Source organism: Neovison vison, chromosome 11 (assembly GCF_020171115.1).
Source record: "Neovison vison isolate M4711 chromosome 11, ASM_NN_V1, whole genome shotgun sequence".
Taxonomy (NCBI): domain Eukaryota; kingdom Metazoa; phylum Chordata; class Mammalia; order Carnivora; family Mustelidae; genus Neogale; species Neogale vison.
Genome location: NC_058101.1, coordinates 20,146,694 through 20,290,872, shown reverse-complemented (window position 1 = coordinate 20,290,872; position 144,179 = coordinate 20,146,694).

The following is a 144,179-nucleotide window of genomic DNA, read 5'->3' as shown; positions in this document are numbered from 1 at the left end:
TGAGCAGAGAGCCCAATGTAGGACTTGATCCCAGGACCCTGAGATTATGACCTGAGCCAAAGGCAAAGGCTTAACACACTGAGCCACCCAGACACCCCTTAATAGTGATTTTATATTTGCTCCATTCCTTCTATATTTTAAAATTTGAATTCTCATATAATGGAGAACTGTCCCTTCTTTCCCACAGTTATTTATTATTCAATTACTATTTTATATAACTATGAAACTCATGGATATTTATTTTATTCTATCAGTTATAATTCAATACTACAGTTTATTTTGTTGCTTACATGGTCCAGCTCGGCCTTTGGTAGTTTCTTCAAGTTGGCTCCTTTGTCCTTTTGAAATGATCTCACTCTTTTTGGAACACTGCCATGTTTCCAGTACACAAAATATTTTTTGCTTTACTTTGTATCTTCACTATAGCAGCTCTGGAATCAAGTACTTGTTTTAGTAGCTCTGGTTCTTTTCAATGGAAAATGGTATTTAGAAACCATGATCTAGACCATAGTTGTGTTCACTGCTACTAGGGTGTCATTGGTTTGAGGCCCTTTCAGTGGATTCAGCATAGAAATTGTGTGTGTGTTTGTGTGTGTGTGTGTATAACATGTATGTATATATATATGATTATGTATATGTTCATACACACAAAACTGCATACATATGCATCCATACTACTCTATCAATATATAATATATGATATTATGTATCTAGATATAATATTTTATGTATCACTTAATATATTTGTATCATACTGATACTTCTGATTCTAATTTCGTATCACAAGGAATCATTCTAGTCTCATTCTGTTACTTATAATATTATGAATAATGAAATATAAGTAATATTTATATTTATTATGTCTTTCTCCAACAGTGACAAACCTAGTTCTCTTTATCTACAATACCCTTATGTATTAACTTATCCTTATATACACAAGAAAAAGTTTCAGAATTACTACTATATATCCTGGCAGAAAACCAATTTGCTAACTAGAGTATGTAACATACTTTAATGATTATATTACATGTATATATTTAGGAAGACTATGAATTTGTAAACACATCTGTTACCAAGAATTTCTAATAACATATTATGTAACAGAACTTCAGAAGAAAGAGTATAGGGTAAGCTGGTATAAAAAGTAGACAGCTTGATGAATTTCTAGATTCAAACACAACCATAAGGTATTATTTTAGAAGATGCCTAGTACCTTTTTGATTACTTTCCTAAGAATATACACAGGTCATCACTTGCCGAGCTATCAGGATGGAAGCTATCATTAATGTTAAATCTACCGTGACTGAAAAAAAAACTACAACCATAGCACAGGAAATTAGTATCATTCAGTTTATACTTATTTGTTGAAAACTGTATTTCCATTCATTTAAGTTTTGAGAAAAATAATAGTACTAAATTGTAATATTCCTGTATGATAATAGCAAAAAATAACTGGAAATCACTATTGTTTCTGTTGGATCACTATCCTAACATTAATCATGGTGAAATATTTTGGGATTATACATGGGAGAGTAAGACACAATACTACCAACTTGAAGAGTGAATCATTCCTCAAGCAGTTCAGATTCTTACAAATCCCTCCATTATAATTTTTAAAATCATTGCGATTCATGACATGGACACACAACCAGAGAAAGAAATTAACATTTCTTTCAATTGTTTGGTAGAATATTATAGATGTATTACGTGTTTAAAATAATGAAGCTGGATTGTTGAAAACAATGTCTACCCACCTTTCATCCTTCAAGTTTACCTTGTCTTCCATGAAGCATTCTATAGTTTAACTATCTATTTTCCATTTCATTACAAATTCTCACAAGATGGAATTAGACACTAACACATCTTTGGAATTGTACGCTCATTGGTGTGTTTTCTCATACGAGAAATAAACGCCATAATGTTGTTAACATGAAATATTGAAAAATCAAAACATATTTTATGTTCTATGTGATGAGATTATGTTTCAAAATATTAGGATTGACATGCTGCACATACCTATGAATTATAGTGTTAAAAGGCATCTGTCACATTTATCTTGATGAGCACTGAAAAGCAAATGAAATTACTAAATTGGTCTATTGTACACCTGAAACTAATACAACACTCTGTGCTAACTGCCTTGGCATTTTAAAAAAGAGGCATCTTTCATTCTCTTTATTTTTCAGAAAATAAATTAAGATTTGAAAACCAGTGACTGAAAGCCAGAGAGAAGTTAAGATTATTTGATTAAATAGCATTGCTTAAATATAAGGTATCCTCATGCCCTTATTTCTTGCATATCTAGGACAAGCCTTGGACAATACAATCCTTTGGAAAACAAAGGATTGGAGGAAATGCTGCTCTGTCAAATGGTACTGGTGTAGAGGAGGGAACCCTGTGCCATGGAAAGAGGTAGGGGCATTTGGTAACCTACTAAATATAAATTATAGATTATAAAACTATGTGAACATCTGGAATAGATGAATAGCCTAAAAATATTACATTGAACTAGATATAATTCAAATACCACAAACCCCCAACTACTAAGAAGTTGATATTAGATAAAACATGCATGAAACTCCACTTAAAATTTATTTAAATACATTTATTAAAATAAATCTGTAGGCTTTATAATATTATATTTTGGTGAATATAACTACTTGTATCATTCTTGGGACTAACAAATTTAGATACTGTCATAATTCTGGAGACTTTAAAGATACAGCATCTAAAAATGGCATATAATCTTTTCTCTGAGCAATAGATAAACATTATTTAGTCTTCAGTTTAAAGTAATAGTTTAACTTAAAATATGCTCATACTTCTATCCTTCCCACATATTTTCGTGCTATTGGATTTTAATCCCCCACAATGGTACTTCTTGGCACAGAATTTTAAAAAAAAAAATGAGTTGTGAAAATAACACTAACAAAGTTACATAAACTTTTGTTTAAAGGGCAAGAGAATATTCATGTAGTAGATTGTTTCTGATCTATGATTGTTGGTGCACAAGCTTCTTCTTGAAATCTGTTTGCTGTCATGAATTGTAAAGAGAACTCTTAAATTGCTACTTAAATAACAGAGGGCTTTTTTTTTTTTGCTTTTTCTTTTCTTTTTAATATATAGGTCTAATGAAGTACAAAGGATATTGCATATTGTTGAGTTTATCTAAAGCATACAATCTTCATCTCTCCTTCATGCCACAGTGAATTAAGTAGATAAACATGTCGTGAGAAATTAAGATGGATGATAAGCTTGCTGGCACCATCTTGAAGGCACAAGACATCATCACCTTCTCCACAGGTATTTGGCTAAAACACTCTATCCTCACATTGTCAAGTAGCACCTTGAAGAAATAGCACACACATTGTTGAAAGCAGAGAGAAAGTCAAAGATAATATGACTCATAGTTTACATATTGCATACATAATGAAGTCTTGATATGAACTTGAAAGGACTGAATAAAATATGTATACTACTTAACACTCATTTACAGACTTGAGTTCAACCAATATGTAATGGAGTAGATAAGACTTTTTTCTTTATTTTATAGATAAGTTTACCAAAAAAATAAAAAGAAAAGAAAAATAAACTAATTATCCAGAGCCATTGCTTTCAGTTAAAGATCTTAGTCTAAGTGTATTTGGCTGCCTCTGTTTCTGTCAGACAAAGAATGGTCATTCGAAATATAAGTATAAAACAAAGATGAAAAATATAGTTTTATCATTTTTACATGAAATCCAAACTATTTAGCAAAGGGATCTGTCTAGTTTAGACGACTATTTTTTTTTTTTTACAACAAATCCATTTATACTTATTAACAGGAAACTGGATGTTAGAATGATTCTGAGGTCATTTCAAGGACTAGCTCCAGCTCAGACATTTTATTAGAAGGCACAAAAAGAAACAACTGAAATAAAGAAGGTCTGTTACCCTCTGCTGGAGATCTATTCAACCACCTTTTACCTTTTCCTTTCTTGCTGGATGCTTACACAATTGAAAGATTTATTCATCAGTTTCGTCTGTCCTCACCTTATTACAAATTTACTTTTTTTTTTAAGATTTTATTTATTTATTTTAGAGAGAGGGAGAGAGCACATGAGAGGGGAGAAGTCAGCAGGAGAAGCTGACTCCCTGCTCAGCAGGGAGCCTGATGTGGGCCTGGATCCTGGCACTCCAGGATCACGACCTGAGCTGAAAACAGTGAGTTCACCAACTGAGCCACCCAGGGACCCTACAAATGTACACTCAAGAAATACTTAGTATACATATGGTAGTCAGGAAGTGCTGACTTTAACTGAAATGAACTAAACCAGAACATACATAGATATCACAAAACATATGTGTATATGTGTGTCATATGTAGTATTGTTATATATACACATATGCGCTTATATGCATATTCTCATAACATAGAATATCTCTTATCTCACACATATACACATATAAACCCAAAGCAAACTACCCAGAATTGCTTGCTTTTTTGTTCTCTAACGTCCTGTTAATTCTTCCACTCCTTTTAACCTAAGCAGTGCATATTACCTTACTACCTCATACTACTATGATTGGATTGTCACATGTTTGTACGTTAAGTGTTCTGGTAAGTGGTGGATTTCAAAGGGTATATATTGTGCCATGAGCCTTATCTTCATAACTTCTGCACCATAACACTATACACATAACTTTGCACATGGAAGAAAATAAATATTGTTGGTGAGGTGATATTGTTTGTAAAGAATAAAACTGCTTATGGTATTTGATTATAATCACCCTTTCCCCTTCTCATTCTACATGATACCATGAAGATAGGCAACACAGGAAGAATAACCACCCACAAAATAACGTTCAGTCTGAAAGCTGCTGTGGGAAATGGAGTCTACTGACTGATCTTGCTTTGCATAGGTTGTGTCATAGAATCTGAGATATTTAAAGTCTTTGATTTGGAATTTACCTTTGAAATTCCTATTATGCTAACTTTAGAAGTATGGTTGGATCTCTTCAGATTTTGTATGAAAATTCTTCACCCTGGTTGAGTTTTGCAAATATGGACATAATTTTTTGAAGAAAAATGCTGCAGTCACGTCCTATAAAAACAAACAAAAGTGCTGGCCCAAACCCGTTGCTTAGCAATGACATGTTCTTAGTCTAGAGCAACTTGAATTATTTTATTTTATAATATTTATAATGCTTTTAAAGATCTTACATGTTACAAAGAAACTTTTATGACTATCGGGTTTGGAGTTTTATAATGAATACTGATATGATATTTTCTCCCACAATCCTATAAAGAACTAAGAACTGAAAACATTTAAGTCCATAATATATTTTCAATTGAAGAAACATGTATTATTATGCTGTTTTAAGAGAACCTTTGTTGGGGCACCTGGGTGGCTCAGTGGGTTAAGCCTCTGCCTTCAGCTGGGGTCATGGTCTCAGGGTCCTAGGATCGAGCCTAGCATTTGGCTTTCTGCTCAGCAGGGAGCCTGCTTCTCCTTCTCTCTGCCTGCCTCTCTGCCTACTTGTGATCTCTCTCTCTGTGCGTCAAATAAATAAATAAAATCTTTAAAAAAATAAAGAGAGCCATTGTTTATTTCTTTCCAGCTTTGTCATAACCTACAATTTTTTTTCATAGATTTACAGAGGTTTTGGAATGTTTCTAAAAAGTTTACATTTTGTAATGTTCCTAAAAACTAATTGCATAGGTCTGCAAGTGTAGTGAGAAGGATAGGGTATGGAATCTGTAGTCAGAAGACATTGATTCAAGTCAGTCGTAACTTTTATTAACTCCATGACATATTTTTGTGAGTATGAGTGGTTTTGATTGTAAAACTGAAAGAATAATTAAAGATACTACTACTAGGGGCGCCTGGGTGGCTCAGTGGGTTAAAGCCTCAGCCTTCAGCTCAGGTCATGATCCCACGGTCCTGGGATCAAACCCCACACTGGACTCTCTGCTCAGCAGGAAGCCTGCTTCCCCCCGCCCTCTCTGCGAAATAAATAAATAAATATTTTTTTTAAAAAAAGTATTACTAGTAGTAGTAATAGTAAGTAGTAGATCAATATTTACAAAATGTTTGTTGTACTTAGGATGTAAACTTAGGCATTTAGGTAAGTGTGCGATAGATACATGTATATAGCTTGTAAAAAGACTTCAGACATCACAATATTATTTTTAAATATTTTTAGTATAAATATTTAAATATTTTAAATATTAGTAGGTAAGTGGAACATTAAATATTAGTAGATATATAGAAAAATAATAAGTACATTTATTTGACACATTTTCTTCCAGGTACCATTCAAATGCTTCAATGGCAATAATTAATTTAATGATTCTTATTATACTTTCCATTTTACAAATGATAGAAAGTTTTTTTGTTTTTTTTTTATTTTTTTTTAAAGATTTTATTTATTTATTTGACAGACAGAGATCACAAGTAGGCAGAGAGGCAGGCAGAGAGAGAGAGGAGGAAGCAGGCTCCCCATGGAGCAGAGATCCTGATGTGGGACTCAATCCCAGGACCCTGGGATCATGACCTGAGCCAAAGGCAGAGGCTTTAATCCACTGAGCCACCCAGGCGCCCCCACAAATGATAGAAAGTTTTAATAACTTGTCCAATGTCACTAATCTTAGAATTCATAGTAAGTCTGATTCTAGAGCTCTTGCTTTTAACACCTATTACAACACTTTAAAATGAGATCATCAATGATGCAGGAATTATTCAGACTCATTTAAAATTGCCACAACACTCATACCATGGTTCAGTGGAACCAGTTATACGGCAGTCCCCTTCATGCATGGGGGATGCATCCTAAGACCCAGTAGATGCCTAAAATTAGAGATACCAAAGAGTATTAAATTCTATACGAATTCTGTACTGTCATTTACAAATATCTTCTTCCATTCCGTGGGTTGCCTCTTTGTTTTCTTGACTGTTTCCTTTGCTGTGCAGAAGCTTTTGATTTTGATGAAGTCCAAAAAGTTTATTTTCGCTTTTGTTTCCTTTGCCTTTGGAGACATATCTTGAAAGAAGTTGCTGTGGCTGATATGGAAGAGATTACTGCCTATGTTCTCCTCTAGGAGTCTGATGGATTCCTGTCTCACATTGAGGTCTTTTATCCATTTTGAGTTGATCTTTGTGTATGGTGTAAGAGAATGGTCGAGTTTCATTCTTCTACATATAGCTGCCCAGTTTTCCCAGCACCATTTATTGAAGAGACTGTCTTTTTTCCACTGTATATTTTTTCCTGTTTTGTCGAAGATTATTTGACCATAGAGTTGAGGGTCCATATCTGGGCACTCTACTTTGTTCCACTGGTCTATGTGTCTGTTTTTATGCCAGTACCATGCTGTCTTGGTGATCACAGCTTTGTAGTAAAGCTTGAAATCAGGTAACGTGATGCCCCCAGTTTTATTTTTGTTTCTCAACATTTCCTTAGCGATTTGGGGTCTCTTCTGATTCCATACAAATTTTAGGATTATTTGCTCCAGCTCTTTGAAGAATACAGGTGGAATTTTGATCGGAATAGCATTAAAAGTATAGATTGCTCTAGGCAGTATAGACATTTTAACAGTTTATTCTTCCGATCCAAGAGCATGGAATGGTCTTCCATCTTGTTGCGTCTTCTTCAGTTTCTTTCATGAGTGTTCTGTAGTTCCTCGAGTACAGATCCTTTACCTCATGGTTAGGTTTATTCCCAGGTATCTTATGGTTCTTGGTGCTATAGTAAATGGAATCAATTCTCTAATTTTCCAGGATCTATAATGAACTCCTCAAACTCAACACACACAAAACAGACAATCATATCAAAAAATGGGCAGAAGATATGGACAGACACTTCTCCAATAAAGACATACAAATGGCTATCAGACACATGAAAAAATGTTCATCATCACTAGCCATCAGAGAAATTCAAATTAAAACCACATTTTAATTTGAGATATCACCTTACACCAGTTAGAATGGCCAAAATTAGCAAGACAGGAAACAACAAGTGTTGGAGAGGATGTGGAGAAAGGGGAACCCTCTTACACTGTTGGTGGGAATGCAAGTTGGTGCAGCCTCTTTGGAGAACAGTGTGGAGATTCCTCAAGAAATTAAAAATAGAACTTCCCTATGACCCTGCCATTGCACTCCTGGGTATTTACCCCAAAGATACAGATGTAGTGAAAAGAAGGGCCATCTGTACCCCAATGTTTATAGCAGCAATGGCCACGGTCTCCAAACTGTAGAAAAAACCAAGATGCCCTTCAACGGATGAATGGATAAGGAATATGTGGTCCATATACACTATGGAGTATTATGCCTCCATCAGAAAGGACAAATACCCAACTTTTGTAGCCACATGATGGGACTGGAAGAGATTATGCTGAGTGAAATAAGTCAAGCAGAGAGAGTCAATTATCATATGGTTTCACTTATTTGTGGAGCATAACAAAAAGCATGGAGGACATGGGGAGTTAGAGAGAAGGGAGTTGGGGGAAATTGCAAGGGGAGGTGAATCATGAGAGACTATGGACTTTGAAAAGCAATCTGAGGGGTTTGAAGTGGTGGGGGGGTGGGAGGTCAGGGTATCAGCTGGTGGATATTATAGAGGGCACGGTTTGCATGGAGCACTGGGTGTGGTGAAAAAATAATGATACTGTTATGCTGAAAATAAATAAATAAAAAAAATTCTATACTAACTCTATACTATGTTTTTCTTTTTTCTTTTCTTTTTAAGATTTTATTTATTTATTTGAAAGACAGAGATCACAAATAGGCAGAGAAGCAGGCAGAGAGAGAGGAAGGGAAGCAGGCTCCCTGCTGCTCAGAGACCCTGATGCTGGTGGGGCTCAATCCCAGGACCCTGGGATCATGACCTGAGCTGAATGCAGAGGCTTTAACCCACTGAGCCACCCAGACACACCGTAGGTTTTTCTTTTATATACACACATACCTAAGACAAAGTTTAATTTATAAATTAGGCACAGTAAGAGATTAACAACAATAACTAATAATATTTTAATAGAACAATTATAACACTATGCTGTAACTAAAATAAAAGTTAGTGAATGTGGTCTGTCTCTCCAAATATCTTATTGTAAGGTACTTACCCTTCTTGCGATGATGTGAGATGACAAGTTGCCTACATGATGAGATAAAGTGAGGTGAGTAGTATATGTACTATGATGTAGCGTTAGGCTTCTATTGACTTTCCGACAGCTTGTCAGAAGGAGGATCACTGCTTCCAGACCACAGCTGACCATGGGTAACCAGAACTATGGTAGGCAAAACCATGGATAAAGAACTACTGTATAAGGTTTGTTATCCTGCCACAAATGAGTATATAAAGTGAGAAAAATTACAAAAATGAAATATGAAATATAATTTATTTCATAGATGTTGAATAATTTGATGTTGTTTAAGAAATGCAGTATTGTTAACTATGTTTAACAATTAGCCAAATGTTTTATATCACTTTTCAATATTTTTTTAATTACAGAAGGAGAATTTTGTGGCTATAATAAAACTAAAAACATTTAAGTAACTTTCAATTCTTCCCCTAAGTTAGTAATGCTGTATGTAATGTGATCAGATAGAAATTCTTTTGGCAATCTATGAGTTTGTCTTGTGTATTAACTCCTAGAAGACTATTTGGTTTAAATATTCTTTGATACATATTCTCATATTTCCAAAAAGCTAACAGGGAACACGAGAATGTTTAGGTCAGAATCTAGAAGTCAACACAGAGTACAATTCCTTCTATGAAACTTTGTTGTTTTGTTAATTGAATGATAAAATGAAAAGTCATTATTACTTTGTTAGATATTTGTTTCTATTAAAGAATAATTGATGTACAATATTGCATTAGTTTCAGCTGTGCAACATAATGATTCATTATTCCTATACATTATGAAATGGTCCCCATAGCTAGCCTGCTTACCATCTGTTACCATACAGGGTTGTTACAATACTGACTATGTTCCCTATGCTATACCTTTCACCCCCATGTCTTATTTATTTTATAACTGAAGTATTGTACCTCTTAATCTCTTTCACCTATATCATCTATTCTGCCCCTCTCTGGTTTGGCAACCATGAATTTGTTTTTTGTATCTATGAGTCTGTTTGTTTGTTTCTGTTTGTTTGTTTGTTTGTTTTTTAGATTCCAAGTATAAGTGGTTGGGATTTGTTTTTCTCTGTCTGATTTATTTCACTTAAATAAAATACATACAAAAAATAAATTAAATAAATACAAAATTTATTTTTTAATTTATTTATAAATAAAAAATAAAACATAATTTACTTAAATAAAATACATACAATAAATAAATTAAATAAATACAGTTGTTATTTGTTTTTCTCTGCCTGATTTATGTCACTTAATATAATGCTCTCTTGGTCCATTCATGTTTTTGAGAATGGAAAGATTTCATTCTTCTTTATGGCTGAGAAATGTGTCATTGTATGTATACACTACATCTTTAAAAAAAAAAATATATATATATATATATATATATTTGAGAGAGAGAGAGTACAAGCAGGAGGGAGGGGCAGAAAGACAAGCAGACATCCTGCTGAGCAGAGAGCCCAACACAGGGCTCCATCCAGGATGCTGAGTTCATGACCTGAGGCAAAGACAGATGCTTAACTGACTGACCCCATCCAGGCATCCCCATTGTATATTATATCTTTATCCATTAATATATTAATGGACATTTAAGTTGCTTTTATATTTTAGCTATTGTAAATCATGCTGTGTTGCACAGGTTTTTCAAATTAGTGTTTTTGTTTTCTTTGGATAAATATCTGGAAGTAGAATTCCTGGATTGTATGGTAGTTTGATTTTAATTTTTTGAGGATTTCCCATACCATTTTCGATAGTAGCTGCAGCAATTTATATTCCCACCAATAGCGCTATGCATCCTCACTGATACTTTTATATTTTGGGTTTTGGCTGATAACTATTCTAACAGTTGTGAGGTGATAGCCATTGTGGTTTTGATTTGCATTTCCTGATGGTTAGTGATTTTGAGCATCTTTTCATGTGCCTATTAGCCACCTATGTCTTCTTTTGGGGGGGGGGGAATATATATATATATATATATATATATATATATATATATATTCAGGAATACTGATGCTTCATATTAATTGATACCTAACAAATAAGTGCTGTGTAATATTTTAAGGATACATTCACATGAGCTTGTGTACAAAAAGCCTATATTAATGGAATACATATAGGAAAGACAACAATCCTTAAGTATGCTAAATTTAACTTCTGCTCTGGCAAAACAAATAAAAACTGCAAGAATAAGATAGCCTAAAACAACAAAGAAACAAAAAAAATATAGGTCTTCTAATAAATTTTAATAAGTGATATAATAAATTGATATATATTTATTTGTATATTATTTTTATTATTTGCACATTAATTGTATTATGTATGTAGATAGATATGTATGTAGATAGATAAGTACTCAGAATATTAAAGTAACTTCTCTAGAAGTCTTTGAAAGATTTCTACAAACCGGTATCATATGTACAGATTATCATTAGTCTGAGAGTATTCTAGGACACTATGCACTTTCATGGCATTTATTTTTGGTTTATATACCTCTAAGGAGCTCAATGTAATTTTACTATGCTCATTCTCAGACCTTATTTTTATCATAAATTCTGAAGACAATTCTGAGAAAATGTGACAGTTTCAAACCATAAATAATGAATTTTTGCCCATAGAATAAATAAAATAAGCTCAAAAATAATAAATTTAGAGGTACTTGGTAGTATCTGAATATCTTTTTAAGTATTACCTGAAAAATTGACATTATCACTATATGCATGGATGTAAGTGTTAAATTTACATTTCTATGTACCTCATGTTTATACTCTCCAAGAAAGTCATTATGTTTGTGAAAAAGTATTATGATTTATCAGCTTATATTTATAAAATAAAGAAAGAAGGTGAGTAGTGTAGATACTATGTTAAATTAGCAAGGCTAATATTATTTTAAATTTGTTTCTTTTACATTGTTTCTACAACAAAAATATATGGCTGTTTATATAGCAGGAAAAAGTCCACTATGCTCATAAATTTAACTAAGACAATCATTAAAAGACCATAAGGTAAATAGTATTTTAAATTAATAACACTAAATCTAAATGGCAAAAATCTAAATTTCCCAAGTTGAAAACTTTAAGGAAAAAATTTATGACTCTCCTTTTTGTTTCTCACAACTGGAAAAAACCTGCTGAATTATCTACTAAATAAATCCCAAGGGTTGCAGTAATCACATTTTAGAATTTTATATATGTAATTCAGTAAATTAAATTAGAATAAAAATGTAAAGCTTGAGTCAACTACTATTTTGAAATGTGTGTGTATATATAATGAAAAAATTAAAATTACTATAGTTAATGAGTGTTAAACTTGCTGTGTTTGAAATGATGTTCAAAAAACATTTTGTAGATTTTGACATGAATTCTCACAATAAATTACAAAGTAGTAACATTTATCTTCCCTGTTTTACTAGGTCACTAGTAAATGGTAGACCTGGGATTTCAACAGAGGCGATCTGACCCCAGGAACGGCACTCTTAATCATTAATACACACAGAGAGATTCACCCAATTTCAGTAGAAAAGCCTCAGGACAGAGTGCAGATGTAAAATGATTAGGTCCTATTTTGACTTTATGTGAGAAAATGGAACTGAAGTTACTGGGGGCTGGGCCATATGGTGTGTGCTAAGTCTGGGGCATGGAGAGAGAGCATTATTAAATGAGCTCTTTCACCCTGGGTCTGTGCGCCACTGCATTCCGAACTATTAGCACTGTCCCTCCCATACTAAAATGCACAGTCTGTCCAAATCCTATTTATTGCATGATTTTTAAATTGGTGTTTCCATGAAATGTAGATCTCTTGTTTCGTTTCTTACTTTGTTGGTCTCTCATTTTCTTTGCAGAATCAGAGAAGTCTTTTTATTTTTTTTTTCTTTTCCTCTAACAGGTTATGTGCTTTTTCATTTCTGCTTTAAAATAAATTCTTTATTTTTAATAATATAAAAAACACCTGTTAATATCCTGTCTTGCCCACCTACTAGAGGATATTGTATTGACATTAACATGAACTTATACTGACTCATGTGTTCTACACTTATCCCATCCCCTGGCCTCTCTCTAGATTAGAAGTAACAAGCATCCTAAATCCTGTTATCAACTATCTTTTTTTTTTTTTTTAAAGATTTTATTTATTTATTTGACAGAGAGAGATTACAAGTAGGCAGAGAGGCAGGCAGAGAGAGAGGAGGAAGCAGGCTCCCTGCTGAGCAGAGAGCCCGATGCGGGACTCGATCCCAGGACCCTGAGATCATGACCTGAGCCGAAGGCAGCAGCTCAACCCACTCAGCCACCCAGGCGCCCCTGTTATCATCTATCTTTTTAAAAGACATTAGTTTCTACTTTGAGTAATAAAAAAGAATATATGTTGATGTTGATCTTAGCATGATCTAATTTCTTATTTTAGTAATGCAAATAATTGTGGCAGTGTTATGTATTTCTATAATCATTAGTAAGGTTGGACATGTATTTAATTATTTAATATCTACACATTGCCTACTCTGCAAAATGCTTTTCATGCTGTTTGCCCATTTTTGTTGTATAAAATTCATGGTCTATGTAATTCTGCAGCATGTTGTGAAAACATACCCTGATAAGAAAGCCTGGTATAATGCCATAGGAAAAAGTTCATGTGAGATCACACTGTCTAGGACTAGAATATAGTTCTGTCTAGATCTGCTTATTGGAAAGATTACTACCTATCAGTTGGGATAATTATAGTCTACAACCAATAGGGTTGTTACAAGTATTAAAGAAGATACTTCATGATATGCTTAGCATATAACTGGCACATTTTAAGCAATCAATACACATTGGTTTTTATTATTAACATGTAAGGTAGCATGTGATTTTTGTCAAAGATCTTATTGGACAGTTAGGTATGTATACAGTATTTGGGTCAATGGAGGTACATGAATCTTCATTTATTGTCCTCAACTGCCACACAAAGATATGATAACTTATCAGTATGAAGGTGGCTAACCTAAGAGTTGTGTTGTACCACTGTGGTAAGATGTAATTGATAAAATGCCAAAACTTCGCTTCTGAGGTGAAAACCAAGTCCTGCTTAGATCACATACCAAGTTTAAATGGTAGAGGAGACTTGAAAATTACCCCTAGAAAATTTGTAATTGGAAATTTAGGAGGCATTTTCTCCACAGAATGTCATCATAATGTGAAAAGGTGACAAAACACTAAAATTAGGGAAATTCTTTTGATTCTGTGGTGATTATTACTCTGAGAGTGTGATTGGTTTAAGGTGACTTGTTTTAAATTTCTATAAAGTCTTTATTTTCAGCTATGGTTATAGTATACTCTAAGAAGGCCTCGATTTTAGAAATTAAGAATGGGGATGAGGTACATCTATGTAGAGCGAGGAGGACAAGGCTTCAAATACTCAGCTCTTGGAAACCAAAAGCCATTCCCAAAACATGTATCTATGATGATATGCATATCAAATGAGCAGGTAAAACAAGCACTGAAGGTAAGTGTATAAAAGCTAGACTCACCTCCTCTATACAATCCAATAAAACATGAAGACCCAAGCTGTAGAGGCTGTCAAATGAGGTCTCTGCATATTTTTGCATAAAATTTTTAGCATTAGCCCATTTTCTCATAAGATAAACAATAAACATTTGAATATAAAGACTCTAGTGTGTATTATCAGGGACATCTAAGGCAAGGAGGATATGCAATAACTGGACACAAATCAGTTTGGCAGGTATTTTTTCTCCATACTTTTAAAAAGGGATCTAGGCTAATGGAAGATCTCCCTTCCTTAATACATGGTTTTCAAGGTCAGCTAAAGGTGGCAGTGAGAACAGAAAAACACAAAAGATGTTTTTATGTATCAGATCTACAATTGATGCTTATTACATTCTTTCTCATTCCATTACCTCAGAGTCTGTCATGTGGCCACAAACCACTAAAGGAGAGAAAAGTAGTATCTTATAGAAAAAGAGAACATGGATTTTGTTGAGCATCTGACAATTAGCCATATATGTGGTATATTTTGAGAGATATCGAGTGTGATTTCTTTCCAAAATATCCTCGCCTGTTACTATCAGAAACCACCATTTATCTTTTACGTACTAAAGATTTAGGGAACTACAAGGCCATCTTATTAAAATTTCTGAAGAGAATGTCATGACAAACAAATATTATTTATCACATCCTTTCATAATAGAAAGTCACAAAAGTTGAAGACTGTGATGGCCAAGAAAATTTCTCTACTTCAAAATTTGTGTAGGGCCCTGAATATTAAACTAGTGTGGTAATTGTAATATATCCATTACTTAAATGAAATTTCCCAAGCAGCTTTAAATTCCAATATTTGATGGACTACTTTGAGAAATTGCATGTCTTTACAGAAGTGTGACACTTCATGTTCTTTAAAGCGTTTAAAGTTTTAAAATCTAAAAATGTGTGCTGGCTTTTACCATGTTTGAACTAATTTCAATTTTGTGTAGCTGTTATCTGGAGTTCATGGATGAGTTTGTTGACATGCAAAACACAGAAATTGTTGTTATTTTTTAAATTCACAGATTATAGGTAGAAAATCCCCAAACCTAGTGCCTGGATGGCTCCGTCAGTTATGTGGCTGCCTTTAGCTTAGGTCATGATCTCAGGACCCTGGGATCAAGCCCTGCACTGGGATCCCTGCTCGGCAGGGAGTCTGCTTCTCTTTCTTGCTCCCCTGCTCATGCTTAATCTCTCTCTCTCTCTCTGTCAAATAAATAAATAAAACCTTAAAAAAAATAAAAGAAAATCCCCAAATCAAGGAACATCCAAATAATTTAGTATAAATTAGTGTACTAGATTCAGGCAATGTTTTCATAATAAATATAAGCCTATTCATTCATTTCTACCGTATGTATAAGGTAGGGAGATCAAAGTTCTACTACTTGTATTAGTCAATAAATTTTGGTGATGAGAATGTGTTAGGTCAAAATTATTATAAGAATTATAATCAATATACTATATCTCAAAGGCTAATGTAAATTAAATATCACCTTTTAAAAGTAACTTTTCTCTGATATTGACAAACATAGGTACCATTTTATCACCATTCCATTTGCTGAGTCTTACAATATTTCTCTCATACCACTTCACAGATGGTAATATATTTCATTTTTCCCCTTTGAATTATAAAGATGAAATAGTTCCTTATTTACACTGAAGATAGAATTAAACTGAGTACTCGATCCTTATTCTTCATTGTTTTTAAACACTGTTTTTTTTTCTTCATTTGTTATTAAATTTTTAGAATCCACCACATTAGGTCTAAAGAAGATCATAATAAGTAAAATAGAACATTTATTCTCAAGAATCATGTCAGTAGATGAGAAGAAATACGTACACACTAGATAGGATATGGCGTAATGTTGTATTTATGATGGCCTTGTGCTCTCAAACAAAAGTTTGAATACGTGGTTAAACAATAGAGTGGACTATTTGTAATATTGTTGTTATATCAGGATATGTTATTGTATAAGCTATAATAGAGAAATTATATTTTCTTGCTCGGTGAACAGACTAGGTTGGAAAAGGAAATGTAATTTGAACAGGTTTTAAAGAATGGGAAGAAGTTTGCCAGAGAGACAAAGAAACCTTATGGTAATGGGGATGGGGATTAAAAAAAAAAAATACTGGATGCAAAGAATACGACTTAAACAATGTCAGTATGGTAAATGTTAGTAAAGTAGTTAGGGTAATGGACTCTGGAAGCAGCCTCCTAGGTGCAGACTCTCATTTGAAGCTTTTTTGCTGTGTGTCTTAGGCAAGTTATTTAACTCCTCCATAATATAGTTGACAAATGTACTAAAATTAGAAAAATAATTTTTTCCTCAACGTCAAGGAGTTGTTGAAAGGATGAAAATTGGTTAAAGAATTTAAAGTGCTTAGAGTGGTGTCTACAACATAATAAATGTCAACATATGATTATTATAAAAGCATGACAAACACAAATTTGAAAATAGCAAACATTTGCATCAGATGGATAGGGAGTAAAGAAGTAAAGAGCTATGGAAAAGGTAGAATTTAACCCAGACCCTGAAGTGTGCTTCATTCATTACTAAGGGTTTTTGATATTATATTAAATTATGTTAAATACAATTCATATACATATTTTTTTAAATGTGAAGTGCTATAATATTTAGTAAAATAACTAGGTGGTACTGTGTTGTTGCATCCATTTGAAATAGAAAAACAATGTTGCTAACATGAAATCAGTTTGTCTCTTCACTGGTTTAGGTAACTGTTCACAGAGAACTTGACAGGGCAGACCTGCAGAACAATAGGGAGTCTCTGAGAGGGGGCGCCTGGGTGGCTCAGTGGGTTAAAGCCTCTGCCTTCGGCTCAGGTCATGATCCCAGAGTCCTGGGATGGAGCCCTGCATCAGGTTCTCTGCTCTGCAGGGAGCCTGCTTCCTCCTCTCTCTCTGGCTGCCTCTCTGCCTACTTGTGATCTCTGTCAAATAAATAAGTAAAATCCTAAAAAAAAAAAATAGAGTCTCCGAGAAAATGTTTTAGACTTTGGTTATTGCTTCAGTATGGGAGGGGGAGGTGGTGATGAATGAAAACTCAAGGATGCGTCTCGAGTTATTGCTCTGAATTGGTAGGTGCTTTGTGATGCTGTTAAATAGGCATAAGGATTGGAGCAAGAAGAGAGATTCCTCGTTGTTTTTTTTTTTTTAAAGATTTTATTTATTTGTTTGAGAGAGAAAGAGCACAAATTGGGGGGAGGGGCAGAGGGAGAGGGAGAGGGACAAGCAGACTCTTGGCTGAGCCCAGAGCCCCACACAGGGCTTGATCCCAGAACCCTGAGAGCATAACCTGAGCCAGAGTCAGAAGTCTGACTGAGCCACCCAGGTGTTCCTACTCAATCATTTTTAAGCACATCCCATTTTAATGTTGGCCAGATGCAAAGCCGATTTCTCATGAGTTTTGGGAAATATAAAGTCATATATATATGACTTTATTTTATTTAAAAAAAAAAATATATATATATATATTTTTTTAAAGCACCATCAGTGTGAAGCTGGTCATTAAATCAATGAGCAATGGACGATGGCTATCAGAAAGCATATATGGGATGAGAAGAAAAATTGTTTTAATGAAAAGATTGTTATACTTGGAGTTAAAATTGTTCTAGTTTCCAGTTTGTTATTTGTGTTTTATAATTTTGAGTGGATTACTATTACCAGTCTGAGCTTCACTTTGCTTATTTGAAATGGTTTTATGGATTGTTACTTACAGGGTTATTGTAGGAATCAAATGAGGTTAAAAAAACAAAAAAACAAAAACATGAAAAGTACAACACAAACCTTCTTAACAAACCTTACTTGTTAAAGACAGCATGTGATAAGTATGAATTCATTATATAATTAATGTTGGTAGGCATGGAGCAAAGAATTTTTTCTTTTGGCACGCTTTTTACTTCATATATCCATGAGTAGCTATGAGTGCTATTTTTTTCTAATAAGATAAAAAGTCCATTTGATGCATAAATTATCAGAATCTAACTACTAATAAACAGTATAGTATTTAAATATTTATGTCATGTGTTGAATTGTGCCTCTCCAAAAAAGTTATGTGGAAGTCCATATCTTCAGAATATGAACTCATTTGTAAATAGGGTGGTTGCAGTAGCAATTAATTAAGATGAGGTGATATTGAGGTCGAGGCCCACTCTGTGAAGTGGACCTGTTGGAGTTGAGTGGGTATCCACTCCAATATGAACGGGGTCCTTTTGAGTTGGCTGCGTGAAGGCAGAGAAACAGAGGGAGAATGCCATACAAAGATGGAAGAATAGAATGCTTCCAGAAGCTAGAAAGAGCAAGGAATGACTCTTGTACTCATTTCAGTGGGTGTGGTCCTGCTGACATCTTGATTTTGGACTTTTAGCCTCCAGATCTATGAAACAAATTTCTGTTGTTTTAATCTATACAGTTTGTGTGGGTTTTGCTTGTTTGTTTCTGTTTTTGTTTTTGTTTTGTATTGTTTTATGATAGGTCTAGGACACCAATACAATTTATATGGCACTTTCCGGAATATAGAATGCTTTCATATTTGATTACTATAGGAATTAAAATAGTGCTACTCACAAAGAGGAATTAAGTCACATAAAATCACGCGATAAGTGGGATACTCTAAGTTTTATAAGTCATATTTTATAATTTCGATCCTAGTCCTCTTGAACTAGTAACGTGAAATGATACCACAGAGTAGGCATTTATCAGCTTGTCTGAGAACCTAGCCACAGTTTATATAGTAATTTTTTTCTGAATTTCAGACTTTGGTTTTACAAGTACCCTTTTCATAAAATAAGTTTGGTGATTCTGGATTCCCAGCATCCTGGTTCTTTATTCTAGTTCCACAGAACAAATAAATAAATAAATAAATAAAAATAAAAACAACAGAAACAAAATCAGTTCATAGGTAAATAGGCTGCTGCTTATCTTTCCTTTCTATTTATTGTCAAATGCAAAAAAAAAAAAAGATTCATTTTGAAACAGTGCTTAAGACTACCTGTTCTAGCTTCTGTTGGTGCATAAAATAATTGCTAACACAAAGGAAGTTCTCAGTGAATGAATGCCTTCTCCTGTCACCCCTGCACCTATACTGATACTGGCTTAGGGGAAAAACAACAGCAACAAGAACAAAAACGAACTCGCTCTAAATGCCTTGGAAATTGAATAAATGCAATTCATAAGAAAAAGTACAAACACAAGAATAAATATATGGCATGTCTATGTGCTTTTGTTTTTGTTTTTTGGGAAAGGCACATTTTAAAAATGGAATATGATACCTCTTCTGCTATGTATCAGTGGATTCTAGTTATACAGATGAAAAGAAAATAAAATGAGTACTACAAGAGAAATAGAAACACTTTTATGGGGGAGTTTATGTGCTGTGTTTTGTGTCTATAGCTGTTATCATATCTCTTAATAAACCAAGTCAGTTTGTATCCACATTTTACATAAAATGCAATAGACATAAAAAGCAGTAGACATATGTTAGGAAGAATGCCTACTTTCCAAAGCTGCTGTTATGAAGACACAAAAGACAGATATGGCCAGAACCTTCTCTGCAGTCACGGAGCTTTTAAACCTGGCATGGCAACTGTGGCTGGTGCTCACCAACTGGGAACACTTTTATATACAAATTTCTGATAGACATGCAATATTTGGGATTGGCGCATCCGTAACTACTCCAGTTGAATGCAGCACTTGTTTTCTGGTTGATCTACTATCTCCAATTAAGCATATGCAGAAAAGGGTAAATCAAAATAACACTTGAAGAAAAGTTTCCATTGCCCTTCTTCCCTTCCTCAGTAAGTTTTACTCCATGACCTCAGTATTACAAAAAATAACTGAGTAGAACATTGATTGCAAGACATTGTCATGATGTTTCCTATGTGCAGTGGCTAGGCAGGAAATTTTCATTTCATACACCATTTGAGCCTAGCTGCAGTGATTTCACAAAAGTCAGCAGGCTTTGAAAAGTTAATGATAAAGAAAAGCATTTGTTTTTGTTATTTTGAGAAAGTACTTGAGTGGTTAAAACTAGAACCTTTTGAGGTTGGCTAGCCATGGGAAGTGCAAAATTTATTTTCTCTTATTTGGCAGTGCTTATATTTACATCACATTTAGAAGAAAAACATACTACTAAAATAATAATATCACAATAGAAATTGCATTCAGAATGATATCAACCAATGAAAATATGAAATATGAAAAATATGAAAATAATATACAGTACTATATGACACCTATAAATAACATATATTGAATATTACCTACTTGTAGTTATTTAATATTACAACCATTTATTCTCTTCATGGAAGTACATGAAACCTGTTGTTCAGTTTATTTATCTATCTACTCATTCATCCTAAAGATGTTTACTAATATCTGTTTTCAACAATAGGAACTGTTTGAACAACTAAAAAAACCACAAATATCACTGTTACTTGTAAATTTATATTAGAGAATGGGTAATGCCCTTGGTGACTGTTTCTATGTCACCTTAAAGGAAAGTTTTTGTTGTTGTTTTTAATAAGGCCCTAGAAATATGAAGATTAAAAACTCAGTTTATTTATGCTAACTTTGACTTTGACACTAAAACCGATTGTTGTGTATTGCAGGATTTCATCTCCTAAGCGGTTCTCCTCGAACTGAGCTGGGCCACTTTTTTGGTCAGACCACTCACTTTCTTCTTGACTCTTGCTAGATTCTGCTGACTATGTCTCTGTCCATTTCCTCTTTTCTTCTGTCTTTCCCCACTTAAACGTTTTTAGAGGCACGATCCGTTAAAGAAAAATACTCTTTTTCTGAGGTCTTATATGAACATGATGTTTTCTATAGAATGACTATGTACCTCTTGTTCTAAGTTTTCATAGCAAGCCATTCACCTTTGTTTTCCATCATTCTCATTCTTTATACCCTATATTACACTCACCAAATCCTTTAGGTTCTCCAAGCAAGTTCATAAAGGTCCTCACCACGCTACTTCTTTATCCCATTCTTATCCACATGCTTTCTCTCCTCTTTAGCATTCTACCTGCTTTTCTCTGCAAAGCTTCTATTCATTATTTAAGACCCTCAAATACAAGATTCTCTGTGAAATATTCTCAAATTCCCCAATACAAAGACATTTCCATTTTTGCTTACTAATAAAGGTTTGCATCTATTACTGATGTTTCCTTGATCAACCCATGCTTTATTTTACTTAGTGTCAGTTTTTCCTAATAGTGGCCTTGCCCTATTTTACTTTGTATCTACATACGGCCACTATGATGGAACCCATAAATGTGGGGTCTTCTTGATATTTATAAACAACTTCTTTCCCCATTTAATGAAATCCCAAAATCCATTTTTATTTTATCATTCCTGTATGTTTTCTATCAGCAAAACAGTTGTATGAATAACTGTGTAATGTTGCACATAATATTTCATGGTTAATCTTTTGTTTTTCAATGTCAATTTAATTGTATGTAACCACACGCATTTGATATAAGACAGCACCAATATTTGCATATATGTGACCATATTTATAACACCTGCATGTTGCAAAATTGATTTTCCCCTTAAGTGGATTGAATAATTTGGCAATGGCAGTCCCTTTTTCCTCTTTCATCTGAAAGATCATTACAATGTTAATATTTACAGATTGTCTCCTCTAGTAGGAGGAAAAGCATAAAGAGAAACTTAAATGGGGAATTTTAATACTCCAAGAATACTAAAGAAGATCATTGTATATAATAATGCATTTAAAATAGGATAGGCGAAATAGAACAGTCCAACTTTTTATCTCCTTAGTAACAGTTGCTTCTGATTTTTTAATTGTAAAATTATAAATTGAGTAATTTTTTTTTCTTTTAGGTACATGCTAAAGTGTAAAATACAGAAGAGAAATGGCCCTTCCGTTCAGAAGTTACCATCCTTTAGGTATCACTCAAAACATATTAAATAGTAGAGTTATTTCAATTCCTAATTAAAAATCATTCAGTAATTCATAATTTTTCGTAATGTCAGGATTTTGCATGAATGCAAAGCACACTGTGTTTTAGGTTGATGAGAAGTGTAGAACATACAACCTATTGAAAATTGATGTATAGCCCTTATTCTCATGGAGGGCAGATTTGAATGAGGGAAACAGGTATTCGTAAAAACAAACAAACACATAATCACATAAATGTTAATTTCAAAAGGTCAAGTGACATGAAAAAAAATGGTGTGGGTTTGGGAAGATGCTATTGGCATCATAAATCTGATTAGACTTGGCAACTAAGAGAATGTCATACCACAAAGATGAATAACAAATTAGTAACTCAACGAAGACCTATGACGACGTAATACATTTGCTCTAGGAATTTTCAGATTTTAGGAAAATCAAACCCAAAGTTCATTTTCGTGATTTTGATCATTTAAACCTGTTTTATTATATATTTTCTAGGTTATCTCCTTCTGGAACTCCTATAATTCTAATATCAAACCTGTTTAAATTATTTTCTTTGTCTCTTATACCTCCCATGTAATGTATCTTCCATCCTTTCCTCTCCTCTTTTCTCTCTCTCATTATTTCTGTTATTTTCTTTTTTCTTTTCTCTCTCTTTTTTTTTTTTTTACTTTATATCCCCAATTTTCATATGGATTATTTTATTTAACAACTGTATTTATAACTTGTCAAAACACTTCTTAAAAACCCAATTCTTTATGTTAATTCATGTTCTTTTCATGATTATGGATGCAATATCTTCACATTTCTTCTACCAAAATAGGTTGGACTCCTAAAAAAATTTGAACTAGCAATTCTTTTTAGAACTAAGACAATGTCTCTTCTCTTTCAATACATGTCTTTGCTCCTTTTGGTGTGTCTTTTCACTTTTACTTTTTTCCCCCGTAGCTATTTCTTTCCATTTGTTCAATATCATATATTGTTCAAGACTGCATCTTTGACATGACAGCTTCTGCCTTCAAGTATAGGTCACTTTATAGGTTAAGCACTCATGGATAACTAATACCTGAGGAAGAAAATCAGTTTTTATCTACTTGAGGAAACGTTTCTATCCAACTGGCTGTAGAGAGTTAGTGTCACACTGCACACTCAGCGAGAGGTGTGGAAGCAGAATCTTGGAAGGGAGATCATCAGTGGGGATAGATTTTGAAGAGTTCTTTAAAAAGTGGCACTGAATAGGGATCTAGGGTGCCTAGGTGGTATAGTTTGTCAAGCCTCTGACTCTTGATTTTGGCTCAACTCATGATCTTAGGGTCATGATCTCAGGGTCCTAAAATCTAGCCCCCTGTCTGGCTCTGTGCTGAGCAGGGCCTGGGCTTAAGACACCACTTCTGCTCCCACCTCCGCTCATTCGTGCACACACGCTCGCAAATAAGTAAGCAAATCTTTACATCTTTTTTTTTTTTTTTTTTTTAAGAGCAGTTGGCAAAATAGAAACCTCAAGAACTTCTGTAGCAGCTATGCTGGCAGAAGTTACTTTTAATACAGCATGTACATATATCATAGCACAAATTATTTCAGAAACTCTGATCAAGACATTCTCCTGTGTTGGCACTGACAACTTTTCTAAAAGGACCAGAGAGTAAATATTTTAAATTTTGCAGCTCATAAATTGTCTATTACAACTACTCTTTTGTTGTAGTAAGAAAACAGTCACCTGTTTACTAAGTTATTGAATGGGGATGAGTCCGTTTCAATAAAACTTTTTTTGCAAAGTCAAATGATTGGCCTACTGACCATAATTTGCTAACCTGTAGGAAATAAGAATATCTATTTTGGGGGAATTGTTACAATTGTATCTCTGTATGCACATTAAGAGAGAGGAATATTTCATATAGTATATACAAAGGTGGTTTGGCAGAAGATAATTAAAATTTAGGTTTATATATATTGTTAAATTATTTTTTTTCTGAAATAGACAATTTTAACAACTAGTTTCTGACTTTTTATCAGTTTTCAGACTGCTTTAGTTGTAATGGAAATAACTTTTTTTTCCCCATGTTCATTTAGTTGCAAATGTATTCTAAGTTTTTTAAAGCTATTTTTCAAAAGGCTAATTATGTGTTGAAGCGCATCTAAAATTGTTGTAAGTGCTTAGGTGGGAAGTGTTCCTATCTGAGGAAAAGAGAAGTACTAATGGAGCTAAAGTTGAAAATGCTAAAGTGGGAAATTCAGAAGCCATGTTGGGGGAAATAGCGCCTTCAAGTAATTAACATATGCCAAGAACTATAAAAATTAAACCGTTAACATATATATATATATATATATATATATATGTAAAAGCTGATATTACCACCTCTACTTTCTCAACTCCTACACACTAAGTTGGTTGATGGGAGATGTGGAGTTTGAAGCTTGAAATCAAAGAGTTCTTCTCGAAAAAGTCTTCATCAGCATTAATCTATTAATGCATATGGTTTGTGGGAAATCTAATAATCACACTGATACAGAGTGTAGCGGGGTGCATATTTAGGAATAGAGGAAATGAATAAAAATATTTCTTGTGGAAAATTCAGCTAGTAATCCTTTTCTCTAATCATACAGAAACCTGCGGAATGATGTTGACATATATGATGAGGATAATTGATGATGAACTAAATACTTCTTGGGCCCAAAGAGTTACTGAGATACAGATGTGTTCATCTCAAAAAGATTGACCACTACTATGGTCAACAGAGAATTAATAATTTTTCAATGTTACAGAATAAACTAGTTTCAAAAAATTTTATTAAATCTGAAACTTTATATATCTATAGGAAGCAAGTGTTCTGTATCATAATGCCTTACCATGTCCATGTGATACAGCTCTAGGAAATTAACTATAATAGTATAGGTTTTCCTTAAGTTGACTGTTGTTTTTTGTTTTTGTTTTTAATCTGTGGTTATTTTCAATAGTCTGCCATGAAGCACAGAATTACTGATAACAATCATAATGATTGATCACAGTGCAACAAATTCATGCATTGATCTAGGTCAAAAGTTAAGGCAGTAGAAAATAGAATTCATTTGACAATAATATCGATATGGAAACAACACTAAGGTTGTAAATGTTTAGTTGCTAAAAATCCTGGAAAAATTAATTTGCTCTTAGGTACTGCCCACGTCTGTTTTAGCTGCCCATCACTTAAACCAAACTGTTCTTTGAACTTCCCCATGTCCTTAAAATTTTACTTTCTGCTTTTTTTAACTTTTTTTTTAAGATTTTATTTATTTATTTGACAGACAGAGATCACAAGTAGGCAGAGAGGCAGGCAGAGAGAGGGAGGAAGGGAAGCAGGCTCCCCGCCAAGCAGAGAGCCTTATGTAGGGCTCGATCCAAGGAGCCTTGGATCATGACCTGAGCCCAAGGCAGAGGCTTTAACCCACTGAGCCACCCAGGCATCCCCTACTTTTCTACTGTTAGGGTCATGGATAATCTTGAAAAATAAATTACTTGCTTCCCTTTTTTTCTTTTTTATTTATTTATTTTTTTTTCAATTTATTTATTTTCAGAAAAACATTATTCATTATTTTTTCACCACACCCAGTGCTCCATGCAAGCCGTGCCCTCTATAATACCCACCACCTGGTACCCCCAACCTCCCACCCCACCCCCGCCACTTCAAACCCCTCAGATTGTTTTTCAGAGTCCACAGTCTCTCATGGTTCACTTCCCCTTCCAATTTACCCAAATTCCTACTCCTCTCTAACGCCCCTTGTCCTCCATGCTATTTGTTATGCTCCACAAATAAGTGAAACCATATGATAATTGACTCTCTACTTAACATTTTACGTGAGGGAAAGATAGTGATATGGATGCAATGGGAGTCAACTGGGGGTTAGATATTTGTATCAAAAGTTCAATGATTGGAAGAGATTATGCTGAGTGAAATCAGTCAAGCAGAGAGAGTCAATTATCATATGGTTTCACTCATTTGTGGAGCATAACCAATAGCATGGAGGACAAGGGGCGTTAGAGAGGAGTAGGGAATTTGGGTAAATTGGAAGGGGAGGTGAACCATGAGAGACTATGGACTCTGAAAAACAGTCTGAGGGGTTTGAAGTGGCGGGGGGGTGGGAGGTTGGGGTACCAGGTGGTGGGTATTATAGAGGGCACGGATTGCATGGAGCACTGGGTGTGGTGAAAAAATAATGAATACTGTTTTTCTGAAAATAAATAAATTGAGAAAAAAAAAGTTCAATGATTACATAATAGAGTTGAAGCTCTTAATATGGGGATGAAACTTGTTTAACAGAAAGAAAAGTATTGAGTTTTTATCATATGCTCATTTAAATAAATTTTATAATGTATTTCATTTGGTTCCTTATATATAGTATTTTCCTAGGAAATAAATTATTATCTTTTCATTTATAGAAAAATAAGTTTCTTTCATATTTCATATTTTCTGCAAAATAAGTATAACAATATGCTACAGTTTTAAGAAACAGTTTGCTTTTGCAGTTTCTGGCCTCATATTCCTCATGCAAAATCACAGTGGCTTCACATCTCACTCATAAAAATACTAAAATTGCCAGTGTACAAACTAATACAGGCATTGTGCTTAATATGTGGGCTGACTTACGCTTCCTTTATTGCATCCATATGCAAGTGTCATAAAGTGCCATTTTGCGCTTCTATCTCAAGACATCGGTCCCATTTCTAAATTTTGGCAGGCTTTTAATGAGAATCAATAAATAACAAACAAGGGCACTTTCAGTAGTTCATGAATTCATGAAATGATAGCTGGCCTTTTAAAGGGTAAAATTATGTTAATGTTTACAGCACAGTTAAAACGAAGAAGGATTTACATATATAATCAGAAGATCAAAATTTTGATACTGACAGACACAGTACAATATTGTTGATGATGATGAAAATAAAAAGACTATTTCAAGTGCTCAATATGCAGGGCATGCATGATGACTCATTAGGCAGAGAAAATTATTACTGCCCATTAAAGAATTAGCTTTTACACAAATGGAAAAGTTGATTAGTTCACCTCAGAGTGGCTAGTTTCTAAAATTATAAAATTAATGAATGTATGAAATATTTAATTTCACACATAAATATCTATGAAGAGAAATTAATTGTTCCATACAATAAAAGTTATTTATTTTACATGCAGGATCAATTATTAAATCTGAAATCATAATATATCTTTTGATAGTATTTTTTCATGGCAATTTTGCAGCAAAATTATAATATGGCTTTTCAGAAGTTATTTAAATGGAAAAATCTCATAATATAGCTGCACATATTGTTATTAAACTAATAATTTTTGTACATGTTAATTTTATGTTTAAAAGCACTTTTGAGGTCCATACAGTTGAAAGGTTTGGACTTAGTCTCCCAAATTCATATTGTTGATATATGTAAGGAGAAAGATAATGACATATGTTGATTAGATTTAACGGCATTATATTAGGTAACTACCAAAATTATAGAATATCTTATTAAATAAACTCAGCAAACCCCAGGTATTTTATCCATTATATACCACAGCATACAATATAAGATGTTTATCAGAATGCATTAATGAATACATCAGAGCTCATGATGTAATACTTTCTTATATTTAAAGCAAATTCCAAGGTCGAGATTTTGTGTCATAGCATTGCATCTATTCTACCGCAAGTTCCATAACTGCAAAGATGACCTTGAAATGTTGGAAACATCATCAGTTAATGAAGTACAAATTTGTGTTTTTACAAATTAAAGCCACTTCAGGTTTTTTTGTAAAACAGGGATAAAAATGCTTATCTTATAGAGGGGATATGAAGCATCTTAAGGAAATGGCTTAAGGAGTTACTAAGTATATATATATATAGAGAGATAAATATAAAGTAGGTATATAACTAAAGATTTATTTGTAGATATATAATATATAGTATTTGTGTGTAATATATTTGTAGATATATATTTATACACTCTTGTATGTATCTATATCTCTTTATAGATATATAGTATATATAGAGATACAGATATATAATATATAAGGAGAGCTATCTAGTTAGTAGTATAGAAGTACTATAGATTATGAACATATAGTAGTATATATAGTATATATGCAGTATATACAGTACTATATATTATACTATATGTAAAGTAAATATATGCTATATATAGATAGTTCATGTGTATAATAACTATTATGATTATTATGTATAATACAATAGTATGCATTATACTCTATGTATTATACTATATATAGTATATATGACATATATTATAAGATTAATTATTATGATTATTTTCTTACCATATTAATGTCAAAAGTTCTACCTGGTTCAGTGGTTCCTGTGTCCCAGTGAAATCATTTTGAGTAATTAGGTCTTTCTTAAGTGTCATTCTCATTAGATCAGCCTGTACACCCTAGCTAATTAAGCTTCAAACCCTTCTGCAAAATGATGACTGCATAAATTATGCTTAGTCTGACCCTCTCCTATTGTGCTTTCTTATGATTGTAACCAAGTTCTATGTACTCACTAATTATGAATAGTTACAGCATAAAATAATGAAATCTATGGAAGTACTATAGATTATGAACATTCAGTACTATAGATTATAACCATATAAAATAAAACAAAACAAAAACTCAAAAAACTTTCCTTATAAGTTTAAGAAAGGAATAAATCATGAAAGAATTCTCTTAATTGGTGCATGGCAGTATAGGAAAAACTGAAACTCAATATTCTGACGAGAAAACTTGCATTAGCATTTTGGTTTTTTTCTCAATGAATAAAGCAAAACTTAGTGGGTCACTGTTCTCCCTAACATGGTGACAGGAAGGGGGGGATGAGATGATCATTAGAAAGTGGGAGATATTCTCTATGCAAAATATTAGCTATAGAAGGTACATAATGGGATTTGTTAAACCTACTTATACACAGTGAAAATAAGGGAGACTAACTTCCTTTCAATAAAAATGCTGGAAACCTGACTGTTTTTGGAAATTCTCTGTATGCTATTGTCTTTCTTAAAGTATAATTCTAAAAGACAGAGATCAAAGGAGACAACAGGATGACATTTTATTAGCTTTCCAGGGCAGCATTCCTGAATTACTACTGCCATTACACACAAAGGAGAAAAAAAGAAGGAGTTACTCTTTAGTTGACTTATTTTTTCCAAACATAACACAGTGAAAAAATAAGAACACTACCCTGAAATTGTTTTTATTCCTAAAGAAAAAGTAAAACTTAATAAACACAATATTAGAATTATTTCATTGTGACACAATCATTCAAAGAAAGCAATATTTAAGATTATCTTTTCAGTTGCAGTCTTTATAGTGAGATACTTATTTTTTGTTTATATATATATATATATATAATATATATGTATCTATATAATATACATGCAATATCTTAGCCTTAGAATGCTCTTGCTTGACATGACTATAAAACTAAAATTGACCTTCTGGGTTGCCTGGGTGGCATAGTCAGTTAAGCATCTGACTCTTGGTTTTGGCTCAGGTCCTGGTCTCAGTATTGTGAGATTGAGGCCTGCGTGGGACTCCACGCTGAGTGCAGTGTCTGCTTGAGTTTCTCTCCCCCCTTCCTCCCTGCTCCCACTCTCTTTTTCTAAAATAAATAAATAAATATTTTTAAAAATAGAATTAACCTTCCTTAGAAAGGCGATAGTCTAAGACGGTGATAAGCGTTCAAAAGTAATGATAGTATAAAATTGGAGAATATTAACTATTCATCTGCTTTGTAAACACTATTTTTTTCATCATTTGCCAGAATGCACTTGAATAAAAAAATAATAAGAGATTCTAAACATGGTGATCTATTTTTTTGAACAGGTATTTCAGACATAACTATTATCAAAGATTATTCTTTTCTATGGCAAACATGCTACTTAAAAAAAGATAAAAAAACTGCTGGTGATTAAACTTTGGATGATGTATTCACAGGCCACATATGCTTTCTGAGCGTGGGTGGAATTTCACTGATTTCTGAGAAGGAATTGACATCCTTTACTATGAGTTTTAAGTAAAGAATCTGAATAATGCTAGACATTTTCAAAAGAATGTCAATGAAACAAAACTGGCTGTGGGTTAAGATGCTCAAAGCCAAAATAGAGAATGAACTGAGTTGGTGATGAAAATCTATATTTATTTCCATCTAACATAAGTTTATAATAGGTAAAATTCAAAAAAGCAAATAACAGAGACATATCTATATGTAAAATGCATATAGAAAACTATGTCCATACGGTGCATGGGTGGCTCAGTGGGTTAAGCCTCTGCCTTCAGCTGAGAGTCATGATCTCTGGGTCCTGGGATCAAGCCCCGCATCGGGCTCTCTACTTGGCGGGAGCCTGCTTCCCTCTCTCTCTTTGCCTGCCTCTCTGCCTACTTGTGATCTCTCTCTCTCTTTCTCTGTCGAATAAATACATAAAATCTTAAAAACAAAAACAAAACAAAAGAACTATGTCCAAACTGTTAAGGTCATTGAGACCAACTTATGACATGTTTAAGAAGGCAAGACAAATGGTATACTATTTCACTATGATTTATTGCCTCTAACTCATTTTAACCCTTTATTCCTTCCTTATCTTTTGTTTATATGATTATTATAGAACTGAATTTCTATGTCACTCCGTGTTAAAATTTATTTTTATTTATTTATTTATTAAATATTTTATTTATTTATTTATTTGAGAGAGAGAGAGAGAGAGAGATCACAAGTAGGCAGAGAATGTGTGGGGGGTAGGAAACAGGCTCCCAGCCGAGCAAAGAGCCTGATATGGGGCTCAGTCCCAGGACCCTGAGACCATGACCTTAGCCGAAGGCAGAGGCTTAACCCACTGAGCCACCCAGGCATCCTGTGTTAAAATTTTTAAAAAGGGGGGAAAAAAAAGAAAGAAAAGGAGTGAAGGAGGGAGGGAGGAGGAAGAAGAGGACAGGATGAGAGAAGGGAAATAGGCGAGTCATCTTTCCTCATCTCAATATTTTATGCCAGTCTTGGGGATCTTGGGTAGTGCTGTAGGTTAAGCATCTGACTCTTGGTTACAGTTCAGGTCTTGATCTCAAGGTCTTGGTTTCAAGCCCCACATTGAGCTCCCTGCTCAGCAAAGAGTCTGCTTGAGATTTTGTCTCCCTCTCCTTCTGTCCCTCCCCCCCCCACACACTCTCTCTCTCACATACTCTCTCTCTCAAATAAATAAATCTTTAAAAAATATATTTTATGCCAGTCTTATTTTACTGAATAACAATTCTTTCTTTTTTCTTGCTTGTTTACTAGCTACGTGAGGAAATATCACTTAATGGGTAAATGCTTCAACGCAAATGTCCTAAGATGAACAGGTTAGATGTGAGGACACTGGGGTATTGTTGAGGAAGCTACATCAAACACTCTCCTTTTAAATACCCCTGAAAAGTGTACTGACATATTTGACTTGAGATACAGGGACACATCTTAAATAACTCCAAAGAATTATTAGGTTTACATTATATATATATTTTTAAGATTTGTTTATTTATTTGAGACAGAGAGAGAGAGAGCACATGTGGGTGCATGTGCAGGAGAGACGGGCAGAGAGACAAAGAGAGACAGTCCTAAGCAGATTCTCTGCTGAGTACGGAGGCCCATGAGGGGCTCGATTTTAACACCCTGAGATCACCACTCCAGTCAAAACCAAGAGTCTGACGCTTAACTGCACCATACAGACACCCCATAAATTTCTGTTTTAATACAATTGTCAACAACTGTGCTTTTTTCCCCCGTTCATGTACCCCATTCAGTGTAATATCTAATAAGGTGGGGGTAAGGTTTTCCTCAACTGCTAACATTTCACAAAACTTTCTAATGATAGGACAGAATAGCATTTCCACTTATTTTAAACTTTTTAATGATCATTTCCCTCGCAGTCCCCCCTTCAACAGTGCTTAGCAAAGCAGCTGTTTTTCTCTGAGACTGAGGCTTATGCCAAGTTTAAAATGTTAATGTTGTTGAGCCATGTGCTCAAGCATTAAGTATCTCCAATTTCCAAACTGAAAGATCTTGGCAGCTCTCAGTCACTTAAATAAACTCAGAAAGAGACTTATAATACCAGAGGGAGGAAAAAGAATCCAGTCACTTCTCTTCCTCAACTTTGTGACCTCCTTGAATGGCCAAAAAGGCTAAGGATCCTTTTAATAACCTAAAATTAGTGGAGTACTGATTTCAGTTGTTGACCTAGAAGTTTGGGTTTTAAATTAACAAAATCAGAGCTGAAAAAGAATGATATAATAAGAGTGTGCAATACCAAAGTCAAATAAGTGAGATTCTATAAACCAGTAATAGTTGTAAATAAGTCCAACATTCTTAATTTTGAAAATTTTGCATAAGGCACAAGATAGTCTTACAAATATTTAAAGATTATTATAATTTCCACAAAATTCTTCTCATTTCCAGTGGGGGGTAAAAAAATCCCCATCAGCCTCTGTAAAAGTTATCTTGCATTGTTGGGTCTTCAAGTTGTTTTTATCATATTTTAAAATTTATGTTTTGACATGCATTTCTATGAATTATAACACATAAAAAATTGATGTAACCAACTAGAACAATAAGAATACAAAACAAGGGCGCCTGGGTGGCTCAGTGGGTTAAGCCGCTGCCTTCGGCTCAGGTCATGATCTCAGGGTCCTGGGATCGAGTCCTGCATCGAGCTCTCTGCTCAGCAGGGGGCCTGCTTCCCTTCCCCTCTCTCTGCCTGCCTCTCTGCCTACTGTGATCTCTCTCTGTCAAATAAATAAATAAATAATCTTAAAAAAAAAAATACAAAACAGTTCCATCATCCCAAAAAACCTTCCTTGTGCTATCATTTAAAATCACATGTCCTAGGGGTGCCTGGGTGGCTCAATGGGTTAAAGCCTCTGCCTTCGGCTCTGGGCATGATCCCAGGGTCCTGGGATTGAGCCCCACATCGGGCTCTCTGTTCTGCAGGGAGCCTGCTTCCCCCTCTCTCTCTCTGCCTTCCTCTCTGCCTACTTATTTGTGATCTCTCTCTGTCAAATAAATAAATAAAATCATAATTTTTTTTTTTAAATCACATGTCCTTTATCAGTGGACCCAGGCAAAAACTGTCAAGTGTATAGTTTACAGAATGTCATATAAATATGCAAATGTCATAAATATATAACCTTTTAAGACAGGTTTCGTTCGCTTAGTATAATGTCTTGGAGATCAGTTCAAGTTGTATGTAAGAGTAGTTTATTCTTTTTTACTAAATAGTATTCCATTCGAAGGAGGTCCAAGAGATTGTTTATATATAACTTGTTGAAGAATATGTGGGTCTTTCCAGTTTTTGGTGATTGTGAATAGAGTCACTATAAAGATTTAAGGACAGGTTTCTGTATGCACATACATTTTATTTTATTTATTTTATTTTTAAAGATTTTACTTATTTGACAGAAAGAGACACAGCAAGAGAGGGGAACACATGTGGGGGAGTGAGAAAGGGAGAAACAGGATCCCTGCTGAGCAGAGAGCCCGATAAGGGGCTTGATCCCAGGACCCTGGGATCAGGACCTGAGCCCAAAGCAGAACCTTAATGACTGAGCCACCCAGGCACCGCGAACATACATTTTAAATACTCTAGGACAAATAACAGGAATAAAATTATGCCACATGGCTAAGAGAAAACAAAACAAAACAAAACTTGGTGGATAATCCCAAGAGCAGAATGGAAATGATGAAGGTACAAAACCAGAAAAAAACCCAAGAAAAATCAGGAATAAAATTACTTATATTAAAAAGTTCTAGTGAAGAATTAAAAGAAAACTTTTGAGATACTGTAATAGCACACACACAGAAATATATTTTAAAAATATATATATTTTTAATATATAAAAAATAGTTCCTACTGACATATGACAGATGCAAGATATCAATGTTAGCAAAGTCTATTCAAATCAATTATTTCTCTAATTCTCAATGGTTTAAACATATAAAAATGTTTCTAAAGGGATTTAAGAAATATTGCTATGATACATTAAATGCCCACTGTGTATATTTAAAATTTATTTTTATTTAATTTCAGACAAATAGGGATTCTGGTGATCAAGTTTTTCTTAGACTCTTTAGGGCAGTTTAGATACAAATTTGAGAGACTGTAGTCTGTAAATCTGATATTTACTAATGTGAATTTTGACAAATAACCGTATTTTGGAAGACAGTATAGTCATTGTTTATTAGTAGTTAAACTTTATTATGAAATTCAAGTTTTGTCCTACTACGGTTTAGTATTCTAATCACCTCATGTATATTTCACCTCTGTCCCTCTGTTACAATGAAGACAGGAAGTATTGCCCTAGTACATTTTCTAACAACGCAGTAACCTATGTAACGTGCCTGAAAAACCTGTGTGGACGTGTGCTCATTTCCTAAATGGGAAGTCTTTTGTGATAACCTGCATTTTAAGTAAATTTTACCAGTGTTTTGAGCAGTGGTAAGAGATGTGGCCACAGGCGAGGGAAACAGTAACACTGACACTGTAGGGTTGGAAACAGGAGCCAGACCTGGCTTCTTCCAGTGCATCCGCATCATTTGAGAAGGCTTTCTCCCCACTCACATTTGCATGATAAATTTATGGACTCTGGCTCTACCAGCTTGATTGAACACATTGCATTTTGCTAAGAACAGCATGTCAACTAGCACAGTCAGCATCCCTATACATCTGGGAAAACTGCAACTGTTAGAATTGTGCCATGGGAGTGAAGACAAGAAAAGCTTTGTCAGCTGTCAGTTAGATGTTTTTCTTCACTATCTATTTTATAGTTGATGAATGAAAAGTGTTGTTAATATCCGGTGAGGTATTTCGTATATTACTCTTTAGTCTCCGGTTGTGCCATAGGTAAAGAGAGAGGTCAAGGAATGGCAAAGGAATAGGAAAAATAGTTGCTTTAAGTCCTAATACTTGAACAGACAAGAAACCAAAAAAAAAAAAAAAAAAAAAAGCATAATAAAAAGTTTGTCGGAGAAAGCAGCTGGAGGTTGGTTGGCAGAAAGCAAGGCTTATGGCAATGATTCACTTCAGAAAAGATCATTAGTTCCTCTGTCACCCACAAAAAAACAGGCAGGTATTCCTTAACAACAATTTTTTTCCATTTTCTGAAATAATTACATGATCTCAACCCAATTCTGAAGGTTTCAGGAATTTGTCCACAGGGAATTCTGTTTGAGAGTTAATTTTACTCTATTATCTGTGTAATTTAGACAGAAATTTTTGCCAAATTCTTGACAAATATTCATTGAACCCATCAAGTTAATTTTCCGTGATATAAACTGCATTGAAACTAGATATTTAAAATCTGAGACTGATGGTCACAATACTTGGAAAATAGAATATATACTTTGCTGGAATTAAAACAACAACAACAACAAAACCTAAATGAAAAGCAAATTGCGCAGGCATTTCCTTTGTCTGCTCCAGAGGGGGTTAGTTATCTTGTTAGTGATATACAGGGAGATCTTACTGCATAATCGGGTGAGTGACTTGGAGCTGTAATTTAGCAGTTGGATATGGCCACCGTGACACCACTGCTTTTGTTTCTGGACATTCTGATGCAATCTGCAAAGGAAAATCACTACACTTTAAGTCCTTGGTCCCAGTGGCCAGTCCTACTGCTTTAGAATGAAATGGGATGTAAGGTGGGCAGGGGTCAGGAAGGTGTAGAAACGGAGACACACGGTAGGGCTAAGAGAAGGTGCAATGCTTGCTGCTGGGACGAAGTTCCAAGTTTCAGGGGACGTTCCACATTGTAGCTGGGTCAGAAACACCTGCTTCATCCTTTGTTATTAAGCAAAACATTTTTAATCCATGACCTTCTCTTTTACTATCGGCATCACAGATTGCTTCGCTCTGTGTAACTCTTGATACCGTGGAATGACCACCACTAACAAGTGTATATGGCTCCCCGGTGCACTCATGAATGCTTTTGGAAAGGAATTCATTCACTAATCATTAGGCCAGCTTGTTTATGTTGGTATTCTAGAATCAAGGTGTCACTGAAACCCGCTGAAATATCGCCCACAGAAGATCCATGAAAGAAAACAGTTGTAAAGTAGGAGGGAAGGCAGTATGCCAAGTTGTCAAAGTCAACTTTCGAGCACTGTTCTGTTGAGATCATGGTCAGAAAAAGGAAAAGAAAATTGCTAAAAGACCAACCCAATGAAAATATTAATAAAGTCAAATAAAAAAAATCAGTGTTTGGAGGCAAACTCAAAATTGACATGATACTGGAGTCAAAGCAGAAACAAAAGGATGTTTTGGACCAGGTGTCCAGATGTCAAACTGGAGAATGGAACAGAAATCCTTCAGACTGGATCCAAAGACTAGTTTTGCAACATTTTCTTCTCAGGCCATGCATCTTTTACAGGCCTACTCAGTCATTCCTAAGGTTTTGCCTTACTAGGAACTGAAACAAACAAACAAAAATGATGGTTTAGAGATTTGCATATTATTCATTGCTCTCTAGGGACAATATATCTGTATAATATTAGAGGCTCCTTTCCACTGTTTTCATGAAGTAAAAGCCTGGTAACCAAAATGCATTTGTAAACTCTTAGAATAAATTGGTCATGACACACGCTGGGTGTATTGTTTACCTGAGGAAAAGAAATCATTATAAACATTAAGGTTTCCAAACTTTTAAAAAAATCTACCTCTTCCTCTCTCTTTCTCTCTCTCTCTCTTCCACTTCTCTTTTTATACCTTTTTCTGTTGAACTCACAATTCCCATATAGTCTTCCTTTAAGATAAATGATTTCTCAGACTCTTCATATTTGGAGTGATTTGTAGTAGATTCTATTCCTGCTATAAAAGAAATCCCTCTGTCTTTACAGCCTTGCAGGAAAAGGATGCAAAGGAAAAAGAAGTCTTCTTTTGCTTAGGTAGACTATGTCCTCAAAGTTCACATAAACTCTGGCCCTGTACACCAGGGTAGCAAATTATAGACTAAAATGAAGAGAAAGGTCTCACTTGCAAAAGCAAGAACATTTGCCTAGAAAAACCTGTTGAGATATACAGCTAATCTTTAAAATGAGAAGTGTCAAATATTGTTCTTACCAGTAGGAGTACCATTATAATTATCCCTAATAATATTATTATTATTCCTAAAATTGATAGACATTGACTACTGAGTCACAGTAGGGATAGAATAGCACAAACTTACCCAGACAGTCCCTGGCATAACTAAGATTTAGACTCAGTTACCAGGTTTTTTAGAATTTAGTATTTAGGGGAAAAAAAAAAAAAAGATTGTTGCCACCATGTGCCCTTTTTACATTTAAAAGTAAAGTATTATGCCTTAAATATCTTTAATTATACTCCAAAACTCTGATTTAGGAGGAAATGTGTATGAGGAACTGTTGGTATATGTGTTTTGAGAGTTGAAAATATTGCAATATTCTTATTTAAAAGGAAACACAAAGAGAAAGGAAACACAAAGAAAAAGTAGATTTTTAAATCAATATTCATTAAGTTTATTGACTTTATTCTTATTCTCTGTCTTGTCGTTTAAAAAGTTGAATTTATATCTTAACCTACTTATTAAAGAGGCACATAGTTTTCCTACTTTTTAAAAATAAAGCTTTAGTATGTCTAAGGATTATTCTTGGTCACCTTCAGGCTATTAGGCTTATAATAGGAGATTTCACTTGTTAGTTATTTTTACTTAAAGATTCTTCATCTAAAAATATAAGTCACGGGTGCCTGGGTGGCTCAGTGGGTTAAGCCTCTGCCTTCGGCTCAGGTCATGGTCCCAAAGTCCTGGGATCGAGGCCCACATTGGGCTTTCTGCTTTGCAGGGAGCCTGCTTCTTTCTCTCTCTCTTCCAGCCTGCCTCTCTGCCTACTTGTGATCTCTGTCTGTCAAATAAATAAATAAAATCTTTTAAAAAAATTAAAAAATGAAAAATAAAAAAAATAAAAATATAAGTCACAGAACACCTGGGTGCCTCAGTCCCTTAAGCATCTGCCTTTGGCTCAGGTCAAGATCCCAGGGTCTTGGGATCAAGCCCTGCATTGGATTCCCTGCTCAAGGGGGAGCCTGCTTCTCCTTTTCCTTCTCATTTGCACTCTCTCTCAAATTAATAAATAAAATATCTAAAAGAAATAAAAATACAAACTATAGCAATTTTAAGTACAATTAGTTGATTGTCACTTCATAGATCCAGCTCTAATCAACTCAAAAGACCTAAAGATTCCCTTAAAATTATATGCATATCTGAAATTACTATTCTTCCTTACTAAAAATAAAGAAAATGAAAAAGTTGACTCCAGAATTACAATCAGGAACTTGATTTTCCCCGATACTTTCAAATAGCAGTGATAATTATAAGACTTAACATCAGTGTTATAAGACTAAAATGTCCCGACGGGTTAATGAACTTCATGCTACTGATGTATTAGCTCAAGGATTGATAATCAGTCAGAACTTGTGTCTTTGAGAAAGACCTCCTCATTGAGTGATACAAATTCCAGTGATTTCTAAAGCCATTACAATTTAATAACTACCATTATCTGTTCCTCATAGGACATCATCTAAGTAAAAGATATTGTTCCTGCATGCAGGACTGGCTCTTCCTAAATAATGTGGCTGTTCAAGTGCCTGTATTTCCATTTATTAATGTGGCTTAATGTTGGTATATATTTCTTTATTAGCATCTTAAAATAGTTATACAGTCTCTTAGGTAAACCTAAAGTTGCTGAAAACCAATGATAGAAAGTTAATACACGGACCACTTAAGGTCCTTTGATGTTCTAGCTGAGTTGGATATATTACCTCTAATCCTCAAACAACCATGCGAGGTGAGAAACCAGAGAAGCAGAGAAGTAAAGTAGCCAGAGACACTGATGTTTTGATATAACTTTCTGTGATATTAGAATCTGTACATGACATCCTATTGCTACACATAAAAAGGAGATATAATTTGCTTATCTCTGGTCTCAATTAAAGTTATTAGAAAATAGATTAATTCCATAAAGCTGCTCTCCAGATTTCATGGAAATGTGAGAATACTAAAATGGAGAGAATGCACACACACACACTTGCTTTTCAGATTTACTTTAGTTCTGGGAAATGCCAGTATTTTAAAACAGATTTATACTCTCTTTTTGGAATAACAAACTATAAAAAAGGCTACTAAATGTTATATCAAATAAAGTTGTACTAGTTCTAAATATATTTCTATATAAAGAGGAATGGATTGCCCATCTATGTACTAAAAGCTAGAAGGATATTGGCACATAAGTTGTTTTGGTGTTTCAATGTTGGTGTTCTGGAATATTAAGGTATATTCTAAAAAACCCATAATGTTAATAAGATACTTAACTTTCAGTCCTACCTTTATCATAAATATGTGATAAGTCACTTAATTTCCTTGGACTTCAAGTTTAGCATCTATAAAATAAAATAATCAGTTAGATGATTTGAAGCCTACCCTTATCTTGAAAATCTTGATTTTATTAGAATAATTACTGATGGGCATCTGGATTCATTTAGAAAATGTATATACAGTGAGACCCAAATGGGCTAATCCTGGTTGGAAACCATTTTCAGTATTTGCTATACATCTATTATTGGGATTACATATTTGGTTATAGAAGTCTCTCAACAGCTGAGTTTCCCAATCAGCTTGGTGTATGAGGATTACTGACTATCCTCATGGAAGGAGATTTGTTAATAACCAGATCTCTGAATCCTGGAGCCTACTGTGGACACAAGTTTCCAAGGATTACATTCACAGAGAACATACCAGTATCCTTTTATGACTATCTAGAATTTGGCCAAAATAGCATAAGAACAGGGATGGCAGATTTAGATACAGTCAGGGGTCAGGCAGATGATGAAAGGACCACATGCATAACATTTAGAAGCAGAAGGTCTATGGCAATCCAGGAAATTCATGATCTATGAAGATATTAATGGAAAAGTTTAATTTTAAGATTACAACCTAGGCAGATCCTGAACTCACCTCCTCCCATGGACACAGAGGGTCTACGGCTACATATGGAACACTTCGCTCTTAAAATCCTGAAGCCCGCTGAATGGCTACTACCCATCTGGCAAAGGAGGAGAAAACCACATCAAAGCAGATAGGAGAAGCCGGCACACAATCTTGCCATAAACCCCATCCCTGTTAAGGCATCCATGGAAGGCTCCCAATAGGGGTGTGTCTGGAGATTTACAAAACAGCAGCAATCTGAAAAACAACTCTTAAAGGCCTCTTCTCTCTGGGTTCCAGGGCATCAGTACCTCCTGGATGGAAGCCTTTACACACATCCGGTGCCCTGATTCTCGCACCTGTCACCCAGGTGATGCCTCTTGATCACCTGGCTCTGGAGACCAGGAGGCTTGTGTTCCTATTCACATGGGACTATAATAATCAGTGTCACCCAGAAAGGAGCTCATTACCCTGCCTGGCACTTGCTTTTGTGGCTGATACTGGGGGACACCTCCATACTGTTTGGCTCTGCTGGCCAATGGGGCTTATGTTTGTGGGTCCCAAAGGACAGTAACCAGTGAAAAAGAGTTCTTAAACAGTTACCATCCCCAGGGCACAACAAGAGACAATAGGTTCAGGGGCTCAGTCTTTCCAAGAAAGAGGCCCCTTAGCTATTCATCAAGACTGTGGGGGCGCCTGGGTGGCTCAGTGGGTTAAGCCGCTGCCTTCGGCTCAGGTCATGATCTCAGGGTCCTGAGATCGAGCCCTACATTAGGCTCTCTGCTCAGCAGGGAGCCTGCTTCCCTCTCTCTCTCTCTCTGCCTGCCTCTCCATCTACTTGTGATTTCTCTCTGTCAAATAAATAAATAAAATCTTTAAAAAAAAAAAAAAAGACTGTGGCCTGTGGGGAGGTTTCTAATTAAAAAATACACCTAATACTTGATGGCAATTCTTTCTAGAGACCTCAGAGCATGGGTGCTATCTTCCTAGTCACCCCCTGTCACGCTTCAGTGCCCCAGCATCTCCAGGAGGATAGTGTTGCATATATCTGCCTCCTGGTTTTTTTAGTGGATGCCAAGGTTCCTCCAAGGGCTTTGTGGGCTATTGGTAGTCATAATTTTTTGATCCTCCCCACATCAATAAATTTGGTCTGTCTCCTCTTAAATAGAAATGTCTCTGTGATTGCCATGACCAATGGTACAGGGTTAATGTTATGTTGTGTCAGTTTCTTGTTCCACATCCTAGACAGGCATCTTTCATTTTCTGTCTCTTGGAACACTAGCTTTTAGGACTCAACCACCACACCATTAAGAACACAAGAAGCTTTGTAGAGGCTCCTCTTTGGAGAGGAACTGAGACTCCTGAATGATAGTCATGGCTCAGACACCAGGTGACAGCCTCCATAACCAGATGTGTGAGACATTTTGGAAGCTGAACTTCCGATCCTGGTTGACCTTCCCCAGCTGATCTGCTTGACACATAGATAAGCCTTCACACTGCTCAAAATACAGTTTTATGAACAAGATAAATTCTTTTTCTTTCAAGCCACATTTTAACAGGGCAGTTTATGATGGAGCAATAAATAATAGGAAGACAAGTCTACTGAAGTAGGAAAGCTCCTGTGTTTATTTTATTCTGCCTTATTCCACCAGTATTCTAGAAGAAAGGGAATGGGAGAGCACAGAAAGAAAAAGAGACTCTAAAAAAAAAAAAAAAAAAGTCATACCTTAATTTTTTTTTCATCTGTTTATGTCTACACACAGGAAAAAAAAAAAAAGAAAGAAAGAGAAAAAAAGAAAACCTCTATTGCTTGATATCTCACCCTACTTTGTGTTCCAGGGAATTTCCTTGGACCCTTGATAATGTCTTTCATGAACATGTCATGTCTTCTAAGCTGAGAAAGGGGTAGCACTGAGCTCCTTGGGGACTACAGTAATGTGCTGAGCTTTAATGTCATCCTTTCTTCTTTCTCCTTCACCTACTCTATATCTGTTAATTATATGTAATCTTTCTTCTGATATAAATGATTCCATATATGGGTCCTAAACTATTACTTTCTTTTTTTTTTTTAAAGATTTTATTTATTTATTTGACAGACAGAGATCACAAGTAGGCAGAGAGGCAGGCAGAGATAGAGGAGGAAGCAGGCTCCCTGCTGAGCAGAGAGCCCGATGCGGGACTCGATCCCAGGACCCTGAGATCATGACCTGAGCCGAAGGCAGTGGCTTAACCCACTGAGCCACCCAGGTGCCCCTAAACTATTACTTTCTTTACACTCTAAGAAGCTATGTACATATGGGATAACCTTGGATTTTGGAATCTTCTAATCTTGGTTTGCTATTGTCTTTTTTTGGGGGGATGGTTGATATTACCTTGTGACATTTATGATATCTAGGGCATTTGTCATTTAATCATTCCACAAATCAGTATTTTTTTTATTTTTTTAAATATTTTATTTATTTGACAGACAGAGACTACAAGTAGGCAGAGAGGCAGGCAGAGAGAGAGGAGAAGAAGCAGGTTCCCTGCTGGGCAGAGAGCCCAGTGTGGGGCTCGATCCCAGAACTCTGGGATCATGACCTGAGCCAAAGGCAGAGGCTTTAACCCACTGAGCCACCCAGGACCCCCGACAAATCAGTATTTTTTAATCTGTTAAAACTTTCATCCACAATTCGCTTTGAAAATTAGATAAATGAATATTACTTATCAATAACAAAAATTTCTTTGCAAAATTAGGGTTAAAAAGTAAGAGAATTGATGTAAAGTTCTTAATGAGTATCAAAGATAAATGGTAGCTTCTATTACTTTTATTGTTGTGTTAGTAATAATATTTTCTACATGTAAAAAATGATCAAAATGGAACAGCAAGGTGACTCCTTTCAAAGGATTTATTTTTATGGTGGTATTTCCTGTTTTAGAATGGCTGGAAATATAAATTATTGAATCTGACAACAAAAAATAGAATTTATATACAAGCAGTATGAAAGATTCATTTGGATATTGCTGTCCAGAAGACTGAATAACTGATATGAAATATTCATAAGCCTTAATTTTAAAATAATGTTTTATAAGGAAACTTTGAGGATTACATGAGCGGAACCGCCAGTGGCGCACAACGCGATCATGTGCTATTTTGCATATCCAGTACATGGTGGGTAAGAGATCCAGCTCCAAATTTGCGTTCTAGAGTCCGCTTCCTAACACCACTCCAGGCATATGAGCCTTATATGGGCTTTCTGGAACAAACTGTGAAATGGGGGGCTGCAGACAGAAGGTTTGTTCTGGAGTGTTTTTGAGATATGCTTCAGTAAAAAACTGAGGAAGTCATGATTAGGCAGGGGGAGAAGCTGACTAAGAAGAAGTAACAAGAGAGGTTTCAGGTAGTTCTATAAGGAGCTCTAGGGTTGGGATGGCCAAGTAACTCTCAGATCCCCTCCCCTCCACAGGATAGCAATTAGCGTCAGGCCACATTCTAGCAAGCGCATTATCTTCAGCGGCATAGTTCTGTGGTAGAGGGCAGTTCCCAGTATAGTGGTAGAGCGGAGAGTGGTCTCCTCTGGCTATTCTCATAAGCTGAGGATATGGGTTCCTTGAAGCCCTTGAAGAAGGAATCAGCCCAATTTCACAATATCCACTACACTAACCTGGGATCCAAAATAATTTTAAGGTATTTGTTGGGGTTAGTAACTTTTTTTCCCCCCAGAAACATGTTTACAAAAAGCATGGGATAAATACCTCTGATATGTTAGTAGGAAAACAGGTAAACTCAAAATCAGAAAAAGTAATGTGTTTCTTATACAATTACACTGTATATGAAGTGGTCAGCGATGTAATGCAGATCTCTGAAAGACTTTTTTTTTTTTCCCTAAACGAGGACCTCAATGATGTACTACACTGTAATTAACACTGAAATTCTGGGAACTATTTTATCATTTCCAGGCATTATAGTTCCGAAGCTGGGAAGTGAACACTGTACATGGGATGATTGATTTCCCATGGATTACAACAGGCTGAAGTTCCCTTCATTATGCAAATTAATAAAATTCAGACTATACAAAATATATATTAGTCATTGATGATTAATTCATCCATATCTGGGTTCTGAGAGTGTGGACTACTTAAGCCACACAGTTATTTATTTATTTTTTAACCTTTTCAATTTAGAGAGATTCCAATATCCACATTCTTCTATTTTGGTAAAAACTGTATGAAAACCCTAAAACTTTCATGGCATAAAATAGTTTGGTATATATGTAAAATGTTTGATACTTGAAATAAATAGAAGATGATTTTATTGTATGATTTTGTGGACAGCACAAAAACATTTAAAAATACTATCACATAAAACTATATCGTTATTTCTCTGTATTTTGAAAACTAAAAGAAAAAAAGTAATAGAAGATTATACTTTGTAAAAAGTGCCTCTGAAACATTTACAATTAATACCTTTCATGGCAGAGAAAAAGAACCACACTTCAGCAATATCAGCATAGAGATGCTAAAGTGGCCAATGGCTAGGCAGTTCTTTGAAATGTCCTGCTCTCACACTATACCTTGGGGCTTTGCATTTTCCTCTAAACTAAGTTTAATATAAAGCAAATCCCACCACAGCTGTCTTCAAACTTTCTCGTAAAATGCACAAAGATGATCTTTGGCATTAACCCCTGTCAAAATGACAGTTCCCCAAATTGAGAAGTCAATTCCCAGGAAAAACAATAGAAAATATGGTTGGAGGTTAGGAGAAAAATAAAATGTTAAGTATTAAATGGTACCTATCCACTGAGTAACACGTTAATTACTTTATATAACAAATCCATTTACCAAGATAGTTATAATTTATGACGTTTAGCAGAGTATAATGTCCTCCTTCCCTAAATTTGCTTCAGTGAACTAGAACTAGAGTTATTCCTGTGTGTTGTTCACATGCATCATACAAACACACTCATCCTTTCTGTGTGCTTCTGGTGCCATGGACTGGAAATTTCTTGAAGAGAATATCTGTATCTACCCATACATCTATATCAATATCTTCGCTCTCTGACCTTCTCCTCGCTCATGCTCTCTCTCACTGTCTCTCTCTCTCAAATAAATAAATAAAATCTTCAATATCTAAATATTAACAAATTATGAGACAGGGATATTGATAATTATACCATAAGTAGAACTAGGGTTTGGGGGTTTTCTGAGGTAAGAAAACTGAGCTGTGCTTCACAGAGCTCAGATGCATACACAAACACATACACACATACCTATATAAAATTGCCTGAATTGGATTATAAGTGAGAACGGCAATAAGCAGGTTTAGCAAGCAGTATCCTGGGTTTTTATTTAATCTACTCTGTACACCCCTACCTGCCACACAGAGAATGGTCTTAAGAATCTAGTTTAGGAAACAGAAACAAAAGATTAAAGCAATTCATTAGATCATCCGATCTAAAATAAAACATCATTGTGTCAATTCTTTGGCATTTTAAGTGTAATATAATCAGCATTCTGGATGATTATTGTTATTATTAATTTCTTCTTTCTTTAATATTCTTTTCTGAGAACATCAATACATATAGTAGAGTTCTGCTAGACTTTGTGTAATTCTGGATATCGCTTACACAACTTAAAATAACCAAATAGAAAAACTAATGTAATAACACAATTAAGACTAAATTTTGGTTTTAATACTCAGGAAGTACTTATAAATTAGAAAAAAAAACCTTCAAAATACTTGTTTTCTGTTTTTAAGTTATTTTCTTATATAATCATCAAATAAGAAGTTTATTTCTTATATAATCACCAAATAGAAAGTCATATATATTTTCAAATAGAAAGTATATAATTAATGTAGCATAATGAGCATGTTCTAAATATTTTGAAACAAAAATACTATGTTTCCATCTCTAACAAGGTATAATCTTAACTATTTTTGTAAGCTATCTTTATTATTGAAACGCTGGTATTATATTGTTTTCTACTTTATTGCAACATTTAAAATAGTCTTACTGGAAAATAATGCAAACGTGACACAAACAGCAGGCTTCTTTCTCTGCCTGTGACTTCCTGAACTGTGAGGACTGTGGAGACAGCATTTTCCTCACTAGAACAGACATTAAGAAAGTTGGCTTTTGCTTTCTTTCACAAATGAAGTCTGTTCCCTATAATCATCTCCTTCATTAAGGGCTTATTACGCATCAATTTGCTCTGTAATCTGATTAGTGTAAAAAAGGACCACAGTCACTGGGCACCCAGGTGTCACAGGCAGAAAAACCCATGGAGGCTTCCCATCTGGAGGCTGCAATTCATGCCTTTGTTTTTGATTGAACAAAGCCAGTCTCTGCCGGAATTCCCGTTCTTTACTATGGGAATGATGAAACAGTGAGTTCAAAGATCTTACTCTTACAATGGTGCAGAATGTTTTCAACCACTCTCTCATCCTTTGGTCATATCAGAAAAGGCTCTGTAAGTTCCTACTTCTCTGAGTCAACGGCAAAGCCTCCATCTTCCCCTAAGGCGGAGAACAACCAGCATCCATGGAAGGCGATAGGATTTTGTGGAGGCAGCATGGGCCAGTGAAGAGAAGTGTGTTGCTCCAACATTATCCAACCAAATTCAAATCCTGCCTTTAAGGGAAAAAAAAAAAATCTGGCTTTTGCAGCCTACCATATATGAGGAGTCAGGTGACCACTAGCATCTCGATGCTGATAAAATAGGTTAATAATGCCACTTTATGTAGAGGAGGGTTAACTGAAGAACACTAGCATTGTGCAAGTATTAATAATTATGAACCATACTCATGATCTTCCCTTTCCCTGCTTTCAGTAATAAATCATCAATTACATTATTAAATCAAACAACTTTAATCTTACTTTTCTGAAACAACAAAATTAAGTTACCTTTTTTATACACACAGAGGAAACTTTTTAAAATAAGTTTTTATTTTAATTCCAGTTAGTTAACATACATATTAGTTTCAGGTGTGCATTACAGTGATTGACCACTTCCGTACTTCACCCTGTGCTCCTCACAGGTGCACTACTTAATCCCCATCATCTATCTACCCCCATTCCCCGGCCACCTCCCCTCTGGTAGCCATTAGTTTGTTCTCTAGAGTTAAGAGTCTGTTTCTTGATCTGTCTTTCCCTCTGCTCATGTGTTTCATTTCTTAAATTCCACATGAGTGAAATCATATGGTATTCATCTTTCTCTGACTTATCTTGCTTAGTATAATGCTAACTCCATCCATATTGTTGCAAATGACAAGATTTCATTCCTTTTGTGGCTGAATAATTTTTCATATATATAGATACATAGATAGATATAAAGATATACACACACACACACATATACACACAGACACTTTATTCATTCATTCATTAATCAATGGACTCTTAGGCTGTTTCCATAATTTAGTTTTGCAAAAAAATAGTGCAATAGGGGTAGCATATATCCTTTTAAATTAGCATTTTTGTATTTTTTGGGTAAATACCTAGGATTGTGATTTCTGGATCATAAGGTGGTTCTATATTTTTGGAGGATCCTCCATATGGTTTTCCACAGAGGCTATACCTGTTTGCATTCCCACAAACAGTGCACAAATGTTCCTTTTTCCTCTGTATCTCCAACAACACCTGTTTTTTCCTGTGTTGTTGACTTCAGCCATTCTGACAGGTATGAAGTGATATCTCATTATGGTTTTGATTTGCATTTATCTAATGGTAAGTGATGATGAATACCTTTTCATGTATCTTTTGGCCATCTGTGTATCTTCTTGGAAGAAATGTCTGTTCATGTCTTCTGCCCATTTTTTAATTGGAATTTTTGTTTCTTGGTGTCGAATTTTATATGTTCTTTGTGTATTTTGAATACTACCATTTTTTAAAATACCAACCCTTTATTGAGATATGTCATTTGCAAACATCTTCTCTTATTCTATAAACTGCCTTTTAGTTTCGTTGATTGTTTGCTTCACTGTGCAGAAGTTTTTTATTTTGATGCAGTCCCAATAGTTTATTTTTGGCTTTTATTTCCCTTACCTCAGGAGACATATATAGGAAAAATTTTCTACAGCCCATGTCAAAGAGGTTACTGCCTATGTTCTCTTCCAGGATTTTTATGATTTTATATCTCACATTTAGGTCTTTCATCCATTTTGAATTTATTTTTGTGTGTGGTGTAAGAAATTGGTCCAGTTTCATTCTTTTGCAGGTTGCTGTCCAGTAGAGAAAACATTTTATAGCAGGTAAAGATGTATGCTTCTCTTTCTTTCCCTCAAAACTCATGCTGACGTGCAAGATGAAGGCATACCCAGTGCAATATTAATTCATAGATCATTTCTATATAGAATCAAACTAAATATGTGGCATTTATTTAAAAGGAAAGCATATTTTTATATTTTGTTAATGCTATATGGATACTGAAAGCTAACATTTCCTAGCTTTTTCCTGTTATGTCATAGTAGATTGTAATTTCCAAGAGGACAAGGACTTTGTCTTTTCATAAATTGCTTAGCACCTGATGCCCAGAGCAGTGATTCATCAATAATTATATGTTGTCGGGAGTGAGAATTATAAGAAACACTGTCTTACTATTATTTTTCCTTAGTGAAGTGTCCGGCATGTAGCAAATAAATAGTATTATTTGGCTCTTATTATTCCTAGACATTTTCCATTTACCTCAGTTGTTTCATCTACAAAAAGAGAGTATAATAATATTTACCTCAGAGCAGTATTGTGAGAGATAAAATAGTCAATATAGGCAAAGTTTTCCAAACATTAAAACTATGACTAGCACAAAATATGCACTATATAATAGAATTATTTTATTATTGTATCATTTCTCTATGTTATTATGATTAACAGTAATTTCTTTCTCAAAAAATTTCCTCAAAGATTTTTCTTCTCAAATTTTATTTTATTTATTTTATTTCATTTTATTTATTTATTTTTTTAAATCTACTGCTTCTTGGTTCACAATATACTAGACCTCCCTTAACTTTATGTACTGGTATGGGTGTTAACAGCACCATTATTTCCTTTGGAGACTCCAAATCTTGCTTTATACTCCAAGTGAGTTTGAAGTCTTACTCCATCCATGATTGTAAAGATACATGATCCAGGTCTGAATGGAGCAAATGACTTCTGTGAGTTTTGCCAGTTTGGGGGGAATGATTTGTTCTATTTAAAATCCGCTTTTAAATTGGTGAGACAATCTTTCTGTCTCTTAGTGTAGTAAGCTTCTGAGCCTGATAAAGAAGGAGGCAACATAAATGCAAGGCTGAGAAATACAGAGGTAGGGATCTGGTAATTCCAACTGATTATCTAAAGCCATGTGAACGCCAATGAATATCGGTGTTTTATTTTACCTTGGCATCAGCAAACTTTTTCTATAAAAGGCTAGAGGGTAATATTTTACACTTTATGCACTATATGGCTTCAGGTGCCAATATTCAACTCTGATGATGGGCATAGCTGTGTTTCAATTAAACCTGATGTACAGAAACAGGTGTGGGGTAAATTTGGCCCACAGACCATAGTTTATCTATTCCTGCCTCTTCCTGACCAAGTCAAGAGTTTTATCTGGCCACCTAAGTGGTTTTAACCAATACTCCTTATGCCAGACAATGGATTAGCAGAGTTTGGGGCCAGAAAACTGAAAATTACTACTTACACCTTTTCCTTCATTTCTCTCAATAATAAATCAATAAGGGCCAGAGAATGCATGACTCTCAAATGTTTTCCGAATCTATTCATTTTCCAAACTCACTTCTCACTTGTATTTTTAAATCATCATTATCTCCTGCTTATAGTTCTACAAAAACCTTTTGCATATTTTTCTGTGTCCAAGATTGACTCTTCCAAGTATTTTTCACACTAAACATCCTGTGATATTTCTATAATGCACATGTTGGCATATCACGTTCATATCCAAGTGACCTTCTATGAACCTTTGACTTGGTTTATATCTCCTGTCATAAAACACCCATTATTTGATTTATATACTAAATCTTCTAAATCTTTTTTGTTGTTTTTGCTAGAATGTAAATTTCATGAGAGCTAAAGTAATTTTCTCACTCATGGCTTTGATCAGTTATCTACATATTCACCTGTTATAAAATGGATATTCAATATATATTTCTGAAAAGAAAAATAAATTCATCAGAGAGACTAAAGACTAAAATAATGCATGTTTTTCTTAAACAAAGACCAACTTCAACAATATATAGCTTCTGGTTTATAAAACAGTTAAGGCCTATGAAAACATATATACTATTGCATGGTAAACTCTTAGCTTTCCATCGGGCAAATATTACCAAAATTTCATTGGAATGAAAACAAGAAGAGTAATTTTCTTAAAAAATATTTGTTTCAAGTACCTAATTTTCCAATTGTCTCTCTATTCCCCTAGCCTTTCAAAACTGACTTATTCAATGTCCAGTTTGAGTCTAGATTCTTATTATCTTTCTATTAAGTCTTTGGAATTATATTGTTACTTATAATATTTATTTTCTGTATCATACATTTGTATACTTTGTATTATACATAAATTTATATTGTTACAATCTCTTCTTGCATTCATCTATTTCTTTGATGTCCATGAACAATGAATATTGCCAGAAACTAAAGAACATATTTTACACTTTTTTTGAAATTATTAATTTCGGTACAGAGCAATGTACATAGATGATATTCACCAAATTCCTACTAAATGAGTATATTGCAAGGGAAACAAAAAATGGATTATCATAAAATTACATCTGGAAGAAGAACCATGCCCAGAAAATCATCTAATGACTGCACACAGAATGTTTTCTAGCATTATGAAGAAGGAAACAAGTGTATTACAAAAACATAAAATATAGCAGATGGTTGGTTTATACTTCACATCACTCACTTGGTATCTCGGTGTGGAGAAATTATTTTATAATAAACTAATAGGACTTTTCACTTCTTTGATGTTTAAACTGGTTTAATGATATGAATTATAGGCAGAGTATTGAGGTTCTTCTACATCATAAGAATATTTTGTTAAAAATATTTAGCTACATTAAAAGCTCAAGATATAAATAGAATATGGAAGGCTCATTCAGGGAAAAAAAAGTATAGAAATATAATTGACCAGGGGCGCCTGGGTGGCTCAGTGGGTTAAGCCGCTGCCTTCGGCTCAGGTCATGATCTCAGGGTCCTGGGATCGAGTCCCGCATCGGGCTCTCTGCTCAGCAGGGAGCCTGCTTCCCTCTCTCTCTCTCTCTCTGCCTGCCTCTCAGTCTACTTGTGATTTCTCTCTGTCAAATAAATAAATAAAATCTTTAAAAAAAAAAAGAAATATAATTGACCAAATGTTCAAAGTCAATAATAAAATAACATTTTCAAAGCCTTTTTAAAATCATATAGTCTAAAAACTTCAAAACTGACTCCAGAAAAAAACCAATCCTAAAACACTAAGACAAACGAATGAATTCAATGAGAAGTTTAACAAAGAATTACCCCTAATGAAGTCTCTGTGCCTAAAGTTAATATTTTAGAAAGTAAGAGAAAAAACACATAATTGCCTTAATATATAAATTGATCCAAAACAAAAAGAAACACAGGAAAAATAACTAGAAATTAGTTTTTATAAAGCTAATATTAACGTCAAAAAATGCATGAGTCTGGAGCACCTGGGTGGCTCAGTTGGTTAAGTGACTGACTCTTAAATAATTAATTAATTAACTAATTAATTAATTTTATTAACATGTAATGTATTCTTTGCCCCAGGGGTACAGGTCTGTGAATCTTCAGGTTTACACATTTCACAGCACTCACCGTATCACATACCCTCCTCAATGTCCCTTACCCAGCCACCCCATCCCCCAGCCACCCCATCCCCCTGCCACCCTATCCCTCCCCCCACCCCTCCAGCAACCCTTAGTTTGTTCTCTGAGATTGAGAGTCTTTTATGGTTTGTCTCCCTCCCGATCCCATCCTGCTTCATTTTTTTCCTCCCTACTCCCCAGGAACCCCTGCCCTGCCTCTCAAATTCCTCATATCAGAGAGATCATGTGATAAAGTGTCTTTCTCTGATTGACTTATTTAATTGGCTGGTTCTTGATTCCCGTTCAGGTGATAATCTCAGAGTGGTGAGACTGAGCCTCAAGTTGGACTGTGTGCTAGGTGTGGAGTCTGCTTAAGATTCTCCCTCTGTCCCTCCCCCATCAGAAAAAAAAATGCATGTGCCTGAGCATGTTCATGCACACATACACCAAATTAATATCATTTAGAAGTATGAATGCAGAAAATCTAATAACAAAAACCCAACAGAAATTAAAATCGACAAGAGATCTCGGGAAAGTAAGATTGTTATATCATGTCATATGGTCCAATAATGAAAAAAAATAATGATAATGATAAAAAATATATAATCGCATTACTGAGGGAAATTGTTAAATATCTGGACATATGCATTCACAAGTAACTTGTGTGATATAATCAAATAATGTGAATGTACTGATTTGAAAGACCAAATTTAACAAAATCTAAACTATAATACTTAGTCTCATGCTTCTCCTCCATTACTTAACTTTTCTGTTCCAGAATTAATATTTTGGTTTGAATTAACATTATTATCATATATTTAGGTAAATATCATATGCTTAGTAAACATAAAGAAGGATCATGAGCTTGGTAAAATATTATACTCTTTTCATAAGTTTCTTTGCAGTTGCCACTCCCATTCCATCTAGTCTTATGGATCAACTTTAGAAACAGGTTATCTGGTTCCAAAAAATACCTTAGAGGAATCTGACTGATATTGCTTTGAATTAATAGTATAGTCTGGGAACAATTGAATTATTTAAATATTGAATTTGCCATGCATTAAATGTAATTATTTTAATTTTTGCTTCTCTTATGTAGTCTAGTAATCATTAACAGATTATTTCTATGTATTTCTTGTTAAATTTATTCTCAGTTAATATGTATGTAGACACATATTTCCTACTATAAAATAATTTCTTATATACCTTTAATATCACTATGATAATGTATAAGAAAAACATTTTATCATTGCTGATCTTATAATTTGCCATCTTTTATACCTTATTCGTTCTTTTATTTTTAAAGATTTTATTTATTTGACAGAGAGAAAGACAGTGAGAGCAGGAACACAAGCAGGGGGAGTGGGAGAGGGAGAAGCAGGCTTCTCCCTGAGCAGGGAGTCCAAAGCGAGGCTGGATCCCAGGATTTTGGGATCATGACTTGAGCCAAAGGCAGAAGCTTAGTGACTAAGCCACCCAGGCACCCCATACCTAATTTATTCTTAATAGTTTAAAAAATTACTCTGCCTAAGTGAGAACCTTAATCTTCTCCAATATCTGTCCTTTGGTGTACTTTTTAGTTTTATTTCCCTTATTTAATTGGCAATTATATTAAATTTAACATTCAATAATAGTTATGGTAACTGGCATCTTAATCTCTCTCTCTCTATATATATATTTAATTTAAAGGTACCCTTTTAATACTTTGCTATAAACATGACTACAGTATGTTTCTCATAGATGTAGTCTACCAAAACAAAGACGTTATTTCTATTTATTAGTTGTCAAAAATTATTATTAACTTTTATTTGGAATATTTAATTTTAACATTGTTTTATACAATGAAGGTAACCAAATAGTTCTTCTGTTTTAATAATTTAATAAATTGAAATGCACTTATTGGTTTCAATAACCAAATTGTTATTGGTTCTTGAAAAAATTATTTTGTTTCTAAAAGAAAATTATTTTATTCTTTTGTTTCTAAAATAAATCTTTTTGTCTAAATATATTTTTAGACAAAAATTTTTGTCTTTTGTTTCTAAAATAAATATTTTTGTCTAACTAACAGCTTTCTTTTCTTTCTTTAAAATTTTCATTTTGATATAATTTCAGCCTTCCAGAAAAGTTGTCATAATAGTATTAATAAATACTATAAATTGAAACTTCCCTATAATTGCCTTATTGGTGCCTCCTTATAATAGGATTCATAGTATCCCTTTATCCCCAGGTATATTTCAGTGTGTGTCTCTCAAAAGTGTGTTTTTTAGCCTCTCACACTTCTGCAAAACCCATCAGTTGAAGGAAAACACACACACATACACAAAAATTTAAAAATATACTTAAAAAATACTTTGAACTGAATCATAGTTATACTACACTATATCAAAACTTGTGGGAAATGTATAGCTTTTTAGAGATTTATAAAACAAAAAATTTATAATTTCGCATACTTATATTACAGAAAAGAGGTACAAAATCAATGATTTAGGCGTCCACAAGAGGCTACACAGACAGGAATATATTATAGTTGAAGTAAAAGGAAGAATGGCAACAATAAAAATAAAAGTAGAAAATAAAGACAGAAAGAATACAAAAATTTTAAATTTAAGTTTTGAAAAGATGAATATATGTGTTTAACACATAGTAAAGCTGGAAATAAAGGAAAACACAAAATACCAATATCAGAATTTGAAGTGACATTTGTACTGACTGTGCAGAGTGTGTTGTTTATTTTCCAGACAACAGTTCTTCTAGATACCTTGTTTTTATTGATTTCTAACTTAACATGCTTGTGATCGGAGAATCTACTATAATTTCAAATCTTGCAAATTTATTGAGACTTGATTTATGGCTCATTGTATGTATATTCTATGTTGGTGAATGCTTCATAAGTATTTAAAAAATGTGTATTTTGGAACTATTTGATTATAAACATCACACACTTATTTTTGCTTTGTTTTGTTTTCAATTAGTCTATATACTTGCTGGTATCTTGGGGTATTCATTGTATTAGAAAGGTGTTAAATTATCTTTCAATTATAGATTTGTCTGTTCTCTCTCTAGTTGTATCAAATTTTATTGAATGTATTTTTAAGTTATATTTTTTTATTTTTTTTTAAAGATTTTATTTATTTATTTGACACAGAGAGATCACAAGTAGGCAGTAGGCAGAGAGGCAGGCAGAGAGAGAGAGGAGGAAGCAGGCTTCCCGCTGAGCAGAGAGCCCGATGCGGGGCTCGATCCCAGGACCCTGGGATCATGACCTGAGCCGAAGGCAGAGGTTTAACCCACTGAGCCACCCAGGCGCCCCTGAAGTTATATTTTTAAAAGCACACACAATGAAGATTGCTTTGTCTTCTGGATGAATTGTTTCTTTATCATTATGGAATGTTCTTTTTTATCCCTGGTAGTGTTTTTTCCTCTGAAGTCTACTTTGGCTGATGTTCACAACAGATTTCTTATGCTTTTTTTTTTCTTCAGGTCTTCTCCTTCTGATCAAATGAAGTAATAAGGGCTAGATTTATACTTTTGTCTTCAACAACTAAAAATAAATTAGATAAGATATACTTATAATGGTTTTCAAACACTAAACATTGGTAATGACAGGACAGTGACCCCTGAAAGAGGGGAAACAGAAGATATGAACCCCATGGTTAATCTGTCTTTCTGGTTTTTCTGGCACCAGGATAATTTTCCTAAGGCTGGATTAATGGAAGCACATTCACAAAGGCAAACTAATAGAACCCATTGCAGAGAGATTAAATTTTTCCATATAAGAAACATTTAAAAATGAATTAAGTTATTGAAAAATTATTAGAAATCAAATTATGTATAGCAAAGGGTAAATATATATTGATTATAAATAGCTCTTTAATTCATTCAACATACAGTTAATTAGTGTGCTCTATTTTCACTAAAGGCAGAGGCAGAATACTGAAGAAAATGACCTTTATCATCTAGGAAAGTGTACGTACAAATCTATTGATCAGAATACACTGATACAGCAATATAGAAAAGGACAAAGGATAATTAACTCACAAAAGAAATATAATTATGTGAAATATTTTCAAAGTAACCTTTGAAATGCTGCCTAACATTCTATCAACTAAAAATAACAACCATGTTCTTTAGCTCCTGTTTCTGAGGGTCAGCTGAACAATTCTTCTGATCTGGCTTGGTCTGAGCAATCTCGAGGGCTCTTTCATGCTTCTTGGGTAATCACATAGCAGACTGGCTGGTGGCTGCATAATTCTCAACAGCCTCACATACGTGTCTGGCAGTTGGCCAGGTATCCACTGGGCTGCCTCAGTTTTCTATACGGTCTTTCATCTCCCAGAAGGTTAAATTAAGTTTTCTGTTCAAGGACCCCAACAGAAATAGTCGCAGTCTTGTCAAGAATGCTTGGATCATTTTGCCTAAAGCATTGGCCAAAGCGAGTCATGTGACCACAACAGATTCAGGAGGTAGAGAAGTAGCTTCTATTTCTTGATGGGAGGACATGCACCTTCATATTACAGGAGGATAGCTAAAAAAGGGAGTTTTTGACTTCTTCTACAACATACTGTACAAAGATACTACTATAGGGCATGTTGCCATTTTGTCTATTAAATTTGAGAGAGAAAATCATTCAGTGTTGTTAAAGGCATGGTGAATTAAACCTTGATATCTTTCAAACATTTCTGTCGTTGCATTTAGCTTCATATTTTACATTTCTCTGATATTTTAAATATAACCTTAGAAATATGTTGTATTCACCAGGGTTTTTAAGTTCACAGCTCAAAATCTTTGCATGGGGTAAATGCTCAAATGATTATTAAAAAGTGAATTATTCCTGGAGGTGCCTGGGTTGTACAGTTGGTTAAGTGACTAATTCCGGGTTTTGACTCTGGTCATGATCTCAGGGTCCAGTGCTCAAGCCCCATATCAGAGTCCCATGCTCAGTGCAAAGTCTGCTTGAGTTTCTCTCTCTCTCACTCCCTCTGCCCCTCCCCCTACATGTTTGTGTGCATGCTCTCTCTCCCCACTCTCTCAAATAAATAAATAAATAAATAAATCTTTAAAAAATGAATCATTCCTCAAAAATCTAAACATAGTTAATATATGACCTAGCATAAAGAAAAATATATTAAAATAAAAAATAAAAATAAATAAAATAAACACATGACCCAGATTTTCCACTCCTAGGTACATACCTCAAAAACTTAAGTGTGTTAGTTTATTAGGGCTGCGGTAACAAGATACCACAGACTGGATGGCTTAAACAAACAAACAAATAAAAGTTCTGTTTTTTTTTTCATGGTTCTAGAGGCTACAAGTCAAGTGTAAGTGACTGCAGGGTTGATACTCTTTTTCTGAGGCCTCTCTCCTTGGCTTGTAGATGGTCATCTTCTCCTTCTGTCCTCACTGTAGTCTTCCCTCTGAGTGTGTCTGTGTCCTAATCTTTTCTTATATGGACAACAGTCATACTGGCTCATTTAACTAATGACCTCATTTAACCTAACCATTTAAAGACCCAATCTCTCTAATTGTGTGTCATGCTGAGCTATTAAGGTTTAGGTCTTTAATTTATGGATTTTAAAAGAATGCTATTCAGCCTACTAACAATAGAGATTTGAACAGGTATTCTTACATCAATGTTTATCATAGCATTACCCCCAGTAGGCCAAAAGGGGAAACAACCCAGGTGTCCATCAAATGAATAGATAAGCAAAATGTGCAATAAAACATAGATGTTTATTATGGTGTCATTTTAAAATTTTTCATAAATAGACAATGTAAATAGCAATAAGAGAATAGTGGAACTATAGCACAACAAATTCACAAAAGATTATAGTCTTTTAGGATGTAAGTAGAAAGATTATAGATGATTTTATATTTTTATGATAAAATAAATAATGCATGTACAGCAGAATACAAATAAGAAAAAATATATACACCATTTGTGGGGATTAAAGAGGGCTGTTCTTTTGCATCTTAAAATACTGTTAAGATTTTCATTGATCTTTGTATTAGTTAATTGAATGTGCCCAGACTGGCACAATTCTCTACTTTGCACCATTTACAACTGACACCATTGAGTTAAGTTTGCCAGTCTGCAAAATGATCTTACCTCTGCTTTGGCCTATGGAAAACTCTCAACTACAAAACTGGAAAACAAAACAAATACACAAAAAAATGACTTTAGTGTTTTGAACTGAAGGATTTTAATTCTTTAGAGAGAGTTACCTCCTTATTTTATAGAGTTGTCCAGTGTTACTGTCTTTGAGGAAAACACAGATCAGGATTAAGAAGGATCAAAAATCCCAAGATACACTTTTTTCATTGCTAAGAATATTAACTTTCCAGTTTCATTGGATGAATAAATCCTAGCAATTCATAGGCAATGCCGCAAGAAGATTTACCTTGTGGAGACTAAGTCAGAGTGAAAAGATACAGTACATTGAACAAGCAGTGACTTGTTCAAAATACAAGTTCTTTGGAATAATATTGCTGAAATACCAGAGATCGGTTAAGTCAACCTTAAGAAACAGCATGTAGAGAAAGCTAGAAATAACATCATCTTCTATAAAGTGAAACCACTATTCACAAATCACTTAAAGAAGCAATTTCTTGTAATGAGGCAGTTAATAGTAACAGTTAATATTAAACACAGCCTAGGCTCCCTGCTCTCCCACTCCTATTTATTCACATTATTTGACTACTGTTATAAGTGCTTATGGTAAATCATAATGTCTTTTATTAAACTACCAGTTTAACTTAGAATTTAACTTCTATTAAGCTACCAGTTTAACTTAGAATATCTAGCTATCTCCAACTGCAAAGTTCTCTATTTAAACATCACTAGCTAGATGTTTTAACCCACCATTGTTATTATTTTTTTTTCTTACCAGTCCTTTTTATGAGATATATTATGAATTATTCAGTTCTCTCACCATTTGGGGTTAAAATCATTTTATATTCATTAGCCAAGAGGTCAAATGAGACAGAGTAAAGTTAAGTGGTATCTACCTGCTTTCTACTGAGTTATGGATGAAGCTTGAAACTCAGTCCCTTGGCGTCCTTCACTCAGATAGTAGAGAAGCATTATGAACTGTTTTCTTGATGACATAAAACAACAGTTTTGTTACTTATATTAATATTATGATTTCTGACAGAATAATCACAGCCTATTTAATATCTCTGTGAGATATCACTAATTGCATTTCTATTTATAACTTGCATTGGTATAAATATAGAAAGGTTAATTTTATTAGTCATGTGAATCATCTAAAGGCAGCTTGGCCCAGTTTTTCAATTTTCCTAAATTGTATAAAATTATTGACTTTTCCTTACCTAATTCATCTTATACTCTGAGCCAGTCGATGTGTTAATAGTCATTTTAACAGAAGCAGAATATAGCCATGCTAATATTGAGGGAATTTTAGACATTCAGCTTAATAAGCTACATTATGATAAGGATAGATTGAGGTTAGACTAAGAAGGCGAAGTTTGGAGGACACAACTGTTCTATAGGACTGCGTAAGTTTAACTAGGGACCAACAGGAAGAGAGAGAAAAGAGGAGAATCCCCTCTACTTAACTGCTCTCAACAATAAAATAGTTAAAGCAAATAGGGAAAAGTAAAAATAATATTTTGAAAAACTTGTCCGGTTGGGAGGAACAGAGCCTCAGACAAAAGAAAGAACATTGTTAGAGAGCAAACTTTGTAAATGGGAAGGAAGAAGTGGGGGGAAGGAGAGAAACAATCTGAAGCAGACTTCCCTCTCAGGGCAGAGACCTCACTGGGCTCTATCACAAGACCTGAGATCATGACCTGAGCTAAACCAACATCCAAATGTTTAACTAGCTGAGCTACCCAGATGCCCTAAGACCAAACTTTAAATCACGTTTTCCCTTGAGTTCTTTCCAACTCTGAAGATCTTGTGTGTTCTTTTATTTAGAGTTATATGAGGTTTTGGAATAAGGAAATAAAGCTAAATGTGATCTCACATTTATCACATAGGAGATCTTTCCCAAAATATAAAATATCATCAAACAGAGCACACCTTCTCCTAGGTATAAAACTTCCACAACAAAGGAAAATTGTATGTCTTGAAATTGGTATGAAAGGCATGAAAACTACCACCCCGGACAATTAATCATTTGAAGTCTGTAACTATATATGTTAACAGTTGAAGTAATGGCATCTATGTGCTCTAAAAATCATTGTGGAAATGGTGATTACGTTCTGGCATTAGAAGAGCTCTTAGGCAACAGACAGAAGAAAACAAAATTTGTCGCTGGAAAAAATCCAACTTGAATCTTAGATCAAAGCCTTGGTAACATGGATGCAATGTTAATAATAATAATAATAATAATAATAAATGGGAAGAAGAAGAAGAATACATAGAAACAGCATATATACCACAAATGAAAGTCAACAGACTCAGACAAATGAATGCTTCAAATATTGACCTTATCTTTCACAGATAATAAAAATGGAATCCTGTGTTTCATGATATAAAAATGAAGCTTGAAAATAAGGAAGAAATTCAGCAAATAAAAATCATCAAGAGGATTTAAAAGCATAAAAGTAAGAAATGGAAAATATGGAATTGAAAGTAAAAACTAAATGGATATGTTAGTCATTATAATATACATACCGGAAGAGAGAATTATTGAACCTAGAAGAGAAGTTCAAATAATTTATTCTGAAGTGATGGTAAAACTGACAAGATGTAGAAAGGAGAGATTAGGAAACACATTATTTTAGTATCAGAAACTCAAATAACATGAATTCATATATATTATGGTAAAGCCATATTAATTTGGCATTTTTGAAGGGCAAAATGGTTAAATATCTAAGAAATTTATAGTTAACCCTGGAGGAAATTCCAGGTAAACCACTCATTAGTTATTTAGCATCAGTAAGTGAAATTATCAAAACTATTGGTTACAAATCATTATACAACAATTTGTACATAACTTATTTGAGTATAATCTTGCACATATATATAACAGCAACATATGTGCCAGATTATACTTAAGTTATCATGTACAAATTGGAAAAAAAACAACAAAAACATCCATGAGGAATAAATTTGACAAAAAGGGAACAGTTTTTAATGGAGCAATGTGTTAAAATTTATTTAAAAAGCATTGATGAATTTCAAGATAAAAGGAAGGGCAACATTTCTAAACTGATCTTCCTATCTGGCTCAGCTCTATACACCTACACACACACACACACACACACACACACACACACAGAGTACCTGCTACATTAACATTAATGGGTTAGAAAATATTGTCCTGGCTTTTTACACAACATCTAGTTGCTTATTCCCACCAAAAAAGGATATAGGCAGATTTTGTTAAATAACTAGATATTAGGTTTCTTATGCACTCAAATTTACAAAAATTAGATTTTCTAAAATTATGTTTTAGAGAGAAAATTAAAAAAATAAGAACAAGCAGATGGAGAAAATAATTTTAAAAAATTATTCAGAGTGTACTTGTTCATATACTATAGATACAAATACCATATGGTCTGAAAAAATAGTTAACTGGATAATAAAATACTTAAAATGTACTTCTTGGGAATATCTAAGATACATGACAGCTATATTTAGTAAGTCGCTAAGATTTTCTTCTTTTAAATGTGTTATTTTCTGAAAGGGGCAAAAAAATCTTCATAGTTATACTACTCAATTTTTGAATTTAACATAATTTACTTGTCAAAGAATAGTAATTCCTTATCATGGGAATGCCCTCAATTATAAGGAATTCTTGAATTTAAATTTTGACAGCCAAAAACCTGATAAGGGAAATTTATAAGCATCCACATGATTGACCTTATTAACACCATTTTAAACATAACTCACTTGCAAGCTTACATTTTCTTATGTATTCCCAACTAGTGTGCAATTATCTAAATAGACATAGTTATCATCCCTGATAAGGCACAATGTAGAATCTAGGTTTCCATCATTTGAGCACTTAACAGTATGTTTGTGAAATATAATTTAATAGGTGATCCCACCTACTGTACTCAAAGTCTTCTCCCAACACCCATGTGCTTCTCCAGTTTCCTTTTAAATTCAATTCAGTATTTGCTCTGCAATGCTTTCCAACCATGAAATTCTACTTGAACAAAACCCAGATATAAAGTGTTACGTGAAACTCTATAAAAAGTTTCCTGGAAAATGGTAACAGAATAAAATATATGAAGGTAAAATCAATAACTGTCCATGCCTCATGTGTGTGACACCTTCTTCAGAGGTAGGTCACAGAGAACCCTTGGATGGTAATCTACATATGAATGAGGCCCACCATACCCTATAAGTACAAAGGGTTGCAGTTGTTGGGAAAGTTTAATTTAACTAGTCACAAGATTTAAAAATTCATCTGGAAAACAGTATGGAGGGTCCTCAAGAAGTTAAAAATAGAGCTACCCTATGACCCAACAATTGAGTAGTGACTAGGTATTTACCCAAAGAACACAAAAGTTGTGATCAGAAGGGGCACCTGGATCCCCATGTTTATAGCAGCAATGTCCCCAATAGCCAAACTATAGAAAGGGCCCAGATATCCATCGACAGATGAGTGGGTAAAGAATTTATGGTATAAGTATATACAGTAAAATATTAGTATATTACTCAACCATAAAAAGGATGAAATCTGTTTACATTGACATGGATGGAACTGGAGGGTATTATGCTGAGCAAAATAAGTCAAAGAAAGACAATTATCATACAATTTCACTCATATGTGGAATTTAAAAAACAATACAGAGGATCATAGAGGAAGAAAAGGAAAAATAAGACAAATCAGAGCGGGAGACAAAATACAAGAGACTCTTAACTATAGGAAACAAACTGAGGGTTGCTGGAGGGGAGGTGGGTTGGGGGGTGGGGTAATTGAGTGATGGGCATTGAGGAGGGTATGAGCTCTGGGTATTATATGCAACTGATGAATTACTGAGTTCTGCATCTGAAACTCATGATATACCATATGTTAACTAATTTAATTTAAATAAAATTAGTTAGAATAAGTAAATAAAAATGTACAGAAATCACCCTTGGTTTGTTTTTCTTTATACTTACAAGAACATAAAATGAAAGAAAAAAAAATGTGTCACTTCGTCAGAACTAATCTCAAATTTCTATGCAGACTTCAAATAAGATTGACAAAAATGACATTCCAAATTATAGTTTATTTTTCTTTATATTGATATTTCCCCAAATGGCACTATTGACATTTTGGATTAGATAATTCTTTGTTGTAGGGGGTTATGTTGTGCACTGTAAATGTTTATTAGTGTCCTTGGCTTTGATGATTCATTTGTGCAGTTAGTAACACACTTCCCAATCCAGTGGTAGCAATCAAAATTGACTACAGGTATTACCAAATGTCACCTGAATAAAGCCAATCATATAGATTTTCTTTCTTTCTCCCCCCGCCTTTTTTTTTTTAACAACACAATAGTTTCAACAATCTGGAAATCATGGCTATAAATTTAGATAAAAAATTAGGAATATTCTTCTTTCATAAAGAAACCTGTTTGCAGCTCTGCTATGGACTGAATGTTTGTGTCTCACCCTTACCCCTCAAATTCCTATGTTGAAACCCTGATTTTTATATGTCATTTTGGAGAGTAACTAGGTTTAGAAGAAGTCATGCAGGTGAAATTTCCATAATGAGATTAGTGCCCATAAATGAAAAAGAAAAAATAGACCTGTCTATAATGTGAGGATAGAGAGCAGAGGTGGCCATCTACAAACAAGGAAGAGGGCTTGCCTCAGACCCAAACTCAAGCAGCACCTTGATTTTGTACTTCCCAAACTCCAGAATTATAAGGAATAAATCTTTGTTGCTTAAACCCTCAAATCTACAATATTTTGTTTCAGCATCCCACACTGACTAAGATGAGGTCTTATTACTTAAAATATAAAAACGTCATTATTACAGGTTTTATTTCAGAATGGCACAGTTTATAATCAATAATGTAGTTCATAGTATAGCAAAAAAAAAAGTTTAGTTAATGATTTCTAACTATTGGTTTAACTGTTAATACAATTTATACATCTAAATCAAATATGCACTAATTAATACTGATCATAGTTAGTCAATACTATTGACTATGGGTTTTTTTTTTGCACTCTGTTGTGAAGCATATAAAGATGGAATAGGGGATAACAACAATTATTTTCTACCGTAAAAGTGTTAAAACTTTATGTCTTCCTGTCCAATGTATATATTCCTGATTTTTTTAAAGTGGCTATTCAATTAGGAATGGAAATATTTGTACAGCATGTAAATAAATTTATCTCAGCTCAACAGCAAATATCAAAATTAATATGAAATCATAATTTCATTATCATTATATTGAGAATAAAGATGCTTCATTATATATATTTCATCTAATATTATTCTCAAAAGTCTTAACAGCGAAATAAGAGAAACAAAACTAAAATAAGCTTAGATGAAAGATAGTGGAAACTCAAACAACTACAAAAAACTAGACTTACATAGTTAATTTAGAAAAGATGATTATAGAATAAATATATGAAAATCCATGTATTTTCTTTATATTAACATTAATCAACTTGAATACATAATAAAAGCCTACACTTGCAATGGAAAAACCTAAGATTAACTAACAAGAAATAAAGATAAAAAGAAATATGTTGTTCCTAAAGAAAATAAACAATAAAACTGCTGAGCTACAGAATAAGGTCTTGAAAGTAAGAAGAGAAACTATTTTCATGGATAGAAAAACTTATAGTGCAAGAATTATATACAATAGTAGCTCATACCTGTTGAATACCTGATTATATGTTAGACATTATAAATATTTTACATACATTTTCCCAATAATGTTTACAAAAATCCTACCAAGTTGCTACTATTATGAAAGCTGAATTTGGAGAATTATATCTATAAAATCATTAAGAACCAATCTATGAATTTAAACAAAGTCTGAAGGGCACCTGGGTGACTCAATCAGCATCTACCTTTGTCTCAGGTCATGATCTCAGGTCCTGGGTTCAAGCCTGTGTTGGGCTCCCTGTTCAGTGGCGAGTCTGATTTTCCCTCTGCCTCGACCCCCTGCCTCCACTCATGTTCATTCTCTCTCTCTCTCTATCAAAAAATCTTTAAAAAAATAATAAAATAAACACCATTTGATCCCCTAGTCACTCTTAAACTCTAGCAATTGGGAAAGGAACACTTTTACTATAAATACTACCATAACAAGATATGAATTTTCACTTAATTTGAAAATGATTATAATTCTATAGTCAACATACCTTCATTGTCAAATATGATAGAAACTGTACTGACCTTTGGTGATATTTAAAAAATAGTTGTGGCTTGCTTTCTCATTTGTGGTTATTTGGGAACCACATTTATTATACACAGATTTAATATAATTAACCATAACTCTTATCAGTTAGAATAAAAACAAGCTGAATTAAAGATAAATATTTAATATTATATATAAGAATAAGTAAATTGAGATTTTCACTTATGTAGTTCAACTTTTAAAAATACTTAGTTACTCTTATTTTATGTTATTTCAATTCAATATTTAGCCATAAAAATCCCAAATATATGTTTCTGTCACTGATATTAAAAAATTCATGCAATCATTATCATTACAACTGAAACATTATCATTTAAACTGAAATATTAAAAAAGGAAAAATCCAAATGAAACAAAATTTGTGGAGAAAGCTTAAAGAATAAAGTAATTGGCTTTTGTGTACCTTTTGATTTAATCTGCATTTTCCTTTCTGCTCATAATATATACTCCTAGAAAAAAAGGAGTATTTAAAATCATAGTCATTATGTGAGAAAACATGAGGAAAAAAAAATCCAGGAATAAACCCTTCAAGAAATATAAATTTTCACTTTATTTGAAAATTGCCTGAGAGAACATGTAGTCTCTTGTTCCTTATACTTCAGTGTGGTTCTGAGGAATATTCTGTTGAATTTAAATATAACATTATTTATGTCATTGTTGTTATGTTTTTTTAGTTGCTTTAATTAGTTTAAAAATGTGTCTCTAAATTAAAACCAATGTTTTACATGACTAAAATAATAATATACAATTACATATATTATAATATTTCAAAAATTATACAGACCTTATCACTTCAAAACTTACATAAAACAAGTTTTTGTAAGTGGAGACATAATCAGGCCTTTTAAAGGTTAAAATAAGTTTTGTTAATGATAGTTAAAATTTTAACTATGTTAGAGATTAAGTGACAATAGAGATAGAATTTGGTTTTCTGTAGCATTTTTATTGTCTACAATTGTCTACAATTGGTACAGATGCCAGCAGAGAGAAGCTAATTGTGTTTCTCAGTAAGTTCACCTGCCTCTCAACATACAATACTAAGTAAATTCCAGGGATAGAAACAGGTAATGGACTCTTTATTGTGAGGTGAGTGCTTTCAGTTATGGTCACTAAGTGATAATTCTATAAAGAAATAAATTCTTGTATTTTTTTCTCTGTATTGTTTCCAATCCAATGGAAAAACTTCCCAAATATCTTAGTAGAAATCATATTACAGTATTTATCTGTTGTACATACCAAGAAAACTTATTTGGCTCACTATTTTATAAATTACCAAGAATTAGTTTGAAATCTAGTGCTAAAAAAAACAAAAAAAACAAAAAAACAAAAGAAAACACACACACACACACACACACACACACACACCCCAAACTAAAAGGAAGGAACAGAAAGAGACAGAGACAGAAAGAGACAAAGAGAGATAGAGAGAGGTGATAAAACACAAAAATTATAACTTTGAGAAAACAAATTTCCCTGATTATTTCCATATTTTTATGTAAGACCTTTGGTAAAATATGTAATGCATTGAAAAATGGTTATTAATTAATGATAAAGAGTAGTAAGTTGAATAATTTAATTATATTTGTAATTATGAAAACATGAACAGTTAAATTTTGTTTTTAATTTTAATTTGGAATGGCTCCATAACTGACAATACTTTAAAGTTAGTTGTAATTCCTGAGATATTTGAATACAATATTTGTTTCCAATTTTTAAGATTGCTTAATCATGACAAATTTGGTTGTGGTAAACTAGTTTTTTATATTTAGATTCCCAAGATTTTAAAACATCATTAGAAATATTTCTGATTTTGTAAACTTAAATAAGAGGAGGCAGATCAGGAGATATCTCACTTACTGTATCTTCACCATATCTGATTCTAAAAGAACAAAGTTTCTGTCTTTAATGAAGTTCCTCTTACTGTTCCCATTTTACATCTATGGAGTCAAAGCAGAAGATTAAGTGATTTCCTACCATGGTTATTCAACAGATACAAGGAGTATCTGATTTGGACAAAAAACGATCTGGTTTCAACCTGTATCCTTTTGGCCATTACATTATGCTGTCTCACATTTTGCAGGTAGGCTGCTGAAACCTAGTGAGATCAAGTTATTTATCAAAGTTCATAGGATAAGGAAGTGAATAATTTGATAGAAAAAGCAACTAATTCTAATCCTCCGTTATGAATCTAAATGTTCTTAAACATGGTCAACTAGTACTGGTTACAGTATTATATCTATGCTATAAACATGCTACCTCTCATTCAACATTTTTTCTCATAATGGTTGTCATACCATTTCATACCAGGAAATATTTTTACAATATAACTTAAGTTTATTAAGCACATTCTTTATGAGGGATGGGAAAGTTGACAGAAAAAAGTAGACATCAAAATTATTTCATGCATTTAGCAATTGTGGGAGTGGAATGGCTTTCTGGGAATGCCTGACAAGGTGTCCAGGAGAACTTAGGTTCAAATCATACCTATATGTCACCTGAAAGTGAAACTGTCAGGAGAAAATGGTGTTTCTTTAACTTATTTAACAAGAGATGAGATTTGGTTTAATTTATCAAAGTTCTAAATTCCCAAATTAAATATGTAATCTTGGCCTTCTAATGCAATTGCACTACCCACTCCCAACTCCCCCCACCCCCCAAAAGAAGCCTTTATGGAGCTTTTCTTTTCTGGAAAAAAAGAAAAAGAGATAGTTTAAGAGTTTTATTTTTAGCGACAATCCTTAAATACTATAGTAAACACACTGATAAATGCATTGCATTTTGTGATTATCCTATTCCTAAATGATAAATGTGACTATAAAAAAGAAGTGATGGGGTAATATTTATAAAGTCTATGCATCCCCCGATTCTAATGCCCCCCTAAATGATTCCATAATCAGAGCCCAAATCCTCCTCTTTTCACTTGCACCTGCCTGTCAATTGTCAGTTTAAACGAGTCAGCTATATATATTTTTTTCTATTCTCCCCATGAAAAACGATGGAAATTTTCGCATGACAGTTAGTAATTGCAGAAGTTCCACAGGGACTAATATTCAATGTGCTAGTTGAAGCAAGAAAGTCTGGATACAATTATTGAAGTCATTTCCCAGTGCACTGCAGGTACCTTTAAAGATGAGGGGTGAATAGATTTATTTATTGCTCTCATCCAAAACTTCAGTTTGATGAATAAACCAGTTTGCATCCATGTGAAGCTCTCTTCCCATATTAGATTCAGCCTCTGCCTACTCCATTGTCTAAAGATAGAGAAAAATTTTGCTAAGGCTTTTCAAAGTGGCAATACTTCCATTAGGTGATTATTTATTATTATCATTATTTTGCTACAACATATTAGAGGAATGGCTTTTTTATTCTAGTTTATTTAAGTAATATAATAAAAACTCAGAGATTCAACAGTTATGATTATTAGAAACTGAAGAAACTTGATAGATAGAGATTTTTAAGATCACAAAGTAAAAGTTGATTAGTCTAAACTATGGTGGTAGGGATGAGGTGAAGATGAATGTACAAATGTCCCATGTTGTGACATATGTTTCATTCCATTGGATGAACAAGATGTTTCACGTATTGCTACGTGGTTTCATTGTGATTCTAAGTCATTTCAAGACTTTTATTTTTTTTTAATGGAAGATAAGATGTCTCCTACAGAAACTCTTCTAATTCAGGAAATATGTTGGCATGTGAGGCAAAAACCATCAACAAAATAAAATAAGACAAAGATATTTTAATGTAGACTATAATTTATGATACAATTTAGAATACAAAAACTAATTAATAACAGAACAGAATTAACATGTACTTAAAGCTAAGTTATGTGTTATTCTTAACTTTTTTAAACTTTTTTTTTTAACTTTTTAAATTTTTTTTTAAATATAATGGGGAAATAATCCACTTTACTTTTTCCTAGGTCATTCTCTTCTAAAGAACAACAGGTAAATACTTACACCTGGAGTACATAAAATATATAAATTAACTGGGTTTTTATTAAAAATTGATGTAGATTAAAACTGTTTTAAATTTAGTTTCAGCATTGAACCCTGACCCTAACTTATTTGGCTTCGATTGTATCAGACAATTCAGAGTTCCAAGGATCTATGGTCTCCAAAAAGGGGGAAAAACAAATTTTCTATGTCACCTCGATCAATTGTATAAGCTTTTAAGTCATCTCAGATCTCATTTCATCAATTTCTTGCCTCTTCTGTCTGCCTCCACTGGTTACTCATTATTGCTGAGATCACTTATTTTCCTGTTAAAAGGCAGATCTATATCAGTTTAGGAGTTGGCATGGAGTTCGGGAGAGTACAAATCATCAAAATACCAGGTTTCTAGTTATGGCACTAGTCCCTGGAAGCCCGGTTGTTGCCAGAACTCCATCTAGTGCATGTACTATACTCCAAGCTCCTAGCATCATTCTTGGACCATAGAAACTGCTTGAAACATTTGAAAGGATGAGCAAGGAAAGAAAGAAGTTGGCCCTTAGGAAGTAATTTCATTTTTTTCAAATTCATTCTAGTTGAGAAGAAAGAAAATGATAAAAGCAATATAGGGACACGGAAGTTAAGAGCGAATATAATATGTAATAAAAAAAAAAAGGTATCGGGGCGCCTGGGTGGCTCAGTGGGTTAAGCCTCTGCCTTTGGCTCAGGTCATGATCCCAGGGTCATGGGATCGAGCCCAGCGTCGGGCTCTCTGCTCGGCAGGGAGCCTGCTTCCTCCTCTCTCTCTGCCTGCCTCTCTGCCTACTTGTGATTTTTTCTGTCAAATAAATAAATAAAATCTTTAAAAAAAAAAGGTATCAACAGAAACTTAATATGACAGGATATAATTTCACAGGGAAGTAAGCACTTCATTTGCTGGGGGCACAGATGTAACATGTCCTGTGACCTATCATATCTCTTTAAATGTCAAGAAAAGACTCAGATCATCCAAGGTTGAACCCCTGATCTCTCTCCTACTACATACCCCAAAATGTCCCTCCTCTTGTTTTATTTATCTTAGGAAATGGCTCTCCCATCATACGGTAATAGTAGCTAGAGACTGGAAAGTCATGATAGTCACCTCACTCTCTCTCAACTACCATGCCCGATCTGTCACAAAGTACTAATGATTATAATCTCCCAATATTCATTTCCTTATATTTCCATCCTTATGACCATATGCATCACCATTTTAGAAACTCATCAGCATTTATAAAAATTCTTCTCTGTATCCACTTTGTACCTCTTCTTATACTTCATCCTCACGGTAGCTGAAGTAATAATCCACAAAGGCAAATCTAAGGATGCCAGCTTCCTTCCTTAAAACTTTTAGGGCCATCCTATGCCTCTTCATATTGAAGAAAAATTAATCTCTTTATAGGGAACCATAAAGAACCACCATTCCACTTTCTAATTCTGTAAGTCTGATGATAGTAGATGTCTTACACTATGGAATCATAGTGTGGAATCATACACTGTTTGTCTTTCTAATATTGATTAATGGTGGCCTGCAAAAAGTGGATCTCTTCACTAAGCTCACTTCATAGAGATTAAGGTGATCAGACTTTTCAGGTAAAGACAAACACCCATTGTCTTTGTGCAGCTTTCACACACATTCCAAAGGAATGTCCCTTTAAAATTAAAAAAAAAAAATTGTGGTAATGTGGAAACATCTTTAACACAAAAACCAGTAATGCTTCTTTTCAAAAGCTGGCTATTAACAAAGGAGAAAAAAAAAGCTGAATCATTTAGGAATTTAGGGTAACTTTAAAGCTTATTTTCTTTGGATTCAAGGAGAGTAGAAGTCACTCTTGGATTTCATCCGTATCTTCCTAAAATTAGTTTTGTAACATATTTTAATATTCTGATACACTGTTTTTGCAAACATTATTGATAGACCTAAACTAAGATATATATGGCTATATTTGTTTAAAAATCTATAGAAAGAGAAGAAAGTGGGCAGGAAGTAATTTAGTAGGCCATCAGGATGGAATGAGAGTTAAATCACGATTAAAATACTCAATACTCACACCACACCCCACACTCTTGATGGGTAAACTAAATAGAAAATAAATATGTGTATGATTTTTTTTTTTTTAGATTTTATTTATTTATTTGACAGACAGATCACAAGTAGGCAGAGAGGCAGGCGGAGAGAGAGTAGGGGAAGCAGGATCCTTGCTGAGCAGAGAGCCCGAGGTGGGGCTTGATCCCAGGATCCTAAGATCATGACCCGAGCCGAAAGCAGAGGCTTTAACCCCCTGAGCCACCCAGGAGCCCCTGTGTATGATTTTTTAAACTTCAAATAATACAGAAACACATGCAAGTCACTTGTGAAGAGGTAATATATCTAATCTTTGCTGATGCTTGATAATTGTGAATGGTATAAATGGAAATACACTGGTTTGTACACATAGATGATGAATAAAGAGGAGATATGTTTTCTTCTTTATAAAAATAAAGAACCTTCTTTTTAAATAGTTATATGCAAATTTCAGACTCAGTGTGTTAAAATAATTATTGAAATGAAATATGTAGATAACTTCACTTAGATAACATGGGCTCTATTTTTATTCAGTTGTCTTATAATTGCAACTAGTGATTTGCCCTAGCTTTGAAGACATAACTTAAAAATATTTAGGACCTTAGAAAATTTTCTTAGATAAAAACCAATTCAACTTAGAGGATGCGAACTGTTTTTCTAATCACTATTACTTAATTGATTTATTACTTGTATTATATTTCAAATTCCTAAGGATTAAGTGCAGCATTGTACATATTTTATTTAAATCAAGCAATGGTAAACATTTAGTAGAAGGTTATCCAAATCTGGTAATTGCAATAAGAACCACAAAAAGTCCAAGAATAGTTGAAAGGGTACGCACATTAAGAAAAAAATGAGCCATAATGAGAGTTCTAAGTCCTTCAGGAGAATTTCAAAAGTTGCTAATAGAAAGGAGAAAGAAAATGGTTTTCATATTAGAATACTTGAGACAACTTTGGGGAAATCTCTATTCCTAAGGCAGTTTTCATAGAGCATCAGATGGTGCCCTTGACAAAGATTGACGTCTAAAATGAGAAAGTTATAGAGCAAGTAGAGTGATTCAAGTCCAATAAATCACCAGGACCATATGGTATATATCCAAGATTTCTGAAAGAAATAAGTGTGAACCAGCATAGATACAGGGGGAAAAAAAAAAACAGTGTGAAATACAGTCTTAACAGTAGCATCTGTTTTTAAAGATTGAGAGATTACTAATTTGGTACCTAGAAAATAAAGGGAAATTTCTTGAAGTGTCAGATCAAGAATTTAGTATATTCTGCCTATATTAACTAGTGATGTTGAGTAATTTTGAATATTTCTGTACTGTTCTTTGTTTATCCTTCCCTGATTCCTTTGATAATAAAGCTTTTCTGTCCTTCTCTTTATGATCTTGGCTGTTCTTCCAACCATACGTTGCTTAAGAAGCCAGTGGTTAACGAACTTGGATCTTGAAATTCACACTCAACTGCTGAAGGCAAAAACTGATTTCATACCTGTCCCTCTTCAGTTTTGTTCTCCCCACCCGCCGTGGTTGTTTGCTTTTTGTTGTTTTGTTTTGTTCTTTTAAATGACAATAAATTGGAATATAGCAGCTTTCAAACAGAAGTGGTATTTTTCTATTTTGTTTTCAGCCATTAGCTCATCCTGTTACATAGCTATGAAATCCAGTTAGGGATCCGGGAATCCTGGGATGGAGCCCCTGCTCCCTGCTCAGGCAGATGTCAGTTTCTCCCTCTCCCTCTGCCCCTCCCCGACTCCTTCTCTCTCTCTCTCCCTCTCTCTCTCTCTTTCTAATAAGTAAATAAAACCTTAAAAACAAACAAAACAAAACAGAAATCCAGTTAGGGTTACTCAAAGTATCTATCAATTTGCAATTTGAGAAAGTGAAAATTCAAGTGAATTTGTTTATTTTTTATTGACCTATCAGATATACACAGAAAAGTACACTAATCATAAGTTCATGTTCTCAGTGAATGTTTACATGTACATGCACTAATGTAACCCCTAAGTCTTCATATAATACAACACAACCCTTTTGAAGTTTTCCTTTACTCTCTACCAATCAGTATTATCCCTGAAATAATCACTATTCTGACCTATAATTAAATCCATTAGAATTGTCAGCTATTAAACTTCAAATATATAAAATCATACTGATTATTTTCTGGCTTCTTTTCTCCAAATAATGTCTCTGAGATTCATCAATGCTGTAGTATCTATCAGTAGATCAATTTTATTTTATTTCTAAGCATAGCTTCATTTTATAATACCATATTTTATTTACCCACTGTTTTATTGATGGAAATTCAATCTATTGCATTTTGTCTCGTAAGTGTAAAGCTGTAATAATTATTCTTATATTCATGTCTTTGCTGAATATAAGCACTGTTTTCACTTGTTAATAAACCTAAGAATGAAATTGTTAGTCATAAAGTAAGCATTCAATTAAATTCCGTAAATAATGCCAAGCTGTGTTCCAAAATATTGATACATTTAACACTCATATAGCGATACATATGAGTCCAGTTGCTTCACACATTCACCAATACTTGGTTGCATGGGTCTTGTCATTTTTTAAGCTGTTGGGTGGAAGAACCTCACTGTGGTATTCATTTGCATTTCACTGGGAGTAATGACACGCACACATTTTATATTGTTTATTGGCTATTTGAATACCCTCTTTTATAATGTATTAAGTTTTTGCTCATTAGAAAATCAGGTCTTTTATCTTTCTCTGATTTTTAAGAAATCTTAATATATTCCGTATTTGAGTCCTTTGTCACATCTATCACCTGTCTTTCCATTTATTTATCTGTACATGGTGTTGTTCCAAATGTTTGAGGCTCAATGAAGTTTATTTTATGCTTGTGCTTTCTGAATTGTGTTTAAAAAATCTTTGTCTCCATCAAAGATCATACAGATAACTTCCCATAGTTTAACTCCAAAGCTTTATTGTTTTGCATCTCACATTTAGATTTCTGATCCTTTTTTAAATAATTTTGAGGTAAGTATGTTAAAATAATTATTGAAATAAAATATGTAGATAACTTCACTTAGATAACATGGGTTCTATTTCATATCTAACACTCTTAATGTTCATGTTTTTCCAAAGAAAAGTCAAATTTCTTCTGCTCATTTATTGAAAATACCATTTTCCCTCCTGAATATCTCTGGAATCTTTGTGGAAAATCAAACTGAACTGAATTTTTAAATATTCTATTATTCTCTTGCTTATCCAGTGCCTATTAAGTATTCCACTGGGGTTTGCAAAGATTACTCAGGAAAACAACACACACACATAGATACCCAACACACACACACGCACACACACAAAGAATGAGAAAGATTGAGAAAAAGGTAAACATTGCATTCATAGGAATGCATTTGCCAGTTTATATCAACTATACGAAAGAAAAGTAAAAACACATCCATATACTGCCAGACTGATCTTTCCGAAGTATGTATCAGATAATAATATTGCCCTGATCGCACATCTTCTATGGTTTTCCATTTCAGGTGGGCTCATACTCAACCTTCACCATTTAGGTTGAACATATTGTGTGGTCTAAGACAAACCCTCCAATCCCATATCAAGCCGCCTTCCTCTCTCTGTTCTGCTATCACTCAATGAGACAGCCAGACTAACATTTTTTCTAAAAGAAGACATGCTTTTTTTTTTTTTCATCTTATAGTCTTTGAAATTTGTATTTCACCTGGAATGCTGATAACTGGGTTTGTGCTTTGTTGAATCAGTTCCATCATTCTAGTCTCAAAACATACTTCCAATTCATAGATAACAGGGTTCATGAAATCTAAAATTTCAGCCCTCATAGCTACCAGCCCATCACAACTTACCCACCTCAGTATCTCTCTATTGCATCCTTTCATTTTGTTTTGTTAAAAAATCTGTCAGCCTCTGACATGATCTCATTCACGTATTTATTTTACACTCACATATTTTTATTAATGTCAGTGCACTCACCTATTTTTATTTTAATATACCATTACTATTACTATTATTACCACTTAGTATAGTATAGCATAGTTTAGATTTCTTGCAGATCATGTTTACCGGCAATGTACATCTTCATTCAAGCCCAAGAAAATATAATTGTGAACTATAAAATACTGAATATTATCAAACTAATTTTTTCAATAAATATGTAGTTTTCTTTATTTTAAAAATACACTGTGAAAAGAAAAGTAAATCAAATAGAGTGACTTTTTAATCATTTTAGGCTAGTCTGGTTATGTAAAAGCCTTTGGAGTCTTCCTATCTGGACACTAGATACTTTGGTAAAGCAAAGTATCAATACAGAAAGCTTAAATCCTATGCAAATGGCAAAGGACTATATAATAGCTTAAGATCCTTGCTTGTTTACTTTTAAAGAATGCACTTGCACCCATGTGTGCTTGCGTGTGTGTATTTGTGTGTGTTGCCCTTTAGAGTCAGCTCCCTGGGAGCACCTATGCTTTTTATTCTGAAGACCAGATAGTGCTTGACATATAAAGCTTGATAAATAAACACCTGTTAAAGTTATAAATTATTTGGAATCTTAATTTTGAGTCTTAATCGAAGTGAACAAACTAAATATTATCTAACGTGTTTCTTCTTATACATTACAGACTTACAAAATCTATGCAATTCTTTTTCTCCCCTCCGTATCCACCCTGTGATTTTTCTACCATGAAATAATCACATGCTAACTTTTCAATAATTTTTAGAGTTCTCAATGATGCTCATTTTAATTCTCATCATTAAGCATATTCAAATATTTCATTTCTTTCTTAAAGATAATGGTAAAATCCTTAAAGTCCCACTTTACAAAGAGAAGCAATATACTGTGGCAAGAAACAGCTTATTCTTATTAACAGGATGAATAAGATGAAACTTGCCTTAGTTTCCTTATCCATGAAGACAGAACATTAGACCTTTACTCTCCAGTCAATTCCTGTTTCAACATTCTTCGATTTTATGCATTTAAAATAAATAACAAGATACTTCCTGATATTTTTCATGACTAAATTGAACTCTTATTCTGGATTAACAAGAACATTTCTAGTGGCTTCAAATCTTCTTACCATGGAAAAGGCTGGAATTCCTCAAAAAAAAAAAAAAGGCTGCGGCTCCTGCCTGAGATACAAATATCCAGTAGTAAATGAATGTAAATGTTCCTTTTACTGTAGTTTCAGCAATGTTTTTCCAGAATCAGTGATAAAGAGATACACTTCCTGTAGTAGTTACAACTTCCTGGCCGTGACTAGAATGGGTTAATTAGGCCCTTAGCAGTTTCTACTCAGACAGGAAAACTGAGGAGCATGACTGGCAAAGACTGAAGGTGTTATTACCATTCAGGCAGTGAGAAGATCTTACAGCACTATGCAGAAGAAAACAGAAAAAGGTAAGCTGCATCTTTCCTTAAGACTGGAAACTGAGAGTAGAGAAATGAAGCATAAGTGACTTCTAAAATGTCTGAAAAAAAAATTCTACTCATAGAAAGAAAATTTCAAATTCACTGAAGAAAATGTCAACATCCCAAAGGTTTTATGTTTTTCCCACTTATCTATCTATCTATCTATCTATCATCTATATATTTATTTATAATAAAGAGTTAAGCTTTCTGAGAAAATAGCATTTTTAAAATTGGAAAACTATCTTTTTAATGGGATACTTTGAGTTTATCTTAACAGATAATAGGCAGGCTATCAAGAAATTCTAAGGCTTTTGTATGACTTTTTAAGCCAAGAGCTTTGGATACTATTTTTTTTGTGTGTTTTTCTACCAAATAGTTACACCTTGATGTTATAGTACAGAGTTTTTATTAGTAAGGTTAGAAAATTCCTCAGTAACAGAAGCAGAGTATTATTAACTCATTCTGATTATTTTCTATATATTGTCTCCATTGATGTTGATTTAAAAGGGCCATATATTGATGAGCATGTTGTGAAGTGTGTGGTGTTATATGGAAGTTTTAGATCACTGTATTGTGTACCTGAAACTAATGTTACACTGTATGTTAACAAACTGGAATTTAAATAAAAATGTGAAAAAAAGGAAACAAAATTAAATGAAAATAAATGAATAAAAGAAGGATTACAGTAGTTCCAGGTTCCAGTCAAACAGAAATTTCTAAATGGACCACTGAGACCTAAGCATCTTCTACTAACCTTTAGCAAGCTGATCAATGCCTCATTATTTTGCTAAATTTTCGCTTTTGAGGATTCTGGGCCTTAAAAAAATAACCTAAATATAAAAAAGTAGAGTTTATTGTTTGCTAAAGATTGGATATTACAACCGATATTGTACCTTTTGGAGCTTTTCTATGTCTCTAGTGACTAAGACATAGAGGATCCCTAGAAAATTTAAGTGCTTATTAAAAAACTTGTTTAGGGGTGCCTGGGTGGCTTAATCAGTTCACCATCCAACTTTTGATTTTGGCTTAGGTCATTATTTCAGGATTGGCTTAGGTCATTATTTCAGGTCATTATTTAGGTTCAAAATTCTCTCTCCCATCCTTTCCCTCTGTGCATCCCTACCTCCCTCTCTAAAGAAAAAGTAAATAAATAAAAGAAAAAAAAAGAAAAAGAAAATTCTTTAAAAAATACGATTGAGGGAACTTACCTTGAAAAATAAATAGTTCTAGGAAAAAAAATTAAAAAGAAAACTTAGGATAATAAAAAATATGTACTTTAACATTTCTTTGATTCTTTTCTTTAAGCCAAGGACATATATGCTAAATGTTCTCTTTCTCTAACCATGTCACTTATTCTCTCCAAATGTTTATCTAAGGAGACATTTCCCTTGTTACTAGGAAGAGGCAACATAATTTAGTAGAAAGAGCTTTATCTTGGGTCTATGTCCTTGACAGTCTTAAACAAAATAGGTTATCCCTGATCCTCCATTTCTTCCTCAATATACATGGAAACACTAGTCCTATACTTAGGTGATACCAATTTCTTCTAAAGACTTGGTATGTTGAAAGCCAAATATAAATAATCAATAAACAGATTTTTTGGTCTTTCTTTTTTATGTATTTTTAATACAATACAAACAAATGCCTTTGTAAAAGTGAGAAAATGTTTATTAAAATGATGAATAGGGGGGTGCCTGGTGGCTCCGTGGGTTAAGCCTCTGCCTTCAGTTCAGATCATGATCTCAGGGTCCTGGGATCAAGTCCCACATCAGGCTCTCTGCTCAGCAGGGACCCTGCTTCCCCCTCTCTCTTCCTGCTTCTCTGCCTACTTGTGATCTCTCTCTCTATGTCAAAATAAATAAATAAATAAATAAAATCTTTTTAAAAAATAAATAAAATGATGAATAGGGGCGTGTGAGTGGCTCAGTGGGTTAAAGCCTCTTCCCTCGGCTCAGGTCATGATCCCTCCCGCATCAGACTCTCTGCTCAGCAGGGAGTCTTCTTCCCTTTCTCTCTCTCTCTGCCTGCCTTTCTGCCTACTTGTGATCCCTGTCTGTCAAATAAATAAATAAAAATCTTTAAAAAAAATAAAATGATGGATAAATTTCAAAACTGTAGGTAACTAGGAAAGAGGAAATTAAACCCACAGTAAGCAGAAGAAAATAAGCAATAAGAATTAAAGCAGAAATCAGTGAAATTGAAAACAGGAAAGAGAAAAACCAATAAGACCACATGATGGTTCTTTGAAAATGTCAATAAAATCAATATGTCTCTTGTCAGGCTAACTATAAAAAAAAAAAGAACACTGTGAAAATCTTTGCAGAAAACATAAGGCTAAATATTTATGATCTTGGATTTGACAAAGGATTCTTAAATATGATGTCAAAAGCACAAACTTACAAGAGTAGATATATATATATATATAAATTGTACTTCATTAAAGTTAAAAAAAAATAGCATGTGTTTGAAAGGACATATTAAGAGAGTAGATGATGTCCTAATCTCATTAAGAAAGTAGAAGACAAGTCAAAAATAGAAGAAAATATTTGTCAATCATATACCTAAAAAGGGACTTGAATTAAAAAAAAAAAAAAAACTCTTAGAACTAGGGGCACCTGGATGGTTCAATTGGTTAAGCATTGAACTCCTGATTTTGGCTCAGGTCATGATCTCAAAATCATGAGACTGAGTCCTGTGTGGGCCTCTACACTCTGTAGGAAGTCTGTTTGAGAGTCTCTCTCTCTCTCTCTCTGTCTCTCTCCCTCCCTCTACACGTCCCCCTGTCCTCTCTCTCTCTAAAATAAATAATTCTTTAAAATACTCTAAGAAGTAAACAGCAAAGAGATAGCTTAATGTAAAAATGGATAAAAGATCTGAATAAATATTTCTCTAAGAAAGATATATCAATGGTCAATACATGCTCAAGAATCATTAATCATCAGAAAAATGCAAATCATAACCTCATGAGAAACCACTTTATTCCCATTAAGATGACTATAATAAAAATTTCAGATACTAATAAAGTTTGGTGAGGATGTGGAGAATTTGGAAACTTTATACCTGCTGGCAGGAATATAAACTGGTACAGACATTTTGGAAAGCAATCCACAGTTTATAAAACAGTTAAATGTAGAGTTACAATATGACCCAGTCATTCCATTCCTAGGGTTATACCCAAAGGAAATGAAAATATGTATCAACACAAAACTTGTACATAAATGTTTATAGTAGTGTTACTCACATTTCCAACAGGTGGAAACAATTCAAATATCCATGAATCAATGAATGGATAAAGACAACATGATATCTCCATAAAATGGAATGTTACTCAGCTATAAAAATGAATAAAATATAATACATGCTGAAGATGGAGGAACCTTGACAATAGCATGCTAAGTGAAAGAAATCAGTCACAAAAGACCACATTATATGGTTCCTTTCATATCAAATGCATAGAACAGAGGACTCTACAGACACTGGAAGTAGATTAGTAGTTGTTTAGAAATAAGAGGGGCAAGAGTAGGAGAAGAGTGTGATAGCTAAAGGTGACAGGGTTCATATTTAAAGTGCTGAATGTGGTCTAAAATTGACTGGTAAAGTTGGCACAGGTCTGTGAGTAGACTACAAAACACTAAACTGTACACTTTAAATGACTTAATTATATGGTATGTAAATTATAAAGCCGTTTTTAAAAGTAACAAAACACATAAAAAAGAAAAAGAGAAAGAAAAAGAAAAGAGAAACGCTCCAAAATACATATAAAATAGAAGTTAAAGGTCATTGGCATATTTCAGGCAGAGAGACTCTGCAATTAAAAGTCATTCAAAGATACAGATTCCTTCCATTTGTTGTTCTGTTCTTTACTATGGTGTTTTTCTCATCTGCATGGTTACATGCTCTCATTTCCATGGATCAGTCCAACCTGTAAAAAGAGGGGGAAAGTTTTAAAGTAAAGAGCTTGAATTTTAAGATGATCTGGAAATTGCCAGATTAGGTTTCCTTCTAAGCCATTGGACCTAACTTCAATATCAAAAGCTAGCTGTAAGGAAGACTGGAAGATCTGAGTAATCATACACCCAACTGAAAGACAGAGATGTGCCTTCAAAAATTTGGAGAGAAGGAGAGAGAGAAATTGGTTGTCTCTATTACATAACAACTCTGTTTCAAATCTTCAATTTTTTATTATAATTACTATAAAATACAAACCCCTAACCACGACCTAGAAGGCTTCATATTTCCTCATCTCTCTCCCCTACCTCTTTGTCATCATTGCTACTTAGACCAATCCAAACTAACTTTCTTTCTATTCCCTCTGTCCCTGTACCAAGCTTATTTTTAACTTAGGACCTTTACATGTTGTCATTTGCTATTTCTTGTGCTGGTAACAACAATTTCATGTACTCTTGTGGGTCTTTCTCCTCACCCAGTTTTTAGCTCTTTAGAAACATTTTCCCTGACCACCCAAACTAAATTGTACTAATTGCTATTGTTCTCAATGTTCTGTTTTTTCCCCTCCAGTAGTAATAACCACTAACTGTATAATTAGTGTTTTCAAAATAGTCATATTTGTTTATTTTATTTATTTAATATTAATATTTTACTCACAAAGAGTAATCTCAGTAAGAATAGAGAGCTTATATTTTTCAATAGTCCTGGTATGACACAAATAGTACCTAATTATCTGCTAAATGAGTGAATAAAAATGATAATGAATGAGATGGTAAAGGTAGTACGAGGAATTGCAAAAGCACAGAGAAGGAATACTTTATCTACGGTTGGGAGTGGGGAAGAAAGTTTTCTAGGAAGAAATGTCTGGAGACCTAACCTATGATTTTCAATATAGCTAGCTGAAGGAAAGGTAAAAGAAACAACTGAAAAATCTACATGATGAAAAAATACTCATTCAAGGAACTTAAGGAAGTGTACTGGGACTACATGATATACTGCAAGAAAGGGAATGTTAAAAGTCAAGTCTGGGAAGGTAAATCAGGAATAGATCATAACAAAATTATTTATAGAGTGGTTGTCACAATGTAGAATAAATCCACCCCCATCACATGTCATGGTCTTTAATTTTACTCAAACTGTCAAAGGACTTGACATAGTTTTTTTTTTTTTTTCTTTAAGAAGTTTTCTATGACAAATGTAAAAAAAATAGCGTGTCACAATTTTAAACTTTCAGATAACATTACCTCACAATGTTTTGGTACTTTGTTTTATTTTATCAACCAGTGGTCTCCTCCAGGTGTTTACAGAGTAGAATTCTAGAACATTCCATACTGAACTTTATGAAAAAACAGTTTTAGCACTTTATGTCCAAGTATAGCCATATAGGACCTAAGTGTAAAATGCTCATTGCAACAGGTGAGAAAAAAATGTCTCTGAAAATAATACACATGGAGGAAACAATCCTTGTAATGCCAAAATTTCCATGGCAGATATTTAATTTACTTTTTTCAACACTAGCTTAATCTTTTAATACCTATGTTCCTTTAACAATGCATAAAGCTGCTCAAATTCAAGGCTGAATAGTGTCCCTGTAGAGCTTCCTGTGGAGAATTACTCCCAATAACCCAGAAGTGGTGGAGGGTTGGACTAAATTTTTTTTTTTTTTTTTTCCAGGTACACGAGCCTTTGGCTTGAATCTTGGCAGATGGAGCTTACCTTTTATCCTGCTGATGGGAGAGCACCAAGGACTGGCTTTGCATTGATCTTCTGAATGAGATGAAAGAGCTTCATCTCTATTATGCATCTACATTTTAACTCACTTTTTAAATGCTGGGGGACACTACATTAAAGAGCATATTTCCGGACACATCAGGACAGCTCCAAAATAAAACTGTGCCCCAACCTCTGTTCAAACTTAAATTATTTACCTTCTTTATTTCATTATTTATAATGGGAATGAAGCTTAAACTTTTGATTTCATATACAAGTTCCCATCCTTTTGAAAATTTTTCAAAAAAATTTTTTTTTCAGGAATAGCACTCCTCAGAGAGTTTCTTAGTTATTTCTGAGACAACCACATGGTGACATCCACAGAAAGCGAGGAACAGGTTTCTCTGTTGGTATCAGTATAGCCTCCTTGTCACCTGCCGTCTTGACTTGCAGGAAATCTCTGTTCTCCTTGGCAGGGACAGTCCTGCCCCCAAGAATCCCTCACAGCAGCATTTGGAGCAGGTATAAAGAAACTTCCGCTGTCTTCAAACCAGGTGTGAGACAGGCCATATCCTTTAATCTCCCACAGTACAGCAGTGATACCACAGTAATTAATAATGAGTTTTACTGAAAATTCAGGAATAACGAAAGAGAACTATAACATGGGGAGTCATTCATAGTCTGTGGACATCATCCACTCAGGCTTGATACTTTCATATGTCCCAGACTCATGGAACCCTCACAGATATGCTTTAGTTTCCCCTACTTTCCAAGGCAGGCCAAACTATCTCCAAATTCAAAGTTAAGAAAATATTCTTCTTATGTTATGTTTAAACCTTAGTTTTCTTGGCTCATTATTGGTAGCTTTTCAGAGGAATTAAGAAGAGGAGAGTAAATTCCCTTCCAGAAAATCTGTTCTTCCACACGTAGGAATATTCTGTAGACTTATTATGGCTCCAGCTGAACGTAGTCTAACATTAATTTTTTCTCAAAGTCTCAGTGAACTGGGTTTAAATAAAAAGCTACACGTTGGACATTGCAGGTCCATTCAGGGGCAGCTGCGTCAAAACTCAGTGTAATTTTTTCACCATTTCCGCTAATTAAAAACTCTAAAAATCTTTGGGCCCAGAACCACTTGATTATGGTAAATTATTATATTTTATATGTAATAATAATTAACAACATGACCAGTAAACCTCTTCAACAGTTCAGGTATATTGAATATGCAATGTTTCAATTAATTTTCAGACTTCAATGATTTGTGTGCCTTCACTAAAATTTTAAAAACAATTTACATTTGAGATTTACCTTTCAGTCAAGCCCATTTCACATTTTATATTTCACATCCTGTGATGAGGCTTTTGAATATATATTATGACAAATACTCTGTTCTGAACAGTTTGCAAATAGGAGGATCCCTTCACTTCACACGTCTATGGATAGATAAGAACAATGTTGTATCAATGTCCATGAGGCCTTCTTTTTGTCCTCAGTCCCCTTGAAAAGAGTCAGGTAAAATGATAATTTATAAAACACTTTAAATATCTAGAACAATGTTTTCACATTAAAACTTCAGACCACATCACCTTACACAAAAGGAGTAATCTCTTTCATCCTTTCTTTTAAACCTTGCAAATGAAGTTTAGAGACACAAGTTCAGTATTCTCATTTAAGATGAACGGGTTAGGGACCCAGGATTTCACTTGAAAAACAGAGAAACAAGTTTTATTTCATAATAAAACATATATCTACATAAAGAGAGAGATTTAGATAATTACATAAAATAGGAAGATGCTATTCCCGTTTTTGGAAATAAATTTACATCCGCACATACAAAGAGTGTGTTTTTTTTTTAATTTTTAAATCCCAATATTAAGCAGTAACAATTAAATGACCCATCTAAAAAATGCTCAAAAATGAGTAAGTAAAATTTCACGGTTTTATGAATATTCTCAGGGTTTTCACATGTGAACTAGAGAATTGGCTTATATAGATAGGTTCATGTAGGTCAAATACACATGGGTCTAATATTTTCTCATCCTTTAAAAGTGGAGCCATCTGGTACAGAGAGTGTCATTGTGACTTGTGGATTCTGGGGTACATTGCTTAAATAGACTGACCATAAATTATCATTGCAAAACAGGATATTTTTGAGAGTTACAGAACTGCTGTTTGTAATTACCAAGGCAAACCAAAAATGCCGACGTACATCCTCTGCCACTAACCTAGACTGTTCCTTGGAAACAAGTCAGCTATTACATATTTTTTTTACCATGTCTTATATCAGTTATCACTTTAGCATAATGTTCTCTGAACGTCTCACATATTCACAAGTCATTACACTTCCACCTAGCCCTAATATTAAAAAAAAAAAAAAATCCCACATGAAACATGTGCATTCTTTACAAAGTTAACTCATTCTTCATTCATTCAACATATAATTATTGCCAGCTCTTCCTTAACACTTTGAAGCAACTACCCTTTGCTGGTAAAGAAGAAAGTGTAGGAGCCCTTAAGCTTCTTTCTTTTTATTTTCCCTCCACGTTTTTATTTAAATTCCAATTAGTTAACATATAGTGTAATATTAGTTTCAGGAGTAGAATTTAGTGATTCATCACTTATATAGAACACCCTCCCTTAAGCTTCTTAACTCAAAATATCTGAAGGTCAACACGCTATTGTACTCCATTATTACAATTGTATCTGAATACATTCATGCAACAATTTTCAAGTAAGATTCTTCATTGTGAAACAAAAGTATTAGAGAAACTTTAATAAAACGTATATAATAACCAAATATATACTGAGTGTTTGAATAAAATACTACAGTAAGTGTCATGAACAATTAAAAAATAAAGCCAAACTTCCAAAAAGATCTTTCATATTAGAAGAAAACATAAACGTGTATTATATACAAAAATGGCAGTAAAATGGGATGCGTTAACTGGGTGAAAGTAGTCCTAAGAGATTTAAAGAAATTATTTCTCCTGAATGTTACAAAAAGTCACCTATAATGAAATCTACCTTTTGCCTGTGTATATTCTCCTTTCTAGTAATAGCACTCTGATTCTTTTTTAAGAAATCTCGTTAATCCACTTTCAGGCCATGCAGTCTTAATAGGATTTACTCCCTCCTTCTCTTGTCCCATTTTCTGGCTCCAGGAATAAACCCATGGCCAAGGCCAGGCCAATCAACTGTGCCCATTTCCTTGGGCACATTCATTGATGAGCGCATGGCCCAAGTGGAACCAATGACAGTCCATTCTGGCTCCCTAAAATACAAGCACCCTCTCACTGACGAGACCATCAGCCTGCAATTCCAAAAATCCATCACAGAGCTCCTCTGAAAGTGATAGAACTCCTCTGAAAGTGAAGCCAGTTTAGAAAAGAAGAAGGAGGAGGAGTAGAAGAATAAAGAGAAGAAGAAGAAGACCAAAGGGGTATGGTCTGCTAATATTGTTTCTGTAACTGTAGGCAGATGTGGCTCAAGAAACACTACTGTATTTTATCGTTGCATGAAATAATAAATTGTTCCTTTTTATTGTTTGATTTCATCCTCTCTCTTTTTTATTTCTGATTTTTTTTAATAGTCTAAAGCCAACCATTTTTGGTTCCAGACCAAGCTAATGCTTCATCAGAAAGGAAGTAAAATTAACTTTCAACATGCAGAGAAAATTAATAATATGCCATCAAGAGGGGAAAAGCAAACCAGGGAAATGATCCAGGAAAGCATGCTCCAGATGTGGGTTTACCTGGAATACAGCAGAGGGAAAAGGAGGTTAGCATAGTGGAAAATACGCTGCCGTGTCATGGCAAGACTGTGCACCTACTTCAGTGTCAGAACCAGAAGCTGGAATCTTATTTTGCAGGCAAAAAATGTGCCATAGGCTATTTTAGATAGAGTAGGAGAATGACATGATCAACTCTGAAACTTTGGAAGATTCCGCTGACAACATTACATAGAATGGTATTAGAAGAGGAAGCCCTAGAGAAAGAGTCGCAGACTTGTGGGGCTGACACCGAGGAATAAAGCACTTCAGTGAGGGTTTCTACCCAGAGGAGATTAAATAAAATGGGATGATAAAGCCTGCTTAACACTCGACTTCCCCACTGACAAGGTCCTGCCATTGCTTTTTACTTAATGTGACATATTAAAGCATATTAAAGATGATGGCAGGTTTGATGTCAGTGGAAACTGATACGTAAAAGCAAGAAGAGAGTATTAGAGTGTCTGTGCTCAGTTACTAGTAAACAGAAACAAAAGGTGTCAGAGACTTCTCACATTAAATAGAATTAATAATGCAGAGACCTGGGTGGCTCAGTCAACACTTGAGTTCAGCTCAGGTCTTGATTTAAAAAAAAAAATGGAAGGAGTAATGTACTAAAAGTCAGTTGTCCACAGGGGAAGAAAAAAATGTGTGTGTGACTTAAATTTTATGGATAATGGTACTATTGTAAACTGTTTCAAAACTCATGTATTATACAATGAGATGTCATTTGAAATGACAATTAACTTTCAGAAATCTCTGTTGAATCTTTGGATTTAAAAAATAAAACAAACAAAAAACCAGAATATGAAATGTCCACTAAATTTATTTTGTTTTATTGAAATCATAACTATCTCTATGTGATGGTAAGCACATTTAGAGAGTTATAATTGTATAAATTCTAACTCCAGGTCAAAATTAATTCTAGGTCAAAATTAAACTTTAAACTTGGACACTGGTAAAGAAATTAAACATATGCAGGTGCATATTAGAACCATAATAGAGGTAGCATAGTCAATATTTCAAATGATTTGCTTACATCTGAAAAATGATCATGATAATGAATTTCAGGAAGGAGATGTATATTCAACTGGGTATAATGACCTTATGTTTATGGTGCCTAGAATGACAAAATCTCAGCTCCGTAAAGCATGAAAGGCTAGACTAGCTAGTATTCCATGCAATCCAGAAATGTGAAGAAAAGGAAATATGATTTTTAGGAAAGATTATTAAAACTGAAGAAAGAGAAAGAAGGAAATGGGAAGAATCAAGAAGTTTTTGTAATATACATAGAATGCACCAAATTCATGTTTTGAGCTCATACAACTACTAAAATAAATAAATACATAATAAAGAAATAAAGAAATAGGTATATAGACAGTAAATCTAATAAAGTTATAAAGGAGAGGAACTTGAATTCTAAAACATTTCTCGGGGTGCCTGGGTGGCTCAGTGGGTTAAGCCGCTGCCTTCAGCTCGGGTCATGATCTCAGAGTCCTGGGATCAAGTCCCGCATCAGGCTCTCTGCTCAGCAGGGAGCCTGCTTCCCTCTCTCTCTCTCTGCCTGCCTCTCTGCCTACTTGTGATTTCTCTCTGTCAAATAAATAAATAAAATCTTAAAAAAAAATAAAACATTTCTCAAATAGTACAAATGAGGTTAGGAAAGTTGGGATACTGGTCATGGTTCTCCAGAGAAAGAGAACTTATATATATGCAACTTACATATATAGTTGACCCCTGAACAATATGAGCTTGAAATTTGCAGTTCCTCTTATCCATGGATTCTTTTTTATAAATGCAGTACCATATTGTAACTGTGTTTTCTGTTTTTTATAGTTCAGTCAGTAACATTTTATGTTCTTTAGCTTACTTTATTATGAGAATACAATATATAATTGTATAATATATATTGCATACAAAATATAATATAATACATATAATACATATAGCATACAATATAGGTATTAATTGATTGTATCCATCAAGCTTCCAGTGAACAACAGAATTGAGTTTTGGTGAGTCAAAAGTTACACATAGATTTTCTACTATTTAGAAAGGTTATAATTGTATAAATTATAATTCCAGGTCAAAATTAATTCTAGGTCAAAATTAAACTTTAAGTTTGTTGTCCCTAACCCCCATGTGTATTCAAGGGTCAACTGTATACAGATATACAGATGGACTAAACACTTCAATTAAGACAGAAAAATCACAATAAAATTGTGCATCATTAAGAGGAGATACACATTTAAAATAACATAAATCATATATATATATAATATATAAATACATGTATATATATATATTTAGAGAGAGAGAGAGAGAGAAGACAAAGATTTATGATAACAAACTGGCTCATGGGATTATGGAAGTTGACAAATCCTGGGATCTGCAGAGTGAGTGAGTAAACTGGAGACCCAGAAGAAAACCAAAGTTGGGGCTGCTGTCTGTAGCCTGTACCTAAGAACACATGTATCATTCTGAGTCCAAAGGCAGAAAAAATAAAAATCACAGACCTGTACCCTTGAAACAAATAACATATGTTAAGAAAAAAAAAATATCTCATTTTACTTAGTGGAATAAAGTTTTTTTGAGAGAAGTTCAACTTTTTGTTCTATTCAGGGCTCCACATGATGGGATGAGGCCCCTACACACTAAGCAGAACAATCTGCTTTGCCCATATAAATTTTAATCTCATCCAAAAACTTCCTCCCAGAAACAGCCAGAATAATGTTTGACCAAATATCTGAGCATCCCATGGTCCAGAGGACACATAAAATTAACAGTCAAAGTAAATAAAGGAAAAACAAAACTGATACAAAGAGAAAACACAGCAAAGTAGAACACTTAATTCCAATTATATAAAAATAATATTAAATATAGATGGACTAAATCCTTCAATTAAATTTTTAAAAACTTTAATTAAAATAATATATATGTAAATTAAAAGCAAAAATATTGAAAAGGAGATTTCTATGAAAATACAAATCATAAGAAATCTGGAAAATTATATTAATAGCAGGCACATTAGCCTTCAGTGTTTGCAATATTGTCAGAGATAAGAAAGGTATTTCATAGTAATCACCATAGTAAAATCAAGTCAGCAAGAGCAAAAAAAGATGTTATAAACCTAAATATAGATGAACATAATATCAAAACTCAAAATCATATATGAAATATAAACTAACAACTGAAAGAACAGAGTTAGAAATACAAGGACAGGAGAGTTCACTATTTCATAGACGAAATAGAAAACTGAGTAAATACATAGAAAATTTCAAGAAGACTGACAACTAACTCAAATTAGTAGAGACCAGAACAAACAACAATTGTAGAATATAATTCTTTGTGAAGGAAGAGTGGTCAGTGAGATATACTGTACACTGAGCCATAAAACAAGGCTTAATAAATTTAAAATAATTGAAATCAAACAGATTATGTTCTCTCATGTTGATAAAAGTGGTATTGGGTATTTATTTTAGATATTAAGATTCTGTAATACACACTTTTTTTTTCCCAATTTATTTATTTTCTGAAAAACAGTATTCATTATTTTTTCACCACACCCACTCCATGCAAGCTGTGCCCTCTATAATACCCACCACCTGGTACCCCAACCTCCCACCGCCCCACCACTTCAAACCCCTCAGACTGTTTTTCAGAGTCCATAGTCTCTCATGGTTCACCTCCCCTTCCAATTTACCCAAATTCCCTACTACTCTCTAACGCCCCTTGTCCTCCATGCTATTGGTTATGCTCCACAAATGAGTGAAACCATATGATAATTGACTCTCTCTGCTTGACTGATTTCACTCAGCATAATCTCTTCCAGTCCCGTCCATGTTGCTACAAAAGTTGGATATTCGTCCTTTCTGATGGAGGCATAATACTCCATAGTGTATATGGACCACATCTTCCTTATCCATTCATCCGTTGAAGGGCATCTTGGTTCCTTCCATAGTTTGGCGACTGTGGCCATTGCTGCTATAAACATTGGGGTACACTAATTGTAGGAGATCTTAACACGCCTCTTTCAGAACTAGACAGATCATCGAAGCAGAAAATCAATAAAGAAACAAGAGCATTGAATGACACATTGGACCAGATGGACCTCATAGATATATACAGAACATTCCACCCTAAAACAGCAGAATACTCATTCTTCTCAAGTGCACACGGAACCTTCTCCAGAATAGACCACATACTGGGTCACAAATCAGGACTCAGCCGATACCAAAAGACTGAGATTATTCCCTGTAATACACACTTTTAACGAACCTAAATTCATCTTCAAATAATGCATACTATTTAGTGTATAGTACAGATACCTTCTAACAGTATTCACATTTCCTCCCTCCTGTTGATTATTTCGGTCACTCATCTTAATTAATCATATGCAATAATCACCTACTCCACTGTTAACTTTGTTACTTTAAGCAAATCTGTTATCTCTAAGTTTTGCAGAGTTTAGTGACTTTTCTAAGGAAATTATATAAAAAGCTGTTGTAAAAGCAAGACACACACAGCCTCTGCAAGGAATTGAGTTTATCAGTGCTCAATATTCTTCCCAAACTCCCTGCAATGTCAAAGAGGTTACACCCTGCTGATTAGTAAGTTTCTGCTAGTAAGTCCAACATGAAGATATTTGATTTTTCATTACAAACTTCTTGATAGTAAAAGCTTCTTGACCATGAATACTTCCTGATTATAGCACCTGCTCATGGATCTGAAACTAGAAGTTGTAATAACAATTTTTCAATAGACAGGTAATTTTATGATTGCAGAAGAAGCAGTTACGTTCTGGTGGTCCAGTTCTGTGGTATCATTCTTAAAGTCAATCCTGATAACTGAATCTAAAGTGTATTTATTCAGAGTAATTTTTAAAATTTTTTTATTTTTCTGGCCATTTACATTAATTTCTTTTTCTTGAACCAGTGCACTATTTCAAGTACAGCCTAAGTTGCTTTCAAAATGAAAGAAAAATTCCAGTGGCTCAGCCATGAGAGATCTTTTCTCCTTCTCTCTCACTGAATAGTCCAGAAGTAGGTAAGTAACACAAATTGCCCAGGAAAATCTGCGAAGTGGGGAGTCTGCTTCTCCCTCTTCCTCTGCCCTTCCCCCTGCTTGTGCTCTCTCTCTCAAATAAATAAAACATTAAAAAATATAAAATAAAAATAAAAACAGAAGAATTTATTGTAACTTACTGTGACAAGTATTGCAATTCTCCCTTTCTTTGTTGTGGTTATAGAATTTCCTGAAACTTCTAACACTGGCACACATTACCCATTTGACCTGTTTTCTAACTTATTTTTCACCAGTTGAGGATTTATGACTAAGTTATTACAATAGGAATTGGATAGAATTGGAAGTTACAACTTCTGTGTGTCTTCAGTACAAGGAGGTGGTTTGATGTCTACTTTTGCTTTCCTAGTCATAAGGGCTGGAGTGCTTTTACTATACAGATGAGGTTGGTACCTTAGGGGAGGACAGAGCTATAGAAAGAAGGAAATAGGTTCTCTGGATGAGCACTTTCTTTGTGTTACATAAAGTATTATTTCTCAAACTTTAGCATGCCTCAGCATCAACCCAACTGGAAGGGCTTTTTCTTATCTGTTCAGTATATTGAATGTAAATGGAGGTGACATTTGCTTCTGAAATGAATTTAAGTTGCTCTTGCTGATGGGTCAGTTTCAGAAGGATTACACTATAGAAATATTATTTTCGTGATGCTCCATTTCTGATGGATTAACCAGTATCACCACCAATTATCCAAAGTAAACAGAAGGAGGGACTTTCCATAGCAAACCTGAAAGAATAAGTAAAAATGAAGAAAATTACAAGACACACGCATGCATAGATGCATATAAATATATTCATATATAACTTCACATATAGTGAAATGAATTCTATTGAGAGAAATGGTTGCTATTTATTTCTACAAAGATATCACATGAAAAATTGTGACTGGATTATTTTACTTTATTTCAGCTATCTTAATATTCATTATCTCACCAAAGTAATTGGCTATAATTATAACTATTATGATGTCAGGCTTTTGGCCATTTATTTTTCTAGTTATTAGTAAAAAAAAAAAAAAGCCTGGAAAGAGAAAAAATTAAACACAATTAATGATTTAGAAAGCAAGAATATTGGAAATTAGAGATAGTGTTATGACTCTTTTTTTAGAAAGGATAGTTCACAGAATTATTACTACACAAAGATGTCTATCTTAATTTTATTAAATTGTCTTTTCATGTCCTCATTAGTATACTGGATCCTTCCCTTTTTTCCACTACTTTGAAGACATAGAAATTATAATAAATAGAAGTTTCTTATCTTTAAATACATTTCTGTATCTTTTAGAAAATTAGTTGTAAATTCATATAAGGATTAATTGAAAAAAGCAAGAAATTGGAACCATGAAGAATCTAAGTAAATACTAATGAAAAGGATAAAATGAATTTCAAATCAATAGTATAACAATAAGTTATATATATTCCTTCTTAAAAGGAGCATACATCTTCCATCTTAGTTCAAAAAGCTCACATCTAATGTTGACATGTAGCACTTATAATTATGTATGTGATTATATATGTATGTATGTGTAGATAAATAGGCTTAAATACAAAGAGTTGTTCTTTTTTTTTAAGATTTTGTTATTTATTTGACAAGCAGAGATCACAAGTAGGCAGAGAGGCAGGCGGTGGGGGGGCGGATGCAAACTCCCTGCTGAGCAGAGAGACTGCTCAAACCCAGGACCCTGGGATTATGACCTGGGCCAAAGGCAGGACTAAGCCACCCAGGCACCCACTAAGCCACCCAGGCACCCCCAAAGAGTTTTTTTCAATTTGATTCTTGTTACTCAGCAATAGTGAAAGTTCAGGGGAAAGTTTAAAAGTTAAAAATTTTAAGAAGAAATGAAGCCATGAAAGTCAAAGGGACATTCTGAACAAATTTAAGTCATATAATATATTTTAACCAGAAAAGTAACAATAAAAAATGAAACAATATAAAATAATACTTTAGCTTATATATTCTAAAGTAGCCAAAATTTTAATCAGAAGTAAACATATAACATCTATATGCTAATATATAACATAAGTTATATATTCCTTTTATTTGAGTTCATTAAAATATCAATGTACTAAATAAACTAAGTATTATAAAACATGTATTTTATATTATCCTTATCTGCCAAAGCATCTTCAAAAACAATGTCTAATAAATCCTTGATTAAGTGACTGCTACTTGGATTTATGGATTTACGTGGTAATGGAAGTAAAGCTTTTTAGCAAACATCTGTACCTCATTGTGCTTGTTAATAAGAAATATCTTTTTTAATGAAACCTAAAGCTAACCTGGTAAGGGCATGAAGGTGAAGGAGATAATATATTATTTTGTATTATTTGCAAACTCACTCTCCATTAATCATGTTTTTCGGAGAAATTTTATTTTTTCTATGAACACGGTTTAGGATTATGAAGCATAAAGAAGTTAATCCTTTTTTGAGGGAAAACGGATGAATCAAGGTATAAAGCTGAGGGACAAGGATTTCTCCTGTGCTGCTTTAATACTCAATTTGAAATGTTATATAGCTTTCTGTTTCTCTTATCAAATATTTATACTTATGTTATTTATAAATTTGACTTACTGAGAACCTTTTATATATGAGGTATTATTCTAAACGAAGAGAAAAAAGAAAGAAAAAAAACAACAACAAAAACTTCTTCCTCCAAGGGAGGTTATATTCTGAAGTTGGGGTAGAAACAAAAATAAACAAATGAATAAAGCATCTAATGTATCAGATGACATGGAGAATAAGATAAAGGGGGATAGTTAGAAAATGCTTCTCGATGAGATGACATTTGAGCAAAGTGGAGGTAGATGAGGCAAGAATCAATGTGGGTATCTGGGAAAATGGTATTCCAGGCAGATATATGGCAGGTTCAAAACCTCTAAAACAGGTATTTTCCTATGTCCATAAAACAGCAAATAGTTCAGCGTTGCTGGAGGAAAATATGTGAAGAAAGAGAACAGTAGGAGATGGAGATAAAGAGTCAATAACAAGAAGAACTTGCAGTCACATAGGTTCTTACAAGTGTATGTGAAGGAATCCACTGGAAGATGAAGAGCAGAGGGTCATAAGTTAATTTAGGCTCAGCGGGATCATTTTAATTACTGTGTTGTTTATAGAATGAGGGCTAGGATAGGAAGGAATAATATTAGAATGAAGACTAAGAGGCTATTACAACAATGCAGTTAAGACACTTTATAGCTTTACTCATGATAGTAGCAGGAGATGTAACAAAAATTTTCCTGATTCTGGGCACATTTTGAAAATAGAGCCAACATGATTAACCACTTGTTTGAATATGAACAGTGACAAAAATAAAGGAAGGAGGAATCAAGGTAATACGAAGCTACTTGGCCAGAGCTACTGAAAGTGGCTGTTCACAAGAAAATGAAGATGTGCTGTGGGCTACAATAAAGTTTTCTTTGTTTCATGAGTCTTATGTCATACAAGCCTTGTCACTAGAAGGAAAAAGAGAGCAACAACATAGCTAACGGAGAATTGAACATTTGAAACTGAGGATATGGAGATAATGTAGTTACTAGAAATAAGAAGGTTTAGGGAAATGCTGCTCAATTAATTTAATTTTCACTAAAATGTGGACAGGATTAATAAGGAGGAAGATCAGGAGTTCTTTTCAGCATGCTAACTTTGACTTGCCAATTACTCATGCATAGGAGATGTCTAGTCTGTAGAATATAGGACTTGTCATCACATCTATGACATTTAAAGCCATTAGTCTATATCTTAACAATTAAGTGATTAATAAAAATAAAGATCAGTTTTTCAAGGACTGACTACTGGAACAATACAAAGTGTTGATGACTAAGACATAAGGAGCAACCTTCAATAGAAAGTGAGAAAGAGAAGTGGGTGAAGTAGGAAAAGAAACATAGTGTTTTGATCCAGACATCAAATAATGCAAATCTTCTGCTTGATAAACTGTATCAGAAGTTGGTAATAGGTTAGGAAACATTAGGATTACAAATTGACCATTGTATCTAGCAATGTAGTGAGCAAGTATGAGAAGAGCAGTTACTGGGGTGCCTGGGTGGCTCAGTGGGTTAAAGCCTCTGCCTTCAGCTCAGGTCACGATCCCAGAGTCCTGGGATTGAGCCCCACCTTGGGCTCTCTGCTCAGCAGGGAGCCTGCTTCCCCCTCTGTGTCTGCCTGCCTCTCTGCCAACTTGTGATCTCTCTCTGTGTCAAATAGATAAATAAATAAAATCTTTAAAAAAAATAAAAAAAGAACAGTTACTAGAAATGGTATTAGCCAGAACTGATTGCATATATTAAAATTAAAATTATATTAAAATTTCAGAAATTCTAATAACTAGAACTGATTTCATATATTAAAGAATGAAGAATGAAAGGGGCAGAACTGGGAGAGAGTAATAGCTAACATTTTTTTTTTTTTTTTTTTTTTTTTTTAAAGAGTGCAAGTTTTAAAAGCGAACAGAGAAATGAAGTCAGGAAAGGCTTTATCTATTGCTGGTTTTATATATATATTTTTTCTTTTTTGAGGCAGATTTTTTTGTGTTTTTTTTTCAGTTTTGTATACTGATAGCAATATTCATTATTCTAGAGACGTAAAGATGAGAAGCACTGGAGCAATGTCTTTGATTAGGTGAGAGGAAACAGTGCATAAATAAAGGGGTGACATCATCTGGAAACAGGAACAGTCATTCCTATTAACATGAGAAAAAGGAAGACAAGGGAAAGAAAAGTTATAAAATAGTCATCTCAGGAAGTGGCAGACTGAAAAGATTTGGAAAATATAAAAGACTTCCCAAGACGCTTAAAGGATCCACTTGAAGTTAACAGTCATGATTATAATGTGAAGCTATTCCACATAAATTTGTTTGCTAGCCAGTCATGTTCAGCTGCACAAGTCCTGCTAGAAGTCTGCATTTGTCTTTTAATTCTGCCAACTGAGACGAACCATCCTAGAGAAGAGTAATTTGATGGTGCTTGCAGGGGTATGATTATAGTGATAAATCATAGGTCATCAAGGAAATGAGGATATGTTGTATGTTATAATGAAATATTTGATTTATGTCATAGAAATCATGTTGCTAGAAGAAATAAGAGAGAAACAATTTGGTAACTGGAGAGTTGGGCCTTGGAATTTTAGGTATGGGGTTAATATGTTTGTAAGGAATAAAAAGGTTTAGGGAAGTGCCACCCAGTAAAAATTTCTGTGATTAGAAAGTGCATATAGCCATAATAAACCACTAGTAAATGTGGCTACTGAATCATTGATATGTGGCTAATATAACTGAGGAATTAACTGATATTAATTAAAGACCTAGATACAGCTCTTGACCAGGAATGAGGGGCTGAGGAAGAATAAAGGGAATAACACATAACATTAGAGAAAGGGAAAGTGAGGGTTAAAGGTGAGAAGAATCACCCAGGTGAAAATAGATGATTAGTCTTTATACTCATGGGTAAAGAGTGGTATAGTTGATGATATAAGATTCAAACCTGGGGCATTTTAGGGGGAAAAAAAGGGAGAGAGAGAGAGAGAGAGAGGGAGAATGTTTTAAATATTAGAACTGGTAGTGGCAGCCAGTAGAATATGTTGAGAATGCCAAATGTCCATTCCTGTAAAAAGTTGCGTGGGAAGTTATGTCTTCAAGGAAGAGCCATATTTCAGTTAGAATAATAAAGTAAAGAAAATTTTCAAGTATACACAGGATGTTTTGATAAAAAAATCACCTGGGTTAAAGATGTCATTAGAATGGTTTGTTAAAATCAGGAGAAGGGGGAGTTGGGATAGCTTAATTAATGAACTAGAGAGATAGAGGAAGGGCAGGGAAGGGAAGGGGAGGGAAGGAAAGGAAAGGAAGGAAGGTGGGAAGGAAGAAAGGAGGGAGGGAGGGAGGGAAGGAAGAGAGGGTGGGAGAGAAGGAGGAAGGAAGGAAAGAAGGGAGGGAGGGAGGGGTTTTAGGGGATGAGAATACAGGGAATGAGGAATGACCTCGGAGTCTTAGGCTTTACATGAGAACTGTTATAAATAGGGTAAAGAACATAATCTGGTTAATTGTGATTTTCTCAGAGCAGATAGATTTTTCTATATTCTCTTTGGACAGTTTATAGATCATCCATTTCATTCAATAAGTAGTAATTAACCCTCAGCCAGGTGTCGGAATTGATACAAAACTCCAAGGAACAAGTGTGCACTATAAAGTGAACATGGTTTCCACATATATTTTCTTCCAAAAATACTGCTTACAGTACCAGATTTCATACCTCTAATCTGCTTTGTAAATGAGCACATTGTATATTGAGTATTTTTCTGTTTTCAGATATTTTGCTCATGGCAATTGTCAGTCTTTGACTTTCAAAGAGAATTGATGAGGTTTTTTACTGTGTCCTGAAATGATCACTCTTGGTTTTATCCACCAGGATTGCACATTATTTTAGTTGTCCTTTAAAAGCCATTCTCTAGTTGCATTATGAGTTAAAAAAAAATCATTTTAATACACTTGGAAAACAGAAAGAACAGATATCATAACTATTTGATAGGTAAGAAGAATAAGAACAGATGGAAAAAACTGAAATATCATTCCAAAGATTACGTTGAGTGGCATTATCAGAAAAACTTCACATTATTTTAAATACTAACCCAGCAGTTTTACAAAATGGTTAGAAAGTGTTTTCTGTTTTATTTCCAATATAAAACATTCTGTTGTTTATTTTGGACACAGAAACAAACTGGGCTTACTTCCACAGAAAACCACAGTAGTGATTAACAGCCTATGTTGGAGAGAAACCACAGTGCGACAGACTTACCATAATTCCAAATCTGAACTGTCAACGCCAATAATTAACTAATTGATAAATGTAACAGATATTTTCTCCCATCCTTTTCTTAGCTGACCTCTCTTTAAACTTGAAGACCTTGACCTTTCCTCTCTGAAGCTGTTTCTTTAAACTTTCATGACACCATTCTCCTTGGTTTTCTCATCATTTTTTTTCTCAGTATTTAATCAATGCTTTCTTCTAAAAGTTAGTATTTACACATTCTGCCTGTCTTTCTCTTCTAAATCCTAGGTATTCAAATTCTCTCCTACTTATTTTAACTGTCATGTTGATGACTCCAGAACCAATATTAGTGATCTCATTTCTGTCTTGAATTTCAAATCTCTGTATTGGATACCTAAAGTAGGATTACCATTTCCAAACCTGAACTCAATTCCCTTCCAAATATGTATATCTTTGTGTTTATTGTCTATAGTGGAGCCATTGTTTATCCAGTCTTGACACCAGAAACCTGAAATCTTCACCGATTTCTATTGCTCCCTTTCCATCTATCATTTCTCCTCCGAAATATTTAACTTTCTCACAAAGAATTTCCTTTATTTAATTTCCAGAGTCTGACACCCAGCAATGCTTAAAAATGTCTGCCAATTTGAATTAAATGACTGAAACTCTTAATACAAGTCTATTATGTAGCATTTCCCCATGCTACTCTAATTTTCAATTGGTCTACAAAGGATTCTCTAGTTTCAAAGATTTTTTCACCTTTCTAAAATGTATTTTTTTCCAGACTGTCTTTTTATATTATTTTGGCTTCTTACTTTTATAATAAATGAAGCTTCCAGGCATAGCATAATACTGAACTAAATACACAGATGGAAAATTTCTTACCAAAATGGATGACCTACTTTGGTCAATTCACCTAACTCCTATTCAAAATTTTTAATAGACTATAACCAGATGATCTGAAGATCTTTTGAAGTAAAGAAAGGATAGAATTTAATTACAAAGAAAATATTCATTTTAGACCATTATAATAATAATAAATTACATTATCACAACCCATTACCAGGTTTCAACATAAGAGTTGTTTTGTTAAAATATGATGAAGTTTCAAACAAATATTTCTAATTTACTAAGATCATTAGAGTTTAGCTAGTTCTTTTTTTTTTTTTTTTAGAGTTTAGCTAGTTCTATAGTCACTTACTTGTTCTCATGTTAAATGCTTACCCTTTCTCTTTTATGAATAATTCATGAGATCAGGAATAACTTAGTTTTCATTAACCTTTGTGTACTTAAAACAGTTCAGTCTGGCATCTGCCCATTTGTTCTTGTTCGGAGAACTAATTCAACAAAATTCAATCTCATCTCTATTACCATAGCACATGCAATAATGTGTGAGATAATATTGTACCAACTCCTTCTTTTTTTAAGATCTTATTTATTTTTTTGAGAGAGAGAGGACATGAATGTGAGAGAGGCAGTAGAGGGAAAAGCAGACTTCTTGCTGAGCAAGAAGCCTAATGCAGGGCTCAATTCCAGGATTCCGAGATCAGGGCCTGAGCCAAAGGTAAGTGCTTAATGCTTAACTGACTGAGCCATCCAAGCAGCCCATACCAACTCCTTCTTATTTTGTTGAGTATAAGTCTTATACCTTTTAGGGAGGGAGCTGTTTTCTTTCCTTCGTTATTTCCCATGTAGAAATACGCGATTTTTTAGGTGACATCCAATTATGTGGAGTTAAACTATTAAGAAAGGCCGATCTCTGGGAAATTTTCTTCCCTTTACTTTGGAATGCTATGAGGAAGTGATCCTGATTACATGTTTCAGCTCTGCTGATATAAGCTTATGTCTGGGTGAACTCTCCCTAGGTCTAGTTTGAGGTGAGGCCTGAGATTTGGTAAAGGCAGGCAGTCCTTCTGTTGTTATTGCTGGTCTTTTTTTTTTTTTTTTTTTTTTTTTTTAAGTAGGTTCCACTCCCAACATGGGGGCTTGAACTCATGACCTTGAATTCAGGAGTCACATGCTCTCCTGACTGAGCCAGCCAGAGGCCCCAGTAATGGAAGGCAGTCCTTTTGAAGACAAACATTCTATTCTTCAATGAGATTATCTAAATGATGATTGACAACTTATCAGCTTATCACCATTTGCCTGTCTCCCAAAACTTATTTAACAATTGGTTAAAAACATACAAGGTAGAAAGCTGTACTATGTATTGAACTTCTACAATTTTAATAATAACTCAGTAATAGGGTGGAATGTTGAGAGAAGAAAAAAGAAAAGGAGCAACAGTCTTCTTGGCTTTTGCTCAATGTCAAGGTGGAATGTAAGTGGCGGTTAAGTAGGATTCAAAATAGTTTCACGATGGCAGCTTGCTTCCAGACAAATATCCTTGCCCAAGTTAGACAGTCATTTAAATCAACACAAAATGTAAGTTTTTCCTTATCCAATATTTTGAATTGTACATTTTTTTCATTTATAGTAAACACTGTCTTCCTTCCCTTTCAACAATCTCAAATCTAATGGATTCAAATAATTATAATGATATTTAGCATTCCTAAAATACCTCTCTAACATTTATTCACAAAATTACCATGGATGTTTCTATGAATAATTGTCTGTTAAAAAGAAGACATGATGTCACTGAAAAAATAGCACTTTATTCAACACCAGGCTCTCTTAAGAAATTTTACGTTTGTAAATGCTTTTTTGTGAAATCTTTGTTACTATATGACGCATGGAGTTGATGCCAGATAATAATTTACAGTATTGACTACTTTATACTCTGAGATGAAACTCCCATAGATAGAATGTCTAGCCTTATTGCTAAACCCATTATATCATCACTCTCCTACCTTGGGATATAGTGAGGACGCAGCACTATATACTTGTAGCCATATAACAAAATGGGTAAGAGAGGGAGCTTTGATGTTGACTGCCTGCATAGCAATCCAAGTTTCAGATATTTCTAGCTGTGTGACATTGGCTGAGCTACTTAACCTTCTTACTTCCCAGAAGTTTAATCTATAAATTGAAAAGAATCGCATTACCCATTTTATGGACTTACTATAAAAAAAAAAACAAAACTAAACAACTCAACTAGAAGTCAGACACAAAATTAAGTACTCAGTAGATGTTTGCTATTATTTGGTTGGAGTATAAAGGATCAGGTTGGGGTATAAAGGAACATAAATTATTCATTTTTACTGGGTTAAAAGTGATTCTACAGAAACCAATGCATCTAAAGTGCTAAAAACAAAAAAACAAAATTAGATCACTTGCAAATTAATGTCCACACATTATTTTTACAAAAAGCCACAAGCTAAATTATCATTCAATGTTGCCAACCTAAGCCAACTAACTGCCTCATTTAGATTCCAGGCAGACAGGCAGGTATGCAATTGCATCAGGGAAGCCAGCAGCTAATTATCTGACTATAGTGGAACTTTAAATATCAAACCAGTTTCAAAAGCAATGCTCTTTTTTATAGAACAAGCATAGATGTTTATGATCGGAGAAAACTGAAATAATATTTGGATGTCGTAACGAGATGGAGGACCACATAATCTATTAAAAATAAGGTACACATTAGTAGCCAAGATAACCTGATGGTGTCTACAAACTGCTGTTCCTGACAAGTTACTGTGGGTCTGCACCAGATAGAAAGAAATCAAATTAAAACTGATGTGCATTATGTGCCAGAAACTACTCTCAACCTCTATTCATAAAGGTGTCATGTACATAGAAATGTGACATTGAATGTTTTAGAACTCTTAAATAATTGAACATCAAAATATGTGTTCAAAGGTAATTTTCAGGGTACCTGGGTGGTTCAGTGGTTAAGCACCTGCCTTCGGATCAGGTCATGATCCCAGGGTCCTGGAATCGAATCCTGTACTGCGCTCCATGCTTGGTGAGGAGTCTTCTCCATCTGCCAGCTGTTCCCCCTGCTTGTGCTCTCTCCCTCTCTCTCCGTCAAATAAATAAGTAAAATCTTTTTTTTTAAAGTAATTTTCATTTTTAGATTATTTTTACATTATGTTGTATAGTTGGTGGATATTCCACACCAGATATAAATGTACTTTACTTTTTTTTTTTTTTTAAGATTTTATTTATTTATTTGACAGACAGAGATCACAAGTAGGCAGAGAGGCAGGCGTGGCGGGGGACAGGAAGCAGGCTCTCCGCTGAGCAGAGAGCCTGATACGGGGCTCGATCCCAGGACCCTGAGATCATGACCTGAGCCAAAGGCAGAGGCTTAACCCACTGAGCCACCCAGGCACCCCAAATGTACTTTACTTTAAATAAATGAAACCTGATTGAGATTTCTAGAGTAGGGTTCTAGATTAAGTAACTATTACATATGTAACAAGTCTATTTGTCTTTGAGATGGTGTGGCTGGTAAAGTACACTAGAAGGGATTCTGTTTATTGGAGTAAATGAGAAAATAAACAAGAAAGATTGTTTGAATATATCACTGTTTCTACCTACACACTTATGTTCATTATTTTGAACAAACATATTAAACTGATTATTGGAGTGAAAAGCTGCTTGCACATGATAGTTCTAGAAGCTAAATTTTTTTAAAAAATGGATTATCAAAATATTATCATAAATCATACATAGTAGAGCCATGGGGTCAATCGGACTATTTATGGAAGAATCATTAATATAGGATCTCAAGTCCTATGGATTGACACCACATCAATGAAGTGATTGCTTGATTCTCATTTGCATAATTTGTGGATAGATAAATCATAAATATCAGATAAAAGCATAAATCCAGTTTGATCTAAGTTGGAACTTATTTATAGTCACTATTGATTCTACTTGTGAATTAGTTATAATATCAGGGCTGAATTTGAATCTCATCTTTGTCAGTTTCCAGCTTTATCCTTGAAAATCTATTTTCTTTTGTGAGTCACTATTTTCAATGAAATATAAAGATGTTTATAGTAGAAAGTATTTGTTGAGAACTTATTTATTACCTGGAAGGCTCCAAGCACATTTCTAGTTCACAGGTCATTCATATAGTGTCCCCCACCTCCTCTAAGTAGGGGAGAATTTTGGAAATTACCATATCTGGCCCCGAAAGAAAGCCAGAAAACTGAACTGCAGACATATCAAGAGCTTAGGTGGCAAGAAACAAAAAAATACTTAATCAGTTAAGTATTTAGTGGATTCTGAATAATTTTCTTTTTTTTTTTAATAATTTTCTTTAATGTCTGAGAAACTTATGGAAAAATCCTGAATTTTTTAGAACTAATAATATAAAGCAATAAAATTAAGGAAGGAAACACCATTACAGAATAGATTTTGCTCATTACTTTTATTAGTCTTTATTATTTATTATAATAATTCATTATGTACCAATTAATGTCCTGTAGGATAGTATATATAATTAATGACAGAATATAAGACTTCTAATAGCACAAGGCTATTAAGTCTTTTAAGAGAAGTGGGAAAGTTTACTTATTTTGATAGAGAATTTTTGTCTTGAGATTAGTGAAATTAAAATAATTGAGTTCTAACATTTTAATTAAATTACATGCATTTATTAACTAGTTATTTATAAATCTTATAAGAAATTAGTTTTTGGGGTGCCTGGGTGGCTCAGTGGTTTAAGCCTCTGTCTTTGGCTCAGGTCATGATCTCAGGGTCCTGGGATGGAGCCCTGCATCTGGCTCCCTGCTCAGTGGGGAGCCTACTTCTCCCCCTCCCTCTGCCTCTCCCCACTGCTTGCCCTGTCTCTCAAATAAATAAAATCTCAAGGAAAAAAAAAAAAAGCTTAGAAATTAATTTTTTTCTAAAGAACTTACCAGATACAATATAACCATAACAATATGGGAATTAAATTATGGTAGACTAAAAAAGTATCAGATTTTTTTTTTTGGTGTTGTACAAGTTTTTTATATATTTTGGATATTAATCCATATATGATATATCATTAGCAAATATCTTGTCCCATTTAATAGTTTGCCTTTTTTTTTGTTGCTATTGATGGTTTTCTTCACCGTACAGAAGCTTTTTATTTTTATGTAGTCCCAATAGTTTATTTTTGTTTTTGCTTCCCTTGCCTTGAAGAGACATAGCTAGAAAAATGTTGCTATATTCAATGTCAGAGAGATTACTGCCTGTGTTCTCTTCTAGACTGCTTATGGTTTCGGGTCTCACATTTAGGTCTTTGATCCATTTCAAGTGTATTTTTGTGTATAGTGTTAGAAAGTGGTCCAGTTTTATTCTTTTACATGTAGAGTTTATTGAAGACACTATCTGACTGAAAAAATGAGCAGGGGAACTGAATAGACATTTTTTTTTTTCAAAGACGACATACAAATGGCAAACATACATGTGAAAAGATGTTCAGCATCACTCATCATCAGAGAAATACATATCAAAACCACAATGAGCTATCACTGTATACCTATCAGAATGGCTAAAATAAAAAACAAAAGATAAGAAATAACAAGTGTTGGCAAGGATCTGGAAAAAAAGAAACCCTCATACACTGTTGGTAGAAATGTAAATTGGTATAGGTGCTATGGAAAACAGTATGGAGATTCCTCAGAAAATTAAAAATAGAATTACCACGTGATTCAAAAATTGGGTATTTACACAAAGAAGACAAAATATTAATTAGAAAAGAAATACACCTCCATATGTTTATTGTCACATCATTTAAAATAGTCAAGATATGGAAGCAATCCAAGTGTCCACCAAAGGATGAATGGATAAAGATGTGTGCGTATCCATATCTTATGGCATATTATATAAGGGAGAATGAGATCCTGCCATTTGCTGGAACATGGGTGGACCTGGAAGGTGTTCTGTTAAGTGAAATTAGTCAGAGATAGGTAAATACAACATAATTCCACTCATATGTAGATTCTACAAAAAAAAAAAAAAAAGACTAAATAAAGCAGAATTAGACCTGTAAGTACTGAGACCAAACTGATGGTTGCCAGAGGGGAGAGGCATCAAGGGATGGGCAAAATGGATGAAGAGGAATGGGAGACTCAGGGTTCCAGTTATGGGATGAATAAGTCACAGGAATAAAAGGCACAGGAAAAGGAATATAGTCAATGATATGGTAACAGTGTTGAACGGTGACAGATGACAGCCACACTTGTGGTGAGTATAGCAAAATGTACAGCTTTGTTGAATCACTATGTCGTACACCTAAAACTTAATGCAACATTTTGTGTCAGCTATATTTTTTTTAAAAGGGGAACTATCAGTAAACAGCATATCAAGGATTACAAAGCAACCTCATATTCAAAATTCTGAGAAAATTAAAATTATGCTGTATTGTCTTTATCTTACCTCTTTCAATTTCTGCTGCTTTGAGAAAACAAAAACTAAAATTTCACACAAATCTACCTGAAAAAGAGGGTGTATTTCTAGGCAATGTAGTATATATAATGCCAAATATGCACTTTTTTCCCTCCTGGTTCTCTTTCTCTCTTTCTTTCTTTTTAAGATTTTATTTATTTATTTGTCTCAGAGAGAGAAAGCGAGGGAGCACAAGCAGGGGGAGTGGTGGACAGAGGGAGAAGTATGCTCCCCGATGAGCAGGGAGCCCAGTGAAGAATTCAATCCAAGGACCATCCAAGGCTATCATGACCTGAGGTGAAGGCAGGCACTTAAATGACTGAGGTTAACCTCAGGCACCTCTCTCCTGGTTCTCTTTAAACTATATCATGAATGGTATCAACTCTTATCTGATTGCTAAATCTGTATGTATGACAATGTGTGAAATCATCCAGTGAATGGGAGATTTAGGTGGATAATATTTGGAAGATACAGTTTAAATAGGTTAGAAATAAAAGAGTATGTATGAATGGAGGGTAGGTGATTGATATTTATGGTCAATAAAGAGTCACAAACACAAATGTAACTGATGAAGTTCTCGAACCTAGATGAGGTTCGGTGGGGTGAGGTTCGGAGCCGACGGCTAAAGAAAGAATTCTTAAGACGTCTCTGGTGCAAAAAGGTGGTTTATTAGAGCACGGGGACAGGACCTGTGGGCAGGCAGAGATGCGGCCGCCCCGAGTTGTTAGGGTAGGCGTGTTATATACCTTGCGGTTGGGGGGAGGTGGTGAAGGGATGGGAGATTTCGACAGAGCTCTCACGTGCTAAGGTGGGCCTACAAGGTGCCGGGGGGAGTCCTTGCCCTTATGGCTTGATCAATGTCATTTTTAGGTCAGGCATTAACATCAAGATAGTTGGGAGATTCTTAGTGGGGTATTATGACCCTGCTGTCATTCACATTCCCTTCTACCTCAGTCTCCTCCAGTTTATGGTGGGGAGGGGGACATTAGGGCTTCAGGACATGAGAGTTATCTGCCTCTGGAAATTTGTGCTATTGATAAGGTAACCTCCCTGTTTAGATCTCTAGAATACCTGTAGAGCAAGGGAGATTCCTGTTCTGCAGGATCGCGATCCCTGCAAGTTAACTATTTATCGTTTTATGGCAGTCAGGGGTGCCTGAGGAATGCTACACATATGGAGGGGAGCGGGTGAAGAGGGGGTGCAAGGCGCCAGCTTCTACTCTGTCCTCAGCCAGCCTCCTGCTCCCTCATCATAACTATTCTAAGTGTGCAGAGAAACAACAAAAATACAGATACTTTGAATTATTAAAGGTGATATTAATGTCCAAAAGGTAACATGTCTCTTCTTAAAGTTTTGTTGTAGCAATGTGAGCTAAAATAAAATAAGATGTTGCCGATCACCTCCTGGTCCACTCTTAAGGGGCTTCTAAGAAAAGTAAATCGCCTTTTCAGAGCTGCAGTAAAAGCAATTCTCTCGAGGGGAGTTACATGAAGTACAAGTGCTAAAGCAATGGTACTGTGGAGTTAGAGGAATGGGATTTATTAAGAGAATGAATTTCACAAAATCACAATGAGTTGAAGGTTCCAGATGGCACAGTGCAACAGAATGAAAGAGAAATAGTGCAAAAAAACCTTAGCCAAGAGCAAAGGCATAGCTTATAAGAGGATGCCGAACAGAGGATTTCTGTCTTAAGTTGCAGCCTAATATATCAGGAGTGATGTGGCCTAAATTTGGAAATGTGTGTCACGAATAGACAAAATTTCAGATCACGTTACAGAGGCCCCTTGCATATAAAAGTTTCAAGCCTGCTGACTATTTGGTAGACTTTCCTCAGAAGCAGAAGGACAGAGGCCCCAGATAAAGAGGAAACAGGAGTGATTGCCTTGTAAAGAGTGCTAAGAGCCCTAAATGAGATAACAACTATGTAAATGCTTTGCAGATTAGCACAAAAATGAGTCATCCCTGGGAGGAAGCATAGGTGGAAAGACCAGAGTTCTTCATTCAGACAGTGAGGGCTGTAAGCCCCCAACCAACACGCGGCAACTGTAGCACGTGCAATCTTGGGAAGGTTATTTCCTGGCTCTCAAGATGAGTTACTGTTTTCTAAAACATGGGTGAAAAATCCTGGTGCTTCTGAGACAACGAAATCAACTAATCATGACAAACACAGATTTTCAGTAAGTATCCATCCTTACACGTGTGCTGTTGTAGTCGTTCCTGATTTCTCATATGTAACTTCTTCCCAAGCGAAACACCTCTTGACTTCATCAGCATGGTCAGCTCCTGCTCTCTATCCAAGTGCCATCTGAAGTGCCACACATCCCAACTCCCCTCTTTGTCCTACCGAAACACTTGTCCTGAATGTTAGGATAGGACTTACCATACTCTATTGCAATTATTTGTTCACAAAGTATGTCTTACACTAAATGGTGAAATTTTTGAGGATGCTGAAAATACGTCATACATATCTGAAATTTTCAGTTCTTAGCAAAGTACCTGAAATTCTTGTATGCCTTGAAAAAACTGAGTGACTCAGTTGGTTAAGCGTCTGACTTCGGCTCAGGTCATAATTCAGCTCATGGTCCTGGGATGAGTTCCGCACTGGGCTCCTTGCTGAGCACGGAGCCTGCTTGCTTCCCCCTCTTCCTGCAGCTCTCCCTGCCTGTACTCTCCCTCTCTGTCAAATAAATAAATAAAATCTTTTTAAAAATTGTGTATGCTTAAAATGTTTATTAGAGTAAATTGAGTGAAACACACATTCAACAAGTCTTTATTTAATTTTGACTAATGGAACATTGTAGATTTCTACAAAATACAATAAAGCCAACACAATAACTCAGTACATGTTGAATCATCTGATTAAGTTTATATTACGAAAAAAAGCCAATCTGAAGAGTGTCGAAACTATTGTGATCAGTTCTAATAAATGTTTTACAATCTTATCGTGGCTGAAATAATTAACTGTGAACTTCAAAGGAAAGAAGATAACTAGAAATCCACCAGTTTTGTTATTAAGAGTGAATATTCACCATTAGCGAAGTTTTATGGCACACATTTTAAACTGTCCACCTCAAGGCAAGAAAAATGTAAATTATTTTGTACAAAATGATGTACATATGATTGTAAGAAATTTGGAAAAACATAATTTACCTTGTTGTACCTAATTAGAATGAATAAAGCAATTAATCTAGAAAACAGTGAGCATTGCAATTGAGTGAAAACATGAACATGCAATAATTGACCCAGCAACACGATTTATACTTGGAAAATTTTCCAGTTTCATCAAAAGACTCACTTCACTAAGAGTTATGTTTTATTCATGCAATGGTGTGCTGAAACCCTGATGATTTGGGATACTTAATTGCATTGGTCCACTTACAAACAGCATGTGCAATTGAGAGAGTGACAGGAGACTTTTATTTATTTTAGGTTATTTTAGCACAATGGTTGTTGATGTTGTATGAGGATGAGTTGTATTTAAGTATAAGATTTCGGTGATATTTTATGTGCCCCCTGAGGCTCTATCTTTGCCCAAACCATAATGGAAATGGAACACTTTCAAATACCTATATTTTAAAGCCACAATACTTGACTCAGTGGTAAATTAAAGAAAATTGATAAACGAGTAACTCTGAAATCAGTTTGAGGAACAAAGCTTTCTCAGCAAGATGCAAGAAATGTACTGATCTTTCACTTCATAAAAACAGTGCCATTTTGTGACTGTGGTCCTGCTCTTCTGGCATTGTGATAAAATATTTCCCTTTGAATTTACAAACAAGAAATATGTGTAAAGAAATATTATATTAAATTTCTCTAAAATATCCACATTAAAATTAATTATACTCAGCTAAAATGAGCCAACATATGATCTTTAGGTCAAAGAAAAAATCAGCCATCATCATCATAGTAACCAATCATGTTTTCCCCTAAAAAGCATTTTTTTTTTATTATCAATAACAACATGGTGTTAAACACTCCATTGAAGTAAGGCTTTTCTGGATCCATAGCTTCCACTGTGTCTGTCTTAGTTAAAAATGTATATTAGTTCTTTGGGAAAATTCTCATAAACTTTATACAATGTCATGTCTTATTTTAATTTGTAGAAAATATGATGTTATAAAAAGCAGATTAAAAACTCAACACCTACAGGGATGTGATAATCTCTAGAGTTGCACTTACAATAGAACACAATGCATACACTGCTACCACTCAGCATATACGTCAGGCGTTCCCTGTCTCATAACCTCCATTCTAGTCAGGCTAGAATCAGGTTTCTATTTGGGGCAAATAGACCAGGAATATAAGTGGTGTGTATAACCGACTGGCAGAGATGGTTTCAAAACATGACATGTTTCTCATTTTTCTCATTTATTCTTGCTACATGGTTGGCCACATGTTGGGGTTGGTCATTACAAATGGAAGGAGTATAGGCTATCTAGATCACGGGATGGAGATTTCTCATCAATCACACCTGAGTTTGTCTTCAGGGCAGGTGATTCTCCATGTTGGTCAGGTGTGTTCTTCTTCCAGTAGCACAGGTTACCCACGCTGAGGAATAGCCAAGGTTGAAATGAAAAAATGAAGTCATGTACCACCTAATCACTTGTGGAGCTATTTCATGAAAGTTTCTCTTCTAAATTTAAATCCCATTCTTCTCATCTATACACAAACTGAAAGAAGGGACACTGAGGACACATACATAGAGTATCAGCCTGAAATTGTAAATGTTGCCCTGAAATCTTTCAGCCTCCAAAGGTCTTTGAGGTATTTTTTTTTATAGTTTCAAATTTTATTTAAATTTCAGTTAGTTAACATACAGTGCAATATTAGTTTCAGAGGCAGAATTTAGTGATTCACCACTTACATACAATACCCAGTGCTCATCACAACTGCCCTCCTTAATACCCATCACCCATTTAAACCCTCCCCTACCCACCTCCGCTCCAGCAACCTGGAGAAGTTTGTTCTCTATAGTTAAGTCTGTTTTATGGTTTGTCTCTCTTTTTTTCCCCCCCATGTTCATCTGTTTTTTCTCTTAAATTCCACATATGAGTGAAATTATACGGTGTTTGTCCTTCGGGTGATTTGTTTCACTTAGCATAATACTCTCTAGCTCCATCTACGTTGTTGCAAGTGACAAGATTTCATTCTTTTGGATGGCTGAGTAATATTCCAGTCTTTGTGTGTGTGTGTGTGTGTACGCGCGTGCGCACATGCACGTGTGTGCACACGTATGTGTGTACAAATTTATTTACTTATTTTAGAGATAGACAGTGAGCCAAAGGAGAGGCAGAGGGAGAGAGAGCATCTCAAGCAGACTACCTGTGGAACATGGAGCATAAGGCAGAGCTCAAACCAAGACCCTGAGATCATGAGATCATGACCTGTGGTGATTTAAGAGTTGGACACTTAACCTTCTAATTTATCCTGGTGCCTCTCCATTGTTTGTGGATATATATATATATATTCCATTCATCAGTTGATAGACATTTGGGCTCTTTTGATAATTTGGCTATTGTTGATAATGCTGCTATAATCCTATAAACATTGGGGTGCATGTATCACTTCAAGTCAGTATTTTTATATCCCTTAGGTAAATACTTGTGCAATGGCCATGTAATAGGGTAGCTCTATTTCTAACTTTCTGAGGAACTTCCATACTGCTTTCCAGAGTAGCAGCACTATTTTGCATTCCCACCAAGAATGTAAAAGCATTCCCCTTTCTCTGCATCCTTACCAACATCTGTTGTTTCCTGTATTGTTAATTTTAACCATTCTGACAGGTGTGAGATGATGTCTCATTGTAGTTTTGATGTGTATTTCCCTAATGATGAGTGATGTTGAGCATCTTTTCATGTGTCTTTTGGCCATCTGTATGTCTTCCTTAGAAAAATGTCTTTGTGTCTTCTGTAATTTTTTTTTTAATTTTATTTATTTATTTGACAGAGAGAAATCACAAGTAGACAGAGAGGCAGGCAGAGAGAGAGAGAGGGAAGCAGGCTCCCTGCTGAGCAGACAGCCCGATGCGGGACTCGATCCCAGGACCCTGAGATCATGACCTGAGCCGAAGACAGCGGCTTAACCCACTGAGCCACCCAGGCGCCCCTCTTCTGTCATTTTTTAATTGGATTGTTTTTTGGATATTAAGTTTGATAAGTTCTTTATAGATTTTGGATACTAACCCTTTATCAGATAGGTCATTTGACAATATCTTCTCCCATTCCGGAGAAGTTTTAGTTTTGTTTTCCTTAGTTGTCTTTTGTTTTTTGCATTTTTTTTTTTGTTGTTTGTTTGTTTGTTTGTTTGTTTTATGAAGTCCCCCAAAATGAGCATTTTTTGCTTTTGTTTTCCTTGACTCAGGAGATATATCTAGGAAGAAGTTGCTATGGACTATGTCAAAAAGGTTACTAACTGTGTACTTCTCTAGGATTTTTATAGTTTTCTGTCTCACATTTAGGTCTTTCATACAATTTGAATTTGTTTTTGTGTATGGCATAAGAAAGTGGTCCACTTTCATTCTTTTGCATGTTGCTGTCCTGTCTTCCCATCTCCATTTGTTGAAGAGACTGTTTTTCTTTGGATATTCTTTCATGCTTTGTTGAAGATTAATTGACTATATAGTTGTGGTTTGATTTCTGGGTTTTCTATTCCATTCTATTGATCTATGTGTCTATTTTTGCACCTGTACCATACATACTGTGTTTATCACTATAGCTTTGAAGTCTGGAATTGTGATGCTTCCAGCTTTTTTTTTTTTTTTCAGGATTGCTTTGGCTATTCTGGATCTTTTGTGGTTCCATACAAATTTTAGTATCGCTTGTTCTAGCTTTGTGATAAATGCTGGTGGCATTTTGATAGGGATTGCACTCAATGTGTAGATTGCTTTGGGTAATATAGACAATTTAACAGTATTTGTTCTTCTGATCCATGAGCATGAAATGTTTTTCTACTTGTGTCATCTTCAATTTTTTTTCATAATGTTTTATAGTTTTCAGAGTACAGGTCTTTTACCTTTTTAGTTAGGTTTACTCCTATATATCTTGTGATTTTTGGTACAGTTGTAAATGGAATCAATTCCTCAATTTCTTTCTGCTGCTTTATTACTGGTGTATAGAAATGCAAATGATTTCTGTACATTGATTTTTGCACCCTTTAATTTTATTAAATTCATGTGTCAATCCTAGGAATTTTTTCATAGTCTTTCCGATTTTCTACATAGAATGTCATATCATCTGCGAATAATAAAACCTTACTTACTTCTCGCTGATTCACATGACTTTTATTTATTTTTGTGATCTGATTGCTGAGGCCAGGAGTTCCAGTACTATGTTAAATAACTGGTGAGAATAGACATCCCTGTCTTGTTCCTATCCATAGGGAAGAGTTCTCAGGTTTCTCCACTGGGGATGTTATTAGCTGTGGATTCTTTTGTATATGGCTTTTGATATTGAGGTATGTCCCCCCTATCCCTACTTTGTTGAGTGTTTTTATTATGAATAGGTGTTGTGTTTTATCAAATGCTTTTTTCTGCATCTGTTGAGAGGATCATACGGTTCTTATCTTCTCTTTTATTGATGTGATGTATCATGTTGCTTGATTTGTGAATACAGAACCACACTTGCAATTCAGGAATAAATCCCACATGATCTCGAGGAATGGTTTTTTTAATGTACTGTTCAATTCAATTTGCTAGTATTTTGTTGAGAATTTTTGCATTCATGTTCATTGGGGTTATTGCCCATGTAGTTCTTATTTATCTCCCCCTGTTAGATAGAGGCTTCTTTTTTCTTTCTACTTTTAGGATTTTTTTCCTTTATCTCTACATTTTGTAAACTTGACTATAACATGTCTTGGTTTTGGCCTACTTTTTTTCATTTTGTGTCTCCTGGATTTGGAAGTCTGTTTCCCACCCTAGATTAGGGATGTTTTCAGCTATAATTTCTTCAGATAAAACTTTGGCTCCTTTTTCTCTCTTCTTCTTTGGGGAGTCTTGTGATATGAATATCATTATGATTCATGGAATCACTGAATTTCTTGTCTACTCCCATGATCCAATATCTTTGCTCTTTTGTTCAGCATTGTCATTTTCCATAATTCTACCTTCTATATCATTTGATTAAGTATTCATTCCTCTTCTTCTTCCATCCCTGAAGTCATTACATCCAGTTGGCTTAGAATCTCAGATACTGCATTTTTCATTTCTGCCTGATTTTTTTAAAAACTCTTATCACTGAAATAAGTCTTTCCCTAATGTCCTCCATGTTTTTCTCAAGGACAGATAGTAACCTAATGATTGTTGTTTTAAATACTGGATCAGGAATATTATTTATATCTTTTTGATTAGATCCCTGGTCATGATTTTTTCTTGTTCTTTCCTTTGGGATGAAATCCTCTGTCTTGCCTTTTTGTTAGGTCTCTGTATTCTTATGTTAGGAAAGCCTGTTATGTTTCCTGCTCCTGAGAGTAATGACTTTATGAAGAAGAGATCATAAAATGTCCAGGGTCTGTACTTCAAGAATTGTCTTTGGTGTATGATTCATGGACTCTGTTGCTGCATTATGGCTGCTCTATCCCCGAGATCAGTCCTCTGCAGTTTCTCCTTGCCTGCAGTGGGGAGTGTTTGTCCAGAGAATGGCAAGTTTTAATTAGGTGTGCTCTGATGTACTTGTTAAGAGACCTGATGCTATTTGCACTAGAGCTGAAGCTTTGCAGAACTCTATGGTCAGTAGATAAGGTACATGTGGGAGTTTGTGCTGGTCTTCAAGGGAAGGATGCATTTGCTACATTGGTTCGTAAGTACAATTGTCAAGAAAATCAGCACCTGCAGAGCACAGGGTGATGGGGTGAATTAGGCAGCCAGTGTTGGCACTATGTTGTTTACTGAAGTTAGTTTATTATGAAGGGCAGAGGAAGGAAGTGGCTCTAGCCATCTTCTTTGTACCTAAAGAGGGGAATTCCTGCTTGTTGCTGTTGGGAAAGTACTCCCAGAAGAGCAAATAATTTCCCCTCTGTGTGTCCCAGGCATCCTACAGATCATTGCTTTCACACTGTATGGGTTGCTTTTCTGTGTGGAGAAGCACAGTGCACATTGGCTGAGATTTAAAACTACAAATTTGGGGGACCTGGTGGGATGGAGACCTGTCTTAGTTCTCTGGGGATGGGGGATCTCACTGCACTGAGATTAAAGCAGATTTGACCCAGAAGGGTCATCATACCTGAATATAAGAGCTTGGGCTTTGGAGCAAAGAGCCAAAGTCCAGGTTAGCTGTCTTCAGCAGATGTTTCTGCACCTATGCTGAGAAACAGGGAAGAGAAAAGGCACCTGCTGGCTCCTTTGTTCCCAGAGAAGCAATGCCACCTCTCTCAGATGCACTTCCAGAAGGTAGAATGGTCTCTCTCAGGGCATCTCCGGGGATCCTCAGATAGGGTCATCTGCTGTTGCGTTACCTGCCTGCCTTCTCTATAGAAGCACTGCAGCCTCAGGGCTTCACATCTGGCACAACCAGACCCTTAAAACTCCAGTCTTTGAGCCCTGCGGTTGTAAAAACTCGTGAAAACCAGTCACTCTCATTTGCCCAGTCAATGCCTTTGAGGAAGTGTGCTCTTGTTTGATTCCCTGTGTGCTCCCTTCTCTCTCTCACTTTCTCTCTCTCTCCTCTCTCTGTGACCAGTACTCCCTCCTCTCCAGAACACCTGTGATCCATTTTCCCCCCAAGCCAAGTCTCTACACTCCCTACCTTCCATAATGTGGTCTCCTTTCTCCCCCCTCATTGTGCACTTTGTTCTGTTAGTCCTGAGATCGATTTCTTGGGTATTCAGAATTATTTGATATATATGTAGCTGTGTTTGAGAGATGGGGGAAGCTTAGAGTCTTCCTACTATTCTATCATTTTAGCTTCTTCAAAGGCCACTAAGTTCTTACTATGAGTTGCCCTGTTCTCACCAGATATGCTCCCCACTCAATATGAAAGTCTCCTACCAGGCTTGTTCCTCCATCGTCCCGACCAGTATACCTCATCAAGTCCTACATCTAATGGGTTATCTCCATGCTATTCAAAACAAGTCAGTGAAATTCCCCTACAGGAACCAAAGGGCACCCTGACACCTTGTTACTACAAAGTTTGCCTTATACCATTTCTGCTGCATTCACTCTGAGTACAACCCTCCTGTTGCTATGCAGTGTTCTTGTCCCCTCAGACTATAAATATTTGTGACTAAAAACTGCAGCCAGTCTCATTTTCCAGTGCAGGGTATTGTGTCTTGGTGGGGAATCATTTCAGTGCCAGAAGAATGAATACACACACACATACACACACACACACACACACACAATCTTATATAGAATTTAACCAACATTTTAGCAAGCACAGTTACAAAGGAGAAGGAAAAAAAAGCATAAAACAGGAATAAATATATTCTACAGCAAATAAGACCAAGAGATAAATAAATATAAACAACTGAGAAAAAGCCTAGCTGCTTTGGGGGAGAGGGAGAGGGAGAGGGAGATGTAGCTGATTATAGTAAGTATAAAGTTATTTGGGGAAAAAAAATAAATGTTTATGATATTCTCCAACAATATGCAGTAGTACTCAACAAATAAAAGGCAAAATGAATGATGAGATTTATTTATAGTTGGGTAGAATTGAAATAGTTATAACAGAAGGACACTGGAAAAGCAATTTATTAAACTTACATTAAACACACGATGACAGACATTCTGGAATATGTCATCTATTAGGGCCACAAGACAAATAGAAAAATTCATATTGCTGTTTAAATTGAGCATACACTGAGGGTGTTGTTATCATTTAGTGTATAGTATACAACTCACCCAGTGTATTTAAAAAGATAAATACTACCCATCCATAAATTATGCATGGTGTTTATGCACTCCCAAACATGTGTTTTTGTATGATATCTAATGTTTTTTTTTCAAATTAATTGGTTCCATGGAAATTTATATAAACAAATTATAATTCCATATAGTAGTAGATTTGAGTATACTTAGATAAGCAAGATTCACAATACCAAAGTTGGGAAAAATAGAAAATTGTAATAGATTAAGAAATAATCTAGTAAAGAAAAAAAATACTAAATTTACTTCCAAATGTGAGGACAATATTAAAATAAATCATGACTCTATTCATATGTATCTCTACAGATGAAATCAATACTATTCATTCAATCCATCTGATGGAACTTCTTAATACAACTTCCTGCCTGGGAAATAGATGAAGTTAATCTTCAGATGGTTTCTGTAGTTGCTATACTTATGTGAACACACTTAAGGGATTTAAGGGTTTATAAGTTAAATGCTCATTCAATTCTTCCATGCTATTAAAATACAAATTATGAATAAGTAATATTTACTTGTGAGTAATATGAAGAAGCAAATTTAAGTCATAACTCTAGGACAACTGGCAAATTCATTTACTCAAGCTTCTATGTGCATTTATATGTAATAAAATATGATAAAACCTGAAAAATAGTATAAGTTTACATCAGATGATGGAGGCACCTGAGTGGCTCAGTCAGTTAAGCATCTGCCTTCAGCAGATGATCCCAGTATCCTGGGATCAAACCTCACATTGGTCTTCCTGCTCAGTGGAGAGCTGGCTTTTCCCTCTCCCTCTCCCTCCCTCCCCCGCTCATGCTCTCTCTCTCTCTCTCATTCTATCTCAAATAAATAAAAGATTTTAAAAAATCAGATGATGGACTTGCATATTATCACTGATGTCTCTGTAATATTTATATATTTAAACATCTAAAAAAAACAACTATAAAACTCTATTATGTTGGAATGGTAGGAGGTGTCAAGTCAGTAACCTATATGAGGCAGAATTACACTAGGATTTAGATTCCCCAGGGGAATTTATGATAGTAGTCTAAGTTGTTCAGTACACAGATTGTTTCATAACTTCAGGCATTCCCATAGTATTCTGGAATCATCCACAAAACCCTCCAAGTAAAATATATCAATAAAATTTTACAGATGTATATTTGGAATAGCTCTGGTGTCTCTGAGATGCTTGTGAAGAATGTTCAAGTTTTCTTATGGGTAGATAAATATCATGATGGATGGTTACAAGCTCTTGCAGGAGTTTTTGGAGGAATTTATTAAATTCCTTCTATTAATGTCATTAACTTAATGCCCTTTGGTTTAAGTTAAAAAATTAAAATATGGAGAATATTTGACTATTTATTCAAAACTTCTTTTTCCATATCTGCTCAAGGCATTAAGAAAACCCACACACCCCTCCACTGGTGTCAGCAAATACAAACCTGCAAACCAGAGTCCTCTGTTTGGGACAAGATAAAACCTAAGTCAGTCTGTCCTTCCTGTTCTCTCAAGTCATCTTCAGACCTACTTGAGAACCTGCTCTACTTTCCCACAGAAAGCCCCATTTTATGAGTAATAAACTTTTTCATACTCTTCTGTATATGTGTGGTAGCATCAGTGTTGACACTAAATCCAAATTTTGGTGGTGAGGTCATCCTGACTCCATAGGATGACTACAAAATGAATGAATAATAAATGTAGGAATAACATACTAAGAAAAATGTGCTAACCAAAATAACTCATTATGATACTCTTCATTCTCTATTTTCAATACCGTTTCTGCCACCTATTTCTTCAAAACGAAGCTGAACATAGTTGCTTATAAATCTGCTACTTAGGATCTAGAAATCTCAAGAATATTATGCCCATCTAAAAAAAAAAATAAAAGTGGATATCCTGCCTCAAGAAATGGAGCAAATATCCATTGCTTCTGGTGTGTGTGTGTGTGTTTGTGTGTGTTCTTTTCTTTTGTTTTATTGCATTGTGTTTTGTTTTTTCTCTAAAGAAGGGCTAGGAAAAATATGTTGGACCCAGGATACTATAAAAGATAGGCAACAATTGATCTACAAATGAGAAGTGTAATCATCACTGTTCCTGCATTGTCATCAAAGAATGTTGTTTTCATAATTTCTAATTTTTGTTATTTTTTGAGTGTATTAAGTATTTTGCTATTGTTTTATGATGAAATATAATAGCATATTTTCTTTTCTCAAGATACATATATTAGTATATTTTAATGAAGTCAGCACTTTTAACTGTTACCTTACGTCCTTTAGATTTTATTCATTTTATTTTATTTTATTTATAAAGACTCATAGTTGTTTTTAAATATATTAGTAATATGTTTCTATTGGATTTTTATTTTTTCATGTAATTTAAAGCTTTACAGCATGTTGCATAGATATCCTTGACTGTTTTATATAATTTAAAATTGTTCCTCAAATATTATCACAAAGTGCCATTTTAAAAAGCATTATTTTTGTCTGATCTTAACATCATGAATAATGATGGTTTCTATTTTGTTTTGATTTTTGTTTCCTTTTTTTAAAATATTTATTCCCTTGCTGTGCTTTCCCAGTCTTTATGTTTTCAATATTTTCTAAAGGATTTTCAGATCCAGAGGAAAACTGACTTTTTGCTTTTATGTAGAAGATGGAAAGCTAACTTTTAATAGATGGGTTCAGATCAAATATGTTCACTGAGAGACATTGTTTTAATGTGTCTTATAGGTTTATTATAATTTCCCCTTTGAAAGCTTTAAAAAATTCACAAAAATAATTTTTTCTTTCAATATTTTTACATTTATTATTCTAGATTGTTTGGTTTCTATTGTTTGTTTTACTAGTAGTTAACACATAAATCTAATTTTCCAGCTTGGCCTTTTTTTTTTAAACATTTTATTTATTTATTTGACAGACAGAGATCTCAAATAGGCAGAGAGGCAGGCTGAGAGAGGAGGAAGAAGCTCCCTGCAGAGCAGAGAGCCCGATGCAGGACTCGATCCCAAGACCCTGAGACCATGACCTGAGCCGAAGGCAGAGACTTAACCCACTGAGCCAACCAGGCGCCCCCAGCTTGCCTTTTAATACTCTATTTTTTTAGACAGTATCTTTCAAACCTCCCATATGAGCATTGGTACAAATAGTATATTTCCTTTTCCACTGTTTTCATAGTTCTTTCCTCTGAGGAAAAAAATGTGAATTTTTAGTTAGTTCTGTTGGCTTTCTTATCTTTTACTTTAATTTTCTTCAACATAGTTGATTATGGACTATATGGAAATTACCTTTATTTTGGCAATATAATTGGGGAAATAATCATACTATCTCGCGCTTTCACTTTCCCTTTTTGTCTGAATAATTTTTACTTTATCTTCTTATTTAATTAACACATTAACTTTTTTAAGTATAACAACATTATTAATTTTATTTAAACTCTTATTTAATAATCTAAATTTATTTTGGGTAACCTTCACTGTTTTTGCTTTAGTGCTCTTCTTAACAAATTAGTTGCTTAAGGTTTGAACTTTAGATATTTCTTCAAGAACACATGGGAAAGCTACATCTTCTACTACTGTATGCCAAAAAAATATATCTATTACTTCTTTCATGAATGATAGTTTGAATGGGCATACAATTTTGTTTCACTTTCCTTTCTTAAGGACTTTCTTTATACCATCATCACTGAATGATGGTATAAAAAAGAAATCTAGGGTTACCTTAAATTATCTTCATTACATCCTGCCTTCCTTACAGTGATCTCAGGCATTCTTTTACATTCTTCAAATTCCAAGAGTTTCTTAAGGCAATGTCTTTGTGACAAGTATTTAGTTTAAAAATGTTATCTTCCCAACCCTTATGTTTTCAATCTTTTCTGAAGTACTTTAACAGGACCCAAATGGAATTGGTTCCTACTGACTAAAGAAGGGATATTTTGATCATCAATAAGGTTTGTAAATGCAATGGAATATAGTGCATTAAACATGTAAAACACATAAATTCATAATCATACACACACACTTGATTCTTGATCACTTTTGCAATATACTAGGAAACCAACTCATTATTTGGAAAACTGACAAATTATCGGAGAAGATGAACCATTTATCTTGTTTTTCCTTTATGAATGTTATCTAAGAGTAGCAAAGTAGATAAAGAGAGGAAAGTTCTTTTTATAAAAATATTACCCCTCATAACTGAAGAAAGAATTTTGTACCATATAATGGATTAATAAATTTGGACAATGATTATCAAAGGCTCCTAAGAACATAGAAATAGATATTTTATACCTTTTAACAGAAATATATAACATCTGTGAAGTAATTCTGTCAAAATCTTGAACTTAGTAATCAATTCTCCGTATTTAAATTCTAAATTTTAAGAAATGTATCAGGAGAAAATTATGTGAAGGTATAAGATAGGGAAGCAAATATAAATTTTAGGTAACTTTAGAAGAAAAATGACCTGGCTTTTTCAACAAAAACAACAACAACAAAAAAAAAAAAATTAAGGGAATAAAAGGAAAAGAATGTAAAGGATTAAAACAGACTCTGAGATGTAATAACTAACCCTAACATGTGGACCAAAGTAAAACTTTTTTTTTTTAAGATTTTTATTTATTTATTTGACAGAGAGAGATCACAAGTAGGCAAAGAGGTAGGCAGAGAGAGAGGAGAAAGCAAGCTCCCTGCAGAGCCGAGAGCCCAATGCGGGGCTCCATTCCAGGACCCTGAGATCATGACCTGAGCCAAAGGCAGAGGCTTAACCCACTGAACCACCCAGGCACCCCCAAAGTAAAATTTTTATAGAACAATTTGAATAATGTGAATATTGGTAATATTATGAAAACTGGTAATAAGGTATTATTGTTTCATTGCTGATTTGTAGACAAAAACAGCATTGGGTTTATCACATATGAATACATGACAGCCACTTTGTTGATAAATTTCTGAAATTCACTGTTCAATAGTGTTAAGAAGCTTGTGGCTATTGATAGATGGGAAAATATACTGTTTTTGTTTTTGCTTTTGAAAATATATAGTCCATTAGTTTATAATTTCTGAAGTTCTGTAAAGGTTGTATAGGGTTCATTTTATTACTCTTTTCCTTGTGTACCTGTTTTAAATTTTCCACTAAAAAGGCAAAAATAAATCATCTCTCATTAAAGAATTTGTTCTTTTGTTTGAGAGTCACAACACAAAACCAAATAGAATAGGCTATGTACTCTTATGAAAACAATTTCTGGATCCAATCCTATAACTTTAAATATAATTATGTGTTATTGATTAGAACATGAATTTATGTGAAAGAAGTGGAAGAACTCATGGATTGGAAGAATGAACATTGTAAACTGTCTATACTCCCTAGAGCAATCTATACTTTCAATGCCATCCTGATCAAAATTCCACTGGCATTTTTCAAAGAGCTGGAACAAAAAATCCTAAAATTTGTATGGAACCAAAAGAGACCTGAATTGCTAAGGGAATGTTGAAAAAGAAAAGCAAAACTGGGGCATCACATTGCCTCATTTTAAACTTTACTACAAAGCTGAGATCAACAAGACAGCATGGTACTGGCACAAAAACAGACACATAGACCAGTGGAACAGAGTAGAAAGTACAGATATGGACCCACAACTCTATGGTCAACTACTCTTCAACAAAGCAGGAAAGAATATCCAGTAGAAAAAAGACAGTCTCTTCAATAACTGGTGCTGGGAAAATTGGACAGCTATGTACAGAGAATGAAACCCGACCATTCGCTTACACCATACACAAATATAAACTCAAAATGGATCAAAGACCTCAACATGAGGCAGGAATCTATCAAAATCCTAGAGAAGAACATAGGCAGTAATCTCTTTGACATCAGTCACAGCAAATTCTTTCAAGATATGTGTCTCCAAAGGCAAAAGAAACAAAAGCAAAATACAACTTTTGGTACTTCATCAAGATCAAAAGTTTCTGCATGGCAAAGGAAACAGTCAACAAAACAAAGAGGCAACCCACGGAATGGGAGAAGGTATTCACAAATGACACTACAGACAAAGGACTGATATCCAAGATCTACAACGAACTCCTCAAATTCAACACACACAGAACAGATAATGACATCAAAAAATGGGCAGAAGACATGAATAGACACTTCTCCAAAGAAGAGGTACAAAAGGCTAGCAGACACATGAAAAAATGTTCATCATTAGCCATCAGAGAGATTGAAATCAAAACCACATTGAGATACCACCCTACACCAGTTAGAATGGCCAAAATCAACAAGATAGTAAACAAGTGTTGGAGAGGATGTGGAGAAAGGGGAACCCTCTTATACTATTGGTGGGAATGCAAGTTGGTGCAGCTACTTTGGAAAACTGTGGAGATTCCTTAAGAAATTAAAAATAGAGCTGCCCTATGACCCTTCCATTGCACTACTGGGTATTTACCCCAAAGATACAGACGTAGTGAAAAGAAGGGCCATCTGTACCCCAATGTTCATAGCAGCAAAGGCCACAGTCACCAAACTGTGGAAAGAACCAAGATATGCTTCAATGGGCGAATGGATAAAGAAGATATGGCCCATATATACAATGGAGTATTATGCCTCCATCAGAAAGGATGAATACCAAACTTTTGTATCAACATGGATGAGACTGGAGGAGATTATGCTGAGTGAAATAAGTCAAGCAGAGAAAGTCAATTATAAGGTTTCACTTACTTGTGGAGCATAAGGAATAACATGGAGGACATGGGGAGTTGGATAGGAGAAGTGAGTTGGGGGAAATTGGATGGAGAGACAAACCATGAGAGACTGTGGACTCTGAAAAACAAACTGAGGGTTTTGGAGCAGAGAGGGGTGGGGGGCTGTGTGAGCCCAGTAGTGGGTATTAAGGAGGGCACATATTGCATGGAACACTGGGTATGGTGCATAAACAATGAATTTTGGATCACTAGAAAAAAAGAAATAGCCCAAGAAGTCATCTGATACAGCATATCAGATGATTTTGTTGTTGCTGTTGCGTGCTCAGATGTTCCTGATCTTATTTGGACATCTTACTGAAAAAGCTTCAAGGCAATAATGAGGGCAATCTACATAAAATTCATAAGTATTTGCTAATATCTTTATATGAGAAGAGATAAAAGAGTATTATAATATTATAATATTTTAATATTAAATATTATAATATAATAATATATTATATAATAATATAATATAATTAAATATTTAATAATATAATTAAATATTATAATATTTAATATTTTAAGAAAAGGAAAGTATTTTAATAAGAAAGCCACTTATGTTAATTATCTTCACACCTTTCTGAATTTTATTTTCTCACTTAATTTCCACCAGATAGTATAATTTCGGTTTCTAGGATGCCTTTCTGGGAAAACATAAGTGATTCAACAAACTCTTCTGATTAATTCTTACTGTCTTTATCATAATTTTTTGGAAGCATTTAAATTTGTTTTTAGTATGTATGTATCATACACTTACATCTTTTCAAATATGTTCTCTGTGCCTTGCAATAAATAACAGAATAAAGTCACTTAATTATGCAAGCGTCTCATGGTATTAAAAGGATAAGAGATAGCTCCAAAAGTCTTCTTTAAAGAACAAAAACAAGGGGTGCCTGGGAGGCTCAGTCAGTTAAAGGTCTCACCTGTAATGATTTCATTACAGGTCATGATCTCAGGATTGTGAAATCATGCCCTTGCATTGAGCCCCCGAGGAGCCTATGGGGTATGGAGCTGCTTTAGATTATTTCTCTTTTTTTCCCTCTGTCCCTCCCTATATTTCTTTAAAAACAAACAAACAAACAAAAACAGAAACAAAATGTCTGAAATAGTGACAAAGAGTGCTAAATTATCCTTTATGAAGTCAATAATTCCTTCCAGAGCATTTAATAATTTGACATAATAATTTGAACTTTTTAATTCCTGGTGGACACTATATTAATACAACTGATTTTTCAAAGATAATCTGACAAAGTGTTTATGGTAGCCATGTGATATTAAAATAATTTTTTTGTGACTATGTATATAAAAAGAATTAATTATAGGGTCACCTGGGTGGCTCAGTCAGTCGAGTGTTGGACTCCTGATTTTGGCTCAGGTCCTGAAATGAGGGTTATGACCTCAGCGTCCTGAGATTAAGCCCCATTCTGGGCTCCATTCTCCAAAAGAAGATTGCTTGAGATTCTCTCCTTCTCTCTCTGTTCCTCCCCAACCCCTGCTCATGTGCTCTCCGTCTTTCTCTCTTTCTCTCAAATAAATAAATAAATCTTTTTTAAAAAAGAATTCATTATGATTTATGGCATTAAAAGAATAATGTTCTAAGATGTTAAACTAACATTAAAATATGATGAGAATTAGAAAAGATCAAAAGATACAGAATGAATTCAAATTTTAAAAATATGCATTTATGACATTATGGTTATTTTAGTCCTCCACAGTCATATTATTATTTTTAAATTAATGATCACTTAGTGAAATGGGGTATGTGTATGTGTTTGTTTTGACAGAGGAAGGAAGGGTGAGAAAGAAGAGTGGAAACGATGATAAATTGATGTTTAACTTAGTAGCTTTCTTAAAAATCAATATTGATCAGCTATTATGTTTTTTTTTTTTTCAAGATAGTCCATGGAATTCTGTTGTCCAGGGATGTCAAAATGTCAAATGTTTTAAAGAACTATCTTAATTATTGGAAATTATTTCCTGACCACTTCTCTGATTTTACAGGCAAAAAAGCCCAATATCCCTTTTCATCTTTAGGCAGAATCATAATCCTCCAGAAGTAGTCACCTCTGAGGCAAGCTTCAGTAAGTTGTTTTGAAAATAAACATGGCCACCTAGCCAACCCAAATTCATCTCAGGCTTTTGCAACATTTTTATTCTTTGTATTCTTTTTAATATTACTATTGCATATTATTGTTATATTTTAAATGTATAGTTTGGGAATTTCAGATAAAAAATAAAAAATATATAAATCACTAGATTTCAAAATAGATGGAGCTAGAGTGTATTAAGCTAAGTGAAATAAGTCAGTCAAATACAAATACCATATGATCTCACTCATATGTGGAATTTAAGAAACAGATGAACTTAGGGGGTAAAAAAAGAGAGGGAGACAAACCATAAGACTCTGAACTATAGAAAACAAACTTGGGTTGTTGGAGGGGGATTCCAGAACCAAGAATCGGCTAAATGGGTGATGGGCATTAAGGAGGGTACCTATTGTGATAAGCACTGCGTGTTCAATGTAAATTCTACTCCTGAAACCAATATTACACCATATGTTAACTAGCTAGAATTTAAATAAGAACCTAAAACAAGCAAAAAAAATGTATTTTTTATAACTAGCTCATTACTGAAATAGTAATTCTAGAACCAATTAGGTCAGTCACTATGATGTTTAATTTTTAACTTTTCATGACTAATGAAAGGCCACTAAACAATTGTTTAGCAGGAAAATGATATTCATTTGTTCACAGCTTCTTGAAACATTTCTTTATCAATGAAGGTGAATTTTTTTTTTTTTAGTGATCATGCCTCACCAAATTTGATCCAACACAAGACAGAATTGAAAAAATGCAACATGCCCAAATTAATTCAAAATAATTACCTCTACTTATGACAAAAGTTTTCTCTCTCTTTTTTTTAAAAGACTTATTTATTTAATTTAGGAGGGAGGGGTAGAAGGAGAAGGAGTGAAAGAATCACAAGGAGACTTCCCACTGAGTACAGGTCTGGGGCTGGACTTGGGGCTTGACCTCTGGATACCAAAAACACCCAAGCCAAAACCAAAAGTCAGATGCTCAACCACTGAGCCACCTAGGCACCCTACTTACAACCGAAAGTTTCTACTGGGAGGGTAACATTCATGTATAAAAATATGTAGATTAGGGGCGCCTGGGTGGCTCAGCAGGTTAAAGCCTCTGCCTTCGACTCAGGTCATGATCTCAGGGTCCTGGGATCAAGCCCCACGTCGGGCTCTCTGCTCAGCAGGGACCCTGCTTCCTCCTCTCTCTTGCTGCCTGCCTCTCCACCTACTTATGACCTCTGACTGTCAAATAAATAAATAAAATCTTTAAAAAAATATATGTAGATTAGTCCAGGATGTAAACACTGAGAAACTAATAATACAAGATGATACTATTCATCATTGTCTTGGTGAACCTAACCGTTTTCTTATATTAACTTAATAAATGGTAATAGGGTTTTTGTTGTTGTTGTTGTTGTTTTGTTTTGTTTTGTTTTGTTTTACTGGCCATTGGAATATATACATTCACATATACACTTTGTACCTATTTATTTTTGTTTTCTACTTGTTATCCATTTTTCTTTGTATGTTGTGAAAATAAAATGGTAATGAGTAAAGAAAATACTTTTAGCAGACCAGAAATAGTTTGAACATAAGATGCATTTCCATTTTCCTTGCCAGTGCTGAAGGTTGCAGTGAACAAAACCTTTTCAGGATAAATCACATTGACAGTCCCTGGTGTGGAGATGGTAACAGTTTATCACTTCATGTTGTCAGTGTGTTTGCTTCTGGGAATGAAGGAAAAAGATCAAGTTGCTTGAGATCCCTAAAGTGCTGCATCACCGTCCATACACTCTCTTGAGCAAGCAGAATATTTGTTCTGCTATCAGCCTTGTTAGGCTTCTTATTTAAGTGGGTAAATTTCAACTAGATACAAAGTGTCATCTTGATTATTCTGAATGCTAAATGTTCCCCAGAATGTTGTAAAATAAATAGCTATCATACGAAGACATTAAAACACTAAACTAATGGGTCACTTTTTAAAGCATCCCCTCATATATTTAAACAAAATAATCAAAGTACAATAAAATAAATAGGGTAGAAAAATGAGTGACATGAAAAACAAGGAAAAGAAAGAGAAATACAAGCAGTACTGCTATACATGATGAGAAACACAGCGGATGTCTATGAAGCACATGGAATTGGTCATTGGGATCCTTGATTAGCTTTGCCCAATTGCTTGGGTGGTTGAGCAGAGAAATTTGATTGCTGATTGGGTTATCCAATCTGGTTGCTAGGATGACCTAATAACCAGACCAATCATTTACAGTCCAGTTATTTTGATTACCTCATGACTCAAATTGCCCATTCCATAAACTTATCCAGTGCTCAGATCTCAACTTGTAAGTGATTGAGGTGATCAGCCACATAGAAATGATCAGAGTACTCAATTTAAGAACATAAAATTGGTGAATGAAATGAGAAAATGGAAAGAACTCCTGTTCTCAAAAATCTTAAAACTGATATAATGAATAAAACTTCACCCTCATAATATAAATGTTTCAGCATTGTTCTTATTTCTAAATTGAAATCTAAATAATCTTTTTGAAACTTTCCTTAGCTGGCAAAAATTAGCTTATTTAAAGAAGTCAGAGAAAATTAGTTCATTGCAGCACATACGAATGAAATATACTACATTATTCATGACAGTTGAGTGGCATTATTTAACTGATTATAATTATACAACAAATTAGGTATTTGTTTAACTGAAATTAGCCCAAGGAAACATTTTACAAATTTCTTACAAATCTGGTTACTACTAACCTTTACTCACCATGGAATATAAAACAGCTCACCTCATGTCTTAGGAATAACATCACTTCCCCCCTCCACAGCTTAAGTATTTAACATTTATTATTATTTTTATTTCTGAAGGGTTATTTCAGGTTATTTTAAGGAAAGAAGGATATCCTGGTCAAAGGTTGATTCTTATAGATTGTGCAGGCATAAATCTACCTTGGGTATATTTTTATCAGCATTCCAAAAGTGAAATCACACGTTGGATCCCTGTATATGTTTAAGTCTTAAATTTATAGATCTTTTCCCCCCAAGCCCTGATTTTGGCAGCTTTTCCTATATAGCAGAAAATTTCAAAATATATTCAGATATGCTGATACACTTCAGTTTTCCAGCTTGACAATTTCTCAAGAGAATTTTTGTGAAATAATTTCACCTTAAACACTCTGGAATATGTCCATCTGTTAAGGCGATGTTAAAATTTAAAAAAATGTCCCCTGTTGAATATCTTGTATTTATATCACTGTGGGTTTGTATTTAACGTTAAAAAAATAAATATTTTATTTATGTAACTTATTTTAAAAATAGCCAAGAAACTGAGGCACAGAAAATAAGTAAGAAAACTTGCATTTGGTTAGAAAGAAAAAATAAATAAATAAAAACACTCATGCTCTACCTTTTCCCTGGAGTTTCCTTATCTATTTTCTGGAGTCAAATGACAAGAGGATAGTTGTAGTCTCAAGCAAGCACACAATTTACTTACCCAATATTGCCATCCTTTTGGAAGAATAGAAAACAAACACACAGACCACATACCTACAATGAGGAAGTCATCAGGGACCATGTGAGAGAAACAGAAGACCTGAAAGGACAAGGCAGGAATGATTGAACCAACCCTTAAGTTACTGGTTTCCTTTGATTAAAATCTACACATTCTGAGCCTACTGCCTTTAACTAATAGTTCTTACTAAAATTACAGCTAATTTGGAGAGGCACTATCTCAGTTCACAATTTAGGAACTGTTTCACCTTAGGTCTTACACAGAGATGCTTATAAATAGAGGAAAAGTTATTTAAATAAATGACAAATGTAAAATTTTCATCAATGCTGTTGGGATCTGGATTCCTCAATAGGTGGACTTTTCTAGAAATATTCTCAGAAATAACACATGGGAGGTATGAAAAAGAAGGAAAACTGGGCAGAGAAAAAATTGGGGCTATAATGTAGTCATGATACATCAGGTGACCCCACAAGAATGTATGAACCTAAGACAGCCAGTCCTTCAGAGTTACCTCAGATGGTAAGGGGACCAAACCTACATACGTCCACAAAGACCAGTCATTTTAAGCAGGCTGGCCTAAGAAGATAAAATGACTCTGTGTAGTCAAAGGAAATTTCAGAGAAGATTGCTACTGAAGGTTAGCAAAACCATTCCTAGAAGCTAGACGAATATTCTTTCCGTCCTGAAAGGGGACCTGGTTTTGCAACATACCATTCTCGTCAGTGAAAATTAATATTCATAAACACAATGTTCATTTCTGCCCAAACTTGAGATGAACCTGTTAGAAGCTAGAATAGATTATGAAGGGGTGTGCTGCAGGACTTCTGTGGGTTGGTTTGGGGAGTATCGGCTAAATGAAGAAAATACTGGATTGATTTAAATCTTATTCCAGTGTATAGAACTTTGAAATTGACAGCTAATCTGCTGAAAAATGAAGGTGGTTCCTCACGTGTTTGAAAATAAACTTAAGATTTAAAGATTCAGCTATTTCCATATCCCTGAGTCAATGAAGGGTGGAAAAATAAAAGAAATCAAGAGTCCAGCGCTTAACTGAGCCATGCAGGCACCCTACCTTAGTATATTTTTTAAAGCTTTCCAACTATCTCCCTTTTCCATTCTTGACATCCTAAAATCCACTTCCTGTAACTCAGACAGGGGAATCTTCTTAAAATATAAATTAGATCTTATAAGTTTTACTTGACTTCGGTCATTATTATATTCCTAATTTATAGAATGAGGTTTAGTGTATAGTATGTAGTAAATGTTAATAAATACTTGTTGAAAAAACAAATATTAATCTATTGCCTAAAACACTTGAAAAGTTTTCTAATATACTAGGCTAAAATGTAGTGTCGTGCTTATAATCCACAATAGGGTACATTATATGTTTTTTTCCTATCTCTTTAGCTGTATCTTGTCCCACTCCTAACCCTACTCAACTTTTCCATTCTTGTCTTAAGACCTAAAGTTTAGCAGTTTCCTCTTCATAGAACACTATACTCCCCTTTCCATACCTGACCACCCAGACCTTTGCATAGCTTATCCCTTAAATCCTTGTATCTAATATTTAAAATTGCCTCCTCACAGAAACTTTCCCTCATTACCCAAAATAAATAGACCTCCAGTTATTTTAGAGCATTTCATTTTATTTTTCTTCGTGGCCCTTATAATGTTCTTATTACATAAATGTTGCTCTTTGTTATAATCTAAGCCGTAGGAGTAGAATTTCTATCAATCTTCCTTTCTGCCACATACCTAGTTTCACACATGGGGGCATATGTGACACATACATGTGATGTGTACGTAATGTACCTGATGAACACACACATCAGGTGATTTCACTGTATTCTGATTTAGTTGAAAATAAGGATTAAGTCTGTTGCACTGACTGCGAGAAATGTGGGAATATCATCCTTGTTATTTCAGCTTTCTAAAATGTAAATGGATGGAACCGTGTACTTGTCTAACTCCTAAAAAGGATGTGAAAATCAATTAAATTACATTAACAAAAACAATCCAAAAATGTAAAGGAAAGTGTCTTTTTCATTTGAGGTTTCCATAACAAATTACCACAGACTGAGTGGCTTCAACAAAAAATATTTATTTCTCACAGTTCTGGAGGTTGAGAATTCTGAAGTCAGGGTGTCAGCATGGTTGGGTGAAATAGTAAGAACCTTCTTCCTGGTTTCCGCACTTGGTAGATAAAGAGAGGGAAAGGAAGCAAGGTCTGTGTCTCTTCTTATGAGGTCACGTAAGTCCTTCATAAGAAGAGCTTCACCCTCATAAACTAATAATCTCTTAATAGCCTCACATTGTTTTTAGGAATTCACCCTATTAGTTTTAGAAGACACAAACACTTATTCCATAACAGAAAGCATACCAAGAATACCAAAACATCCTCTTCCTTAAAGGCTTGGATTAATAGGTAACACTCCAGAGGACCTAGATATTATATTCTATTCAATTAGAACACGCACTGAGAATCTTTTTTTTTTTTTTTTTTTTTTAAGATTTTATTTATTTATTTGACAGAGAGAAATCACAAGTAGGCAGAGAGGCAGGCAGAGAGAGAGAGAGAGGGAAGCAGGCTCCCTGCTGAGCAGAGAGCCCGATGCAGGACTCGATCCCAGGACCCTGAGATCATGACCCGAGCCGAAGGCAGCGACTTAACCCACTGAGCCACCCAGGCGCCCTACGCACTGAGAATCTGATCTTCATTTTGTTTTCACAATTTTAAAACATAATTTTATAAAGATGGAAGAAAAGAAAAATCAGACATCATTCAAAATTATTTTTAACCTTAACAACTTAGTTTATAAATTAGCAAAATATCTCATAGAAAGAACTGAGCAAGTATGGATCCCACAGGTAAAAGGACCTGTACTGGGACTAGGACTCAGGTCCCTTGAGGTCACATCTATTTATCCTTTCCCTAAACTAGAGTGCAGTAGAATAAGTGAACAATGTGCTTTCTTAGCTCAAAGAGATCAAGGGTCTTCCATTCTATAACACTATGCATCTTGTTAATCTAGTGCATTAAACATTATGCAAAATACAAGTTGTCTGGAGATGGAATATCAGCTGAAAAGATTTTAAGGAATATATATGTTCTTTTTTTTCTTTTTTTTTTTTTTAGGAATATATATGTTCTTAAAACTATTTGGGCAAATCATTATTCATTTCTATGATCACTTATATGAGATACATATAAGGTACAAGATAAATATTCTTAAGGCAGTAAATCATTCAGGTCCAGCTGCTAACCATATAGTAGGTCAAATTTAAAAATACAGTGAATTTTTTTTGTTTAACCAAATATGTTTATCCTTAAAGGATTGCCTCTGTGTTGATTTCAATACATATATAATTATATTTCAACCTATTTGACTCAATGGATCTTCCTTGCCATTTGCATTAAAATGTTTTAATAATTTGAGATTACTCTTAAATCAACATATTTAAAAACATTTCCCCATTGTCCTAGACTGTATTTCCTATAGAAGAAAATTCAACAAAAAAACTCAAGTGTGACCAAAAGTACAAAAATTGTGACAAAAGTACAAATCAGAAAACTGAAGTTTGATTCTTGACCCTTAATTTACCAATTAGGAAACAATCCCAAATAATTCAACTAAATTTTAAAAACATGAAACACTGGGTGTTATACACAAACAATGAATCATGGAACACTTCATTAAAAATTAATGATGTACTGCATGATGATTAACATAAAAATTAATTAAAAATAAAATATAATTTGATGTGGGCACCTGGGTGGCTCAGTGGGTTAAGCCGCTGCCTTCGGCTCAGGTCATGATCTCAGGGTCCTGGGATCAAGCCCTGCATCAGGCTCTCTGCTCAGCAGGGGGCCTGCTTCCCTTCCTCTCTCTCTGCCTGCCTCTCTGCCTACTCGTGACCTCTCTCTGTCAAATAAATAAATAAATAAATAAATCTTTAAAAAAAATATGTATAATTTGATGTAATTTCAAATTTATAGGAAGTTGCATGTTTCATTCAAAGAATATTTTTATAATTATGTAATTATCACTTAACTTTATTAAACTATTTCCAGATTCATCAATTCCTCAATTTTCACACTCATATTTAAAATGTATTATTATATAATATATTATTATATATCCCATTATTATATATTATATATTGTATGTAATATAATCATAGAAATACATAAAATTATACATATAAATTATAAAATTATTATATAATTTTAAATACATATGTGTGTGACTATATCCACACATTTTTATATATTCATGAACATTTTTTCTGAATTATTTGAGAGTAGAACACAAACAGTAATATGCCTCTTTATGCCATAACTTTTCAGTGGTTACTTCTTAAGAAAAAGCTTATTATAGGGGCGCCTGGGTGGCTCAGTGGGTTAAAGCCTCTGCCTTCGGCTCAGGTCATGATCTCAGGGTCCTGGGATCCAGCCTGCATCAGGATCAGGCTTTCTGCTCAACGGGGAGCCTGCTTCCTCCTCTCCCTCTCTGCCTGCCTCTGCCTACTTGTGATCTCTCTCTGTCAAATAAATAAATAAAATTTTAAAAAAAAAGTAAAAACTTATTGTATTCATCAGGGTTTTCTAGAGGTCAACAGAAGCAGTAAGACAGTTTTATAATAGAAGAGATTTATTGTAGGGAAATGTCCCATGACACTATGCAGACTGAGAAGTCCCAGGATCTGCCCTCTGTATGCTGAGACCCAGGAAAGCAAGTAGTATAGTTTTGAGAGCCAGAGGACCAATATTGTAAATCTCAGTAGAGACCAAAAAAGAGTGATATCCACAGGTAGAGAAGGTGAATTTTCCCTTCCTTAGGATTTTGGCTCTTTTTAAGCACTCAGAGGATTGGAAGATGCTTATACTGGGAAGAACATCTGCTTTATACAGTCCACCAATTCAAATACTAAATACCCTCAGGGACATACTAAGAAATAATTTTAATCTGGGCATTTCATATCCCAGTCAAGTTGACATGGAAAATTAACCATCAAAAAAAAAAAAAAAAAACAAAACCTATACCTCATCAAATCGACACTCATACACATCTTCTTAAAACATGTTTAACTCTTAAAAACAATAACAAGGTCATAATTCTACCTAACATTATATATCTACTCTGCCTACTATCAAAAATTAGCACTTAACCCCCAAAAGGAACTAAAGTCACTTTGATATCCTATTTAAATTTAAATTTAAATACTATGCCATAAAACTAAAAATATTTAAGTTTAATTTAAATATTATGTCATAAAACTAAAAATATTTAAAAACTATCATAAAAGTCAACATATATTATGTTACATGAAAAGAGAATAAAAAGAAAGAAAACAAAGATATTGAATACATATACACACATGCAAATGTATTAATAATAAAATGAGGAGGAAATACTCACGACAAGTATAGTTCTAATTTCTATAACTGGTCATGGGATATAGCTGTTATTATTATTTTTAAAGATTTTATTTATTTATTTTTATTTATTTTTTAAAATATTTATTTATTTATTTATTTGACAGAGAGAGAGAGAGATCACAAGTAGGCAGAGAGGCAGGCAGAGAGAGGAGGAAGCAGGCTCCCCGCTGAGCAAAGATCCGGATGTGGAGCTCGATCCCAGGACCCTAAGATCATAACCTGAGCTGAAGATAGAGGCTTTAACCCACTGAGCCACCCAGGGGCCCTATAGCTGTTATTTTTAACTACCTTCTTTCACCAACCATTTTGTGTTCCCATTACCTTTAGTAAGCACCTCAGCTTCTCATTGTTCTATTCCTCCTGAGGTGACCCAAACTTTCATGTCTGAAGGATCTGGGCCGTTAATAGTTATGCCTGGATTGGGTTTTTGGAGATGTAGTTTTTAATGGTGTGATAATACTAAGTGAAGTACAGGGGATCTCTTGTATTCCAGACATACTTTTCTTAACTTCCATTGTGGAGTAAGTTATCCAGTTTCTCTTTTGTAGTTAGGATTAATCATCTCAGCCAACACAATAATTCCCTTTTTTATTTGCTGATTCAAAAGTATGAGGAACTCAAAGTGGCCCGGTGGCAGTCTAACTTCCAATTCAGTAAAGTCATTGCTCAGTCTCCTGGTAGAAGTATTCCTCCTTTTGGAACTAAAACCTCTAGGCTAACCAAGCATAAGGTCATGGGAACAGGAAGCAAAAATTTTGCTTGTGGGTTCCAAGGGATAATAATGAATAGTGCCACTTCCATTTCCATCTTTTGATTCTTTTTTTTTTCTTTTTTTTTTTTTTCCAATTTATTTATTTTCCATCTTTTGATTCTTAAACCCATGAATTCTTGCTATGGAAAAAATAATAACATGTATTAGATGTTGATTCAGAACACATACAGCCTTCTGAAGAACATTTCCCAGCAAACTATTTTAAAGATAACAGATTGGGGCGCCTGGGTGGCTCAGTGGGTTAAAGCCTCTGCCTTCGGCTCAGGTCGTGATGCCAGGGTCCTGGGATCAAGCCCCACGTTGGGCTCTCTGCTCAGCGGGGAGCCTGTTTCCTCCTCTTTCTCTCCCTGACTCTCTGCCTACTTATGATCTCTGTCTGCCAAATAAATAAATAAAATCTTTTTAAGAAAATAAAGATAACATATTATAACATTCATACAGAAAAGCAAAGACCCAGAACAGCTGATAAAACATGAAGGAAAAAAAAAAAAAAAAGACTTATACTATCCAACTTTAAACTTACTATGAAGTGCAGTGAAAAAGGCAGTATGGTATTGATGAACAAATAGATACATAGAGAAATAGAATTGAACAGAGAGCCTATAAATAGACCCTAATAAATACAGTCAAAGAAAAGAAAAAAGACAATTCAAAGGAGAAAAGAGAGTCTTCTCCAAAAATGTGGCAACGATTGGAAGTCCATGTTCAAAACTGAAGTCAAAGTGACCTAAATGTGAAAATCAAAATTTTAAAATTTGAGGAGGAAAATCTATGTGACTTTGAGCTTGATGGTAAGTTTTTAGATACAAAAAGCATATGTTAAAAGTATAATCTATGATCTCTTATCATGTAAGATAATATATGTTGACTGTTATGATAGCATTTAAGTATTATTAATTTAATATCATAGTATTAAATTATAGGATATCAAAGAGACTTCACTTCCTTTTTGGGGAAAGGGGTTAATCTTTAATAGTAGACAGAATAGATACATCCTGAGAGGTGGAATTATGACCTTATTATTGTCTTTAGGAATTAAATTTTTTTTTTTCCTTTTCTTCAGTATTTTATTGGCTAGCCTAGTTCTTTTCTGTATAAATGTTATAATCTGTCATTATCTTTAAAATAGCTTGCTGTAATTTTGATAGTGATTGTGTTGAATCTATAAATAAAATATAAAATAATTCATATCATAATAACATTGTATATTCTAATTTATGCACATAGAATGTCTCTCCATTTATTCAGATCTTTGATATCTTTCATCAGAATTTTGTAGTTTTCCACATATAGACTCTATACATACTTTACAACCTTTACTCTTAGATATTTCATTTTTGAAGGGCTTTCATAAGTGATATTTTTAAAAATTTTGAATTCCAAATTTGTTTTGCTACTCTATAAGAGAATTTTGCATATTAATCTTGCATCCTGAGAACTTGTCATGTCTCTTACGCTTTTTCTGATTCAATTGTTGATCATGTGATTTTTCTTCTTTAACTTATGTGGTTGGTTACATTGACTTTTGAATGTTGATCCAGACCTGCATACCTGGAATAAATCTAACTTGCTGGTGTGTATAATTCTTAATGTACATTGTTGGAGTTATTTTCTAATATTTTTGAGGGTTTTGCATCTATTAATACCAGTAATATTGGCCTTTAGTTTTCTTTCTTTTTTTTGGTAATGGCTTTATCTGTGTTTGATCTTAGGGTAATGGGGATCTCATCGTTAAAACATGTTCCTCTTGGGGCTCCTGGGTAGCTCAGTTGATTGCATTTGGCTCAGGTCATGATCCCAGGATCCTAGGATCCAGTCCTATATTGGATCTGTATCAGGCTCCTTTCTCTGCAGGGAGTTTGCCTCTCCCTCTACTCTTCCCCCTGTTCATGATCTCTTTTGCTCTTCCTCTCAAATAAATAAATATTTTTTTTTCTTTTTTTAAATAAAGTCTTCTTCTTACCTCTATTTTCTGGAATAAATTTTTTAGAACTAACATCACTTTTTTCCCCCTAAATGTTTGATAGAATTCACCAACAAATTTTTTTGGGTCTAGTACTTTGTTTTGTGGGAGATTTTTATTTCTTCAATTTCTTTAACAGATATGAGCATCTTCAGTTTTCTATATCTCCTTGGGTACATTTTTATAATTTGTGTCTTACAACAATTCATCCATCTCTTGTGCTTTATCAAGGAGTTATTCATAGTATATATTTATTATCCTTTTTTGGTCCATGGGATCAGCAGTACAAACCTCTGTATCATTTCTGATATCAGTAACTTGTGTCTTCTTTCCTTTTTAGATTGTTATCCTGCCTAAAGTTTTATCAATTTTATTAATCTTTTTAAAAACTATTTTTTATTGATTTACCTTTCATCATATCTTATAATCTCTTCTGAAGCTGATTGTGACATATCAAGTAACATAAGTAAATAGAACATAGGAACATAAGTAAATAGACCTTTGATGTGAGGTCATGTGTTAGTCTTAAACTCTTGCTGAGGTTAATTTAGCTGTGCCTGGTATTTGGTTATAGGTGCCAGAGACTTCAAATCCCTCTAGTGACTTTATTTTCATCTCCTGTGTTGAATTTGTACTTCCTTCCCTACATTCTCCCTCTCATAAGAGGAAGAAATCCATTGTTATTATACTAGATCCTTGTTACTGTGGTAGAAATTGAGGGAAGCACACTATAACTCTATGGTGTTACAAAGCAGTCTTATAATTAAATCTCTGTTTTTTAGTAGATCTGTATCAATAGGCTATGACCTTGACAACTATCTCTTAGCCTACCCCCATCCTCCACTTAGAAGAGATAGATAGGCTAGAACTGAATAGAAGAAGTGCTCTTTCCATACAAGGAATAAGACTCTGTTCAAGTCTTCTTTCCCCCTTAAAGTGCAGGTCTTAGTTATGAAAAACTCCCTAGAAATGCCAGAGCCAGGAGAGGGTCTGTCTCGGCCCTTTATCATGTTAGCCTATTTATCTTGGAATAAGCCCATGGTGGTCTGAGTCATGAAGACTACAGCTCCAGGAGGTTCTCTCTCACTCTTCTCTATACTCTACCTTCAATAGGTTATCAAAAACACCATTAAAGTGTTCTGACCTGCTTATGGTTCCAGAAACTTCTGCTTCAGGTAAGCCAATTTTGACTATAATTTCTGGATTCACCTGCCTCTCCATATTTCGCAATAGTGGTTTGCTCTGTAACCTCCATTCTCAGATGGGCCAAGCAAAGCCATTGATTTTTAATTTGTTCAGGTTTTTTCTTGTTGTAGGAATATGAGTGACAATTCCAAGCTCTTTACATATCATAGCTGTATTCAATTAACTTTTGAGCTTATTCTAACCTCGTAAAGGTTACTGTCATATGCAATTTACAATATCACTGCTAAAATTTATTGATCCCTTATGTGTCAAATTGGTATGGCTATAAGCACTTGACACAAATTAATTCATTTGGTTTTCACAACAGTCTATAGGATAGTGATTACTCATATTATCTCTGTGTTACAGATATAAAAGCTGTGGCCAGGGAGATTAAATAGCATGAAATATTATAAGAACATAAGTGATATGCAATTGAGATTTTTTTAAAGATTTTATTTATTTATTTGACAGATGGAGATCCCAGACAAGCAGGCAGAGAGAGAGGAGGAAGCAGGCTCCCTGCTGAGCAGAGAGCCCGATGCCATGTGGGGCTCAATCCCAGATCCTGGGATCATGACCTGAGCCGAAGGCAGAGGCTTTAACCCACTGAGACACCCAGGCGCCCCTGCAATTGAGATTTAAACCTAGAAAGACCATGTGAACTTACTGTGCCATAGAAATATACACTTTCTTTTTATAATAGTTAATTTTACAATATTTAATTTAATGAAGTGCCCAGGTATTTGAAAAACATTCTGAATATGTCTGTGAGGGTGTTTGTGGATGAGTTTAAGTTTGAGTTATGGATTTAGTAAAGCAGATTGCCCTCCCTAATATAGGTAGGCCTTATCCAATCAACTGAAGACCTGAATAGAAAAAAAAGGCTAAAAGGGAACTCTTCCTCCTGACTGCTTTTTACTGTCACAAGTCTTTTATAGCCTTTGAACTTGAACTAAAACATTGGCTCCTTTTGGATCTTAAGTCTGCCAACTTTCAGACTAGAACTAACATTAATTCCTTATAATCAATGTCTCTCTCTGTCTTCCTTTCTGTGTGTCTTTGTTTCTCTGTCTCTCTTTGTTTTCTCTTTCTATTGATCTGTTAGATCTGTTTCTCTGGAGAACCCTGAGTAACAGACTGTGCTTATACACCTCTGTAATTACTTAATTCATTAATTTATTTAGTTACTTATTCATTTATATGAGAAGCCTTAATTATAAAACTTATCTCAAAAACAATAAAGGCCAATATTGATAAACTCAAGAATATCACAATTTTCCATATGACAAAATATATCAAGGTCAGAAGATGAATGAATAACTGTAAGAAAAGCATGCACAAGTTAAAAGTTCTGAATTCCACTATTCACAAAGAGTTTTTATAAATCAATAATAAATAAAATCTAAGAAAATACTGAAGAATATATGTTTCTAGTAGGGAAATACAAACTTTAAATGAACTTAAGAAAAAGTTGCTGTTAGACTGTTATGTATAATAATTGCAAGGTTTTGTTTTTTGAAGAGAAATTAAAGTTAGGAATGTGAGGTACATTGTACAAATTCTTCTTTGGGAGAGAAAAATATGCCAATATCTTTAAAAATGCACATACACACACTCACTCAGCAATTTCACTGCTGTAACTTTAATATATAAATTTATAGCTATAAATTTGCCATCAACTTTATTTCAATAAGACAAAATAATCCTACCAGCAGTTTCATTTGGAAAAAGAAATCAGGAATTAAAATTCATTTTTATGCATATCATTTACATTATGTACATTAACATCAATTGAATATTATATATATACATAAATGTAGTTTGTGGGTATAGTATATATTATATGTATATGTACTTTAAATGTACTGTATAACTCACACTAAGCAAGACATTAGATATAAAAAAATTGATAGAGCATATTTCTGGTCATTGAGAAACTGAGTTTAATGAGGTCCAAATGGAAATAACAGATAGAAAATTAAAAGAAATGAAAACTCTCCAATGAATAAAATAGAGTTGTTATATAGTTTGATGTCTTTGGCTGTGAAACATAGTCTAAGAAGACTTGAGTATGGGTAAATGTAAGGGAGTCTTGGGAGATGTAGTTGGAATGATAGACATGGTTCAGATCACAAAGTATTTTATTTGGCATGGTATTTGGTTTTTACCATTCAGACTATGGAGACATCCTTGAAGTATTTCAAGCAAGTAAGTGAAATGATTAGATCTGACTTTAGAAAAAAGATTCTGAAAGTTGTGTACAAAAGACTCGAATGTGTAGATACTGCAAGAGGTTTTAGATAGAAGTCCAGTGATAGTAACAATGGTTTAAATTAAGGCCATACCAGTGCCAAGAAAAAGTTTAAGAAAGGATATAGAGAAGTAGTTTCAAGAAAGGAATGGTCAAATATTTTACATATTACTAAAAGTACAAGCACATTATTCATTATAAAGTTATAAGATTTCCTTTTGTCTCAACAATACAGATTTATTAATGACATGGTAAGAACAATTTTATCAGTGGAATGGGACCACTTATCAGATTCACATTAATTAGGGATGACTGGGTAGCTCAGTAGGTTAAATATCTGCCTTTGTCTCAGGGCTCAGGTCATGGTCTCAGTGTCCTGCAATCAAGCCTGCCTCTGGCTCCCTGCTTAGTGGGGAATTTATTTTTCCCCCATTCTCTGCTCCTCCCCACTGTTCATGTTCTCCCTGTCTCTCAAATAAATAAATAAAATTTTAAATAAAAGATTCATATTGATTAGCAAGTTATGGAAGTCTATCTATAAGCATAGACTCCTTTCTCAAAAGTTTATAGGAAGGAAAAGAAAGAAAACATTGTAAAATATTTTTAAAAATAGAAAGAGAATATTGTATCTAGAATGAGCACATGACAAATATTTTTATGTTTCGGGGATGCTTTCGAAGTTTACTCCCAAAAGGAACAGCATCAGGGGTCAATGACAGGCTGCAAATAAGGAAGGGATTTATCTCTTACTCTGAGATGAGGGAAAAGTGAGAGTGACCTATGGTTGTACACTAAAGATTAGTGGTCACTGTTTGGCAATTAAAGATCAAGGATCAGTGTCTTGTTTTTCTAGGAGTCAAAAAACAGTTGTATTTGGTCACTGGGGAGTAGAAGGAAAGGCAAGGTTGGGTTGATGTCCTTTGACAATAGAGATCCAAGCATTAATCATGTCTCCCTACTTAAAAAAAAAAAAATACTTGTTTATTTGAAAGACAGATAAAGAGAGAGGGAGAGAGCCAGCATGAGCAGGGAAGAGAGGGAGACTTGGGTGCCTGCTTGGCTCAATCCTGGGACTCTGGGATAATCATGTCTCCCTATGTAAAGTGTAAACTCTGTGAAGAAAGTGACAATGTCTTGCTTCTCTGTATCACTCATGTTTGGCCTGATAAGCACAATATCATGCTAAGAAACACAGTTGGTGTATTTCCTTAATCATTCCAATCATTTAAAAGTTAAAAACAATGCATCAATGCTATCCATTCATATATGATGGCTCTTTATATCTCACCTAAAAAATCAGTTTATAGAAATTATGATAAAAAGATCCTTAAGGATAATCTAAGTCCACCAAATATCCTAACTTAGAGTCCAAAATCCATCTGATATGCAGAGAAAAATCTATCTGAGCAAAATGTATTGTCAAGCATTAAGCCTGGTTCTTCCTATTTAAAAATTAATAAAAAAATCACATTGCAGGAAATGTGATAAATATATTTATGAAATAATAATATCTTTTCATATTAAAATAATATAGGTCATCCAAAATCTATAGCTATATTGATAAATAGATGAATCCACTGTAAATGTGAAATACTATCTGCTAAAGGCAATGGCTACAATTAGTTTGCTAAGTCCCTTTTATCTTTTCTTATTTTGATCATTTTTATCCTTTATATTTCATCAGTAAAGCAAGTGTGACTTGTCCTCTACTGAGTTCATAGAGAAAAAACGTTATTTTCATCTTCCCTGAAGCAAATAGAGTACAATCACAGCAGAAACGAAAAGGAAAATATGAAATAAAATAAAACAGAGTAACCATAGTATACATTGGTCTCTTATCAAAGGGAATGAAGAAAGAGTAATTTTTTTCCTGCAAATATCTTTAAATACCATTTTTTCCATGAAGTTTTCCTAAAACTCTCTACTATATGGGGATGTATGTTTGTTTAATTTCATGAGGTACAAGAATATATATATACTGGTACAGCACCTTGCTATAGCTATTTATTTTGTGCATAGATCATTTTCATGGACTAAAAGAAAGGCCAGATTTTACTTTCACTTCTTTTAAGATTTTAGTTTTATCAATTACCTTTATTGAATGTTTTGTTGAGAGCTTCCAGGCATAGCAATAATATATTTTTTTGTTTATTTGGTTTTGGTATTTCAAACAAAGGCATAGTAATATACATAATTTAGACTCCTTATTACTATTCTCTGCTGTATTAGCCAGGGTTTTCCAGAAAAACAAGACCAATAGGATATATAGAGATATACATAAGATGAGATTTACTGTAAATTTGCTTCTGTGATTATGGAGACCAAGAAGTCCCATGATCTGTCATGTATAAGTTAGAAGGTTAGGAAAGCCGGTGGTATAATTCAGCCTGAGTCTAAAGGCCTGAAAACCAGGTGGGCCGATGTGGGAAGAAGGATCTCACAGCTCAAACAAAGAGAGCACATTCTCTCTTTCTCCAGCTTTTTGTTCTATTCAGGCACTCAGCAGATTAGATGATGCCCACTCAAATCTATCTTTTTTATTTGGTCTAGATACAAATGCCAGTCTCTCCCAGGAACATCCTCATAGACACACCAAGTCATATTCTTTTCCCAGCTATGTGTGCATCCTTTGCCGAGTCAAGCTGACATTTAAGATTAACCATAACATCTGCCAATAGGAGTGATTGCCTATTTTAGGTCAGTGGTTCTTTCTGTTCTGTGTTGACAAACCTACTAACTTTACCTATCCAAGACTGATAAGAACTAGTTCTGCACAGTATATTGAAACTTGACTGCCCACACACTCACATATACACACAAACACATGCACACACACACATATACACACTATTGTATTCCTTGGGCTAGACATTTTATATGAAATATTTTCTTTAGTCCTCAGAAATTATAAGCTTATAAGGAAAATATTAACAACAAATGAATGACATTTAAATAAGAGTGAATAAATAAGATGCCAAGATTTCAATTTGAAAAATTAGATTGTAATAGTAATAGTAATAGTAAACAACTGAATTAAAAAATTAAACCGTGTCCAAAGCAAATTTCAAGTCCATAATCAAAATGTAGGAGAAACCTGCCAAAAACTCAGAGAGAGAGAGAGGGACACAGGAAGAAAAGAGAGAAAGAGAGATCCTTTAATTGTTGCCAACTGCCCCCAAAACACAAATAAGTTATGCTTTGAAATTTCAGGAATATTGGTGGAATCAACATAGGTCTGATTAGTCTCAAATTAGACTGACATGGACTTTTGAGGAGAATTTGGTGAATCTTCAAATATATAAAAGGTGGGAGTTTTTCCTCTCTTTGTTTCAGTTTCAGAATTTAATTTAGCTTTTAATTCCAGGGAAAGAATTCTTATTTTTAAAATTTTTCTAAAGTTTTTATTTAAATTCGAGTTGGTGGAAGTGTGGGTGGCTCAATCAGTTAAGCATCCAACTCTTGATTTTTGACTCAGGTCATGATCTCAGGATTTTGACATTCAACCCCTTGTCTGACTCAGGCTGGATGTGGAAACTGCTAAAGATTCTTGCTCTCCTTCTCCCTCTGCCCCCCTGCCACCCCCCCACTCAGGCACTCTCTCAGACAGATAGATAGATGGATAGATAGAAATATGATAAATAAGGGGCGCCTGAGTGGCTCAGTGGGTTAAAGCCTCTGCCTTCGGCTCGGGTC